Raw genomic sequence first — 121896 nt, forward strand, 5'->3', positions numbered from 1 at the left:
GTTTAGATGATAACTTATTTCTTCTTACTCAGTGTATCGAAATATATAAAATAGAAAGCAGACCGTTATATGTGGCCTTTTTAGACATTACAAGAGCCTACGACAACGTAGACCGCAACATTTTGTGGGATATTCTGGAAGGGGAAGGCTCAGTTGTCGATTTTCTACAGCTTTTCAGAGAGATTTACCTAGGAAATATTGTTTGCGTTGAATCGGAATGGATGAGGAACGAGGAGAAAGTTCATATCAACAAGGGAATGAGGCAGGGGTGCCCTTTATCCCTGCTGCTGTTTATGATGTACATGGTGAGGATATAGAGGGCGCGAGAAGGAAGTAATATCGGGTTTAATCTTTCATACAAACAGGCGGGTACAGTAATAGAGCAGCAGCTCCCAGGTTTATTTTATGCGGGCGACATTGTGTTGCTAGCTAACAAGCAAAGTGATTTGCAACGTCTGGCTAATATCTGTGGGCAGGAAGGCAACAATTTAGGCTTGAAATTTAATGTTAGAAAATCTATTGTTATGGTATTCAATAAAAACAGTGAACAGACAGTGGAGATACAGGGCCAGGAAATACCTCGGGTAATAGAATATAAATACCTTGGTATTTATATTCTGTTACCTCGTGGGCTCCGTGGCATTGCCGCGATGCGATCCACTAACCCGCTGCTGTTCTTCATGCAGGTTTTGACGTCAGTTATCATGCGAATGCTGCTGCCTCTTCTTGTGAAATCAACGAGCGTCAGTTTGCGACGATCGCACCCGTGATTCGATGACGTAATAACATGGGATATCAGAACCAACAGGGATTCAACCCGTCTGGCAACGCCGCCAGTGAAAGAATGGATCCTCGACGAAACGCCGCTAGCGCTACTGCCGTCGCCATCAACCATCCAGCTGCCTATAAAAGAGGAGCGACATCCCCTGCCGCACTGTGGGCTCGGTGGCATTGCCACGATGCGATCCACTGTTAAAGGAGTACAGACACAAAAAAAATCCACGTGGTTTTTTCTGCTTTAATAAGTAGTTAATGACCCAGTAATAACGGCATGAAACCTCATTTACTTCAGAGCTCGACAGGTAATTATTTGCAGTCTTTTTTGTAGCGACCAGTCGAAGTTTCGGTTCCAGAGAGCAACGAGATGGGGCAAACGGGAGTGTAAACAAAGTGGTGACGTGTTCGCAAAAATCCATGACGTATTGTCGAGTGACTGCCGCATCGGTCGAACGACCGCAGCCAATGACAGCGCCGGTAGCGTGAACGTCATGGTGACGTGTAGACCCGGCGGGGCGGGGCCGGCGAGCGGGCGCCTCGCCGCTCCGATCATGTCTGTTTTTTTTTTTTTTTTCCTGGTCGAAACGCGGGCCTCTTTCGCCGCTGACGACGGCGCATAAACGGGCTACAATTTGTTTCTGACACGAAATAACTCCTAGAATAAAGTGACCTCGAAAGATTTCGAGTTAAAAAACGTTGTGCGAAATAGTAAATCATTGGCGTGATTTCTACTCGGATGCGGTAAGCGCAGACGCGCCAGCAATCGTGTGTATACGAAGCGGCTCGCCTGACTGGCCTGTTTACTCATCGCTACTAACGGATCCGGGAAAACTAACCGTATTTTCACTTAAGAGAAACATAAATGTTCAGGCATTGATTGCGCTGACGAATTTAGGCGCTTTATTACGAGCTGTGGACGCATCGCAAGTACCCTCGGCCTCGGATAGACGGCCGGCGAGCTAGGCCTACATCGTCTCCCAGCGATCGCAAGCTCGCTTGGCATGCTCGTTCGCTTTTGTTGGCGCCAAAGAAATCAAATGTGCTGCAATTTAAGCGTGACATAACTGTGTACACGTTGTGCCGACTAACATAGGCGCTTCGTTATACGAGCTGCAAGCGATCGTGTCACAAGCGCAACCGGTGTCGGATTCGATGGCCCAGCGAGCTATGCCTGCCGGCTCTTGGCAATCGGCGGCTGTCAACGGATCCGATACTGCTAACGCGGCCTTGCGGAAACACGTCTAGAGTGCTCGCATAGACGTGTTTATATTGTCATCGTTTGTTTCAAACAAGATAGCTGTGCAAATACGGTTGCATTCACTTTCTGTTCGAAGTTACGCAGGATTCCGAACTTCCACGCAGGGGCGCCGGTTCTGGGCCGCCGCTCGCTCAATTGTAATAATAATAATATTTGGGGTTTTACGTGCCAAAACCACTTTCTGATTATGAGGCACGCCGTAGTGGAGGACTCCGGAAATTTTGACCACCTGGGGTTCTTTAACGTGCACCTAAATCTAAGCACACGGGTGTTTTCGCATTTCGCCCCCATCGAAATGCGGCCGCCGTGGCCGGGATTCGATCCCGCGACCTCGTGCTCAGCAGCCCAACACCACTCGCTCAATTGTACCATGTGTCCCGAATCGCCGCATGCGGCAAGTCGCACACGACGCACCGTACTACAGATCGCACGGAAAATCGCGCTATGTGTCTCGCGCTATGTGTCTCGCGCTTTAGACGAGGCCAATCACTTAGCGACTCAGATATTGCGGCCGGCGATGGCGAGGACGAACCTCAACAAAACCCTCGCATCGGCCACGATCGATGGTAAGACACACCAAATTGGCGTTGAACGTTGTGGCAGCGCAGTCAAGCTGATAGTGTGGGAAATATCCCGATGGACACGACAAAAACTGCAGCGCGTCCCACTACGAGTACAACAGCTAAAACAAGCAACAACAGAGGAGAAGAGCACATGTAAGCCGCATGGCAGCCAACGAAAATTCGTGACGTAGCCACATGACGTAGCGTTTTCTTGGCTATTTACAATCCCGGTTGATGTCAATGTCGCGAGGTGCTCTGTTTTGCGGTTGGCTGGGCGCACGTACTTTAAAATTGATTTTAAATATGTTCTAAGCGATATTCGCCGCTGATATTTTATAGACGATGTGTGTGTGGCCAACAAAATCGATCTCACAAGTTATCTCGACTTCAAATTTTTGTGTCAGTGCTCCTTTAAGAACGGCCAGCTGCAGTGCAAGTTTTGCCGCCCAGTTGCTACTGTGGCGGCAACTTTCCTGGAGCGACGCCGCAGACCTCTAGCCACGGCGTGACTAATACCCGTGTCACACGGGCGTTTGGAAGGCCTTCCAACCGATAGTCAGTTGACTCAAAGGTCAAGTTCGAGCTGCTACACGGGCGGTTTCGACGGCCGCCGAGTCAATAGTCTATCGAGTCAAAGGAGCACCTTACAACTCTATCGAAATCTCGATGGCCTTTGAGCAACGGAAACGGAAACAGCGCGAACATGCCCTCTCGTTCACAGTGTGCTCCAACTCACGGTTAGAAAGAACAAATCAAACCAAAAAGCTCTAAAAATAGTATATATGAGTGTTATCAATTATTCAATAAAGTATTTTTACCACTTGATATGCGCGAACTACACACACTCTCTACAACAGCGACGTGCAGCGACGCAAAGTTCGTTGCCGCAGTTTCGCTACTCAACAACTTAAAAACTAAACATATATGTAAGGCAATGTATAAACAAACATAAAAGAAATTATAGTGATTTTAAGTGGTTTTAATGTTGTTTAACTTTTTGTAACATGAAAACGAAAATAAAGATACGCAACGCCACACAATTTGGCGAGAAACGCCGGAACCACTCAACGGCCTTTCAAAAGTGCCGTGTAGCAGCGCGACAACTCCTTTGAGTCGATAGAGTTCTGGCGTTTCGAAGGCCGTCGACTGGAAGGCCTTCCAAATGTGCCCGTGTGACACGGGTATAAGTCAACTGTGTGTGAACAACAATACGTGCGTCCTCGACTCTCCGTCGCTGGAGCCGAGTTTGACGAAGTGGCCATTATGACTAAACGGGCTCGGCGGACCAACTATTGTTACTGAGCCGCGGGAACGTCTACTGACACCCCTTCCCACGCGCCGACCAAGACGCCAGACAATGGGCGGCCGGCGGGCGCGCTGCAGCTCGGGGAATAAATGCCCCTACGGTGCCGGGTCGTCTCCCCTACGGTGCCTCGTATCCCCTACGGTTCCTCGTCTCAGGTCAACTCACCTACGGTGCTTGGACGGCCGTTTCCGTCACCTGGGTATCGGGGAGGACCGAGTGTTGTAGGAGTTGAGGACGGACTTTGCAATGAAACGCTTGGGAGGTTTATTTTACATTATTTACAGTGAGACGTCAATGAACAGTCGTACAGTCATTACGGGCCGCCAGCAACTCGGACGCTGCGGCCCGCGGCAAGAAGTTCGAGAGAGGTGAATCCGGGAATGCTCTACGAATCGCTCGCTGCTCGCGGTCTGCGTCTTTTAAACCCTTCGAGGTCTCGGCTTAAAACGACGTTCAGCCAATGGGAGAGCCCGCTCAGATGACGCCATTTTCGGCCAATGGTAGGCGCCCGTGCGATGGTGTCATACCCGGCGAAGAGAGTCGCCGCTTGGTCCCCCTGCGGTCTTGCCTTGCTGACTTACAACTCGCCGTCACAATAGCCAGGTGGGGGCGACGGCGGACCAAGGCGGGCAGGGTGCCTCCCGTACATGGTCGATCCGCCCGTCCGTTCCGCCCTCGTCCGGCCGCGTGCGGACTGCTCTCTACTGGTGAGCGAGGAGCGGACGCAACTTTCCCCTCCGCAAGCCGGCTCGTCTCTCATTGGCTGGTCCGAGCCGGATGGTTCGGCTGTCGTCACAGCAAACATGGCGCGTGCTCGAAGCGAGGCGAAGCGGGGACGTAAGGCCTAAGCTACAGCCGCGTCAGAAACAGTCTATTTTTCTCCTTATGATTTTTACTAGAGTTATCTGGCACCCACGGAGATAGTCATCGAAAGCAGCAAGCCGGTGTACCCTTCCAGACCTCATCAGTGCGTGCGATCGCCAACAGAAACAGACGGAGCGCAAGAAGTGTGTGTTGTGTTTACGAGAGCGTCGGAAGAAATATTTGAAGCCGTCGACTTCGTGATTTCTTGTGCCATGCTTCGCGTGTGCGTCGCAGACGAGAACTCCATCACATACACGTGCATTCTGAGCAGCACACACGTTCAAGGCGTAGCGAAATAAGTAGCGTCCGATCGGCGCACCCAGCGTACACGTTTGGTTTCTGCTCTGTGTATGCGGATCGTTGTCGCGGAGTGGTGAACGCCAGCCTTTCGCAACTTTCAGAAGTAATGATACGATCAGTAGCGATAAGTTTTTATCGCCTCGTTATCGCTGCCATTCTGCGTGTGCTATACTGCGTGTGAGCCGTTTTGCCGGCCGCGATGAGCCGTGGTGACCGCGACGTTCGAGCTGTGCTCTTGCTGTTATGAAGTGCGTTTGCAAGCTACAAATCGTGATATGTATGTGCGATGTGTTGCAGCGTTACTGGGTGTAGAAGTCCTCGTACTACGCGATGTTAGTGTGCTCAGAAGTGAACTGAGCATAAGTGTTGCCGATTGCGTTTTCTTATGTAGTAGCCCGATAGAGAAGCCCTATCGCAGCGGCCTTTTCTGCTTCGTACATCTATCGTTTGTTTCAAAAGTTGTTACTGCACGGTTAAAGATGCTTCTATCGGTGGGGGGAAATTAGGGAACATTATAATTGCATACGTGAAGACGTTCAGCGCTGTCGTGAAATGTGGACGCGCCTGAGAGCACTAATCTCGTGAATGCGATTAAAAATTCCCAAGACAGTGTTAAGAGAACGGTTAAAAAAGAAAACATATGAGAAGGTAGGCACAGCAGCTTGTGAACCCGCTCCTATAATACCTCTACCCGCGTCTGTTTGTAAATGTATGTTTTCTTGCGTTTGTCAACGTTTTTTCTATTACCCACATTTCTTTATATTGGAGTTTTTTTATAGTTTTCACGTTTGTGTGTGAATACGTGCCTGCTTCCATGCGTGTTTGCCCTTACCCGTATTTCTGTCCATTTATATAATATAAGCATTTGCTTTTGCTAGTTTTCTTTCAGCAAAGTCATTACACATTTTCATTAACCAATCTTATTCAAAGCACTAACTCATGTACACGGCAGGGCTGGCCTCTTCCATCTCATTAAAACCTTTCTCACTGGTCTACCTCGTCTTCTCAATCTGCCTACTCGCTGTGTTTTCTGTCCTTGCTTCTTGTGTTGTTGCTGCAATGTGATTAACCAACTTGCTCAAAACAGATTTTGATCGCCCATGAAAACAGAAAGGTTTAGAGATACATTTTCTTAAAAGCGTCATGTGGGTTGCACAGCAACTTTGCCCCTTACCTCTGTTCATGTTTATGCATCAGTGCATGTGGCAGTTCGCCAGAAGTGCACATGAAAGGGTGCCATATTGTGAAACTACACCTTCCTATGCTGTTGCATTTTTCATGCAATCAGTCTTAGTAAACGGATGGTTTCGCTGCCGATCACATATGATGGCAAAAAATTTCAACACGAATAACATTGTGCAGTCGGGTGTCATTTCCTGTCTTATGCTTTTGTCGTTGCAAAGACATTTTTCAGTGAATGGAGCCCAGAAAAGCAGTGCACTGATAGCTTTTGCAACTTTCACCATTTATTACTTCACAAATGTCATTGTCTGCACTTGGCCGTCGATCGCTATGCCGATGGCTTGTGAATTAAATAATTGCCTCAATAAAACACATTCAACTTCACTCAGCATTTTTTAGTACAAACAATGCTAGCAAACCTATTCAGGGTGAATAATTGTGCTTACATTAGTGTTACTTGCCCAGTCAGATAAACAAATACAACAATGGCTATGACATGACTGTGATTTGACGTGCAGACTGCTAATAGTGCCTTTCAAGCGTGCCCTCGACTACTGCTATTAATAGTTACCTGACTGAGTATTTTGGGCCTAACTAAGCTAATGATGTTTGATAATTGTTCTCCTATTCGCATTACTTGCCTGGGCCAGGTAACAAAAATAAACAATGCCACCACATGAATGTGTGTTTGCATGCAAGCTGCCGACAGTGGCTGTCATTTTCGCGTTGACTGCTGCCGTTTCACCAACAGTGGCGATGACTTGACTGCGCTTTGACGTGCAGACTGCTAATGGTGCCTTTCAAGCGTGCCCTCGACTACTGCTATTAATAGTTACCCGAATGAGTATTTTGGGCGTCACTAACATTGCTAACATTACATGCGACGCACACGCGCGGTGACTGTGCCAATTTGTTAGCAGCTGGCCTAGCTGTCTCTAAAGTGCTCTGTTGGCACAGCACCTCGTCGCTTTCACTACGGCCTTTAACGGCCTCTGTTGCCACTAAGGCATCGTTAGCAGCTAGCCCTTGCCCTTTACCTATGAATGTGCAGCCAATCTCACAGGCAGTACTCTTTTCGTCGGCTTTTGGCGAAAATTCGGCAGATACTTCCTCATTCTTTTGCTCTGTACTACCTACAGAATTTTCAGACAGGCGTTGTCTTTGTTCCTTTAACTGCTGAAAATATTATATCTGTTTTTCCAATGCTCTTATCTCTTTCTCGTGCTTTTGCTCACGCTCACGTTCTTGATACGCACGTTCACGTTCATTCTCGCGTTCTTGACGCTTACGAAGACCCTTACGTTCACGACGCTCACGCTCCCGTGGTTCTTGTATCACCTCCCAAGCAAGCTCAATGCTTTCATCATCATTGCCACTATCTTTAATCGCCTTTATAATAGCTGGCGTTTTCATCTGTTGGTCCGCCTCAACTCCCAAATCGTCGCTCACCAACAACAAGTCTAACCTCGTCAACCTTCTAAGATCCATGGCAGCTGCCCCGACTGGTGGTTAGAACTGTTTTCCTTAATTAATTTATGCAAACACACAAAGCAAGAAATTCCCGATTCCTAGAACTATCAAAATGAACACGCAACATTTGAAGTCTGGCGAATCAAAAGGAAAAAAACCACGCGCTCACTTACGGTTGCAGCACCCTGCCATCTGGTTCATTGGTCTGCTGTTCCCGGTTCCTCAGGACTCCCTCGGTCGAAGGCTCGCTCTTGTTCGCTACTCCCAGTTCCTCGGGACTCCTTTGGAGGAAGGCTCTTTTTCGCTGTTCCGGGTTCCTCAGGATTTCTCTCGACGAAGGTTGATCCGTAGCGCTGCCACCAGATGTTGCATTTGGAGGCGATCCCACCGCTGGCAAACAGTAGTAAGAGTTGAGGAGGACGTCGGGTTGAAAACTTGGGAAGTTTATTTACATTATTTACCGTGAGAGTCAATTAACAGTCTTAAAGTCATTACGGGCCGGCAACAACTCGGACGATGCGGCCCGCGGCAAGAAGCTCGAAAGAGAAGAATCAAGGAATGCTCTTCTGCTGCTCCCGGTCTGTGTAATTTAAGCCCTTCGGTGCCTCGAAGACACGTCACGTTCGGCCAATGGGCGAGCCCGCTCAGGTGTCGTCATTTTCGGCCAATGGTAGGCGCCCGTGCGATTGTGTCACACCCGGCGAAGAGAGTCGCTGCTCGGTTCCCAATTGTCCGAAGGCTTACTTCTCCCTGCGGTCTTGCCTTGCTGACTTGCAATGCGCCGTCACAACAGGCGGATGGGGGCGACGCTGCCAGGTTTTCACGGTGCATTACAGCCGTCTTGCTTCGGGACCAACTTTACCTGCAACAGTGCCAGGCTCTCGCTTCACTTTCGGGAAGAGTCAAGCAGTGAATAGCTTCACCGGCGGCACACGAAGTGGGGGCCGCCAACTTTTTTGCACGTGCCGCACCTCAGGAATGTGGTATCCGTGCTTCTGCGCTCTTTAATTAGCTGTGGTGCGATTCGATGTGGTCTGGTGAACTCGAAGTAGGCTCAGGAAACGGGCCCGTATCTAACACCGTATTGACACAACGACATGACCTCGAAATATAGTATCCTTATGCCATTTCTTTAAAAAATCACTATTTGTGTAAATGATCATTTTTGGTTTAAACCTAGAAAACAAGAAAAAAGTATTCAACGGTAGGTCTGATTTTTGTCCGGCGTTTCAGTTGTAGCTGAAAAGAATCGGTGAAAGCAAATTTACAATAAAGCTAAGGCGACCCACAATCTGCACGAAGCCGCAAGCCTACATGCGCTCCAATGAGAATAACCTGCCAAAGTTAAGGTCATGTGTCAGCTGGCGGCTCAAGCAATCTTTACTTTTTTTTTGTTTCTGCATCCGTTCTGCCTGCGTCTGCGGCAAAAACGTGAAGTGGGAAGGCAGATAAACAGAAATTGGTGGAGGCAGGTGGTAGCGTATTGGTTAGCGTGCCCATCTCCCAAATGCACCATCTTGCATTTGGGAGATGGGCTCGAATCCCGGTGGTTTGTTTGTGAAGACAGCTTTCTGTGCTCTCTTGTGACTGCGAAGCTCAGAATGAGGCGGCAGCCTGACGACAACGGTCGCCGTCAACGTAACAGAATAAGCGGGCGTGCAAGCTCACACCTAAAGCCGAAAGCACATTCAGAGGAAATACACTATGCTCTTGTCGACAAAAAAACGTGATGAGTAACGAGCGGTATTGTTGAGTGAGGCTGTAGACGGATAATGTCACCATAGACAGGACCACGCTCCAATCCCGGTGCTCAGCGGAAATGTACGACAGCATGTCAACTGTAGTGTAACTGATACTTCATTAAGGTTGTTGCGTGTTTGTGTTGTGTCTAGCAACAGCGAGTAGTGTAAGGGATGACACTGCAGAGAAGGCGGTGAGCGAAGTCCGCGAAATGTAATTGAGGATAGCCATATTGAACGTCGACGCCAGGTTGAATAAAGCCTGCGACTTCAGTTGCTCAGCCGCCAGAAAGGCTTTAGTGGTAGCATACCGCGGGGCGTATTTAGTAACCACAGCGATAAACACCCACTTTACGGAAGTAAACAGAGGAAAGAGACGTAGTGAGTTGGCCGCCCTTTTCGAGCTCTGGCATAGTTTGAAAAATGAATGTGGCAAAGTATGACGCACACAATAGTATATTGCCACATCCTCTATGGTCGCCGCGGGTATGTTCCAGGCAATGAAAACGACGCTGAGGTAGCGCGCGAGTAGAAAAACAGAGACGACAACGACGTCGCGTTGACTGCGCTGATAGTGCTTTTACACGTCCTCGACACCGGCTTTCCCGTCTCGTACTAGACTTTGACACTGGTGGCGGTGCTGGGAAGGATTGCCTCATGATCGGCACCCCTTCGCGGAGCCATACATCGAACACGGAATAACCTGCGTTCGTCGAATGAATGAATGAATGAATGAACTTTATTCCCCTTTTAAGAAAGGGGAGGGGCCGGGGGGAGAGAGGGAGGTCTAAGTACTCCAGTCCCAGCAGGCGTCCATCACCACATTATGTGGCTAGAAGTCCGTCTACCAGTCGTGGTAGGCCTCCGCTACCTCCTCAGCCCACCTCAGGACTCGGTCCTGTAGGGTGGGATCGGAGCAGGGCAGGGCAGTCTCCCGCAGCTCCTTGCTACTAATTAATGGTTTGAGCGTGCGGGGGGGGGGTAGTTTTGATGGGGTATTGCCACATGATATGGGAGAGATCTGCTATGGGGACAGGGAAAAAGCGACACTTGGGTGTCGGGTATATGGCGGGAAAGAATAAGTGCAAAGTGCGCGGGGTAAGAAAAATGCGAGGAAAGCGACAAATGTAGGCTCTGTTCAGAAACAGGAACACTCACACACATAATGTGGGAATGCACCTCGCTCCCGTTCTCTCATCCCCCCGTCAGCAGCGAGACTGACTGGACAGCCTGGCTCAGTTCCGGGGACGTCGACCGACAACTTGAACTGGTGGACTGGGCGGAAAAGGCCAAGCAGGCCCAGGGCCTTACTTGAGCCCAAACCCTCAGCCACGTCCCTCTTTACCCTTCCCCCTTTCAATAAAGTTTATCACCACCACCACGCGTTCTAGACACAGAGGTGGATACATTAGGCGATGGTTTCTGTAATGTGTGAAAATTTCACGGAATGTGGCGAGTGTGTCTTTATTGGTGTGTTGTTGTCGAAACTCCTGTTCACCGGTACAGTCGCCGCCTGCCAGGCCTGACGCCCGAGTTCAACCCTTTGCAGGACCCTGCAGGAACGCGTCTACCTACTTCAGCCATGGCTACTGCAACTCCATCGCAAGTGACCTTACAGAATCCTAAGACCCCAGAAAACTTCCATGGTGACGCTTTTGAAGATGCCCAAGATTGGCTTGAGCTATTTGATCGTGTCGCCAGTTATAATGACTGGGGCTCCCAGCAAAAGCTGGCTAACGTATATTTTGCGCTTCAAGACAGTGCGCGGACGTGGTTTGTGAACCGGAAGAGAAGTTTGACCACATGGGATGCCTTCCGCACTCAGCTGCTACACACATTCACTAGTAGCGACAGAAGAGACAATGCGCAGCGCCTGCTCGAATCCCGTATACAAAAACCAAACGAGAGCGTTGACATTTTTGCAGACGATATGACCCGCCTTTTCCGCAGAGCAGACCCTGAGATGGCCGAAAAAAATAAGTTACGCTATCTCTTGCGCGGAGTGAAGGAGGAACTGTTTGCCGGACTCGTGAGGAACCCACCGACGACAGTAGCCGAATTCACCAAGGAGGCTACCGCTATAGAACGGGCACTACAGCAACGGTACCGCCAATATGATCGCAAGAAATCGCCGGTGAATGCTTCAATTCTATCTGAGAGCTGTGGCACGTCTCTGCGTGAAGTCATCTGAGAGATTGTGCGAGAGGAGATCCGGCAGCTCGGGATTTCTCCTATGGCACCAGCGGTGGCTTCTGTCGCTGATATTGTTCGGGAGGAAGTTCGGCAGGCCTTTTCGTCGCCCGACCGCAGGCGGTGCCGTGACGATTAACCTACGGGGAGGCTGTCTGTCGTCCACCCCTCCCGCCACTTCGATGCTGCTGACACCGTCAACCACTACGACGCAGCCATCACCGCCACCTCCGACGCCCTATTTTCGACAGTCACAGCCGCCAGCAGCTATGCCGTATCGCCGCCAGCCGATCGCTGCGCCTCGGTCTTATGGCGAATCCCCTGCCGGCTACCCGCTTCGAAAGACCGATTTGTGGCGCACCGCTGACCGCCGGCCGCTATGATTTCATTGCGGCGAAGCAGGACATGTTTACCGTGCGTGTCACTACCACGCAGCTGGGTACCCAAGGTTTCCCAACTGCAATTACCCTGTGTTTGATGCTGCGCGTACCTGCGACGAAACTACTACAAACTTTTGGCTGGAAGGTTCAGCGATGCCTCGATCGCGTTCCCCTTCTCCGGCTCTTTACACCCCACCGACCCGTCGCGATTTTCCTGACGCCTCTAGGGGCAGGTCTCCTAGCCCGCGCCGGGGAAACTAGAGGCAGTGACCTCCGGGGTTGAGGTTGCAAACCGTCTAACTTTGCAAGAGCCCCCATGATCAGCAACGACCGACGACTCTAAAGCGCCGACGCCGTGTTTGGATCGGACTGCTTGTACGATCTGTTGGGAACTCGGCGCTGACGCCCGTGGTTGTACCTGGGTCGCAAGCCCCAAGGGTAGCGTTGGCCTGGCGGCCTGGGGTACAACTGGAAGCATCCGAAGGTCCCGGCAAAGCATGAGTCGACTGGTAACAACGAAACAACTTGTTTATTTTAACATCGCAAAGAGTTGGCGGTCAGGTTTGACCGTAGTAGAGAGACGGGAGAGCACTTCACTCAACAGAAGAAATAGGAGCCCTCCTTTTGGCGTCCGGGGGCAGCTGTTTTTATACTCTCGCAGTTGAGGGCAAGAAGGAACCCCTCAAAAGACGAGCACGTGAATGTACAATGGGCTAATGGTGACGCACACTGTCGTAGCGATGCCGTAGCACCATGTCGAGCACGATCTCGTAGCACCCTGTCGTGGCGCTGCCGGTCGGACACAATGACTGTAATGAGAGGATGGTCCCTGCTTTGGCATCGCCTGTTTCGGGCACAATGACTGGAACGAGATCCCTGCTTTGGCATCGCCTGTTTCGGGCACAATGACTGGAATGAGATCCCTGCTTTGGCATCGCCTGTTTCGGGCACAATGACTGGAATGCGAGGATGATCCCTAGGCGGTCGCATCGCCGCAGTCGCGCCTGGAAACACCTGGCGATGAGTGTTGCGGCGACGACGATCGGGCCAAAATGTCTGCCGCCCCGCCGCAGTCGCGCCGGCAAAACCACGTGTCGCAGGCGAAACGCAACAGACCGCCCCGCCGGGGGAAGGAGATCCCGATGGACAGGGGACTGCATCCGCTGTCCGGAGGGATGTCGCTCGATGATGCTCATAACCGAAGTCGGGCGTCCCTCGACGTTTCTTGAGCGCAGCGCACAGAGAAGGCCTCGTTCTCTCGTTCAGGTTCGCACGGGACACTGCAAAGTGACTTCGGGAGAGTTCACATTTTTGTTCTCGTTCCCGGCAAGCGTTAGAACTACGCTGAAACTCAACCGCTCAGTCAGCAAGCACGGCACAACCCTCACTAAGCCCTGCCAGGCTCTTTCCCCTTGTTATACCACTGCCTAGTTCCTTACAGTAGTCTAGCATCACTCAGAACGCGTCCACAACTTGAAAAATTGCACTAGAAAGCATATCATCACTTTGAAACACTAAACAAAAGCAATATGTTAAAAAAAAATCCTGCCTCAGGAAGAAAAACATCAGTAACAAACAATTTTGAGGCTGATTCCTACGTTAGGGGCTTCGACTTAAGCCATCGGCGTTACCGTTGAGACTCCCCTTTTTGTAACGCACCTCAAAGGAATATTGTTGTAAAGCGAGGCTCCAGCGCAGGAGGCGGCCATTTTTGGGAGAGATGGTCTGCAGCCATTGGAGAGGGCAGTGATCCGTCTCAATGATAAACCTCGAGCCGGCTAGATAGCATGACAATTTCTGAACGGCCCACACGAGACATGCACACTCTTTCTCGGTGGCGCTATACGCCTGCTCACGACTGGTCAGCTTACGACTAGCATACAGGACGGGGTGTTCTACTTCTCCATTTTCCCGTTGGCACAGTACAACGCCCATGCCTCGCTCACTAGCATCGCACTGAACAATGAACCCTTTTGTATAGTCTGGCGATCGTAGCACAGGCTGGCTTGTTAGGGCACTCTTTAGGGCGCTAAAAGCTCTTTCCTTTGTCTCGTCCCAGACGACTGTTTGAGGCTCTGTCTTTCTTAGAGCATCCGTCAGGGGAGCCGCGATATCAGAGTACCTAGGGATGTACCTCTGATAGTAGCCGGCGACACCCAAGAACGACCGAATATCGGTCTTGGTGCGCGGTTGCGGAAAGTCTCGCACAGCGGCCACTTTTATTTCAGAGGGGCGGCGACGACCCTGACCAATCACGTGACCGAGGTAGACAACCTCGGCCTGTGCTAACTGGCACTTAGGAGCCTTTACTGTCAAGCCCGCTTCGCGCAGGCGGGTTAGCACTGCCCGCAAGTGTGCCATATGCTCAGACCAGGATGCGGAGAATATCGCTACGTCGTCTAGATACGGTAAAGCGAATTCTTGCTGTCCCCGCAACATTTTATCCATGAGGCTTGAAAAACAGTATGGCGCGTTCTTCAAACCGAAACTCAACACTTTAGGACGGAATGTTCCCATTGGTGAAATGAACGCCGCATACCTACTAGCCTCTTCTGTAAGTGGAACCTGCCAATAACCCCTGACAAGATCTAGGGTGGAAATAAACTGAGCGCTACTAACTTTCTCAAGGCGCTCCTCGATGTTAGGGATCGGATAAATTTGATCCTTAGTGATGGAATTAAGCCTGCGGTAGTCGACGCAAGGACGAGGTTCCTTGCCCGGTACCTCAACTAAAATCAAAGGGGAGGTATAATCACTCTCACCTGCCTCAATAACACCGAGCTGTAGCATTTTCTTTACCTCAGCCTCCATAATATCGCTCTGGCGGGGTGACACCCGATACGCCTTGGATCGTACTGGCTCTGTGGAGGCAAGTTCTATATCATGAGTAAGTACAGAAGTCCTACCAGGCCTCTCAGAGAACAGACCTTGAAACTCTTGTAATAGCTGGTGTAGTTCGGTTTTCTGCTCGGGCGACAGCGGTGCTTTACTGATAAGGTCACTAATGACTTGACCGGTGTCTTCCCTGTTCGTCACTGAGCCTAGTCCTGGAAGCTCGACCGGAAGCTCTTCAGGAACGTTTACCATCATGCACACCACTGCTTCCCTTTGTCTATAAGGTTTGAGCAGATTACAGTGGTAAACTTGCTGTGCTTTCCGCTTTCCTGGCAGACTTACCACGTAGTTAACGTCCGACAGTTTCTGAACAATTCGTGCTGGGCCCTCCCACTGCACGTCTAGTTTGTTGTTTAGCGATGTGCGCAATATCATGACCTCATCGCCAACCTCAAAACGACGGGCCCTGGCTGTCCGATCATAATAAACCTTGGCCCTCTGCTGGGCCTTTGTCATTGCTTCACCTGACAACTCCTGTGCCCTTCTTAAGCGTTCGAGGAGCTTAAGTACGTACTCCACCACGACTGGGTCGTCGCCCCTACCTTCCCATGATTCTCGAAGCATGCGAAGCGGAGATCGAAGCGAGCGACCGTACACCAGTTCAGCTGGCGAAAACCCCGTAGCCGCATGCGGCGCGGTCCTTAAAGCAAACATCACCCCAGGCAGACACAGCTCCCAGTCAGTTTGATGTTCAAAACACAAGGCTCTCAACACGCGCTTCATGACGGAGTGGAGCTTCTCAACGGAATTCGACTGTGGGTGGTACACTGAGCTGTGTAACAGTTTTACCCCACACCTTTCGAGAAAAGTTGTCGTCAAAGCGCTAGTAAACACTGTGCCCTGATCTGATTGGATTTCCGCAGGAAAACCAACTCGCGCAAATATGGACAGTAGTGCATTGACTATCTCAACTGAGCTGAGTTCTTTAAGCGGCACTGCTTCAGGGAACTTTGTCGCTGGGCAGATCACAGTCAAAATGTGTCTGTACCCCGTGGCTGTTACCGGCAGAGGTCCCACTGTATCAATAACGAGCCGTCTAAAAGGCTCCGTTATGATAGGTACCAATTTCAACGGCGCCCTTGATTTGTCCCCTGGTTTGCCCACCCGCTGACAAGTGTCACATGTCCTCACGAAATGGTCTGCGTCCCGAAAACACCCTGGCCAATAGTACTCTTGCAAGAGACGGTCCTTAGTTTTCTTAACTCCTAGGTGTCCGGACCACGAACCCCCATGTGACAAGCGCAACAGATCCTGACGATAGCATTGAGGCACGACCAGCTGATCGAACTCCACTCCTCTGCGGTCTAGATACTTCCGGTACAGGACTCCACCTCTTTCCACAAAACGCGCAGTTTTCCTGGCGATACCTTCTTTGACATTGCAGCGCACGTTTTCCAGGCTGCCATCCTTTTTTTGCTCGGCTATCAAAGCCGTCCGGCTGACTTTTAGCAACCTATCAAGTCCGTCTGACGTAGGCGCGATGAGCAAATCAGTAGATAGCTCTTCTAACTTTCCCGCGTCGGGCGTTTCCTCTCCAGTATCTGGCGCCTTTAACGTTACAGACTCAAGTTTATTCAGTTCGGGCGTGCTCGGAATATCAGCTTGCTGCGCCTCTGACCCTTTTTCGTTGTTTGATAACGTCGGCCCCGCAACTACCGCCTTTGCAGCGAGCTCCCGAACCTTCGATCTGGTTAAGGCCTGAACACTAGCTTCACCAAACAAAAGCCCCTTCTCGCGCAGGAGGTGATCGGACCTGTTTGAAAATAGGTACGGGTACTGGGGTGGCAGCATAGATGACACTGCCGCCTCCGTCTCAAGCGCTCCGAAAGGTCCTTCAATAAGCACCTTTGCTACTGGCAGACACACGCTATGAGCTTCCACGGCTTGCTTGATCCATGCGCACTCGCCCGTGAACATATGGGGTTCTACATAAGACGGGTGAACTACATCCATTGTAGCTGCGGAATCGCGAAGCACTCGGCACTCTTTCCCGTTCACGAGGAGGTCTCGCATGTAAGGCTCGAGAAGCTTCATGTTCTCGTCAGTGCTGCCTAATGAAAAAAACACAACTTTTGGTGTTGTTTCCGGACACTGCGCCGAAAAGTGACCCGGCTTCTGGCACGTATAACACAAGCGCGCTCGCCTCATCTCGAACCGCTTTCTGCGTTTGGCTGCCGCCGTCTCTTTACGTTTGGTCGGACTGCTTTCGCTCGCATCCGCACTACGCGTGTCCCCCTTTAATCTCATGGGTGTGAACTTTGGCCTCTCAAACTTCGAGCCAAATTCACCCTTTTGACCGTCCTTAGCTCCGCGAGCTCGACGCGTCACAAACTCCTCGGCTAGCTCAGCGGCTTTAGCCACCGTACAAACGTCTGGCCTATCCAAGACCCAGTATCGCACGTTCTCCGGTAACCGACTATAAAACTGTTCTAGCCCGAAACACTGCAGAACTTTATCGTGGTCACCAAACGCTTTCTCTTCTTTGAGCCACTCCTGCATGTTCGACATAAGCCTATACGCAAACTCTGTATATGACTCACTTTTGCCTTTCTCATTTTCCCGAAACTTCCGACGGAACGCCTCCGCAGACAGCCGGTACTTTTTTAGCAGACTCGATTTTACTTTGTCGAAATCCTCTGCTTCCTCTCTATCCAAGCGAGCGACTACGTCGGCCGCCTCGCCGGGTAACAAAGTGAGCAAGCGCTGTGGCCACGTTTCCCGAGAGAACCCCTGCTTCTCGCACGTTCGCTCAAAGTTAACCAGGAACAAACCAATGTCCTCTCCAAGCTTAAACGGCCGCATCAGGTCAGTCATTTTGAACAATACGCGTTCTCCTGCACCGTGTGCCTGACTTCCATTACGAGCGCGTTCCATCTCTACCTCAAGACGCTTCATTTCCAAAGCGTGTTGACGGTCACGCTCTTGTTGCTCTCGCTCTTTCTGTTCTTTACGTTCACGCTCTTCTTTTTCTTTTTGTTCTTTACGTTCACGCTCTTCTTTTTCTTTCTGTTCTTTACGTTCACGCTCTTCTTTTTCTTTTTGCTCTTTAAGTTCGCGCTCCTGTCTTTTTGCAGTCTCTCTCTCTTCAATGGTCTCAAGGCATTCCGACAGCTCGTCATCCTCAGCCTCTAACTCAAGAATAGCCTTTATCAGTTCCGGTTTTCTTAGTTTGTCTGAGACATCCAGACCCAACTCTCTTGCAAGCTCCAACAATTTCGGTTTGCGCAACGACTTCAAATCCATGGCTGCTCTGAATGCTGCTTTCTCTACTGCTTACTATTGTCTTGCCGCAAACTAACCCGGCAGCAACGACAACCACAATTACCAGCTCTGTTTCTGACACTAACAAAAAGCCTGGCAAAGCTCAGAAGAAGAAAGTCCCGCACTCACCAAACCTCGCAGGCAGGAATTCCGCGCAGTCGTTCCGCTGCAGGCAACCAGTCGTCACACAGGGCTCGTTGCACTGCTCCCGGATCGTCGTTGAGCTGCTCAGCATACAGTCAACTGCATCTCTTCGCTGCTGGCCTCCGTTGTCGCGATCTCACCGCTGGCAGACAGTTGTTTGAAGTCGTAGGCGATCTCACCGCTGCCAACCAGATGTTTGGATCGGACTGCTTGTACGATCTGTTGGGAACTCGGCGCTGACGCCCGTGGTTGTACCTGGGTCGCAAGCCCCAAGGGTAGCGTTGGCCTGGCGGCCTGGGGTACAACTGGAAGCATCCGAAGGTCCCGGCAAAGCATGAGTCGACTGGTAACAACGAAACAACTTGTTTATTTTAACATCGCAAAGAGTTGGCGGTCAGGTTTGACCGTAGTAGAGAGACGGGAGAGCACTTCACTCAACAGAAGAAATAGGAGCCCTCCTTTTGGCGTCCGGGGGCAGCTGTTTTTATACTCTCGCAGTTGAGGGCAAGAAGGAACCCCTCAAAAGACGAGCACGTGAATGTACAATGGGCTAATGGTGACGCACACTGTCGTAGCGATGCCGTAGCACCATGTCGAGCACGATCTCGTAGCACCCTGTCGTGGCGCTGCCGGTCGGACACAATGACTGTAATGAGAGGATGGTCCCTGCTTTGGCATCGCCTGTTTCGGGCACAATGACTGGAACGAGATCCCTGCTTTGGCATCGCCTGTTTCGGGCACAATGACTGGAATGAGATCCCTGCTTTGGCATCGCCTGTTTCGGGCACAATGACTGGAATGCGAGGATGATCCCTAGGCGGTCGCATCGCCGCAGTCGCGCCTGGAAACACCTGGCGATGAGTGTTGCGGCGACGACGATCGGGCCAAAATGTCTGCCGCCCCGCCGCAGTCGCGCCGGCAAAACCACGTGTCGCAGGCGAAACGCAACAGCCGTCAGCATCGATCTTGTCGTTTGCATTGACGGCCACCAAGTGGCCGCTCTCGTCGATACTGGTTCCCATTTTTCGATAATACGTCAAAAGCTGGCCGACAGGCTGAGAAAAGTGAAGACGCCGTGGACTGGGCCCAACATCATAACTGCCGGCGGCCAGTTGTTGACGCCTATTGGAAAATGCACAGCCAGAATAGTAATCGCCGGTGCAACCTTCGTCGCCACCATCGTCATTCTCTTTGAGTGCTGCAAGGAACTTATATTAGGGATGGATTTCTTGAGAGAATACGGTGCGGTGATTAATGTCCGTGACCTCGTCGTCACATTTGCTACGAGCTCAGATGACGTCGACCCCGCGGAACACCAGTGACCCCGCTTACGCATCGCCGCCGCCGCCGACGTCACGCTTCCGCCACGAAGCTGTTCCCTTGTACCTGTTGTCTGCGACAACTTGAACACCGGCACTGGCGTCGCCGAACACATTGACGCACTGGTATTGAGCCAAGGCGTTTCCATCGCCGGGGCCGTAATTAACGTACACGACAGACGTGCCGAACTCCTGCTGACGAATTTTAAAGTTGAACGTCGACACATTGTTAAAGGCACGGCTGTTGCTAACTTCGACGAATTGACCTCAGTACAAGACTGCCACTCAGTGGAGCACGCGACGTCCACCGCTATTATACCTGCCCCTGTGGTTGACATCAGTCCCACCTTGTCGCCCGTCGAACGCAACAGCCTTCTTGAGCTCATCGCTGAGTTTAAAAGCTGCTTCTCATCAACATCACGAGTCAGCCAGACGCCGCTCACTATGCACCGTATTATCACCGAAGCCGACGCCAGACCAATTCGGCAGAATCCTTATCGTGTAGCACCGAAAGAGCGCGAGGCAATACAAACCCAAGTGAAGACGATGCTTGAGGACGGAGTTATTCGGCCATCTAAGAGTCCTTGGGCATCGCCTGTCGTATTGGTGAAAAAGAAGGACGGTAGCCTGCGCTTCTGCGTCGACTATCGAAAACTCAACTACATCACAAAGAAAGACGTTTATCCGCCACCGTGTATCGACGATTCACTGCACAGGCTACGAAACGCACAGTACTTTTCGTCGATGGACTTGAAAAGCGGCTACTGGCAAATAGAAGTTGATGAAAGAGACAGTGAGAAGACCGCTTTTGTGACGCCCGACGGACTTTATGAATCTCAGGTGCTCCATTTTGTGTTCTGCGCCAGCAACGTTTCAACGACTAATGGACACGGTACTCTCAGGCCTCAAATGGCAAACCTGTCTGGTGTACCTCGACGACGTGATTGCTTTCTCCGTCACATTCGAGGAACACTTACGGAGACTAAAGACGGCTTTTGAAGCAATACGCTCAGCTGGTCTAACTTTAAAACCTGAAAAGTGCCATTTTGGCTTTGAAGAACTTCAATTTCTCGGTCACGTTGTTAGTCGTGAAGGTGTCCGACCTGACCCTGATAAAATCTCTGCCGTTGCTAATTTCCCAGCGCCATCGGATAAAAAGGTCGTGCGATGTTTTCTGGGCCTTTGCGCCTACTACCGACGCTTTATTGCGAATTTTTTGCGCATCGCATGGCCATTAACACATCTCACCAGAGAAGATGTCCCCTTCGTGTGGGGCGAAGACCAGCAACGGGCATTTCACGACCTACGGCAGCGGCAGCAGACGCCTCCCGTGCTCGCGCACGTTGACGACGACGCTCCTACCTATGCGAGTAATGCCGGCCTTGACGCAGTGCTTGTACAGCGGCAGTACGGCTCCGAAAGAGTGATTGCTTACGCCAGCAGGACGCTGTCAAGGACGGAGGCTAACTATTCCACGACAGAAAAAGAATGCCTCGCAATGGTGTGGGCCGTCCTGAAATTTCGGCCATATTTGTATGGTCGGTGTTTCACCGTTGTAAGTGATCATCATGCACTTTGCTGGCTGGCTAATTTAAAAGATCCAGCTGGTCAGCTTGCGCGCTGGAGCCTTCGGCTCCAAGAGTTCGACTTCAAGGTTGTCTACAAATCACGGAAACGACACACCGACGCCGACTGCCTTTCTCGGTCTCCTGTTGAGACTGCAGTGCACGACAATGATGACGCGGCTTTTCTAGGCGTGGTAGATACTGTCGCCGTTTCACGCCACCAACGGGAGGACGCAGAACTGGTTCCTCTTTTCGATTACTTGGAGGGAAAAACAAGCAGCGTGCCGAGGTTATTCGCGAGAGGGCTGCCTTCGTTTTGCTTGTGCCACGACGTTCTCTATAAAAAGAACTTTTCACCTAGTGGCAGCAGCTACTTACTCGTCATTCCCGCATCTCTTCGCGACGAAGTCCTACATGCCTGTCACAACGAGCCGACCGCTGGTCACTTGGGTTACACCCGCACATTGGCAAGAATCAGGCTAAAGTAGTATTGGCCAAGACTTGCGTCGATCGTGAAACGTTACATACAGACATGCCTGGATTGCCAGCGCCGCAAAGCCCTACCCGGCAAACCGGCTGGACTGCTGCATCCTGTCCAGATACCGCAAACGCCGTTCGAACAAATTGGCGTGGACCTTTTAGGTCCGTTTCCACTGTCTACTGCCGGAAATAGATGGATAATCGTCGTCACAGATTACCTTACTCGGTACGCCGAAACAGGTGCTATCCAACGTGGAACAGCAGCCGAAGCAGCGCGATTTTTCATCGAAGCCGTCGTTCTAAGGCATGGCGCTCGCGCAGTGGTCATAACAGACAGAGGATCTGCGTTCACGGATGCGCTTCTGGACACCGTTTTGCGATTAAGTGGTACCGCTCACCGAAAGGCCACGGCTTATCCCCAAACCAATGGGCTGACAGAACGTTTGAATAAGACTCTGGCAGACATGATGAGTATGTACATCCAAGTCGATCACAAGAACTGGGACGAGATTTTACCATACGTTACATTTGCGTATAATACGGCGCGCCAAGAGGCAACACGCGTGACGCCTTTCAACCTCGTTTACGGCCGGGAAGTGACAACAATGTTGGACGCAATACTGCCACACGAGTGCGGTGACGACGAGACTGGGGCCGAGGAGTTTACGCAACACGCAGAGGAAGCCAGGCAGCTTGCGCGTTTCCGAATTCAAGAACAACAGGAATACGATGCCCGACGCTACAACAAGCGGCACAGACCCGTCACATACAACGTCGGTGACCAGGTGTGGGTCTGGACTCCGATTCGTCGGCGGGGGCTGTCTGAGAAGCTCCTGGGAAGATACTTCGGCCCGTTCTGCGCCGCATAAGCGATGTGAATTATGAAGTTGTCCCCCACAGCCATAACTGCTCCAAACGCCGGCGGTATCTGCCCGAGTATGTGCACGTGCTTCGTATGAAGCCATACGTTTCCTCATGACCTCAACTTTGCACCGTCTGTGCACAGCCTTCGGCCGTTGGTGCATCGGGACGATGCCACCTTTTCAGAGGAGGGGCAAATGCCACATCCTCTATGGTCGCCGCGGGTATGTGCCAAGCGATGAAAACGACACTGAGGTAGCGCGAGAGTAGAAAAACAGAGACGACGACGTCGCGTTGACCGCGCTGATAAAGTGCTTTTACACGTCATCGACACCGGCTTTCCCGTCTCCTACTAGACTTTGACAATATGTCAACCCAAATGAATCAGCGTGGTCATACTTGCGCGACACGCCATGGTGGCCTGCCACCAGGACATCATGAAGTTGCAGCGATGAGAGTTTTCATTTGGGTACTTGAGAATAAAAACGAGCACATCAGAGACGTCCGAGGGACATTTCTAGGTATAAAAGCATATCGCCCCCCCCCCCCCAAAAAAAAGAAATCACGAATATAAGCTTACGAATACGGACATCATAAAATCAAGCACTACGGCGCTTGTTAATCTTGTTTAGGATGACGTCAGCGTTTCATTCAGCGTTTATTTCTGAGAAAATGAGTTGAAATTACGTTTATTTCCATCACAATGGCAGGCGTAATCAGGCAAACATTGACAGCATTTCATAAGAGAGTGCCTGTCTACTCTGTGGAGATTACGTATGACAATGACAACAAATCGCTTACATCGATTCGCACATACATGGGATCCGCATAATTTTGACCATCAATTTAAATGCTTAAGAATGGCGCTCATTAACGCAATATTTCCATTCACAGTGAGCAAAAGCAGCTGTCGTATCCACAGTAGAATTGATTTCAATGGCTTTAATCCCATGGACATTATATCGTTGCCAACTTCCGCGGGATTGGAGTCGTCAAAATGTGATACAGTTGACAGGGAAATCAGGAGGTTGATGAACGGCAAGAAGGCAGAAGCTTGAACAAGACCTCAGGGATATAAAATGACTTTTTGAGCAGCTTGGTCAGGGGGCCACGCAATGGTTTCTACGTCTATTAAGAATCCTCCAAAATATGAACAGAGGCCGACAAAAATTCGGGCATTTTGGGAAAGGTGAAACCGCTGGAAATTTCAGGACAGCATTAGCCTAAATATAAAAGACTTAAAAATAAGAAACCATAACGTTGACAGGGTGGCCAAATTTTGGCACAAATAATTTGGTTGTTGAAGCCGTTCAGCTGAAACTCAATGGTGCGAAACAAGGCGGGAATGTCGGCAAGTGTTGAACAAAGGTCAAGTAGGTCCTGTGGCCGACGCCAGCTGTCAAGCGACTGCACGTATTAGCGAGGTGCCTGGTCGTCAGTAGTTACAGTATAATTCGGGTCTGAAATATTGGATGCGGACTCCATCACATTGAATATAGTGCATTCTACGGTGTCATTCTTCAACGGCTGGTACCGCTTCTCGCGCTATGAGGATGGGAAGAAATTGTCTCACGTGCCGGCTGTCACCTTCCTCCTACTGCCAACATTCCTTCCCCTCCGTAGTCCCTTAGCTTTTATTGGGTTCGGCTGCTAATCACAAGGTCTCGGGATCGAATCCCAACCACGGCAGCCGTATTTCAATGGGTGTGAAATGCGAAAACCTGCGTACTTAGGGTTAGGCGCACGTTAAAAAAATCCCAAGTGGTCTAAATCATTCCTGAATCCTCCACTACGCATGCCTCATAATGAAATCGTGGTTTTGGCAAGTAAAACCTCATAATGTGTTATGTAACATTCGTTAAGGATGTCCTGGGCAGTCGCACAACTCTTGAATACAATTAAGTGTCAGGAGTTGTGCGCGAGGTCCTTGAGTATGTGGATAGCCTTTATGGCATTCGACAGCTGCTAGTCTACATTGCTGCTATATAATAAAGGCGGAACGGCAACATGGTAGAGAATGTGGAGAACATACAAATCCAGCATATATTACTGCACAATAATTTGAACTAGCGTTCTTGCTTCACGCACGTGGATAACCGCCATAAGAGACTACTTTGGAAACTATAACTGCAAGTACTGTATATGTCGTGCCCAAGGGGGTACCTGGCCTGGTGGCCAGTAAATGTGACGTAATATTGCGAGCAGCTTCGGCCATAGCATGCTAACGGACGATGACACAGACTGAACTGACTAGCGCAAGATTGGACAGGGGACACTAAAGAGGCTACAAGGACAAGCGCCCAGTTGGAAGTTTGCGCTTATTCTTGTAGCCTCTTTAGTGTCCCGTGTCCACTCTTGCGCTAGTCACTTTAGGATGGAATACCAACTAGCCCGGTCTCACACCCTGCCACGACACAGGGACAGTTTGCTCAACTCTTGTGTCGTGACTTTTGTGTCAAAGTGAAAAACCAACATATCCATGTATATGTCCTAATACTTAAGCACATCTAGATTTGCAGCTGCAGCGGTAGCCCAGGAGTGCGCATTGCAAAGTCGCTAGTGAAATAATTGTGTGCACCTAACCGAATTCGATGGGGGAAAAATGAAAATCCGTCCACGACGGCGTCTCTAGTAGACGCTGTGCGATGTTCGGACGTTAACAATGTGTGCTGACTGAAGAAAGGTGCCCCGAAGTGCTTCTGACGGTTAGGCTAGCTTCATTACTCCGTAGAATTTAAAAAAAAATTAAAAAGGAAAAGAGAAAAAGGAAAAAACCGCATCAAAAGCCCAGAATCAACCATTGCTCGTCGCGACTAAACGCTCTTAGGATGACGAGAGAAAAGACGGAGAATGCGGGAGATGGAAATTCAAGACGATGAGCAAAACGTGAACAAGGTGAATGCAGAAGCCAACGTTTTGACAAGTGGACTTGTCTTCTTCAAGGCGACGTATGCTTTCCTGGCCACAGTATATATAGGTGGGGTTCTTCTAAAGGGGAGAGGGTGTGAGGCGGGAGGATGAGGAAACGAGGGAAAATGTGTTAGCGTGTCGAATTGAGAGTAAAGGAACGCTGTGTACAAGGTCAAAGCCAGGGCACAACTCCCCCCCCCCCCCCCCCCCCCGGTCTGTCAACGTACGCGCGTTAGCCGCCGTGTCAAGGGCGTCTGACACGGCGGCTGACAAATTTAGGAAAGAGCGACAATGATGCGCACACGACAGCAGATGGAGAGATTAAGAACCAGGCGCAAATCAGTAGACAAAGGGAACCCCAGAGATGTTTTCTGTGCAACCGGTTAGGTCATGTAGCGATGAACTGTCAAGTGAGAGATAATCGTCCCGAAACAGTGGTGGTTTGCCAGTTGTGCCAAAAGAAAGGTCACAAGGCAGACGAATGCAGGACTGGAGCCGTGGATAAGATGGCATGCATCATGACGTCAAGAGAGGATGGGCAGATAGAGCAGGACATGCCTGTAGTGGAAGGCGAGGTACAAGGACACAAGGCTACGGTTTTGAGAGACACGGGAGCCAATACCATTTTAGTAAGGAGGAGTCTAGTGCCCCCAGAAAGCATGACCGGGTACTTTAAACCAGTAATCTTGGTAGATAAGCCCATTAAATATCTGCCAGAGGCACGGATTCAAATATCGACACCCTTTTTTACCGGACTAGTCACAGCTAGATGTGTGGAGGACCCTGTTTATGATTTGATTGAGGGAAATGTACCCGGGGTAAGGAGAGCAGACGACCCAGACCCAAGTTGGAGGACGAAAGGGAAGGACGTGGAAGAGAAAGAACGCTCAGAAGCGCAAAAAGAGGCGATGCAAGAGACAGATGCAGCGGTTGCAGTAAAGAAACGAGCAAGCAATAGTAGTACCAAACCACCGACAGCTTTGCAGGTTACAACCATTAAGGGATTAAATGTAACGGCTGCGGAATTTCAAGAACTTCAGAACAAGGACTAATCAATACGAAAGTGTGAACTAAAGGTAGGAGAACTGGTGCGAAGGAAAAGGAGTAGGACAGTGGTGGAGTTTATAAAGAAGAATAACCTATTATACCGGAAGTGTGCGTTTAGTTCAGGTAGGGAATTACTACAGTTGATGATACCGAAGGAGCTGAGGGACACAGTACTGAAGATAGGGCACGATAGTGACATAGCAGGTCACTAAGAAGTAAAGAACACGTTAGAAAAGATCACAGAAGAGTTCTTTTGGATCTGAGTGCAGAGTGACATAAAGCGGTATGTGAAATCATGTGATGTATGCCAGAAGAAGGTGGCTAAGGGACGTGTAAAAAAGTATGAACAGAGGAAGGAGATAGAAAGGGGGAAGAACGAGAAGACTAGAGTTTACATGGTGACTGCCGAAGAGAAAGACTACGGGGAGGTGCACACTTATATCGATAAGAAGACCATGGGGGTAGAGAGCGTTAGGTTGAACCAAGCCATAGCGGCAATACAAGTAGAGAAGTTAAGGGAGTTGATTCGTAAGTTCGAGGAAGTGTTCACAGACCTCCCAGGGCGGACAGAAATAGTGCCGTGTGAGCCAAAGTAGTAGTCGGGCAGATTTCATGAGTAGGGCGTTGGAGTGATGAAATGTCAAGAGCGTAACGCGGACGATTAAAAGTGTACATTGTTAAGAACGGCCAGCTGCAGTGCAAGTTTGCCAGCCAGTTACGCCAGCGGTGGTAACCTCACCTTGGAATGCCGCCGCCAACCTCTAGCCTCGTCGCCGTTGCGAGTGAAAGAGTTCGACGAAGCAGGCTTTGTGCTGAAACCGCCAACCTCTAGCCTCGTCGCCGTTGCGAGTGAAGGAGTTCTACGAAGCCCCTCTGACGTCGGTTGCGGACCTTTACACCTGTGTGTGTGTGCGGCACATGTATGACAGCCCTCATCCTCCAAAAGGGCTGGTCTACGGTGACTTCGAAAGGTGACGTCGAACGATGACTGGACGAACGTTTCCGTCCGCTTGGAATCAAGGGGGGACCAAGTGCTTATAAGCAGCGTTTGCCGGCTGCTAGTGTGTGCTCGTTGTGTGTTCGTTGTCGTGCTAGAAATGTACTAGTGAGCTGCGTGCTCGTTGTCATGCTCGTAATGTACTCGTGAGCAGTGTGCTCGTAAGCTGTTTGCTGTATGTTAGTCTTGCGGGCTCCATATGGGAGTCACGCTAGACTGCCGATGTATGTCTTGTCTAAGATGTAAATAATGTAAATAAATCCTGTTCACTGAGTTCCTCTCTACGACCTTCAACTCCTTCAAATGGTGGCAGCGGCGAGATCGTCCGACGACTCCTACATCTGGTTGACAGCGGTGGGATCGTCCGACGAATCTAATAACATGTGTATAGTGGTGAGAACAATGAACTCGCAAACGTTGTGAAAAGTGCATGTTGTGAAAAGTGCATGTCGTGAAACGTGTGTGACAGTGTGGTGAGCCACGACGACGCAAGAAAAAGCACCCAAGTCACAACGGGAGAGTCAAATTCGCCACCACGAAGACCGACAGAAGGTAGTTCTTTGAAAAAAAAAGAAAAAAAAAACTCCTGAAAAGGGGGCCTATGTCATATGTAAGAGGCATGAGGCACAAAAAGAAAAGACGAGGACGATGTGCGCCGACCGGCACGAGCCCTCGAGACGCGTGACCCGAGGTGTGATCGGGGGGAGGGGGGGGGGGGGGGGACTCTGGGCCAAGAAGATTGGAGCGTCAGCTTCGCACTGGCAACGGGAGCTCGAGCACCATCTCGATTGCGACTGATGGTGGAGCAGAGGCTCTCCCACCTTTGCCGTCTGCGTCGTCGGGCGTGGCGGCGGCAGACAGCATCCACGCGGCGGTAGGCCGTCCATTGTTCCGGAAGCATGGTGCGCCGGGCCCTGCGTTCCACACGGCGCCGAGCAGCTCGCCGTTCTAAATGGCGTATATCCGGAACTGGTTTGCCCTCTGGGACAGTAGAGCGTATGGTAGCGGCATAGGCGCACTCCACGATCTCCGCCCTATAGGCAGCGAGCCTCTCCGCATGCACGAGCTCGAGTCGGCGCTAGCTCTCACACGACGACGGAGTGCTCCAGGAGCCGACGGGATAACCTGTCAGATGCTGCGTAACCTTGCAGAGCCACAACGGGTACGACTCCTGGAGCAGTTCAACTCCTACTGGAGCACCGGGGTCCTGCCTGAGAGCTGGCTGACGGCTGTGGTGGTGCCTATGCTGAAGCGACGGAAGCCTGCGACTTCGCTCTCCTCCTACAGGCCAGTCTCCCTTACCTCTGCAGCATGCAAGCTGATGGAGAAGATGGCCCTATCACGGCTCGAATGGATAGCTGCCCAGCAGAAGTACTTTGCAGAACAGCAATCTGGCTTCAGGCAAAAGCGCTCAACGGCGGACTCCATCGCAGATGTGGTGGCCACCCTGGAGGATGCCAGAGGCAGTGGGGACGTCGCCATGCTGCTGCTTCTGGACGTCCAGAGTGCCTTTGACCGGCTGCCGCACGAGGTGATCGAGGCTGCACTGGACTGCTTAGGCGTCACCGGATGTCTCCGGGGCTTCATCTCTGCCTTCCTGGTGGGCCGGAGTTTTCGTGTACGGGTAGGCAAGGTGCTCAGCGATCCCAGAGACATCACCTCCGGTGTCCCGCAGGGATCAGTGCTGAGCCCTTTCCTCTTCAACCTGGCACTGGCAGGACTCGCAGCAGCACTACCGACTGACAGCCGCTACCCAGTCTGCTGCGCTATCTACGCAGATGATGTGGCGCTGTGGATACGAGGACCCAGGAGAAGCATCGCTGCCATCCGGGGCTCTCTACAGAGGGCATTAGAAGCGGTCATCTCCTTCCTCGGTGGCATTGGCCTCTCCGTGTCCCTGGCAAAGACAGAGGCACTACTTGTACACCCGCTAGCCTCTACACGCCTCTACGTGAAACAGCTGCGCATTGCAAACACCACCGTCCCATGGAAGCGGCAGGTCACTTATTTAGGCCTAACCATTGATCATCGGCTCTCCTGGATTCCTGCTGTCAAGGCTGTCACCTCCAAAGTCCGAAGAGTCCAGGGGGCAGTGAGCAAGATGCAGCAGCGGAGTCGGGGCTGCACCGTCAAGTGGGCGCTGCGGATGAACCAAGCGGCGGCCACATCCATCCTGCTATATGCCCTGCCGCTGGTTCTACTATCTTCAGCCAGGAAGCAACAACTCGAGAGACTGCACAGGAGTGCAGTTAGGAGCATCCTAGGTCTCCCCAAGCACTCTAGAATTGCTGCCACACTGGCTGAGGCTGGCGAATTGCCACTGTCGCTGCACATGCTCCAACGTGCCCTTGGGCACATTGACCGTCTGCACCGTGCTCCAGATGGTGGGGCTCTGCTCTGCCGACTGCGGAGCCAGCCACTATCTCGCATGGGGGGCCTCTGTCAGCTCTACGAGGAGCTGATTGTACAGCGACCAGTGCCCATGGTCACACCTCCGCCACACGAGAAGCCTCCAGAGGTGCACCTATCCCTGAATGGAGCATCAAAGCGCCGGACGCCAGCAGCAGCACTACAACAGGCAGCTACTGGCAAACTCCTGGAAGAGCTGGACGGCAGGCTGCTCGTGTACACGGATGGCTCCGTGCTCTCCAATGGCTCCGCAGCGGCAGCATGTACCATCCCATCTGAGGGCAGGAGCAGGCAGTGCCGACTTCCTTTTCGCGCGAGCTCCACAGCAGCTGAGCTGGCGGGACTCCACCTGGCTGCAGACCTCCTGGCTGAGGACCCCCCGACAAAACCAGTGGCGGTGCTAAGTGACTCGCGACCGGCTCTCCAGGCACTCTCCGATCACCATCGACACGGAGTCACTGAGACCCTCCTGAAAGCAAAAATCTCGGCCCTATCTGCAGTGGGGGTAGCCATCTCCTTCCACTGGCTGCCTTCCCACGTAGGGATCGCTGGAAACGAGGAGGCGGATGTCCTTGCTAAGGCCGCCCACCACCCGACCGTTCCACTCACCAGAGCAGTCGCAGCATCGGACTTCTCCAGACAGAGACTCAAACAGCTGCTCACATCCAGCCATCCGGATGGCAGGGTAGCTACCAACCGCGCCCCAAAACTCCTCCCTGAGAACGGCCTCTCGCGACGGGACCGTTCCACACTCCTTGGTCTGCGCACGGGCTCCGTGTGGACGGCAGCTAGGCTCCATGCCAAGGGACGCACCGCCTCGCCGGCCTGCAGAAGGTGCGGTGACGCCGAGACCCTCGAGCACCTACTCTGCACCTGTCCTGCATTAGCTCAGGAGCGCGCTCCAGTCACTGCCACCTACAGACGGTATGGACTCCCGGCTACCTCAGAGACACACCTGCTCTTCCCGGCCCGCTACCACCTCTCAGCACTGGCAAGCCTGCTTGAATATGTGTACACAAACGGGCTCCTAGATCGCCAATAGACTTCGGCCTCGCACGGCCTCTGCCCGACCGCCGGCCATCGCCCCTGGTTGATGCTGACGTCTGCTGCCTGAAACCTACTCTCCCTTTCCCCCTCTATCCTCTCATCTTTCTTTCCCCGCCCCAATTCCCCATTACGCTGCGCCGTGCTCCCATATGGGCTGCAGAACTGAGCGTATTTTCCCTCTCCCAAATCACGAAGAAGAAGAAGAAAACGGGAGCCATGGAGGTTCGGACTGGCCCGTGACGCTGGCTACCCAGGGTGTGGGTCGACCTCGGCGACGTTCGAACTAGGCTCCCTGGACCTGCTGCAGCCTCCCACGGCGCTGCTGGGCACTCCAGGAATTGGATCCCCCTTCTTCGGCAGAACAGCACGAACGGTAGTCCCCGGGGCTTCTCGTCGGCACTCGGAGACGTAGCTGCGGAGCCCGGCATCAGGCCTAACCAGGGAGGCCGGAGTGCCACGTCATCGACATAGTTCGGGACACCAGCATCCGAGACGCCGGGAGCTGGCCGGTCGAAACCAAGACAACAAAGCTTACGGAGTCGGCAGGAGCACCGACTGGGATCAAGAGCCGAAGCACATCGGACTTGGAGTTACGTGCGACAACGGAACTTTGTAAGAGCGTTCCTTTTTATTAGCGTGTAGCCCATAGGCCAGTATTGCCGGACTTTCGCGCGAAACGCGCTTAGGACGCACGTAGGCGAGGATAAGGTCATTGTTTTGGCTATGCAAGTGTGGAGTTTTATTTTTTGCCAATTGAGTTTTGACTTTTCCTTTCAGAGTTTTGACTTTTCTATTTCGAGTTAGGGTAAATTAAAATGTTTGCTGTGCTCGCCTGCGTCTCCCAACTCCATCTCTCCCAACATCCGCACGGCCCCGAGATCAGTGTGACAATGGTCAGTGACTACGGAAAAAAGGCGACCGTAAAGGTAAGGACGGAACTTTGCAACCACCCGGACAAGGCATTCTCGTTCCGTAATGGAATAGTTGCGCTCCGATGGTGCTAGGAGGCGGCTCGCATAAGCAATAACGCGATCCTGGCCACGCTGATGCTGGGCTAAGACGGCAACCAAGCCATGACCGCTGGCATCTGTGCGCAATTCTTTAGGGGCATCAGGGTCGAAGTGGGCGAGAATGGGTGGTGAGGTTAGAAGAGTGACGAGACCAGAGAAGGCGGCGGCTTCTGCAGTATTCCACGAGAATTGTGCACCTTTCTTCAAAAGATTAGTGAGGAGTCTAGCAATTGCCGCAAAATTTGGAACAAAACGACGAAAGTACGAACATAGCCCTACAAAACTTCGAACGTCTGCGGCTGTCTTCGGAACCGGAAACTCTCGGACACCGCAAGTTTTGTCGGAATCAGGCTGTACTCCGGAAGCGTCAACGAGATGGCCCAAAAGAGAAAGTTGGCGGTGGCTAAAACGACATTTGGACGAGTTAAGTTGTAGCTTCGCCTTTCGAAATATATCAAGTATAGTTGTTAGACGCTCAAGGTGAGTGTCGAATGTTGGCGAGAAGACGATGACGTCGTCGAGGTAGCAGAGGCATGTGGACCACATGAAACCTTGGAGCAAGGAGTCCATCATACGCTCAAAGGTGGCAGGGGCGTTGTATCTCTGTCCATATCGTCAACAGCAATCTGCCAGTATCCAGAACGAAGATCAACAGAAAAGAAATAGCTGGAACCGTGCAGGCAGTCAAGGGTGTCGTCTATACGTGGGAGCGGGTAGACGTCCTTCTTAGTAATGTTGTTCAGATGACGGTAGTCTACACAGAAGCGCCACGTGCCGTCCTTCTTAAACAACACCACAGGTGACGCCCAGGGACTCGAAGAAGGCTCAATTATGTTTTTATCTAGCGTTTTCTTCACTTTGAATTACTCAGCGTTCCGACGCAGAAACTCGATACGGTCGTCGGTGAATAGGCGCAGCATCGCCAATAAGAATCCGATGCTTGACCGCGAGCGTCTGGCCTAAAGGGCGATCGTCGAAGTCAAAAATATCTCGGTAGGACGATAATACTAAGCCTGCGCGGAGGACAGGTCCGTCGCAACCATTTTCTTTATGTTGGGATCGGCGCCCAAGGCTGGCGCGAGGGGACTGCTAAGCTCGCGAGAACCATATGGTTCATCGGTCGACAACGCTGCCACGTGATGGTCGCCGAGACAATCAACGGTGGCAAGGCAAATACCTTGCGGTAGAATTTGCTTTGCCAATCCAAAGCTACAGACAGGCATGCGATTGCGGTACGCAATAATAGTAAGTATACTGTGAGGCACGGTGACGTCATACTGTATTGGAATGTCGGGCAAAGGAGTGACGAGGTACTCGCCATCAGGAACTGGTGAGAAAGACAACAGTTCAATGTAGGCTATTGACTTTGGCGCCAGGCGAAGAAAGCCGGTGGGGCGTAAGCGGCACTGGGGTGCGTCAAAGGTTCTGCGAGAATCGGCAACTCAAGGCGAACGGTACTGGAAGAGCAGTAAATAAGAGCAGAATGCGCGGAGAGAAAATCGAGGCCGAGAGTGAGGTCGTGGGGACAATGAGCAGGCACGTACCCAGAATTCTTTTTCGGGGGTGGGGGAGGTGGGCCCAACCCAAGGTAACTTTTCTATGCAAATGTGGGGGGGGGGGGGGTGTACCTTTACTAGTACAAATGTGAATAACGCCCACCATTCGCCATCAAAACGCGTAAACCCACAAAAGAGAAACGAAATATGGTGTATTTTACAAGTACGCCTGTGCGATACCTCTCATTTACTTGGCGAACAAAGAACCACGGCAAATGGATTCGCACAAGAAAGAAGCGCAGAAAGAACACTGCCAAGAACAAGTAAACAAGCAAAAGTGTAAAATAAAGATTACTTTAGTAGAATAGAATTTAAAAAACAGTAGTCGGCAACAAAGGCACATAGACTGCGCGGAGTTGTGTTACTCCGCCAGCCAATCACAGAAGCAAAGAAAATCGCCGTCATGCGGCCTTTTCAAAATGGCGTCGTACTTGATACCTCCGGAGCGTCTGCTGTTCTTAGTCTTTTCATCGGCGGAAGCAAGGAGGTGTGCAACAGACATGGACAAAATGTATGGAGTCTGAGCATTTCACTCTTCAAAATTCTGCGGTGCAGTTCATTTCACTGCTGAACCCATTTGACTCATGAAACTTCACTGCCAACTGAAGTGAAACTGCACAACAAATAGTTGTAGCGAAGCAAGCATGTTATTTCAGTTCAATAAGGAATTAGGCATTCGCAATTGCACTATAATAGGCGAGAGGAAAGGTATAAAATTAAGCGCTAATAATTTTACTTTTGTAGTTACCACCTTATTTGGGTAGCAGAAAAAGTTTGAAGTACGAATGATTTGCAGTCTCGCGGAGGAACAGTCGCTGGCGGTTATGAGGGCGCGGGCAGGACTTCATTGCAGACTTAAGTTTTATCCGACTATAGTAGCGTTTTTTTTAATTAGCTCTGGAAGAAATATCGAGAAATATACGTTTCTGGAACAATCACGGGGGGAGGGGGGTTCTTTTGGATCCCTCGTTTACTGCTCTAGCAAGTTGAGTGACACAGCCGACTCGTATTGTTATTTGGGAGAGAGAGTAAAACATCTTTATTATTAATATTTGAACGGCGAGAGCAGTGTGGGAGGAACCCTCAGTCCAGGGTCCCTAAGATGATTCCGGCGATGTTTCGAGCCCGTTGTATCACAGCTCGGAGGACCTCGGGAGGTCCGTCGCGGAGGGCATCGTCCCACAGCTCTTTGTTGCGTAGGGGGTAAAGGAGAGTTGGCAAGGGTAGAAAGAGGTTTGCAGTGCACTCAATCGTGACGTGGAAGATTGTGGGCGAGCTGCCACAGCCATGGCAACGATCTGCATAACAGTGTGGGTAGAATTTATTGAGAGACAAGATTTTGAAAAGTTGCGGTTTGTAACTGGCGTAATGCCACTGCTTCCTCTCGCGAGAAGGACGGCGGTGGTTCGGCGTCGGTGCGAAGAACGCGTGTATAATGACGTAGAATGTCTTTGTAACGGAACAAGGGATCCCCCCACCCTGAACCAGTGGCCTCACCATGCCGAGCCGCCCGGAGGGAAATTTCTCGGGCAACCGCATGTGCGCGTTCGTTACCCGGCAGCGAGGTATGACCAGGGGCCCAGGGTAAGTGGATGCGGGGAGGTGTGGTTGGTGCATTTTGCGGGATCTGTTTGAGAATTTGGTGCGCCGCTCTCGGGATGCCATGTCCTGATAGGAACTCACGGCATGCCTGTTGCGAGTCCGTCAATATATACACTTCCTCAGGAACACGGATGGCGTATCGAATTGCAAGAGCAAAACCGAGAATTTCTCCGTAAGCGGCATTTGTTCCGCGCATTGCAGCAGAGTCTCTCAGGGATTCGGTGCCATCCAAAACTACCGAGGTATAGACCTCCTGAGTGAGTGATGTGTCCGCGTATAAAGTATGTGTTTCCGGGATGTTTACAAGCATGCCGCCAAGGTATCGTACGCGGGCTTTGCGCAGTCCTTTGTCATGCTCGGGGTGCATATTACGTGGCAATGGATGAATACTTAGTGCTTGGCGTATCGCTGACGACAAGATCGTTGGACGGGTTTCAGACTCAAGGGGTGGGACAGAGTATCCTAGCCGTGTGAGAAGGTGGCGGCCAATAGGAGTGAGTAGGAGGCCCTGGCGCTGGCTGACCCAATGTGCCTCTAGCAGCTCGCCTAGTGTGTTATGTGTTCCTAAGTTAAGGAGACGGCGTGTGGAAGTATAGTTCGGGAAGCCATGGGGCAGCTTCGTCGCTTTTCGAATCATTGCATCTATGCGAAGTTGTTGCGCTTGGGTCAACCGCTGAAATGGGAGATGGTATGTAAGCCGGCTGATCACGCATGCCTCCACCAAGCGCAGCAGGTCCTCTTCTCGAAGGCCCGAGCGCCTGTTGGAGACCCTCCGGATTATGGCCAGAGTTTGCTCAATCTGTCCAGATAGAAGGGCAACAGTATAGTTACACCTGCCATCCGCTTGGACGTGTAGGCCGAGAATGCGAGTACGATTAACCTGTGGTATGGGTATGCCATCCACGTGCGCAGTTATTGGGGGAGTAGAGGAACGGCTCCGGGGGCGAATGATTATGAGCTCCGACTTTTCCGGAGCACATCTTAAGCCGCATTTTCTCGAGTACTCGGAAACTGCGTCGACTGCTTGCTGCAGTCGGTTCTGGATGGCTCCGTCGGAAACCCGTGTCGACCAGATAGTAATGTCGTCCGCATAAATAGTGCGGGCGACATCAGGGATCTGGTTGAGTAGCCGGGGGAGCCGTGCGAGAGCGATATTGAATAGAGTAGGGGAAAGAACTGAGCCCTGGGGTGTCCCACGTCTCACAAGGCGAATCGTACCGGATCGATGCGGTCCCATTCCTACGGTGGCTGTGCGATCTCGAAGAAATGCGTGGATATAGTTGTACATACGAATTCCACAGTGCGAATTTGCAACATTGCGAAGGATGAGGTCACGTTCAACATTATCGAATGCCCCTTTTAGGTCTAAGGCGATGAGTGCTCTCGTTCGGGCGCACGACGGAGGACCTATGACCTCCTCCCGCAATTGCAAAAGCACATCTTTGGCAGACAGATGAGCTCGATATCCGCATTGAGAGTTAGAAAAGAATGATTTTTCTTCGAGGAAGGGCTGCAGACGCCGCAAGAGTACATGCTCCATGAGCTTACCAATGCATGATGTTAGGGAGATGGGTCGTAAGTTTTTAACCTTAACAGGCTTGCCCGGCTAGCGAATCAGTGTGATGTCGGCGTGTCGCCATGCTTGGGGAAGCATTCCCTTGCGCCAGCAATCATTGAAGATATGGGTGAGGTGGTTAATATCCGCGTCACAGAGGTTACGAAAGGTGGCGAATCGGATGTGGTCGGCTCGCGGTGCCGTGTTGCGGCGTAGGTCTTGTAGGACCACCCGCACCTCATCAGATGTGATGTCTGCATCGAGCAATTCGTTCGCCTCGCCTACATAAGGATACTCAGGGTACTGCGGCGGTGGGCCTGTGGGTATGAAATGCTTCTCTAGCTCCCTGAGGAGTGTCGAGACATCGTCCCTGTACTCGTGCATTAGGATGTGCAGCTGTTGAAATGTTTTTCCCTTTGCTGTGGTGGGGTCTGTGAGCGAGCGAAGAATCGACCATGTTTTTGCTGTGCTCAATGTGCCTGAGAGGCGATCGCAAAATCCTCGCCAGTTATTCCGCGTAAGGGTCTCTGCATACTCCAGGGATTCCAGTGTAATTTGATCTATACGTTTCCTAAGTTTGCGTTTGAGGCGTTGTCGTTTCCATCGCCGTGTCAACCCTCTGCGGGCGTTCCAAAGATGAAGTAAATGCGGGTCTATGTCTGGTGCCTCGGTTGTGGTGCGCAGTGTGCACGTGGTGGCCTCTAGATCTTGTGCGAGAGAGTCAAGCCAGCGTTCTCACCCCTGGCCCTCAGGTGGGTCCTGGCGACGTTCCCTGAATTTCGCCCAATCCGTTATACGCACATTCCGCTCGGGCCTGTGCGCACCCCGTAATGGCAAGGTGGTCGCCACAATGTAGTGGTCACTACCAAGGTGCTCCTCTAAAGGCCCGTGCACAACGACTGGGCCAGTATTGCGCACGAAGGTGAGGTCAGGGCAGGTGTCACGAGATACGCTGTTGCCTATCCGAGTGGGGTGCTCTGGTTCAGTAAACAGTGTGTATATCTTGTTACAGATGACATTCCATAAGCGGGTCCCTTTAGCCTGCGATTTAACGTAACCCCATGCAGTATGCGGAGCGTTAAAGTCGCCGGATATCACACAAACCCGTCCAAACCTACGAAATTCTGTTAGTAGGTGCTGAAAACAGTGCGTACGTGAACGGGGGGAACTGTATACATTGAGTATAAAGAGACTCTCGCTGCGTTTACCTTGCGTAATTATTTCCAATATTTGGTGAGGAATGTCAATGCTAGTCGTATGCATACGACATGTTACATGTTTTGAAACTAATGCTCCCAGAAGAGGAGAGACACCGGAGAGCGCGCTGTAGCCGGTTAAAGAAGGGGTGCAATTGACTTCCTGTAAGAGGATGACATCGGGAGTGTTCGTGGATGTGGCGATATACTGCTGTAGGGAACCTCGTTTTTGGCGGAATCCCCTACAATTCCACTGCCACACCACTAGTTGCTCCGCGTTACGCGGCGCCATCATCATCGCGAGAGGAAGCAGGCGGTCGTGCATAGGGATGCGGGCGCCGGGTGCCCACATTTGAAGGTTGCGGCTGACAGCCTTGATCGGAAAGCCCGCTTTCGTTGTAACCGCTAAGCTCAGGAGCTTGCATGCGTGCGAAAGTGCACTCTATACATGATTTCACTTGCTCCGTAATCCCTTTTCGAAGGTCCTCTATTTGGCGTCCTGTCCTGTCCAGAGCCGCCTGCGTACTAGTGCTCATGTCTGCCACCAGCGCGTCCATTTGTTTTTGCAGGCGCTCACAGCGCGCCTCCCTGTCGGGACGTAGGCGGGCTATTTCTATTAGAGGATCAGAAGTTGATAACGAATTGGTAGGGGAAGGGATAGGGAGAGATTTACGGGGCGGAGCAAGCTGTGGGGGACCCCCCGTCCGACCTACCTCCCGAGGTGCCTCCACTGCTGTTTTCTTCTCTGGGGTCCGCTGCACCCGTGGAGGGACCAGGGTCACCTTGGCTGGGGCGTTGGTCTGCAGGGCCTTCTTGTAGGGTTGTTGGGAAGATGGGGAAGGAGGGCGCTTCTCCGGGAGGCGCACCGATGCCTCGCGAGATCGGGACCGAGTTTTGGAGCGGGTCCGGAACTTGCGACGGGATCTCGAACGGGTCTCCGACCGGACTTGTCTGGTCTCCTTCAATGGGGCGCGTGACATTCGGGTCTCCGCCGTATCTGTGGTTGTGGTCGGGTCGCTGGAGGGTTGGCGTTCACGCTGCTCTTTCTCGAGAGCATTCCGCACCCAAGCTTTGTCCAGTGTCTGCCTATCACGCCGCGGAAAGTTTGCATCTGTTGTAGGGTGGGTCCCGTCACAGGATCTGCAGTGTGGGGTGCACGGATGCGACGGGGTGTTTTCAGTCCCGCACGTCGCGCAAATGACCACGTGCGGCGTAAGACAGTAATCAGTCCAATGGCCGAGCTTGTGACATATCTTGCAAACCAGTTGGCGGGGTCGATGGGGGTAGCAGCGGAGTTCTGCACCATAGAAGAGCACGTAGCGAGGCACTTTAAGCCCTTCAAATGTTACCAACGCAATGTTGGTTTGACCCATCATTCGTGCTTGAAGTATTTGAGCTCCAGGAGCCAAAAGTTCATCCACCAGCTTCGAAGAGGGCGTACCGGGCAAAAGACCAGGAACAATTCCCTTGCATGAGTTGTCTGGGGCCGGAAAATATGTTGTGATGGGATAGACCCGCTGACCAAGGTTCAGCTCCCTCATCTTGTACAATGCGTCGGCTACGTGTGACTGGGGTGTACTGATGATTGCCAAGTTCTGCTGAGGTCGCAGTCGGAATATGATGTCCTGACGGTCCTCGGTGGTCAAGCCTGCTGCACTCCATAGAGCACTGGCGAGTTCTGGGCGCGTACACTTATCGAGACAAAGTCCTCCGTGAGGCCGCAGAATTATCTTTTCGTCGTGCAAAGGAAGTTGAGGCAGGTTCTGATTCCCACTGCGCTTGCGTACGGTAAGCTGAGTTGCGTCCGGAATGCCCAAGATGTTCTCGGAGGGTTGCGTGTTGGCGTGCGTTTGACGGATGCGTCGCTTACGTATGATTGTCTTCCAACAGCCACCTGCGTCGTCGTCAGTTTTGTCGTCGTAAATGTTCGGGGCAGCATCTTCTTCCATCCATTCCCCAGTTGGAGTGTCCACCTCTCGTTGTTGGGAGGTAACATTGGCGACGATGGGATCGGCGGCCAGTCCCGCGGTATCCACCTCGGGCGTCTTCGTTGTTGCCGAGGAACGCGCGCCGGCGTTCTCTGTCGCCGAGTGAGTCTCCTGCTCGTTGGAAAATGACGTTGCGGTAGATAAATTCTCCATCAAAACAGAGCGGTGAATTGGCCGAACGCCCTTTGCAAGCCGGTTTAGAACATGGGCCTCGGAAGAGCTGGTCGCTTGGCGCTCTTGGTTCATGGTATAGAAAACACGCCAAGGCAGCTATGGCCCCAGCAGGGGCAGCCGCGTTGGAACTGCTTCAGAGCAGGCGCGGGGAGCGGAAGAAAGGGTCCCGGGAAAAAGACGGTCGCGGCCCGGGCAAGGGCGGTCGGTGAAGGTCGCGTCGTCTCGGTGGTTGCGGAGCGCGCCGACGACACGTCCGTTCGCTTCGGCCGACTGAGTTACGTAACAATGCGTGGCCGCCAGTCGCGTACAACCGCGTATAGCGCAAGAAGCTGCGATTCTACACGTACTGCACCGACCGCGGAAGGTTCTAAAAACACCCACATAAGCACAGCAGAGAAGTGGCTACGTTAGGCGGCTCGAATGATAGATAACTGTAGAAGAGTCATTCAGAATACACGGAATTGTCCTCCACTTCGGGCGGCATTTTCTCTACTTCCGTTTTAAATAAAACGATGTTGATCCAGAAATATTTTCTTAACGGGTAAATTTGTTAATTTTCGCTTTTCCTTCCTGTTTAGCTGTTGCCTTGGCTCCCTCCCTTAGCAGATCGCTTAATTTCTCAAATCCTTGCGACTCTTGTGTCCAGTTAGCAATTTTGCACGAAAAGAGCTGTACACTTAGGGAAAAACCAGACGAGTTAACGGGTGACAGTCATATTGCCTCTGAGTTTAAGAGTTATTGCAGGGTTTGATGATAAACGCTGTCTCGCATTATTTTATTTTCCACCTTATCTGACCCGTATCACGGTCATATGGTTCCGAGGATCTGTCAACGTCGCGGCGAGCAGTCACTCGAGGAAATAATGAAACAAAAAGAAGAGTTAAACGCAATTGACATTTTCTCTGGCCGCAACTCGTTCCACGTGCATACAGACCAGCTGACCACGAACTGAATCCCTTTCCTGGTCCTTGGATCAGTCTGAACGAAGAAGGTTGACCTCAAGAAGCAACAACGATACGCGTGACCGTTGAATAGACGGTGACAACTGAATGCATCTCGAGTTAATCGCGCGGGCACCGAATTGATGAGGAAACTGGCCTTCATATCCTAGGAGACGCCGATAACTCCAAACGGAGTGAAAAAGGCAGCAATATGTTGACCGCCGAATAGCTGTCAAGTCTCAACATTGATTTGGCGGCGCTTTAGGAATCTGTGAGAAATTGTGGCGTGGGGCGGGGAGGATATGCCTGTTAAATTCGGGGGGGGGGGCGCTGCCCCCCCCCCGGGCCCCCCTTGGGTACGTGCCTGGCAATGAGCAATTACGATGAAGAGGACAGGAGTGTGGCGGCCGGCGATGCTGACACGTGCCGTACACACGCCGATGATAGGCACAGTACCGCCATCCGCAACGCGGACGACGCGTGCCGACGCTGGTGTCAGGAGCTTATTCAGTCGTCGTCGGAAGGCAGCACTCATAATAGAAAGATGTGCTCCTGTATCGATGAGTGCCGTGACAGGATAGCCGTCAAGAAGGTTTTGGTTCGTAGGTAACGTGAGCAGACGATTTGAGGGCATGGTCGACAACGCAGTTTCACCTCCAGAAGCTGCAGTGCCTCACCGGCTGGATCCCGGTGGCGATAGGCGGCGAAGAGAAGCGACGGGGTTGCGGTGAACGAGAATGATGGCATCGAGGTGAGGGCGAGAGTCTGTAGCGAAAGTTCGGAGCAGGAGCATCAGCGGCGGTACGTTCATCGCGAGTGGTATAGGGAACAGAAGGTCCAAAGGTGCGGGAATAAGCGGCGGCGTATGTCTGAGGATGTAGTGGCCATCGGTTGCGGCAGTGACGAGCGACGTGGCCGATGCGACAGCAGTGGAAACAGATTGGTCTGTGATCAAGAGTACGCCATTCGGACGGGTTGCGGCGAGATGTGGTAGAAAAGGACTGTCGGGGACGAGGAAGGCCGCTAGAGAACTTGGGAATGCTGGTTTGAGACGTGGAACACACGGAGTTCAGACCCATGTTCTCAAGTTCTTGTCCGACAACGGCTTGAATCATCGCAATGGTGGTTGCTGGCGGATCGGGAGGCGTCGCGGAGAAAGCTGGCGAACAGGCGGCCTTGAGTTCGCGGCGAACAATACGGGTGACGTCGTCACAGGCGGTGGTCTGACGCGGTCGACTCTCACATGTCGATGTAGCAGCAGTGTTGGGTAGCCGCATGATGTGGTGTGTGATACGGCGGCTCTTAGCTTGTTCAAGGCGACGGCATTCTTTTATGAAGGCGTCGATAGTCGAGACGTTGCCGAAAACAAGCAAATTGAAAGCTCGTTGGCGATGCCTTTTAACACGTGCCACTTTATCTGCTTCGGACATATTATCGTGAGCTTTACGGCATAGAGCCAAGACGTCGAGCATTTATGAAACGTACGGCTCTGTAGATGACTGAACACGAGACGCAAGAGCCTTTCTCGCGGCAACCTTGCGCCAATGGGGTCGCCGAACAGTTCCCGTAGTTTTTCTTTGAAACTGTCCCAACGGGCTATCTCGTCTTCATGCGTTTGGTGCCACAGGCGTGGGGTGCCGCCGAGATAAAAGATGACATTGGTGAGCATAATCGTTGGGTCCCACCTGTTATTAGCACTGGCATGTTCATACAACTTGATCCATTCGTCAACGTCCTGTTCGTCCAGGCCAGAGAACACATCAGGGTCGTGATGTGGGGCAACCGCGATGATTGGAGCAGTCGGACAAGTCGAAGCCGTTGCAGAGGCGGGCTCGTCAATGGGAAGCACGGTTACAAGCTCGATGTACCGACCACTTTGCAGTTCCGTGGCGAGGACGGGGATCGCTCACCTCCATCAGAATGTTACGTGTGAAAAGACAAAGACGAAAGAGGCTACTTACAGGCTATTCAGACTGGAGCCAGACAGCCAGGCCGACCCTCTCTCGCGCTAAGGGCAGCGACAACTTCGTCGTTCTCGCGGCGGCCCGTCTCTTGAGCATCGCTCGATAATATCGTAATAATATGTGGCTACTAAAAATTCCTATGGCAGTGTTAAGACTACAATGCAAAAAAAAAAAAAAGCATACAACAAGGTAAGCACAGCAGCTTGTGAACCAACTCCTAATATCTGTACCCGCATCTGTCTGTAAATTTGTGAGCGTGTTCTGTTGCATTTGTATAATTTTTTTATTTCCCCCATTCTAACATTTTGTGTGTGTGTGAACATGATTGTGCTTCTGTGCGTGTTTGCATTTCTTCTTATTTCTGTCCCTTTATTTTATATTAGCATTTGTTCTCGTAATTTTTTTTTCAGCTTTGTCTTTTTTTCACAATTTCATTAACTCATCTGATTCAAGGCACGGAGTTCTGTGAACATCACGGCTGGCCTCTTCGATCTGATTAAAGCCTTTCTCTCTCGTCTACCTTGTCTTCTGAATCTGCCTTCTCGCTGTGTTTTCTGTCCTTGGTTCTAGTGTTATTGTCACCATGTGATTAAACTACCTGTGCAAAAGAAAGTTCTATTAGCTATGACAACAGAAAAGCTTACAGATACATTTTGTTAAAAGTATCACGTGGGTTGCACAGTAACATCGCTTCTTACCACTGTTAATATGTTTATGCATCAATGAGTGCGGCTGCTTGACAGAAATGCACATGAAAGGATGCCATTTGTGATACAGCACCTTGCTATGCTGTTGTATTTTTCATGTTTCCAGACTTAGTAAACAGATGTTTTTGCTGCCCATGACATATGGTGGTACAAATTTTCAACACGAAGAACATTGTGCAGTGCGGTGTCATTTCTTGTCTGACACTTTCATCGTTACAAAGCCATTTTTCAGCGAATGCAGCCCAGCAAAGTAGTGCACTTAGGGCTTTTGCAACTTTCACCATTTATTAATTCACCAATTTCATCATATGAATATGGCCGTTGCTTTGCCTATTGCTTGTGCAATGAACAAAGTACCTCAATAAAGCACAGTCAACTTTACTCAGCACTTTTCCGGTACAAAAAAGTCTAGCAGAGTTATTCATGGTTAATAATTACGCTTGCATTCACATTACTTGCCCAGTCAGATAAACAAATTAAACAATGGCTATGACATGAATGCGATTTAAGTACAGAGTGCTAATGGTGCCTTTCAGGGTGATCCCGACTACTGCTATTTCACCATGGAGCCCATCAAGCTTGAGGGTGGCTGCCCAAATTAGTATTATGGGTCTCACCAAGCTAATGACAATTTTTTAATTGTTCTCCTATTTGCATTACTTGCCTGAGCCAAACAACCAAACTAAACAATGCAACATCAGTGCACATCAATGTGCTTTGGCATGCAAGCTGCTAACAGTGGGTGACAATTTCGCTTTGACTATTGCTATTTCAACAACAATGGCTATGACATGACTGCGCTTTGAAGTACAGACTGCTAAAGGTGCCTTTCAAGCGTGCCTTGACTACTGCTACTTCACCATGGGGCCCGTCAAGCTCGACTGTGGCTACCCGATAGAGTATTTTGGGCCATCTAGCATTGGCATTATTCATCTCAACAGGCTGTAAAGAACAATAGGCACAGCACAACTTGGAAACAGGCAACAAGGGCAAGTCACTGTCCTTGCATTGCTATAATTTGTTCAAGTGGCTCAATGAAATTAACTATGACTGTGCTGAGGAGTAAACTGAGCAAACAGTGTGTTTTTGTTATTGCTTGCCTGCATTTCTTGGCCTTTAGGGGCATGTAAAGCTTCACGATGGCTCCAACATGGCTGCTTCGGAAGACCTGCAGCTTATGATTGCTTCTCGCAGTGCTAGCATTGGCATTGTTCATCCCAACAGGCTGTAAAGAACAATAGGGGCAGCACAACTACCTGGAAATGGGCAACAGGGGCATGTCCCTCTGCTTGCACTGCTATTATTTGTTCAAGTGGCTTAATCAAATTAACAATCACTGTGCTGTGGAGTAAATTGAGCCAACGGTGTGTCAGAATTACCAAGAATTGAGCTTCCATTAAAAGGAATATACAGTCAAATGAAGTTCAAGAAGGCCGATTTTTGGGTTAGTTGGTACGGTTTACTCATAATGGCAAAGCCTTTAGTGCAATTCAAAAAGACAGGGACGTGATTCCTGTGCCTCTGTCACGTCCCTGCCTTTTTGAATTGTGCTAAAGGCTATGCCATTATGAACAATCAAATGAACTGCTTATTTATTTGAGAGGTCACAGGATGGATGGTTCGCTACTGCATACCCACCGGCAAAATTTTGGTAGTTCTAATAAGGGCTATTCTTTCATTAATAAGAAGCTGTTATGCTTTTTCGAGTGTCTCAATGCCAGACACCTCACAGTTGGAGTGACTTTCTTCAGTGTCATGTTCATCCATCTGTATGACAATGTGTTGGATGTGATCACTCCCAGACGTGTCAAGTCTGAACTTTTCCTCCAGGTCCATCACGTGGTGAATGTTCCTTCTCCAGTCTTCCGCCACTACGTGCTTGATTTCTTCCCTCATCACATCTTCGACCATGGACAGGTTGAAGTCTCTGTTGTCCGCAGCGACGCCACTATTTCCCCTTTGCCCACACGAGCCCAATGGGATTAAATTCACAGTGGTATGGCGGGAGCCCGAGTACAATACAACCGGCCCTTTCATAGCACAGAAAGTGAGACTTTACAGATGCCACCAACTCAAGCAGCTGCTTCTTCACCATCCTTTCAATATAGGCAATGTTAAATACTTAACAAAAAAAACTTCTTCCACCTCCAGCTCTTTTGCACTCTTTGTAACCTGTTTAAACACCTCTCCAAATACAGTGGTTGCCATCAGGTTCTGCGGCAAATTCTCGCTGTCATATGACCTGAATTGTTCATGTGAGACTACATAAGTGTGAGGCAGCGTGCTTACAAAGTAAGAGGAAACACTTTTCTAATAATTCACCGCCAAATAATGTACTTGTTCTTGGAGACACCATCGTAAGTGATACCCATAGAAAAACCCTTGCTTTAGATCCTAAGCACTGCTTTAAGCCTAACGTAAAACCCGTTAACGTTTTAAGCATACCGTGCTGCATAACCAGGTAAGCCCCGAAGAAGAACGCTCGTGCTGTATTTCAGATTGCATTGCAAGCATTAAACAATCAAATTCTCATTTTAAGACATCTGACCCTGTCCGACTGTTAGTTAATTACCTTGTGGAGCATAAACTTAGACCAGTAATATCTGACAAGGAAGGTTATTTCGTAATTATGCCAGATGACATGTTTTCAGAAAAAGCGATTTCAGCCATAGAAAAGAATTTACAGCCAGTAAAACTCAAGCCTTCGGCAGTTAAGCAATGTGCGGTTGACCTCCTGTCAAGACATTATCTTGACAGGGCTGTCTCTAATGTCACGAAAGCAAAATCCCTCACCTCAGAACTGTTTTTCTTCATGAAGACCCATAAGCAAGAAATTCTTGTTCGTGCCATAGTGTCAGAGAAAGGGACATGGCAGATCTGTGTCACTAGTTACCTACAGAACTGCTTAGCTTAACTAGTTTTTGCAGACCCCTTTTGCTTGTGTAATTCTCATGCACTGGTTCAGTATTTAAGAGAGGAAAATCCTGGTTATTGTACAACTTTTAGTATGGATATCGAAGACCTGTATTACTCCTTGCTGCACGACGGGTTGCTAAATTCCGTGAATGAGTGCATTAAAGAACAAGTGCAAGCGTTGGCTTTTATTCACAGATGCGGCATTTCCACGGGAGATTTTCTAGAAATTCTTTCAATGCACTTAAAGTCGACGCTGATTGGGTGGAGAGATGGCGTGCTTCTGTAGAAATCAGGCATTTGTATTGGTTCAAAAGTTGCCTCTATTCTTAGCTATATTTACCTGAGTAGGGTTGACAGCTGCTTAGAGAAAGCCTTAGGTGATTGGGTTATCAAGATATTTCGTTACGTTGATGATTACCTGATTTTCTACAATAGGGATGAATTTGATTCCTCTGCTACCTCAGTAAGTCAGCAATTTAAACTTTATGGAAGAGGACTAAGTTCACCAAGGAATTTCCTCAGCCACGCGTCATTCAGTTTTTAGACATTGCCTTGGTCTTCGAACAAAATCACATTTGTTGGTAGTACTCCCCAAGATTTTCGAAGCCGTTGTTAAACTTTCAATCCAAGCATTCCAAAGTAGTAAAAAACGGAATTGCCATGTCATGCCTTAAGTCTTCTCTCACCAGATCCTGCATGCACAAATTGAGCATCAGTTTTAATGTGCAGGTTTGGCGCCTATTAGAAGCAGGTTATCCTAGTGTAGCAGTGGCCACTGTGCCTGAATGCCTAAAGAAGTCGGTTTCAAGGGGGACGGACGTGATTACAGAAAGCAGTAATAGCAAAAAAAAAAAGAGTAGTGGCTATTCCGTACATTCATTCAATATCGCACAGGCTTAAAAAAGTTGCAAGTAGATATGATGTTAATGTTGCTTTCACTGATCCTAATAAGCTAGGTAAGATATGCGCTGCTGTGCAGAGGAAAAAGGAGCAGGTAAAAGGCAAAAAAAGAACAGATATTTGTCCGGTGAAGCACAGCAAGAACAACAGTTTTACTGACTGTCGTATGGGTGTGGTTTATAAAGTTCCCTTAAGCTGTGGCCAGTTCTACGTAGGGCAAACGGGGAGGTGTATCAATCAGAGGCTAATGGAACATAAAAGGTCATTAACCGGTGGATCGCCTTCTAATCTTTTCCTACATTGCCCAGATTGTAACTGCACGCCAGAGTTAGATGAATGCACGATAATGAACAGGCACAAGAATGAAGATACGCATCTTATGGTAGAGGCATGGCATATCTATAATGTTGGAAGTGCGTGCGTGAGTCAGCCTTCAATTACTTTACATTAGGAAGAGATTAAGTGCCTTAACAGTTATCTCTCACGTAGACCGGCACATGCACTCAACTGACACGTGGTAATACCATACCAGAGCTTGCGCAGACCAGTTTTGTGCCTTCTTTTCGCCTCAGTGGTCCCTTGAGGCGATATTCGGCGTTCGTGTTGTCCACTTCTCTTCTCTTGTGTCCTGTCTGCACGCCTCACGCTTTTTATGCATGGTGACTGAAGGTTATTGTAACTTGCGTTTGTTGGCTCTGCGCTTAATGCCACGGTCTTGGGACCGTTCCAAAACTTCCTTAAACTGCTCTCCATTGCCACTGCTATGTTCTGCCACTAGCATATCATCAAAGTAGGCTCGGATGCCTGGTAACCACCTGAGTATTGCATCCACCTTTGAAAAATAGCTGGCGTGGATGCTATACAAAACGGAAGTCTGTTATAACAAAACAGACCACGATCAGTGTTAATAACACACAGCTTGTTTAATGCATCGTCGAGCAGTACTTGACTGTACGCATCCTTCAAATCCAATATGCTGAAGCTCTGACCCCCACTTAGGCTAGCAAACATGTCGTGGATTACCAGAAGTGGATAATGCTAGAGATCACATGGAGGTCTGAGCGTGACCTTAAAATCTCAGCATATGCTTACAGTACCATCCTTTTTTAATACCACTAGAACAGGCGTAGCCAACTCTGCATGTTGCAGCAGTGATAAGACTAAGTGCCACCAACTGGTCAATCTGGCATGAGACCTTATCATGGAGTGCGTAAGGAAAATAACCAGCCTTGCAGAATTTAGGTGTCACCGTCTCCTTGAGCTTGAGGCTTGTGGGAGGACCTTTGATGAGACCCAGGTTTGCCGAGAAGACGTCTTCGTAATCGACGAGCAGCCTGTTCACCAATTGCTCGGTTGGCCTAGTATCGGCTGAAAAAATCTGGCACTGTCAGCTGTCCAATGAAATGCCCCTCTTGTCGAGCACAGTTATCAGGTCACATCCACACAGAGTTGGTTCTGTACAGTCAAGCACAATTAGCATGCATGCGACGGACACTTTTTTTTTGTATCGCACTGACAGTTCGAGTTCACCCAGCACAGGCAATTTTTCTGCGTAGCACGACTTCATTCGTGACACCTTGAAACGTGGCCACTGTGCGCAGTGCCTGTGATAAACTTGTGAAGATATGATGCATACCAGGAATCCCGTATCGATTTCCAGAGGCAGTTCCCCGTCTCCCCAACAAAACATGCATCTTATAGGGGGTACCAAGCCATTTTTCCTTTGTGAAATCAGTGTCCAGACGTGTGCCCCGTTGGCTTTGTCGTTATCATCATTGTTTGACGCGGTCAGCATGACTGCCAATGCTTTTACAGTTGTGTACGCTTTGCAGCATTTACGTCTGCTGGCGTGGCACAGCACAGTCTAGCTACGTGACCATGCCGCCCACAAAGAAAACAGTGTGTTTTCACCCACCAGCAGGCGTTATCGTCATGCTTCATGCTTCCGCATTGACCACAAGATTGGGCTGTGCTTTGCTTATGGTTATCTTCAAATGATCGATGACGGACTTACACTTTGAGCATGTTGGCGGTTATACACTCATATCTTTAGCATTGTTGTCCACTGCTTTCGCTGAAATGGCCGGGCTTTCGGCAGCATCTAGCGTTATCACTTCCTTAGTAATTGCTTGCATAGATTAGTAGAATGTCCAATAATCCAATCCCTCAAATGCGCTGCCAAAGTTGCAGGTGTCTGCTATGCGCCGTATGTTGACGAGAAACTCTTGCACTGACTCCCCTTGCTGTTGGCAACGCATAAAAAGCTTGCAACTCTCTGCTGTGCTGTGACACTTGGCATCGTAGCAGCCCTTCAGAGCTGCGACTGCTTCGGCATAAGTGATGAAATTGGGTGTCTGGCGCAATTCGGCCAGCTAGCACATGAACTGTTTGCATGCTAAGAGCAGCCACAAGCAGTGGCCGTTGCTTGTTCATGTCGGCAATGTCACTGGCTTCAAAATATGCTTCTGCCCTTATGAGATATGGTTTCCACTTATCTCTGGCATTGTCGAACAACAGTGGCTGGAGGCTAGCCATGGCTCTCTTTGGTGCTTCACGTATTGGCAGTCCGTCTTGGCCCACTTTCGTCATAAGGTTGGCATCTGTGATCTTCGTCACCACAATAGCAAATGGGCTATGACCAGGGCAATAGTATAAACAATACGCAGGCTCATAGTAAACAACATATTCATTTATGACTATGGGCAAAACGAGAACAAGGTGAAAGCAAGAGCCAATGTTTCGACAAGTAGACTTGTCTTCTTCAAGCCTTGAAGAAGACAAGTCTACTTGTCGAAACATTGGCTCTTGCTTTCACCTTGTTCTCGTTTTGCTCATCATCTTGAATTTCTATCTCCCGCCTTCCCTGTGGTTTCCCTGAACTTTATTTATGGTACCAATGCATTGTATGGGATGCAGTGCTGGAAAGGTTTGGGTAAGGGAAAAGGTAATAACGATATGGTCATTCAAGAACAGGGGGAGTAAAAATGGCTGGTCCGCAATGACGAACAACAAAACTTTAACACACAGAGGTCGCGCAACCGACTGCGACTGGTGACCAAGGATTGACGTAGAGTGACAAATGGTCACACCGGCTAGCTCGATATGCCCATCACCGCACAAAAATATGACAATCCACCTTTTTTCATTTTCCTGTGCTGCCCTCTGCCACACGCCGCAGGAAACATTATGAAAGGGTGCCAAGGCTTTTGCCAGTTGATTTGTGCACCTGCATTCATGTTGAGTGCATGTCGGTTGTGCATTTTGTGGATCACAATATTATTAATGGTTTCTCCGAGGCAGCATGTCATTCCTGGAAGCCATTTAGCACTCACTGAATACTGGATGAGCAGACCTGAGTGCACTGTTCTGCAAACAATGTGGCCAATAAAGGCACGCCGAGTTCTGTCTGCCGGCACGGCCGCCTTGGAGCTTGTTGTAGCTGATTTCTGCACTTGAATCTCAATTTTTGAATTCTTTTACACGATTTAGACATTTGGCATATTCAAGAAGTCTTCAAGCGCAGCCTTCGGCGTCAGATTTACCAACGCAGTGCACTTGCTTACATCGACATCTTAAACCCAGAGATGATTGTTGGCATTAAATATTGTGGAAGAGGTGCATCAGTGATATGAAATAATGTCAAAACGCAGCAAAACATACATATCTGTGCATATTTGCCGTGTTGTTTTACCCCTAGAAGAGTCGCTATGAGCAGACGAACCACTTAAACAGCAACAGTGATACAGATGATGCTTACCGGGTCACCGGCGCTTTCCATGTGCCGCTACAACCTTCGCGTCCGTTTGTCGTCCCTTACTCGGCGCTGGAGCCCCTGTCGTCAACCCGTGGTGGACATCTAATAACCGACCAATATGCTATTACTGCCATTTTCCGGGCCACATAGCCCAATTTTGCTGCCATCGCAGCCCCCGTTTACCTGACAGCGGGGAGCGCCTCAGGCTACAGGCCTGCTCAACTTCAGCGTCAGGACCCATGTAACCTTCCTCCGGACTCGCCTTGCAGTCGCCTCCCCTTCGATTCATGCCGGTCGCCTTCCCCATGTTGCCAATCTATTTCCCCAATGGTTCTTTCTGTGTGTATGACAACCTCGCATAGTGTTCAGCCTTTAGCGTCGTGTAGAGCCCAGGTCGTCATTCAAAGTGTTATATCATCGAATTTGTCATCCTACCTCGTTCTTCGCACAACGTTATGCTTGGCTGGAATTTCCTATCTGTCAATCAAGCTCTTATCGACTGCGCTTGTGCCGAACTTACTTTATCAGTGCTATGCTTTGACCCTGACGACCATTATTGCCGCCTCTGACATCGATATCGCACCTTTCTCCGCCGCTCTGGCTCCTGTATCATGTAACTCTGCTGCGAACTCATCTGTTCTGTTTGCGCTGTCAGCCACTTGTGCGCGCCGCCGAAACTTTCTGCTTCCGTTTGCTGTCATCACTTTTTGCGACGGTTCTGCTGCCCTTTGTGCAATCCGTCCACCTGCCCATCATCCCTACTCCGCGGCGAGTGCCTGGGGACCTTTGAAGCTTTCGATTGCTTTCTCCCCGCGACCATGTTTGGTGATACGGCATCAGTTCCGATTTGTGCCGTCACTCCTCCCACTTCGACCGATGCCCCTGAAGACGTCTTCACTCGTGCAGTCGATGCTGAACTCACACCTGCGCAGCAAGCAGAAATCATCAAGCTCCTCCAACGTTTTTGTTCCTCATTTGACATTGACCAACCATCTTTGGGCCAAACGTCCGCAGTCTTTCACTGTATCGACACCGGTCAACAAACACCATTGCGCCAGCATCCGTATCATGTGTCGGCCGCTGAACGCCATATCATCAACCAGCACATTGACAACATGCTGGAGCGTGGCATCATCCAGCACTTTAACAGTCCCTGGGCATCTCCGGTTGTCCTCGTTAAAAAAAAATAGAAGGCTCCGTTCGGTTCTACGTAAACTATCGCCGCCTTAACCGAATAACGCGCAAAGATGTTTATCCTCTATCCCGCATCGACAATGCCTTGGACAGTCTGCAGGGAGCGCAATTCTTTTCCTCGCTGGATCTGTGCTTCGAGTACTGGCAAGTGCCAATGGCAGAGGCCGATTGCCAAAAGACAGCCTTTGTAACTCCTGACGGGCTATATGAATTTACCGTCATGCCATTCGGCCTGTGCAATGCGCCTGCCACTTTCGAGCGAATGATGGACACCATTCTTCGAGGGATGAAGTGGAAAACGTGCCTCTGTTATTTAGATGACATTGTGGTTTTTTCCACCGACATTACGTCGCACCTCAGCCGCCTTTAGCAAGTCCTTGCATGCCTCTCCACTGCAGGACTGCAACTAAATTTGAAGAAACGCCACTTTGGCGCTCGCATGCTTACTATTCTCGGCCATGTAGTTTCAAAAGATGGTATCCTCTCGGACCCCACGAAACTTAGCGCCGTATACGAGTTCCCTAAACCAATCACTATGAAAGAGCTTCACAGCTTCATCCGCCTGTGCTCATATTTCCGACGCTTCGCCGTAACTTTGCCTCTATCATCGCCCCCTTAACGCAGCTTCTCACCGGCAGTTCTGACCTATCAGCCTGGTCCCCGGCGTGCGACGACGCATTCCAAGAACTGCAACACGTTCTCACCTCTCCTCCAGTACTGCGACACTTCGATCCTTCTGCTCCAACTGAGATCCATATGGACGCTAGTGGAGTCGGGCTTGGCTCTGTTCTTGCACAACGAAACGATGGCTTCGAAGAGTATGTCGTCGCACATGCCAGCCGCAGCCTCACCAAAGCCGAGGCGAACTACTCGGTTACAGAGAAGGAATGTCTGGCCATTATTTGGGCTATCGAAAAATTTCGTCCTTATGTGGACGGGCATCCATTTGACATTGTGACCGACCATGATGCCCTATGCTGGTTATCTTCACTAAAGATCTAACTGGTCAGCACGCCCATTGGGCACTGCGCCTACAGGAGTACGACATACGCATTGTTTATCGCTCAGGTCGAACGCATTCAGACGCAGACGCTCTATCCCGGTCACCCCTGCCCTCTGGTCCTGTCTCCTCGTCTATTTCCACCTGCGGAGCCTTCGCCCTCAACATTTCCGACATGCCATCAGAGCAGCGCAACGACCCATGGATCTCTTTGCTTATTGACTTCCTGTCTAGCCAGTCGCCAGCGCCAATCTCTCGGACGCTTCGTCGTCAAGCCACGCACTTCGTCATTCGGGATAACCTGCTATACCGCCGCAACTACAATTCGAATGGCCGCAAGTGGTTGCTTGTTATACCCCGACACCTCCGCTCCGACATCTGCACCATGTTCCACGACGACCCACAATGCGGCCACGCTGGTGTATTAAAGACATACTCTCTCCTCCAGCTTCGGTACTACCGGCGTGGCATGTACCATTTCATTTGCCAGTATGTCCGGTCATGCCACATATGCCAACGATGCAAGACGCCACCTCAACATGCCACCGGCCCCTTGCAACCTTTAACATGCCCCGCACACGCATTCGACCGCGTCGGCATTGACCTATACGATCCGCTTCCCAACACTCCAAGCGGCAACCGCTGGGTTGTTGCTATCGACCACCTCATGCGGTATGCTGAAACTTCAGCTCTAGCATCTGCCACAGCAAAAGACGTTGCCAGGTTTATCCTTCAAAACCTGATTTTACGCCATGGAGCACCTCGAGAACTACTAAGCGACCGCGGTCGCGTTTTCCTCTCAGATGTGATTTCAGCATTACTAAAGGAGTGTCGCATCATTCTCCGCACTACCACGGCATATCATCCTCAAACTAATGGGATGACTGAACGTTTCAACCGCACCCTTGGCAAAATGTTGGCCATGTATGTTTCATCTGAGCACTCGAATTGGGATCGCATTCTACCTTTCGTCCCCTACGCTCACAATACCGCCACGCAAAGCACCACTGGGTTCTCTCCTTTCTTTCTCCTTTACGGACACGACCCTTCATGCACTATGGACACGATTCTACCTTATCGGCCAGATGCTTCGGAGTGGACGACTGTTTCTAGAGCGGCTGCTTACGCCGAAGAATGTCGCCAGCTCACTCGTTCGTTCACATCCCAGGGCCAGTGGCGCCAAAAGCATCGCCACGATTCATCCACGACCAGCTCCTGGCACGCTGGTCAGGTTGTGGGTGCCCTCTACTCCTCCTGGCCTTTCCTCCAAGCTGCTCTCCAATTATCACGGTCCTTATCAGGTAGTGAAACAAACATCCGCGGTGAACTACCTCATCGAGCCATTAGAAGCGCCTTCTGACCAGCGTCGTCGCGGCCAGGAAATTGTCGTCTCCCGGCTCAAGCTGTGCCATGACCCCTCTGTGTTCTCCTGTCCTTAGGTTGCCAGAATGCCTACTCTTTCGGTGGGGAGTGATTGTAATGAAGGCAGTGGGCACGGTGCTAGTGAAAGAGAAGAAGACGACGAGAATTGCTGGCTTCCTCGTTTTGATATAGCGCAGACCTTTTTAAGCCTACCGCTACAACCTAGAACTAGTGCTGCTAGGCAAACACCCCGTTGTAGTTTGTTGATACTGCAATCCCCATATCGAGATTATCGCAGGGTGAGAAAAAGAAATAAGGGTGCAGGTTGAACCTCTGCAGCCCGCATTAGGAACACAACATTTGAACAAGATGTCAAACAGTAGACATAAAATATACAATAGAACAATAAACTGACAAAATGCTGTAACACACAGTAGGTAATATATAACAATGTCAGCAACAGTTGTTTGCCCTAAATTAGATTACGCATGTACTATCTGGGACCTCAAAAACACTACACTCTCAGCAATTACTGAATCTGTCTAGAACTGCACAGCTTGTTTCATTCTATCAAATCACCCTCAGCATAGAATGACAGAAAGCTGAGCTAGTTGGTAAGGATTCATTATGCAAAATAGAAGTGAGGCATGCAGACAGGACACAAGAGTAGAGAAGTGGACAACACGAACGCCGTGTTCGTCTTGTCCACTTCTCCACTCTTGTGTCCTGTCTGCACGCCTCACTTCTATTTTGCATAATGAACCGCCAGCATGCCAGCGTATTATCAATGAAAGCAACACTTGCCTTATTTGAACTATCTTTGTGCCGTAAATGCTTTTGCCTTTCATTGTTCCACAATATGTATGATTGTAACCAGATTCTAAACGACATTCCTTTTTCCATTCCCATCTACACGTCATGGTGTTCAGACCAGAACTACCAAGTTGGTGTGCCACCTTGTTGGACTAATACCTACAGCGAATCTTTCATCCCGAAGACTAGCAAAGAATGTAACTACTTGCCAACTTCCATCGCCGCCATCACCGACATCTTCAGGACTGCCATTGATGAAGCCTTTTGCTGATATGTCTTCTTTATTTGCTATGTAACTGCACTTTTTTTTTCTTTTACGGTGCAAAACATTTGTTATTTACCACTCCTTCCTGTAATGCCCTCAGGCCTTGGAAGTATGCCAAGACACTTTCGTCGAGATTAGATGAAAACGCCCTACATCAAGGGGTTTATTTTTTAGCTTGCGAAGATTTGTTGTATGCTGACCTCTTTGAACCGCACATGGGCACGCAAGACAAACAATCACGTGCAATGCAAGCGCGATTCTTTTTACGGTATAGCAGCACTAATGCTGCCAGTGCATCAGCACAGTTGTGACGTTCGTTTCCACGCAGTTAGAATATAGGGCGACGAAAACATTTTGCGCATTGGAACAGGACCTCGTTATGGTGCCGAGAAAAAGCACATCAGCATATGACATAACCGCACTGATGGCATAACGAAAACGGAGCAGTTACCGACGTCGTAGCTGTGAAAGCAAGAAGTAGTACATCGCAGCGAACGTAAACACGACACGCACCCCGCCCTTACGTTCCGTACGTCAGTCGGGAGTGCGTTGACGTACAGGTACGGTGGCCGGAACATCTATGGTTTCGCGTGCCCCAGCAAGGAGCCTCTACCCCCGCAGGAAACCGACGCTCACCTTGGCAACAGAAGCCCCTCGTTAGATTCTGGGCGAGCACCGAGAAGATGGAGGGCGCCGGTCCATCACAGATCAAAGAAGCATCTTGTGTCCATGGGAACGTTTTGGTCCATGGTGATCGTATCCGCAAGTTTCATATGCACTGCGTAGCACAGTAGGCCTAAAGAGGCTAGAAAGCACTGTTCGACTGCTACATGCACTGCTTCGAGATGAGACGATGGCACCATAGCAGCGGTCTGGCAACAATACGAAACTATGCATGCTATATGGCCTGACCAATGCCTCATTGGCCTGACAAACGCAATGAGCAGTACGGACGGTTGAAACTTGAGTGCATTTGAACTACTTGACAACCAGAAACGAAGCGACGTCTGAAGGACTGGTGGCAGGACAAACAAACTTGTTATGCCAGAGAATTTGCACACTGCATATTCTATGCAACACATACCACACTAATTTACAGACTGCGCGAGCGAGCGCATAGAATAAAGAACGCGCACGCGCGTGTCGCTGCGTGTTTTTTTTTTTATGTGACCTTTTCCATATCTTTTCTAGTTGGTCGGATCTAGCCGGATCTAGGGCGTACCATAGAATGAAGAGTGTACTCTAGCAAAGCCACCTAGAAAAAAATGCAAGGCCTCCGCACGCCGTTGTGACGTCACGCTAGTCGGATGGGCCGGACAGTCGACGCCGTCGGCGTCTCCGCGCCTAGGTTCGTTGCGCTTTGCGCGTCGCGGATACTATGGTATGAGAAAATTAGTGCTGTCCTTAAAGTGACAGCAACCTATAAATTCAGATGCTTCGTTTCCAAAGCAAGACACGTATAGCTGACGCAAAAAATAAGGGGGAGCCGTTGGTTCACCGCAGTCAACACCACCATAGAAAGCAGCATTCTTTCATACCTTCCTTAGATTACTTGATTGGCAACATTTTTGTTTTTTGCGTGTATCGCAACACGACCTGCCTTATTGTGCTTGTGATGTTTGGTCGGGACTAAGACAAGCAAACTGTATGCTGCTTAGTCACTCAACTTTAGACGGAACGAAAGAAAGAGGAAAACTGCATATTGAAGACACAGAATATACTTTATTCACAAATGATAAGAACTGCATTCAGAAACAAACATTTTAAATCTTCCATATACAGTTATCATTCTCACTCTTGCATTGCGTAAAACAGTCCTCGCTAGACACACGAATATCGAGGTTAATTTTATTGTGGAAATTTTATCATTATAGGGTCACGCACAACTAATTCTCAAATAGAATAAGCTTCCGTCTTTGTTGTACCATTTCTTGTGGTTATTTTATTTCCACCCGCCTTATTGGTCTTCATAAAATACTGAGATAATGGTGAAAAGTAAGTAAAAAACGAGAGGCCTACTCTCAGTCCTAAAGGAAAACATGCAATTAATGGATTGCGGTAGCATGGAGAGTTCGAATCATAAACAGGTAGCACAATACACTCAAATAACATTTGAATTGGCCAAAATGCAGGGTTTAAATTTTGATAATGTAGGCAAATAAGTCCTAGCTACGCCACAGGTTTCTTTTTACAAGGGTTCTGTCAACACAAACATACGTAGATGTTCAACAAAACAGAGCTTCATGAATAAAAAATAAATAATGAGAAACATCTCAGGCCTTCAAGGTCTGCAATTTTCGGTCGTTCTTGGTGTTGCGTAATTTGTCGTTTTCTGTGTGGCACAAGTTGTTCAGCAGTGTATTCGCTGCAGCACTTACAACATGCCCCATTACCTCCTGTGCAGGATGACCGAATTCACACACATCGACATCCTCAAAGTCATGAAGGGTAGCGAACACAAGGCCGACAAGAGTATCTTTCTGCCTAGGAAGGCTGAAAAATCGTACGGCATATTCTGGTGTCCTGAGCTTGTCCAATATAATTTCAGTAAAGAGTACAGCATTAACTACAACTGCTCGTGCAAACTTCAGGCCACCCCTTGTCATCTTCGTGATTAATGCATTCTCAGGGTCATCTAGATCGACGTCTTGCATCACAAGGCTTTCACTGCAAGATGCGCATGTCAGCTTTTTTAGAGCTGCATGGGCACAATAGCCGGCAACATAGGTTAGTGCCGGTAGCCTTGACGTTTTTTTCTCAATGTCGGAGTCGGTCACAGTGACTTGAAACTGGCCGTTTCCTGAATGTACACTTGTCTCCAACGTGTTCGCGCTTGGTGGTAGTAGAATGTCCAAATCTGGCAGGTCCAGAACCTTCTGCAAACGCAATTTGTTTTCAGATTCATATATCTGCCTTATAGACACGTGGTAATAGGCGCCAGACAATTGCCGGTACTTTCCAAAGCGATCCTCTAAGCTATCAGTTTGAAATTAGCCCAAAAAAACATACTCGAAATGAAGCTCTTTGAGACAGTATATGGCAAGTTCGTGCAAGGCATGGGGAGTGTGGCTGAAAGCTATGTGCGTTTCACGTGTCAAGCGGCCATTGTCATGTTCGAGGCTTCTCCAGTGATCAAGCCATTGAACTATTCTCTCTTAAGAATTCTAGTTGAGGACATGACGATGAAACTATTGGACCTTGCAATTGATCTCGCAACCGCTGTCCTTTTCTTGGCGTCTTGACGTTAACAATGTTCCACCAAGTCAAAATGGTGTCGACATATTGAGAGGTTTCCTTTGCATGCTGGAACGTTGCAACACTGAGAGCAGCAACAGTAGATGAGTTAAAAATCTTTAAGGCCAGTTTAACGTTCTGCCGTTCCATGTTTGAGGGGTTCAGTGCCTTCAAAGTGAGCGTTGGTGCTAGCTTCAAGAGCTCATGCTTTTCAGCTTCGTGCAGCTGGAACAATACCTTGAAAGATGCTGTATCTTTGGTTCAGCCTCATCACTATTTGGTTCAGGAAAGTACATGCATTTGCCAATGTTTCTTTGATTCAGCCAGTTATTTCTTATACGCTTTAGTATGTGAACTGGGTCCACCACAAAAAACAGGGGTCGTGATGGGTCAGCAGGATGCTGGTAAACAATGCTGACACTTGCCGGCTTAGCGAAGTAGGACATGGCTTTTCTGTTTATGGAGTTATTGTCCGAGATCACTGCGATTATTCTAAAACCAGATGCCTCTAGATCAAGAACAATCATCCGAAGGAAGTCGTGCAGCGCCTTAGCATCGATTTGAGCCACAGGAAGGATGTGTAAAACATCCTTGTTTGAAGAAAGCAGGCTCTGTATCATAAATACGTGGGCAGTTTTTGCTGCAGTCGATGAATTTACCGCAGCACCAGTAACCAACCCAGCCTTGTAATCAAAAAATGATTGAAGGTGAATCTCATCAATCATTAACGTTACAGTGTTTTCATGCTCTTTATATGTGCTTACAACACGCTTTGCATAGGAAAGAAAGCTACATTCTTGCTGCTCCGTTTCAGGGCGTACATCGTACGATGAACACAGTCTTCTGGTCGTATCAGGATGCGGCACCTTAAGCTTCATCGAACTTCTCAGGAATCTATATGCATGAGGTGAAATTGTGAACAAAAGGCTAGCAAAAACCAATAAATCGGGGGTATATTGGCCAGCATCATTCAAAACAAGATCAACTTTACGCTTCAAGAATTTAAGCACTTCCAAATGCCATTCTTGCAACTCGCGTGCAAAATGTTTTCCACTTACTTCCTCTAGCAATGTCGAAACCAATGTCAGTAGATGACGGGCCTTTTCAGAACACTCAGTGCTGATATCCTTACGTGTCTGTTCGATCATGTGTAACACACTTTTCAAATCTCTCAAGTCGCACAGCTTTTCAGGAACTAAAACATCATCACACTTCCTCACACCCGTTTCACCGAAAAATACTTCGACGCGCAGGTCTGTGGACACGATCACCGAAGTACGGACTGCAGGAGCAGATTGAAGTGACAAGTCAAAAAAAAAAAAAAAAAAAAAAAAAACCTTGGAGCCCTTATTCAAAACTGTCCAGAAGTCCGAAGACTGAAAGCTTGGCAAGGCCTTCAGCAAGTCCGCAAAGCTACCAACCAGATTTTTGGCGTCCTCTTCTGCTTGGGTTTGCTGAGAAAGCATTATTGCTTTTTTGCAAATATGTGCCTTCCAAGCGCGCTCTTTTGGCAGCCGGCGCTTCTCGAACGCACACTTGCGGACGCGATAAATAGGCAGGGCAATTGGGAAACAAGCTCGGAACTGCAGTTTTCTTCAGACGGATGTTTTTCATGGCAACTTCGACCACTTTTCCTGTCTTGACGTCCGTGTAAGATGTCGTCTTCAAGTAATCCGATGGCAAGAAATGCTTTTCACAGAGCTGAAATAAAAAAAAAAAAAGAAACAAGCCGTTACAGGTATGAAGCTCGACGAAAATGTTGAATTTACAAGCGCGTCGACAGGTGCAGAGACCCATCTATTGTGCACGCGTGCACGAATGCATTGCGCACTATGCTGACGAAACCTATTCGTCTGGAAACCCAGAATAACAATAGAGAGAAGAAATACTTACCACTGTGTACTTCGTTGGCGAGAAGTCCTTCCGAGGAACTGCTCTCGTCCATGCTTCCCGAGTGGCTCGGTCAGATGGGAACTTGTGCACTCGGACACTTTGTCCTCCGTCATAATTGGACTTGCAGTTTGGTGCGCAACAACAGCCAGGCATCGTTGCGCTTCCGTGTACGACGAACCACGCACAATCGAAGAAAAGCAATCGCGTTTACGGTGCAGCATGCCCCACCAAAGCCACCAAGCAAATGCTCCACGCGTTGCAGCCACGGATAAAATTTGTTTTCAGAACGCGCGCCGCGTTCTAGAAACGCAGCGCTCCCCCATCCACCGCTACCATCCGACTCTCGTGACGTATTGACAGGGGAGAGGAGGTGATGCGGTGGCCTTACATTTTTTTCTAGGTGGCTTTGACTCTAGCCGGATCCTACCGCCCGCTTCAAAGGACAAGGGCGTGCGCAAAGCCTACGTCATCGTCATCGCCATTCTAAAAGTAAAGGTTACATGATGCGGGATGTACTAATTGATAGGAGGCGTTGGATGTACGTGGTCGTGATCATAGAGTTTCCTACGTAGGAAACTCTATGGTCGTGATATGGTTGTGGTCATAGAGATTCATACATTAATGGTTGTGGTTTGGTACGAAGGCATTGGCTTGGAAATGCGAGCGCAAACACGTGCACGTAGCGAGCCGCGCCAATCCAATGCGGAAGACAGAGGAGGAGGGGGAGCGTGGCGCCACCCTAGCTGCCAACTAACATTGCAATGGCCGTATTCCAGCAGTACTCTAGTTAGCGTTACCGTGTTTATTTTGTGCGTGAGTGCTGATGCAAGTATAGCAAATTAGTAGTTGTATGTGAAAGCTAGCAGTCGGCAGTAAGGAAACTGCGGTTCAACGCTCGTCAAGATCGCCGTAGCGGTATGCTCTCAGATATAATTCTCTTCGGGTAAGCGGCGACTGCAGTAATGAAACTACTCACGTTTTTAAGCTAGCAAGATTCTTTCTTTTACGTCTTCTTTTTTCTTTATTTTACAGAACGTTGCTGCTGAACGCCGGTGCCGTTATAAACTTTAAGCTGTAAGTGTCATTCAGGGTTCCTAAGGCAAACGTGACCTTACTTTCCTACAGATAGATCTTCTAGAGTACACGATAGACGAATTTAGATGTAAAGGGGCAATTATTGGCGAGACGAAGACAAAACCCCGTGTCGAAATGTTAGCTACAGTTACGTTTTTCTTTTTCACCCACTGTTGATCAGCGTTGCTGTTGATCGATGGAGAATGCCGAACACTGGTAGGCTGGCAGCAGTACGTGGCACAAACCATGTATCGCCAATCTGTTCTGCGCATGTAGGCAACTGCCCCTTCTTTTATAAATTGTGTTGGTGGCGTTATGTTCGGTACCGTGAACACGGTTTATGCAAGACTGCGTACGTAGGTAACTGCCCCTACGTTTGAAAATTGTGCCGGTAGAGTTATGTTCGGCACAGTAAACGAGATTTGTGCTATACAGCCTTAGAAACGTTGTTAGAGTAATAATGTTTTACAAAACTCGGAAACGGCGAAGTAGTGGAACTTTTGTACCCACTGCAGTAGCCCGGTGGCTATGGCGTTGAACTGCCGAACTCGAGTGGAACTTTTGTATTTTGTACTACGGAAAGAAGTTACGTCGCATCTTTGCTTTTTTTTTTTGAGCATAAAGTTACTTTTTATAAATCTCGAAAGCCCGTTTGTCGTTCGGAACGTTGCTTCTCAAGAGGAAGCTCTAGCTCGGGCCCAACTTCGACGCGGCCTATTCAAATAATGTAAAACGCAAAAACGCTTTTCTGAGATAACGCCTGGAGCGATTTTAATGAAAGTTCTTGCATTTGAGAGAGAGTTAAATTCTAGTGACTGTTGGAAGCGGAATTTCGATTTCGGGCCTGTATTTTGTTTAAAGAATTAATGTAAGCTCGTTTACAAATTGATAGCTCTCCGCCAAGAACAGGTATCGCGGTTCTGTAAAGGGCATCCATTAGATCATTCAAAGCAGACAAACTCGTTGTGTCAATTTATATATTACGTCAAATTATTACGTTATGTAGGAGGGTTCTGCAAAAGCTATATTTACACATTATATTTGTTGAGATTCATGTGTAACCAGTGGCGTAGCTAGGTCGTCTGGAACCCGGGGCCGATAGCTCTTCTGTCAACGCCCCCCCCCCCCCCCCTCGGGTGTTGTCGAGGAAGGCGAGGATATCGACAATTTTCGGGTGTCTTCAGACGTATGCAACACCCACCCGTTGCTACGCCACTGTGTGTAACATGTCTATTTTGTCCGTTTTAGGTTCACCACCATATTAAGTTTTTTGTTTAAATGCAACAAAGTTCACCAAGTTTGGTGCAGTGGTTGGCGAGAAAAACGAATTCTCCTTTTACATGTATTTAGGTATGAGCACCCGAGCTAAACCTTCCTCTTAAGAAATTATCTGTGGCAAATCCTAAGTTCCAGAATGTTTGCTGGTTTATTAGCTATATGTAGCTGCACATCACACATAACGAAAGCATTAGGGATGTCTTCCGTTCCCTGGGTCCAGCGGCTCCGCGGGGGAAGGGGGGTGGGGCGGAGTGGGAGTGTTGGTTGCCAATCCGTCAGACATGTCACCTTTCAAGCATATGGAGAGCTTTTCATCATGGACAGACCACATATGGTGGGACGAATGTACGATTTGCAAAACTAAGTATATACACTTTCGTGCATTTTTTTTCCTGATCAGAAACTTCTTCAGATTTTTTTGATCGAACGCACCGTTACTGACTGAACATTTGCATTCCTATTAGTGTGCAAAGTTGCCTTCTCGGAAGTGCTTGCTGGAAACCCAACTTTGGTTCATTGCCCTTTCTAAGCATTGTTAGCCATGTATCGTGAAGATTGTTATCCTTGAAGTACAAGTGAAATTACACCCTGCTACTTCATGTGCATGGCACATTGTGGCACACAGCACCAGAGCAGCAGGCAAAAAAAAAAGAAAATTGGTCATGGTTTGCAAGCTTTTGGGTGTTAGCGCACATGAACTGGGTGTGAAATGAGGCTGATTGAAGTGCGAAACACAGAAAAAAGTTAGTGACGTTTCACTTCGTGAATGCAGGTGACGCACAATCATATAAGTGCTATACTATAGCACAACCAACACTATCGGCCCTCGGTGCACCTAGACACCTACACTGACCAAATAGCTTAGAAGGGGTAAAGTATAGCATTGGAAAACTATTGTACAGTGTATAGATTTCTGGTGTAAGCAACAGTGAGAGTTTTTCAGCCAGTACAGAGCTGTTTATTAACTGCACTGACGTGAAATGCATACAGAAAGACTATACCATGGAACAAGGTTTTGTCAGCTGCTACATGTCTGAAACTGAATTCCCATGTGCAAATGGATTTCAGAGCATGCCATGCTGCAAGTGAACTTACTACTGTGCAACGCAGTGCTCCATGATCGTATTTTTTACACTAACTGCACATTCTGTAGGGTTTTTCATTGCCAAATATTTCTTGTTGGCAGCATAAGCAGCTACTTCCATTGCAATTTGCAGGCCAACTTCTCGGGATGAAGGATTCATAGAGAAAATGGAGATGACAGCTGGTATGATTCATTTGCACAAGGTATTGATTGGCAGCATGTTGCATCACCATCTCTCCTTTCAGGTAGGAAGATCTGCAATCTCCTTGGCACCATTCGCTACTTCAGGGCTTTGATTGGTCTCTGGAACATCCTAGTGATGTTCCTTATGTTGGTGTGAGTGAGCCCTCAAGAGGACAGTAGACTTGCAAACTTATGACTGGTGCACTTGCTTTTTCAGGTTCTTCAGTTCCTGATGAAACCAAACGCTGCAACAGGAAAATGGAATGTGTTGATGAATAAAAGTCTTTGGACAGCACATTTCACATGTGACAAAGCACAATATTTATTATGATGTGCACATGGCAGTGCATTGCAACAGCTCAGCTGTAGTTGCGCAGGCTGAGTCGTCCAGCCAGCTTGTAGCCATCCGGAAGGAGTGAATCAATCTTGGACTGCACGCCTGCTCTCTCAATGTAACGCTGCCCACAATTAAGTGTCCCCAAGGCAGCCATGTCGTCTGGGCTCAGCTCAAAGTCAAATACCTGCATGATTTGCTGCATTCACAAGCTGCTCCAGCCTCAAAGCAAGAACAGCACTACAGACATTTAAGACAAACACAAAGGAGTGGCACCAGATACGTGGAAAAATAAAGACTAGCACCAGGCAGATACACTTTTGTCAGCAATGCAGAAAATTTAGATAAGTGTTGCAAAGCACATGAATCCTTCACTCTTGTGATTTCCTATGTGAGTAGGTTAATGTTTTCTGCTAGCACAGCACATATGCCAAATTTAAGACAATATGTAAATTTTGTTATCTGAACCATAATTCACCCAGCTCTTCATGGTTTTAACTGCTCAGGCTTTGTTATAGCGTACATTACGCAGATCCCACGCACTGTGGGAATCTATGTAAGCGAAGCTTTCTGTGCTGTTTGCTTTGACAATGATTAGCGGTGATGTTGGCTGCAAATGTTTAATTTCGTCAACGTTTAGTGCAACACGAGAGTGGTGAGTTGACGTTAAACGCTACCTTACGTACACCACTGCTGGTTTCTCTGTGTAGCGCACAGAACACAGAGGGGAAGGTGTTTGCTTGAAGCGTTGTTGTACACCATATTTGATAACCTTTGAGAGGGTGGAGCATTGTCATTGCCTCACATGGCACATCATACCATGGCAGAAGTATTAAACTTTAATTGAATTATGGGGCTGTATGTGCCAAAACTAATCGGATTATGAGGCACTACGTAGTGGCCGACTGCGGATTAATTTTGACACTGTGGTTTTCTTTAAAGCGTCTCTAAATGGAAGTTCCTTATATTGCCAGACTGCTGTAGGAAATGCCTCCATTTTCTTTTATGTTTCTTGCAATATCTTATTTGCTTTCATTTGTCACAGCACTGATTTGCCCATAACCACTAAGTCTCCAAAGGCACGAGCAAAGCAAACGCTTGGGCGTTGGAAAAAGATTCACAGCGTCTCTTATGTTATCCCCAAAACAACTTGAAGGTGAAAGCCCAAGTGCAAATGCATTAAAGATAGGCACATGATGTACACCCCCCCCCCCCTTAATTTGTTTAGTCTCCTTCGCTTAGTCATCCTACTTTGCTTACTCATCCTTTTAATTCGCATTCTTAATACGAAGAAAACATTCTGCTGAAATGCACTTTTTTTGAAAATATGCTATCATGACCACGTAGTTCTACGTCAAACCTTCGCTCTCTTTGCGCGCTCGGAAGTTGTTTTTTCTTTGTTTCTCAGGCAATATGCTATCATGGCCATCTAGTGCTACATCACACCTTGGCTCTTTTTGCATGCGCAGAAGATTTTTTATTTGTTTCTCAGGCTGTCATTAAAAAGTTGGTAGTTCGGCACTTCACTGTCTTTTTTTCTGTCCCCTTGTCACGAAACGTATTTCGCGCCACAATCCCTGTGAATTTTCAGGTGGAGGTCCATTTTCAGGTCTCTAGCATCACAGCAAGCAAGGTATAGCTACCTACTTGGCACCCTGCCCTATGACCTCGCCGTCAAAGTGTGTGACATCCTAACTGCACCACCATGCCGGACTCCATACGATATGCTGAAGAAGGCCATCCTTGAGCGCATGGCTATTCCCGAACGGAAGCGGCTGTAAGTGCTGCTATCGTCAACCGAGCTTGGTGATTGCCGTCCAGGTCAACTCGGACAAATGCAAGCACTTCTCAGCACTTGGGTTTCATGTTTCGACAACAGTCTACTAAAGGAACTGTTTATTTAGCGCCTGCCACCCAAGGTTCAGATGGTTTTGGCATCACTATCGGAGCTGAACCTGTCTGCGCTGGCCACCCTCGCCAACAAGGTATGCGAAATAGTGTCTTCCCAGCTATCCATAGCTGCTGCAAGTTCCGAGTGGCACACTTCTTCCACCCTTGCAGTAGCTTTGCTGACCAACCGATTTCCCCCCCCCCCCCCCCACTTCAAAACCTACCTCATCAAAGCAAGATGAATCGCCGAGATTCGAACAGACATTCAACGTCTTGCAGATGTGGCAAGCAACCTCACAACACGGGACGACGACACCTCAGTGATATACTTCGGAGACAACGTTTTGGGCGATGACTATATCATTCACCAAGACCTTCCCACCGTCCTTCTACAGCTTCTCTTCACAGTCATGGCCACGTTGCTGGTATCAGCAGCACTTTGGACAGTTAACGCGGCATTTTACACCACCATGTGGTCCCCTCCCCGTCGCACGCCTCGACACCATTCATATGGACATTGTTGGACCTTTGCCACCATTCGGTGGTTATAAGTACAGGCTTAGGTGTATTGATCGGTGCACCCAGTGGCCTGAAGCGGCTCCCATACCATGCATCACGGCGGGGACAGTTGCCCAAGCTTTCCAGTCTATATGGATCAGCTGTTTTGGTGTGCTGTCCAGCATCTTCCTAACATCATGTGGGCTGTGTGGACACTTGTACAAATGCATGTCACCCAGCATCCAACGGCATTGTCAAGAGGCTGCAGCACCAGTAGAAAGCCGCGCTTACTGCTCAGCCTCGTGTTGACGATTGGATTTCAGACCTACCCATCGTACTGCTTGGCCTTCGATCTAACCTCCAACCAGAACTCTCCTACTCAGTAGCCGAGATGGTTTACGGCTGCACCCTACACTTGGTGGGTGATCTCGTCACCGCCTATCCCATGCTGCCTATTGCTGCTAAACGAGGGTCTTTCTTTCGGTGTCTACGGCCTTTCATGCAAACATTGCGTCCTTCATCGACTTCTGCTCACACCAGTCCACGCAATGTTTTCCTGTCCTCAAGCTTGCAAACATCCTCTTGTTTTCATCCATATTGACTGGCCTTGTCATCCTCTTCAAACTCAATATGACGGCCCCTTCCCAGTGGTCACGTGTTCAGAACACCAGTTTACTATACTGCAGAATATGTGTGAGGACACGGTTGCTCTTGAGAGGATCAAACCTGCCACCATCACTTGCTGCTGAAAGGAGAGGGGCACCTGCGGCGTATCTTTCACAGCGCCCTGGTCAACCACATGAGCTGGTGTGCAGATTGGCAAGAACGAGGAGTAAGAGGAATGAATGACAGGTGGATCTGAAGTTGGGTCTCTCGAGTTTTTAACTATGCTTAGTAGCCCAGAAGTGCTTGAATGGCAACAATACATTTCGTCTCAGCGGCTAGGTATGGGGTTGGGAACCATGAGGCCAACGAATTTTCCCAGAAATTATAAATTCGTTGCACTCAGACTCCTTCCATTGAGAGACCGCACTTAGAGGGTGTCTGTGGAGAAGAGCTAAAATCCCCATTGCGATTGGCAGTACGAATGAAATGAAATAAAATAAATAAAATGCCCAGCAGTCAGGCAAGACAGCAAGTTAGGATTTTTGCAATGGTCTATAAAATGCGCAATCTGTTTTTCATTAACAGCAAAAGGATTGGCATTTCCTTCAATCATTACTTGACACAGAAAAAGAAAGGCAAAGAGCAAAAAGAGACCTGTTGCAGCCCAGGTTTGTTTTAAGCATTGTTTTCTCACCAGATCATCTAGTGAGTGGTTCGGCCATGACTACGTAGGGAAGAGGGTGCATAGTATTTTGCAAGTTGCCTGCTACTCAATGGCGCTTCCTGCATTGTGCACATGATATGTTGTTCTGCACATAAAATACAGGAATGAACGTTTGAGCTATAGTTCGTTAGTATCGCACGATGCAAGTCTCACTCACTTTCGGTGACCTGCTATCCAACTTGCTTGAAGATGTATGGAGGGAACTTGCGATCGTGGTATTGTAATCTTCGTCACGTGACTCGTATCATTATTTGATCACACTCGGGAAGGTATGAGGCAGACAGTCTGATGCAGGACTGCTTTCTGTGTTCAAAGCCTATGTAAAAATTATGGCATCCGTAGTTTGCCGTAAAATAAGGGTTAGCAGCTCTGATTTGAAAATGATCCATCTCCTGACACCCAGCTGTTGTGAAGACTGCGGAGACATTTTGTTAGGATTCAGGGTGTCTACAAACCGGGAAAACCTGGAATTCTCAGGGAAAAACTCAGGGAATTTGTGCATCTAACAGGGAAAATTAGCTGTAATTTTATTGAAAGGGTCGAAAGTCGCCGTAATGCTGGCTCGAGTAACAGACAGGAATCGTAACGAATCGTTTTTGACGCCCCGTCGTCGGCTGGAGGAGTTGCCAGTGTAGAGTCAACGGCCGACTTTCCGGATTCCCGATAATTTGGACGGCTTCGCGGCACCACCACGTACCCATAGAGTCAATTTATCAGAACGTCTGAAATTTCGGACGCAAGAACTCCTTGCCGTCCGATTTTCCGGACGTTCTGCATGACCGCAGGTCCGAAACGGCAATAATCAAAGCCACCACCGCTGCCATTTTAATTACCTCGCCGCCTCGAACCGGCGCTATCGCACGCAGATCCGCTGGCAGCCGTAGCCAACACTGCGGCAACGCTACGCCTAGCTGTTTCGAAGTTCGCCATTAAGCTTCTTGCCGTTCGATGCCGTGTTTCTTCATTTCTCCGCTGTCAGCAATAATTTTGGCTTCGAAGCTCGGAAAGCACCGCGCGTTCCATAATGCTGGTTCCAGAAAGTTAGTTTCGCCTCAGTACAGTGGTGTGACGCGGTGAAGCATTCGCAAAAGTATTGCTGTGAAGCTTAACAAGCGTAGGAAGGGGCAATTGTCACGGGACACAGTATGTATTCCTTAATTTTACACGCGTGCGCCCGCCCTCTCCTGTCATAGTAGGAGCACCGCTATGCCTAATAAGTGTACTGACAGGCATTCCGAGCTTTTCCAGACGTGCCTGTGTCGATTTGAGCCCTTAAGAACAGTAAAAGACATGCATTTATTTTGTCGGACTGCCTGATTTTTCGGAAGTTTTCGCGGCCCCTAGGGGGTCCGAAAAATTGGACGTTGACTGTAAACTGACCATGAGTATGCTTCAAATGGTCCGTAGTGCGAACGCGCGACAAAAGGAGCATGAGAAGAGAAAGGATAGATGCATTGTGGAATGAACGGGGAATGAAGTATGCGAGCGCTTCTTTGAAGGACCCTGAGCTCAAAAAACACTCTTGGCTGACGCCGAGATGCAGATGTCCCTCATACAAACCAAAATAAATTCTTTAAAGCTGTGAAACAACACTGAGGCGTCATGTGCTGGCTGAGAGTATGTCAGGACAGTTGAGGTTGACTTACGAGCTGTTGAGAGAGAGACTGAATTGTGACAAAATTCGGGCCTCATACCACTGAGCTTGCCATCAGTTGGTATAAATAGCTCATATTCGAAAATATTTGCTTCTCTATGCAGCTCCTTTTTATTTGTATTTGAGAATGTCTGACTCGATTTGCAATGTCTTTCGAAGGCACTTTATTTGCTGAGCATTTTACTAACCCCTACCTTCTATTCCTTTTTTGAATAACATAAACACTACTTGAAGGGTTAACCGAGCGGCTCGATTTTTATTAGTCATATCATAAGAAGCCAACAAACACTGACACCAAGGACAACATAGGGGAAATTACTTGTGCTTAATAAATGAAATAAAGAAAAGATAAATTAATGGAAATTAAAATGGATGAAAAAACAACTTGCCGCAGGTGGTAACCGAACCCACAGCCTTCGCATTTCGCGTGCGATGCTCTACCAATTGAGCTACCGCAGCGCTGTTTTCCCATCCACTTTCTTGGGTATTCATGTGCCCTAGTAGAACCCTGGGAGTGTTAGCCAGCGTCACCACTCACAGACCTTGGCGGCGGACGTGGAACGTCCTTTTTGCCGCAGGCGTCACGAGAACGTGATCGTTTTGGGTGAAGGCAACTGGTCAATAAACCCACATATGCTACCTGAAGGCATCAATGTTGCCGGATTCGAGACCCTCGTTATGTAATAAACGAGAAGAAGGAGAGTTAACCGAGGGGCTCAATTTTTATTAGTCATATCATAAGAAGCCAACAAACACTGACACCAAGGACAACATAGGGGAAATTACTTGTGCTTAATAAATGAAGTAAAGAAACGATAAATTAATGGAAATTAAAGTGGATGAAAAACAACTTGCCGCAGGTGGGAACCGAACCCACAACCTTCGCATTTCGCGAAGGTTGTGGGTTCGGTTGTTTTTTTGTTGTTTTTTCATCCATTTAATTTCCATTAATTTATCGTTTCTTTATTTCATTTATGAAGCACAAGTAATTTTCGCTATGTTGTCCTTAATGTCAGTGTTTGTTGGCTTCTTATGATATAAACACTACTTAGTATTCAAATTGGATTAAGTCGGTTCTTTTAAAAAAATTTTTTTCATATGCTTATTAAAGAGTGACAGCATCTGGTGATATGGTTCCCGCCCGTCTTGACATAAAACATAGTTCTGCATCACTCAGGGAATTTCGCAAAGGCACTCAGGGAAAACCTGGAAAACTCAGGGAATTTGGAAATGTCAACTTGGTAGACACCCTGGGATTGGCTTTCAGCAGCACGTGTTACAAAGGGGTAGGTGAACTGCAGTTAGGCTACTGGCTATGGCAGTCTGGTGTCAAGGGATCGGGCAGTGGCAAGATGCTCTGCCTAAGTCCCGAACTTTTTGCCACCTACATTCTTGGCGCCATTTATGCATGCCGTCCCCACAACCCCCACCCCGGTGGGGGTTGGCGCAACCAAGAGTGGCGCCAGTCAGAAGACGATTTGACGTATGGAGGCGGAATCGGTCTCGAGAGCCACCTTGTTTATGCATCGTTGCCTCTCTTATATAAATTATAAATACATCTTTATGTGTGACTTCTGCAACGTAACAAATTGGTGAAGGTGTGGGATACCCAAGAGAAACAATAACAGAGCTCCGCAGTGGTCATCACCTCAAGCTGTGACATCCTCTTGTGACAACAGGCTAGGAGTGCAGTGACCATCATCATCACAGGACCCGACGTGGATAGTGTGGGCAAGAACTTGAAGCCATGGCTCCTGCAGCCCTTCTTTCTCGCCCCAGTGAGCTGAACAACTTGGCTACAGCACCATTTGTGCAGGCAATAGTCCGCAAGGAACTCTCTAATCTTGGGAGTTCATTCTGCATGTGCCGTTGCTGCTTCACAGCTGTCTCTGGCTGCAGGTCCATAGACTGGTCTGCGGTATCCTTCACACTACCAAAATCCAGCCGAGCGGAGAACTGCAGACGATCGGCCAATCTGTTTTGCCGGCCGGCGCATTAGTCGCATTGCTCGCCACTGTAACAACTTTACTATCTCCTCCCCCGTGCGACCGCCATTCACCAGTTATCACCCAGAACAGAGCGAGCGTTGTTACCAGCCTCCAATGGCACAAGAACAGCCAAACAATGCCGCTCATGTTACTTGGAGGAACAGTCCCTCGTCGTTGTTCCAATGTCACCAGTCCCGTTCCGTACCAGCTCGTCCACCATGGTCTCTATCGTGGCAGGCTCGTTGCCCACCGTCCCTGCAGCAGCCCCGATGCCAGTCTCCGGAAAACTAAGCGGTACAGCTCCCGGAGGTGACGCTGCATTGACGACTCGACTGCAAAACTCTCCGATCACTTTGCCGACAAAACAAACTAGATGGACGTCTTGGTTGATGGCGTCAGTGTCGCAGCACTCATTGACACTGGCACACAGGTTTCAGTGATGAGTGCCCAATTGCACCAAGGCCTGAACAAAATTCTCACACCCGCTGCACCACGCACCCTCTGCGTCGCCGACAGAGCAATGCCTACCGTGCTTGGTATGTGCACTGCTCACACTGGCATCACGGGGCACCTAGCAGCTGTTTGCTGTTTTGGAACAATGCCCTTATGACGTTATACTGGGCTTAGACTTTTTATCGTCCCGTTCAGCCCTGTTTGAGTGCGCGTCTAGTGTCATTCAGCTTGGAACTGCCCCACGGCTGCTGTAGTCGACCAGTCACACAACTACAGTTATGCTCTCCCGAAGAAATCCGCCTGTCGCCTCAATGTAAGTTACTCTACTGCCGTTACCATCTGCTCCTGATGGCATCTGTGTACTATGTGCCACCGCTGACATACTGCTTGAAAGAAATTTGGCCGTTCCCCATGCCATGCTTGGTGTTACAGGCAATCAAACTTCACTCCCTTTCCTTAATTTTAACTGTTCGACTCAAATTGTTGCCGGACGCATATAATTAGGCAACATCTCACCCGTGAATGATTGTGAGATATCAGCTCTTGAGGCCGAAATTCCGTCGCCCTCTACAGGAACCTCCGATTCACCGACTCTCACAGACTAACTTAGGAAGATAATTGCACCTGACCTTCTAGCACAAGCTGCTGGCCTCCGCCGTCTCTTGGAAACCTACTGCACCATATTTTACCTTAACGGCCGCCCTTTAGGCCAAACATCAGTGGTCACCCATCACATTTACACCGATGACGCCAAGCCGATATGTCGCTGGCTGTACGGTGTTTCGCATGCTGAACGACAAGAGATACAATGAGAAGTCGAAGATGTTCACTAAAGGTGTTATCGAGCCATCAGGCAGTACGCGGGCATCCCCTGTTGTCCTTGTCAAGAAGAAGGATGGCAGCGTTTTTGTGGGGATTACAGACACCTCAACAAAATCACGCTCGAGGATGTCGAGCCCTTGCCACATATTGTTGGTGCCTTGGACTGCTTGCACGGAGCCAAGTACTTTTCATCGATAGACCTCCGATCAGACTATTGGTAAATCTCGGTAGATAACCTGGACTGTGAGAAAGCTGCCTTCGTAACAAATGACTGCCTCTATCAATTCAAGATTATGCCATTCTGCCTTTGCAATGCCCCGGATACCTTCGAAAGAATGATGGAGTCCTTACTTCACGGCTATTTTCCAACGCGCCGGCCTACAAATGAACTGATTCAAGTGACACTTTAGACATCAAATTACCATTCTTGGCCATCTTGTCAGTGCCCCTGACATTCAACCCGACCTTGACAGGATTCACGCTGTCCAGAACTTTCCTGTTCAGTATTCCATCACATACGTAAGAAGCTTTGTTAGACTATGCTCGCATTTCTGTCGTTTTATCCAGAATTTCGCCGAAATCACTCTCCCCACTCACCCATTTAGTTAAGGACGTTGCTTTCACATGGAGCTTGCTCAAAACAAAGCCTTCTCCACACTCGTACGCTTGCTCACGGCTCCTCCATCGCTGGCTCATTATGATCCACCAGCCGCCACTGAATTTCTCACAGATGCCAGTGGCCATGGAATTGGGGCTGTACTTGTTCAATTGCAGTGTAACACAAACCGCGTAATTGCATACACCAGCTGCCTCCTGTCACCCGCCGACAGGAATTTTTCAATTACCAAACAGGAGTAGCTGGCATTAGTTTGGGCAGTTGCCAAATTCCAGCCCGACTTGTACAGCCGCACATTTTCCGTGGTTACCGATCACGACGCCTTGTGCTGGCTCTCCCCACTTAAAGGGACACTAAAGCAAAACAATAAATCAGTTTAGACTAATGAAGCATTGTTTGAGAACCCTGCAGGCAGTCATTTCAAAAAGATAGTTTGATTATTAGATGAGAAAATGAAGGTCCAAGAATCAGTCTTTGAATTTCGCACTGAAACTCCAGCGCCGGTACATCAGCGTGACGTCAGGGATTCCAAAGTATGTTTTCGCACTTGGGCCACCTTGGCTGAATAAAGGTTCCTGAAACTTGCCATGTTTAATATTTGGTTCCTTTAGAACACAATGTAGTCAATTTGTACCGCTATATATAATTAGTAGGCCAGAAGATGCCATCAAAATCCAAGATGTCACAGCCCCCAAGTGCGGGAACTTAAGTAGGCGTCGCCACCCGTATTTCGTTCTTGCGCTTTTTCTGGCTTACCAAACGTCTTAGCGTTGCAAGAGTGCTGTTTTTGGTGTTGTAGAACGGTAATTTACTGATAAATCATTTTTCCCTTTAGCGTCCATTTAAAGACCGCACTGGACAATTGGGTAGATGGGCTCCAGGGCTCTAAGAATATTATTTTCAGTTTTATACAAATCAGGCCGTTTGCACAAGGACGCCAACTGCCTCTGCCATCATCCTGTCAACTGCCCTGAATTTCCTGTAGACTGTCCTGGCCATTTTTGATGTGCACAACATCCACGCTGAACGACGTGATGACTGCTTATGTGTTCTCATCGATCGTCTCAATTCTCGACATTCTGCGTCCACGCTACACATGTTCGTGCTCCGCGATGACATTCTCTACCATCGCAGCTTACGCGCTGAAGGACAAGAATTTTTACTTGTACCACACCATCTCCGGGCATCAGTTCTTGAGGAGTTCCATGACACCCCTACTGCAGGCCACCTCAGCCTTTGGCGTACTTACGACCGCATACGGCAGCACTTCTAATGGCCAGGCCTGTACGGCTGTGTGCACTGGCCGCTCGAGGCACTTTGCATGTATTAAGCAAAAGAAAGATGTATCGGGAATTTTTCCTCTTGCTTAGAATTTGCTTATTGACACTTTCCATCTAATCATACTATTTGAGGAGTTAATCTTGAAGTGACGGCAAACAACATTATTTTGGTTCTGTCCAGATACAAGGCATTTGCATATTCTTTAATCTTGGTGCATGATAGGACACCCTGTATACCACAACAGTTGATCCTCTGTAGGCATCACCCATCATGGCTTAATGTTTCAGTAAAATCCTTGATTAAAAAAAGGTTTACCAGAGCTAAAAACTGTGCTACTGGTCATCTCACCTTCATGCCGTTTAGTTATTCAAGAATGCAGCTAAACACCAAGCATACTTTTTATCATAGCTAGTTCAAAATTCAAAGAAATCTTGGAGTGTTATCGGCATCACAAAAAAGAAAGAGGTTTCACTTGTTCATGCTAACAGGTAGCTGTTCCTTGTGCTGAATGCTATATTGTTATGAATGATGAGATTTCGGGGCTTTCGAGCAGCTGAATTCACTTGGCCCCTGTGCACCAGCACAAATGCATGTATGGACCCTATTGCAAATGATTCTTTTGGCGTGCTTAAGTTAATGCAAACATTAAAATTGTAACCATTGTCATGTGCTGATGTTATTGATTCTAAATTTATAAGAAACATGAAAATTCAATATTCTATAATTGTATCAAGCATCTTTTCACAGTATCATTGCACCCCTTGCCTGATGACTATAATGTACATAGGTATGGTTGGGTTGTGCCAGTGTTTAAATCCGGTGATGCCAGTTCGCCACTAAGACGATATCCTTGACTAGCATACCATGCAAAATGCTCGAGCATAATATTTTATCTAGTGAACTTTCTGGAAAACAATTCAATCCTTAGCCATTTTCAGCAAGGATTTCACAAGAAATTTTCATGCGGGGCAATTTATTGCGTTTACAAATGATATTCTTGCTGCATTCGATAGAAGGCTCGCCAGTGGCTGCATCTTTCCGAACTTCCACAAAGCTTCCCACTTAGTTGCCTATCACCTTCTCTGTTTCAAGCTTTGTAAACTTAACCTCGACCCACACATTCTTGCTTGGATCGAACATTTCTTATTAACAGACTGCAGTTTCTCGGTGTAAACGAGTGCGATTCTCCATTAAGTACCGCCATCTGAAGAGTTCTGCAAGGTTCCGTTTTCTGTGGTTTGTTGTTTCTCATTTACATCAACAAAATTGAAGTCGCAACTTGCACAGAAGGATTTGTTATCCAATAGCAAAAGCACAGAGGTTAGCCAAAAGCGTACCTGAGCGTTTTCGCGCACCCGGTCCCGCTGCGTTGACTTGGGGATGGCCACGACGCCTTTCTGCAGCGACCATCGCACCAGCACCTGGGCGGATGAGCGTCGGTGGTGCTGGGCCACACGGCACACTACGGGGTCGGCCAGCAGGCGGCCCTTGGCCAGTGGTGAGTAGCCCTGCAGTAGCAGTAGCGCCTCAGCGTAAAGGGCTGACACCCGAACACCCACTGCCTGCCTGGAAGAGGATGCCCTGGCTCGCGCAGAAGCGCAGCAGTTCCTCAGGCGCATGGTGTGGATGGAACTCGAGCTGGTTCACGTGCGGCACCAGGCTGCACACGTCTAGAAGGCGCTCAAGGTCGTCTCGTTCGTAGTTGCTGACGCCCACGGCGCGGCACAGACCCTCATCATAAAGGAGCTCTAGCTGGCGCCACGTGTCGTCCAGCGTGCGTTGTCGGTCCACGCACTCAGTCGGGCACTCGGGCCAATGCATCAGGTACAGGTCTAGGTAGTCAACCGCGAGCCGTTCCAACGATCCCCGGAACGCATTCCGTGGCCCGTCGCCCCCAGCGCCCTGGTAGTCGCGCGGCCACAGTTTCGTGGCGAGGAAGAGCTCTTCGCGTGGCACGCCGCTCTCCGCGATAGCCTCACCTAGATACTGCTCGCAGCCGTAGCGCTTGGCCGTGTCCACGAGCCGGTATCCACAGTGGCGCAAAGCATATACCACAGTTGAGTGGCAGTACCCGCCACTGTGCGATGTACCTGCGGAGATAACGAAGGCAACGTGCCGACAGGTGTTGCAAAGGTCGTGGGGCGCGTTTCTCGTCGGGACGATAAAAATTACTCACGCCCAGCCGCCAACTTCTGACGCTAAGTTCAGCACTACCTACCAGCTTCAAGTTTGTACTCACCCAAGCCAAGGATGGGCATGCGGATGCCATTGCGGAGAGAAACGCCCTCGTCGATAGAACTGCACTCAAGAGGCGCACTCATTGGAAACTGAAATTTAGCGCACCGGCATGGGCTAGGTTCAGTCCTTGATTGCCTTGGTTCAGCTGCATAGCTCATGTTCAGTGATTGACTCTAGTCATGGCTACAGCCACAGAATTAACATAATACTTTGACAAGGGAAGCTGTACCTTTCACAGTGCGTCGTCAATAATGATAAGTTATCCTAATCCCTTTTTGACTCGGGGCAGGCGTTTGCCGACGCCACAGATTAAGACGTAGAAAGTAATTGGAAAGCAAGAACACAAAACACAGTTTCGTCACAGTCAATCTTTGGACCGTCCGCTAAGTCAGGTTCACTGACGAGGCGTTCATTTGAGGCATCGCCCGACGTTTGTGCGCAGGCGCGAAAGGGAAAACGTGGGGGGATCTCGAAACTTATGTCTGCTTAACCATTGGCTTAACGCACATCAGTGAGGTCTAAAACGTTTAATCAAGTAGTAAATCACATACCCTAATAACAGAAATAAACACAATTGTCTGATTATTTTGTAAGAAATGACATGGTAACTATGTTTTTCGGTTATATATGTTCATTTATCAAATATTTATCCGCGTTGAGCGCCCCTAGTTGTAGAAATACGAATTAAAGTATACAGTCAAATAAGCTAGTTCCATATAGGTGTTCTTGCTAGTTCTTCATTCTCATAGGGTTTCTCACTATAATAATGTAGTGAGAAACTACATTTGGTAGGCGCCGGGCGTTTGTCGGGCATGATGATCGCGCGACTGGCGTCACGCCTAGGTGAGTACGACGTATGGCTGGCCAGACGCTGATTCCTTGCGAAATATGCACTGTAATGAGGTATATATTGCAGGCACGTACTGGAAGAGCCTGTTGCAAGACTACGGCGCTGCCGTGAAGGACATTGTGAAGGATTCAAGGAGCCGGCCAGGCAAGGCAGCTCTCATGCTGGCAGGTTCGCTTCTGTAGAATCCAGCTTTTGTTAAGCTTTGACGGTTTTAGCTGCCGACCTCGACGCATCTGGAGTCGGCTTCTTCGCTAAACATTTCGCGCAATATTTCGAGTTGATCGCATTGTGCTACAGTTCAATGACACACTGACGGCCAAGGGTTCAGCAAGACTACATCCTTTCGGGCTTTGATCCTGCTATTATAGCAGGGTGGTGGGTTGTTGGAGTCCCGGCGAGCCCCAACCCATGGACCAGCCCGGGTTTCTGCTTTGATGCCCTGCAGGGACCGCCAACAATAAGAAAAAAATGCAAGCTCTTGTAATTACAAAAGGCGGCTGATAATGTAAAGATTAAGTCAAATATGTTTACGTGAATTGAATGCGAAAGTACTCTATTCGGTTACGTCCATGATACGTGACATACAGTCACGTGCCCTTCGTAACTCTACCTTGCCGTAATTTGTACCAACCTTAATCCACTGGCTAATTGGCAAAGTTCTGACTGGTGTTAATTGCAGAAGTCGCGGGGCGCGGTAGTGCTGAACTTAGCGTCACAAGTTGGCGGCCTGACGTATATTTATTCACTCGTTTCTTACTAATTGTAGCAACGTGTCATTATGTCGCGTTATTGGCGGCGCCACCAGGACACGCAAGCTAGAACCCGGACGCGTGCCAGGGGTGTATAAGATCGGCTTCCCGCTACCGCGGACAGCCAATTTATTGTGCGAACACCCCTGGCACGCTTACGGGCCGCCCTACTTCCAGCTTTTAACCCTTCGCTACCCCTTGGGTGCCTTGGAAACCCTGCACCGCCTCCTTTATTGTAATTTCAGGTGCTCTCCTGAGGCGTCGGTTTCTCGGTCACATGTTCCCTCCTCTGTGCTTGTAAAAAATCCAATCTATCGTCGCGACGAAAAAAGCGGCCCGCGACTTGTACAACACCAGTCAGAACCTTGCAAGCTAATTAGCTTTCCTCTGGCTTAGGTCATCTTACTCCAACATTATTTGCCCATAATTACTACTCATGAACATTGTTATGCATTCACTGTGTTTATGGCTACCAACAGCATGCAAGGCACTGATGACGGCCCCTTGAACAAGGCCGGCTTTTCTGCCTTGTGGGTCGTATAATGCTTTCGTATTAATAACGCTCACCTACCAACTTGCGATGCTAAGTTCAGTGCTAACGGGCAAAACTTTGCCATATGTTGCCATCTAGCGCACTGTTTACAACAGTAAGCTAGCTGAAGGAGTGGAGCTACAAGTTCGATACATATAGTTGCCAGCAGGATACATTGGTAAAATATTGTAATGTGTAAAATACCTTTCATTTGAAGTGCTGTGTTGTAGTATACAAGTTTTTTGACAAAATATTTGCATCCATGCGCAAGGCCAGCACTTCACTGACACGGAGTACTAGTAGTACGACGATTATTATTACAGTGACGAAAATACTATTTTCATTCCTGCATCCACATTTGTCAAAAAACTGAGGAGCCATTCCACCCTGCGAAGGTGGTTGACCAGTGAAATTGCTATGATGAAAAGTTTGTTGATTGTTGATATCAACAACTAGAGTTTCGTTGATATGTAAATATACATACCGCCTACTGTCATCGCTCTTCCAAACGTAAGCAGTCGTCGTTATCAAATCACAATTAACCACATGCTCGACAGCTTGATCTGAAGTTGTGATCGAGAAAGTATCTCTGGAACCTTGCGTATGCGCCATTGAATCCCAGCCCCGTGCCCTGGTGGAGTTGCTGACAATTGGCTGCGTTCTCGGCAGCGGCGGCGGCTCTTGCTTGTTGCTTACTCACGGGCACGCTTTGCTACTAGGGCTGCCAGGTTGGCACGATGACGATGGTCCGCCTCTCGACGTCGCTCATCGTAGAGACTTTGCTTTTCAGATGTATGAATTGCAGATGGCCTTTCCATAGTGAACGGTGGAGTGAAGTGGTACCAATATCCCCCTTGGTCACCTTATCAGGAACATACTACATCACTCACTACGTCGTACATACAGAGCTACCGCGAAGGGCTTTTACAGCACTGCTTAGACGTAGGTGGCTGTTGAACAGCCTCAACGCGAGCGACGATATGCGTTGACCGAGGCGCAGTCCAAAGGAGTGCACGAAACAAAACACATTTGTTATTTGTGATTCAGCATACTTACTAGTTAATTATCTGAATAAAACTTGGAAGGACTAAAGTTTTATTCTAGCAGACAAACATGGGGCTGTTCGTTTCCCTCCCGTAGAAGCTCATGTATTGACAAAAAAATGGGAATTCCACAATTTTTACAAGTTCGCTGTGAATTACGTAATTGTGACAACTGAATGAAACCTGGCATAATGTTGGAGTTGTCTTAGTGGTTAATTGACATATTTCTTTGGGATAGTTTCAATAAAACAAGTTACAGCTTTTTTTCTTTTTTTGTAACCATACTCCCATGTAGATGCCGATGTGTTGACAGTAGATGGCAATTCTGTAACATTTAGAACTTCACTCTAAACTATATGATTATGAGTCCTAACAGCCAATTTCAGTATGATTTTTTTTCCCAGGTAACCTACAGAGCATTTGTGAGAAAGTTGGCGTTGGCACAAGATGTTTTCTGTTTGCCGCCACAATTCTTCCAGAGGGTGGCCGTAGGCAGCTTTCCTCGGCATACAAGAAAGGTCAAGTTGTGCGGCGCTGTATTTAACTACAATCTGCAAGGGAGCTGTGAAGTATGCAGGTCGATTCCGTGCTGTGCTCGCACGATGTACTAATAATATGTTGCAACAGAACTGCTTGTTGGCCTAGTTTGTGCTTGCTAAAAAGACATATTTTTTGCCGCAATTTACACGAACTAAATCTAATGAAAGATGGCATGGCACATTTTGCCTGCCCACTGTAAGGCCTGCATGTGCAAACCACGTTTTTCTGAGATTAAGATTTTTGGCAGAAGTAGATTTCAAACAGCACGTGAGCTAATGGAAGCTTACTATATAAAAAAGAAAGGTACAAATTGCATTAGCGATACATCTGCCATGCTCTACAAATCGGAAACTAGATTGTTTGACCACTGGGTAACGTAGATTTGTGAACAGCCAGCGCAATGTATGTATGTGTATATATATTCATGGGTCACAGCCCACTTAAACCAGTGTAGTCTTTATGTGTCTTCCTTTTGTGTGTGTTAAATTGCGGCAAAAAACATGTCTTTTAGATGTACTAATGTGGCACCAACAATACCATAGCTTCTCAAAAAACTATCTAGGAGTCTATGATGGCAGTAACGAGAACAAGTATACAAAGTGTAGCCAAATTGGAGACCTGCGGGGGAGGGGGCAGCCTGGGCCTGGATTTATCTGCCAGGTTCTTACCAGAAGTGCATTACCTTGATGGCATTTTCGAACCTGCCACCCACAATCTCTTCTCAACTGAACATCCCCACCTGATGTCAGAGCCACTGATCTACAAAATGCATGTTCGCTGCCTGCTACCTCAGTCTCAGGCCATGCTGTGAATGGGGCCCACGCGTCGCCCATGCAGTGCCTCTTGCGATCCCCCAATTAGCTAGGCAGTCGTGCCACATGTCGCTCCATTTGCAATGTGCAATAGGATACATACAGTTTGTCTGCCCGAGCTACACCACTCAGTGTCCTCTTCCTAATATGAATTGTGTGCCTATATAATGGTAATACAAAATATTGAGACATGAAATGAAAAGTCATATAGAGCTGTGCTCAAATTTCGTGTTGAGGAGTATCATAATCGTCGGTGACTTTTCTTTAGTTTTTGCAGTTCCCTGTGTGATGTCGGCCACATCAGAGGTGTCACTAATCACCAAAAAGCCCAATTTGTTCACAGAATTAAAATTCTTTAGCTTCACCCTCCTTGGCACAAATGCTTTTGTGAGTATCCAACAAAGTAGAGAAAAGTGATACCTGTCGACTGAGGTCATCGCTAGATTTCAGAAACACTTGTCAACATTTCTGCATACCAAAATTCTGTAAAAGTACACAAAAAATCGAGATAGATCTCAAACAGTCTGAGCAAATCGCCTAGGAGCATTGCTGAAGCAGTTTCTAGCTCGCTGGGGTTAAGGAAAAGCTTTCAATCTATGCCAATTTGTGAATATGGGGCAAGTCTGGGTGAGGAGCAGGTGTCATGTAGGAAAAGTGGAGTTAAGGAGCACTAAGGAGAAAGACAAAACCAGTTTAGAGTGATAAGTGCTCTCTTAACACTTCATTTTCGTTAATTATACACTAAGAGGTTCATTATTAGATGAGAAAATAAAGTTCTACCTTTGATGTTTCAAATTTTGTGTTGAACCTCTAGTGCGGGTGCTTTAAATGCATCTTTTTCTTTTCTCTCTCTCTCTCTGTTTGTGTTGTGTCACAGTAGAAGTTTCCGAAACTTCAAAGTTCTTTCCTTGGCTCCTTTAGGTAACAATTTAAAAACTTAACTAGGCCATGCAGGCATTGTCAAAATGCAATAGGTAATGACAAGCTCGTGCGGGAACTTTGAGGTGGCATCACCACCTGTATAGATTTTTTGCATCTTTTCTGGCTTGCGAAGCCTACAATAAAAGTAAGAGTGGCCTTGTTGGTATTATAGAACCATAATTTACCAATACAGCTGAAATTCTTTGGAGTTTCTCTTAATATGTCTTCCGGTTTTTGTGGCTTTACTACCTATTGGATAACCACTGGAATAAAATATTTTACATGTTTTTAGGTATCGAGTGAGTGAATGACGAAAGGATGATTGTGCCCTATGCAGGTAGTGGGGCACTGTGCGTACTGGTGGCCACCAAGCCAGACCCAGATTCATTCCTTGATGCACTGGGCTCCAGTGCAAATGACCTGCTGCTGCTGAGTGACAGGACGCGCAACCCAGAATCTGAGGCACATGTGCGGCACCTGGAGGCATGTTGCTGCCATGGTGCTTTGCGTTCCTGGGACTTGCTGCTGGCAACAGTTGTGTGGGAAAGTGATCATGGTGAGGGATGCGACTTGTATGCAGCACGCTGCACGTACCTGCAACCACGGCCATTGTTTGAACGGCATCGACTGGTTGATGTTGGCCTCCTTGGAACATGGCTCAATCTGAGGCGCAAGATGCAAGACTGTGACATCAACCACACACAGTGGCAATAAGACTGTTGCCAAGAGCAGACTGTCATGCAGATGTGCATCCACACACTGTCAGATAACCATATTATGACAAAACAGTCGTGGGAATAAAACCTGAGGCTTAATTGAGTGCACTGATTATGAATAAATCAATGGTTAACAAATGAGAGATCATATTCATTCTGAATATGCACAACCTGTAGGAAAACCTGGAGTAACTTTGCAATGTTGCTAATACATTTGCCATGTTACCTTGTCGATTGAATAAGCAAATATGACATGAGCTACATCATAGTAGGTCCTTTTAGTTAGTACCATATAATGATGCACCGAGCTGATATATGCAGATTGTCGTGGCAATAATTTTTGTGATGATGAGACAAAACATGCTAAATGGTGCTGAGCAGCTGTAAAAATCTTGTACATCCCATCCACGTTCAACGGTACTGCTGGACACCAAGGCGGAGGTCACTGGTTTATGCTTGGTAAGGACATGGAAGAAGCGTCCCTCGAGAAAATGTCGAAAGTGTTCCACAGCCAAGTAGATGGCGAACAGCTCTCGGCCAAACATGCTGTAGCGGTGCTCAGGGAGCACCAGATTCTTGGAAAAGAAGGCGATAGGCTGCCAAGCACCAGCAACAAACTGCTGCAAGACTGCACCGACAGCGGTGTCCGGTGCATCAGCCATGACAGATCCTAGGGCATCACATTTAGGGTGGACAAGGAGCATTGCACCAGCAATGGTTTCTTTGGTGCCTCTAAACGTGTGCTCAGCGGTGTTGTGCCAGGCCACGGGAATATTCGGTGTCTTGAGACCTGAGAGAAGGTCGTGTAGAGGCTGCAATATATTGGCGCAGCAAGGAATGAAGCGACGGTAATAGTTGGGGAGGCCAAGAAATTCAGGCAGTTGCCTGGTGGTGGATGGCTGAGAAAAGTCACAGATGGCTGTGATGCGGGTCAGGAGTGGACGAATGCTGTGTGCAGTGACGCGATGGCCGAGGAAATCCAACTCCGTAATGCTGAACGGGCTCTTTGGACCATTAAGGACAAGACCAAACTTGCAGAGTTTTGCAAGCACTTGATGTAGATGGAGCTTGCGAGCTTTGGCTGTGGTGCTGTAGATGAGGATGTCATAAGATAGGCAAAGCAGCACGTCAAGCCACGTAATACCTGGTCAACGAAACGCTGAATGGTCTGGGCCACATTATGAAGACCGAAAGGCATATGCAGATATTCGAACAGGCCAAAGGATGTTATAATAGCGGTCTTGGGATGAGGATTGCACAGGAATCTGGTGGTAGGCTTTCACCACGCCGACCTTGCTAAAAATGGTGCAGGGATGCAGTGCCAACGTATCCTGAATGCGAGGTATTGGTACCGGTCCGGGACAAGGGCGTTGTTGAGAGCACAGTAATTGCCGCAGGGGCGCCGGTCTTCTTAGGCATGACATGGAGTGGCGAGGCCCACGGATTGGAGGAGGATGAATGAAGCCAAGGTCAAGGATGTGTCCAAACTCCTCTTTGGAGACAGACGATTCAGCGCAAGGTGATGAGCCCGGGCAAACCCCGGAGGGCCAGTCATGATGATATGATGTGTCACGCTGTGAGCGACCACGGACTGAAAGGAAAAGGGTCGGAAGACGTCCAGAAACTCGGCAACAACGGCTGACCAAGAGTCGGGAACGGCCATGTGCGCCTGGAGAAGCTGAAGCGGTGGAGCGCAACAGGAAACTCCTTGGACGGTTAAGCTCATCTTGGAGTCCAAGATGCACTGGACTGCTTGTCAGCAACCAACTTGTAGTGCCAAAGAAAGTCAGCTGTGATGATGGGCTGGCGCACGGTCGCGATGACAAAATTGAGCAAAACGTATGTCTGAGGCTGATGTCAATAGTGCCCGACTTTTGTCCATACGTCCGGATGGTCAATGCATTGACTGCAGGGAGAGGAGACGAGTTGGGAGGATGGCGGTGCTCAGCCAACGTATAAGGAAGGACGCAAATCTCGGTGCCAGTGTCGACGAGATAGCGGACTTTGGTGATGCAGTCGGTGATGTGAAAAAGGCGACTGGATCTGGGGCCGGGAACAGCGGTCGCAATCAGTGTTCGGCCCAAACATTTCCCGTGTAGGAGCAGGGCTAGTGGCACTGGTTTGCATGAGAGCCAGAGCAACGGTGGTGCCAGCAAAGCATAACGGGAGGAGAATAGCATTCAGAGTGACTGGGGCTGGGGCGGCGAGGTTATGATGAAGAACGCGGCTGTCAGTCCTCAGCTCTCAGTCCTCAGCTGTCAGTCAGACTACTTGCCGTGTGAGCTCTTCGTTAGCTTCGAGGAGATGCGCATGGCTGTCGCTAGGGGCTGTGCCTTGGGACGGAGGGTCAGGCAGGCAATGAACTCTGGCCATGGAGGGAAAACCGACATCCATAATCTTGTCAGCCAACTGGGCCAGAGATTCCTAGGTCGAGAATGAAGACGCAGTCAGGATCATGCGCATCTGCTGTGGAAGGCGTAGGAAGAAAAGTTCCTGGAGAAGTGTTCTGTCAATTGAAGGCAGATCTCCAGCCAAGGCTTGCATGCAATGCAATAATCGCAAACAATAGCAAACAATCGCAGCAGTAGTAGGTGGAAGCGCTCCAACAACGTTGTCGAACATGGTCAACTGCGAACTGAGGCGGTGGCAACAGAACAAGGATTCGATGGCAATAAACCTAAGTTCCGAGTCCGTCGATCAGAACTCCGGGAGCTTAAGAGTGGAGACCTTGGGATCGTGAGGTAGCGGTGCTGACAGCAGTACTTGATTGAGAGAATCCGAAGCCATGGTTGACTGGATAAAAGGCGGACTACGAAGTCAGTGGGGCTCGAGCTCCATGCAGCAGTAGGCCCAGGGAAGCAGCTGAGAGCAATGACGCGAAGTCCGGAGTCACCAATTTGTGGGTGAAGAAAAACCAGAAAGACGCTGGTGCCTGGTGACTACAAATTACATTTTTAGCTGAGCCCACTCAATCAGGCGGAAACCAGATTCCACCGATTCCACTGCTCGCGCACCGTCAGCATGCTGGGCGTGTCGTCTTTTGTGACTGGACCATTGTGGCACATAGTAGTGCGCTACATATTCATCCATCATACTTTCTTTGCCTTTTTCGCAGTTCCCATGGTGTCCAATGGTGGTCTCTTTTATGGCAACACTTCATAGCTCAATTCACATGATGGAATGGATCGCCAATTCAGTCGAAAGAATACTGCGACGCGGATGAGGTGCAACAAATCACGCCACTAGCAGCTAGTCTGCCGTGTTTTTGTGTATGGTGACAAATGACAGCACTGAGCTATGTCATGTTCATCCACTGGCTGAATCGGCAATTGGTCCTGTTATGTAAATCCCACTTTAACAAGCTGTACCACGAATTCACTGGGTATGTGCAGGTCTCCGTTGAACCTCCCACCAACTTGGGTTACTGAGTAGATGCCATTGAGTGTGCTGCAAGGAAGGAAAGAATTCGCAGGCACCAGCATGCCCCGCTTCTCATCCCGCAGGACATGCGCAAACTTCCTGTCAGGGCCACTAGATGGCATAGCGTGTGCAGATACAAGCATGAAAGAGGAGCTCGGTTGCCTTATGACACATTTCTCAGCATTTGCACGCACCTGCACACCATGCAGTTCAGAAGCTTCGTGGCAGTGCTGCTAAATGGCGCGGTGTGTTCTTAGGTAACAGGGCCAGGAAATACCTCGGGTAACAGAATATAAATACCTTGGTATATGGATAAACGAAGGCAATAGATATATGGAAACACGGGGAAAAAGCAATAACAGTGAAGGGGAAGAGGAATGCAGCTATAATGAAGCACAGAGTGCTATGGAGATACAATAGGTACGAGGTGCTCAGAGATATGTGGAAAGGTGTAATGGTTCCAGTACTTTTGGAAATGTGGTTGTTTGCTTTAAATCAGGGGTACAATCGGGACTCGATATGAACCAAAGGTCAGTGGGTCGCCTTGCATAGCACGCTCACGGGAAGACTACAAATGAAGCTGTGCAGGGTGATATGGGCTGGACTAGCTTTGGAGTTAGGGAAGCTCGCAGTAAAATTGAATATGAAGAACGACTGAGGAATATGGAAGAAAGTAAATGGGCTGTGAGAGTGTTGAGGTATCTGTACAGGAAAAACATTGATTCACAGTGGAGGAAAAGAACTAGGAAGCTTACCAGCAAGTATATGGGCTGTAGGGGGGCAACACAGCAACACAGAACGTCAAGCAGAAAGTCAGAGAGGCCGAAATAATCTCATGGGTGGCGGCAATGGGAAAGAAACCTGCCATGAGTAACTACTTAAGAAGAAAAAAAACGAAATCGGGAAAGAAACAATTTATGATAACTCAAAGGGACGCTCATCACTTTTCAAAGCGAGATATAAGAAGGAAGAAGAAGCATGTGCTTGCTGCGATAAAGCTAGGGAAACGATGGAGCATGTTTTATTAGAATGTGAAGACGTCTACCCAGCAGTCGATTTAGGCACCACTGGCCTCCTTGAAGCCCTTGGGTTCAGCGAGAGCAGTGGAAAAGTAAACATGTCCGCAATAGGGATTTGTAAGAGGCAATTCGAGGATTGGTGGAAGAAAAGTAGGGAAACGACAAAAAACGGAGACGTACAAAAGCACAGTTCGCAATAGGGGATCAGAAAATTTGTTTGTGGGAATTCATAGTGTTTCTTTTTTTTTTTTATTTAACCTAGGTAGGACATAAGGCAGTATAATAGCAAGAGCTTGGTGGTGCAACCCACCGCCCTGTTCCAAAGGGGACGCTCATAACATACATACATTCATCCATCCAAAAGCGCAAAAGAATCCCACTGCACTGCACGCCTCATACATAACTCTTTCGACGGTGGCACTCTGTTGCGTTGGTATACTGTTTCAATGCTCAACACATTAGTGCCGAGAGTCGTCATGCGATCAGTTCTCGCACAAGTTTTTTGGTGAACAAGCACCAAGTTATTAAGCACCGCTGAAGCTATTTCTGATAAAGTACCCTTGTATAAGATTATTAAAAACCTCCTTTGTCCACAAGGATGTGCTAATTATTATTCTAGATGGCATCAATTTTGAATGTTTAGTTTCTGCTTTCAAAATTGCGAAGCACTCTGACCTTCACAAGTTTTTTTCTATAAAAAGCCGCAATCCTGATATGCCATTCAGTGCCATTTTGTCTGACAGGGACATGTGACAAAGCATAGTTTCACAATATCTGCAAAAGAACCTGGAGCACTCGACAATTTTGGATCCTTATCATGTTAGCAACTCTGAAGCGGTGGTGGAAGTTATTGAAAACATAATCCTAAAAGTTGCAGTGGATTAATAATGTTATTCTATCCCACACAGTGAATTAATGGCTGTACTCAAGACATTGACCTGCGCGAGGAAATTCATCACGGCGAATAATGATGATGAATGCATTTGCTTGAATAGTGAAATTTTCGTCCCAAGCTTTCCCAAGTTGCTCTCCTTTCACTACCGTTGTGTCTTGGGGCAAAGGGCTTTATGTTCAACATTCCGGAACTTCCATGTCAGTCACTCTGATATTGAGTGCAATCTTTTTAGGCATGATTAATACAGAGCTGGAATGTCATATTTCTTGACTTGTGAAGATTGTATATATATACATGGATGATTTTCTAGTGTTCAATAATTCTGATAATTGCTTCCGTGATGCTGTACATATTTGAAAACTTTTAAAAATTTTTAGTTGCCCCATGAAAAGCAAGCAACAGTTTCTTGTTTACAGATTGGTTTTTTAAACGTATGACGTCTACTGGTATTAACTAATCTGTTAAGCCTATCCTTGATTACAGGTGAGGCCACTCAAAACTGGTGAAAAGAGGAATCATTAAAAAAAGTGTGTCAAGATCTAATGAAATTGAGTTTACATTATAAGGTCAACAAATTAGAACAGGCTGGCTATCCACAGAATGTTATCAGATCAGTTTATGTTAACACGTAATGAAAAGTTACAACGAAGGTGCCAAATGCATAACATGCATAACCAACTCGCCCACCAGCACGTGCTAAGTGACGTAACAAAAGGCATTGAGCAAAAGCCACACAGCCACAAGATGATCTGAAAAAAAAAATTTCGGTCATTCGATAGGACAGCTCATGCACTAAAGCCCGGAGATGCGAGGTGTAAAGTTGACGTCCTGTTTTCAGCAAGAAATAAACATCTTTGCTTGCATGTGCTTAGAAGTCCCCCTGAATGTACACGTAAACAAAAAAAGTTTTTGGAATTTCAGACATTGTATACTTGATTCTGTTGAGATGTTGGAAGGTGTATGTGGGCCAATCTGGTCACTCCATCAGTGTTCATCTAAGAGAGCACCATGCATGACTTAATGATCTGGGGCACAACATCTGGCTGCCCATTGTAAAGAGTGTGACTGCTATGGCGTGTTTAATAAAACAGGTTGTTTTTGAAAGCAATAAAGATTATGCAAGAATCTAGGGCGCCACATCTGGCTGGCCATTGTAAAGAGTGCGAGCGCTATGCTGTGTTTAATGAAACAGGTTGTTTTTAAAGCAATAACTAGATTATGCGAGAATTAGCAGAGGCCTATGATGTTAGAAAAAGAGGAGATGCTTGCATCAGCCACCCTTCTGTGTTGCTACACGATAACGAATTTACTTTTCTTGATTGTTCGCACGCATGTAAATTATTTTGATTTGTTACCCCTGCTTTGGTCTGCATGCGTGATCACTTTTCTGTATATATATATATGTATATATACATGTGTGTATATATATATATATATATATATATATATATATATATATATATATATATATATAAAGCCTGTTGAATAAATTTTTCAGTTGCGAATAAGTGCCTTGTCCTGTCGTTTTTATTTCTTCTTATGTTTATTCTTTTTGTTGAGCTTGAGAAAGTTCTCAAGCTTAACAATAGTGGCCACTCTACTATCAGTAACAATTTTGAACTAAAAATAATTGGGTGACCGTGTCAAGGCCCCTTTAAATCAAAAGTAGGTTTGTGCAAATATAACTTGCAAATCGTTTGAAGGTGCATTCATATTAGCATCAGAACGAAATGGCAGCCAAAATAACAATAAATATGTTCATTTATGCTTTCTGAAGAGAAGCTATGCAAAACAAGACATTTCTTTCAGCTACTGTGTTGTAGAGGTTAGGAATATTCTGCAGCTCCGATGGGCATGTTAGGTTGAGCAGGATCGTGCAGTCATATTCCGCAGGGTGGCCTCCCAGGCCAATAGACACTGCACACAAAGACAGTACTTTGTCACTCACGAACAACATTAACTTGTGGTATAAACAGCACCCTTACCCTTGCAAAGACAAAAGTGCTGTGATTGGCAGTGCCTCTTCACATTCAACAGGTTTTCAGTCAGTCTTAGCACTGCACTATAGGTGAAGCGACCGAGCTGATTACTACAAGCAGTGTGGCAGAAAAGCTAACACTATCAGCACACTATTGCCCCGACGTAATAAAGGCTTTAGTGCAATGACAGTTTCGCAGGCAGCACTGAAAGATCAAAATAAAGCTTGTAGTTACATTTATTTCAAAGGTATTGCATTTGTCCATTTAGTTATTTAGTCGCGGCGCCATAGCGCAACATGCTTTAGGCATAGAGACAATTTATTTTATTTCAAAATACTGCAGGTCAATGTGGTGGCCCAAGCAGGTGTGGGTTACATCCAACATGAATGTACAAAACAACAGACAACAAAAAGCAAGAAAGAAAAAAAAGGAAAAAGAAAGTTTAAGAGAGAAGATGGCACTCCAACTCAGCGAGAAAATTATTGGAACCAAAAATATCAGACGGCAATGAATTCCAATCTTCCACAGTTCTAGAAAAATAACTGAATTTGAAAGATTTTGATCGGGCAAAGATTGGGGTTAGTGCAAATTCATGGCCATGGCGTGTGTGTCGTATTGTTAGGGGTTTTATACTGTCAGGCCAATCAATTCTATGTTACCAAACGTACAATTATAAAGAAACGAAAGGTGACTAAACTTTCTGAGGGCTTCTAGAGTAGAAATACAGTTTAACTGCATTAGATTGGATGGGGAATCAAGTCTACGGTATTTGTCAAATATAAACCTAACAAACTTTCTGTTAATACGTTGAAGTTGCATATCTTTCTTTAAATAAGGATCCCAAATGATAGAAGCATACTCAAGCTTAGAACGAACACAGGTATTATAGGTTAAAAGCTTTGTTTGCGAAGGTGCAAATTTTAGCTTTCTTTTAAGGAACCATAACTTACATAGTGCAGATGTGCACTATATATCAGAAATGTGGGTTGACTAAGTTAAGTTGCTTGTGAGGGTGACACCTAAGTACTTATATTTGCCTACAATCGAGATACTATTGTTTCTAAGGGAATAACAGAACTGGCTAGGATTTAGTTTCCTGGTGATACGCAGTAGTACTGTTTTCTGAGTATTTATTTGCATGCCCCATTTTTGACACCAGTAGTCAATAACATTCGGTGCATGTTGCAATTCAACGTGATCTCTGGGCGATACAATTTGTTTAAAAATAATACAATCATTCGCGAACAAATGTACAGACACATTTTCGGGAATAACATCAACCAAGTCATTAACATAAATTAAAAACAAAAGTGGTCCCAATACACTTCCCTGTGGGACTCCAGACGTGACATGAAGAACAGCAGATGATGAGTCATTAATTACAACATACTGTTGTCTATTGTGAAGATAAGCCCAAATCCATTGAACTATTTTTCCTGGTAACCCCAAGCACTGTAATTTGTACAATAATTTCCCATGTGGCACTTTATCAAAGGCTTTACAGAAATCTAGAAAGAGAACATTTATTTGTCCTGATGCATCAAGCACTCGTGAAAATTCATGCACAGTTGTAACTAGTTGTGTAACAGTAGACAACCTTTTTCTAAATCCATGTTGAAATTTTGAGAGTATGTTGTTATCACTAAGGAATTCATGAATGAAGTTTGCAATAACATGCTCGAGAAGTTTACAACAACTGCTTGTAATAGAGATAGGACGATAATTCTCAAACGACAAGTGGTCACCTTTTTTATAAATTGGCTTAACGCGTGCTATACCCCAGTCAGCCGGTATTTCCCCTGAAGAAAGCAAACAATTAAAAAGAGCAGTTAAAAACCCGGATAAATACTCAGCGTACCGATTAAGAAAGGCATTAGGGATACCGTCAGGCCCAGCGGATTTTTTAGGATCAAGTTTTAACAGCATATGTATTACATCTTCCTCGTTACTTCTATATCAGTATCAGTTTCAACGACTGAATTCGGAAATTCATAATCATCGGTTTTAGTAAAAACACTCTGGAAATATGCATTAAAATGTTCAGCAATAGCACAGGAGTCAGTTATCACCAAACCATCGACATTCATTTAGCTAATCCTGGTTTTCGACTCACTTAAGTACTGCCAAAACTTTTGGGGGTTAGTTTGAAGAAAATTTGTCAATGTATTAGTATAAAAATATTTCCTTGCTTTTGCCAAGTTTGTTTGTAGCTTATCTTTTAATTCTGTAAACTGGGGAGTCATTGTTGCGCGCTTCTTGCGTAGTCTTTTAATTTTACGCTTCATGTGGATCATTTCTCGCTTAAGGGGGGACGCGGCTTCCGCATCGCGAAAAATGACCGAAAAACCGATTTTTCGAAAATCACATTTTCAGTTTTTTATAACCCTTCCTCTACCTGATTCCAAAATATCTTCCCTGAAAACCGCTTAGAAGTGCTTTTAAAAAATTGTTGTATCAGCCAGGGCGACGAGAAGTTTTGCGGAAATCGCAAAAAGACAGTGTTTTTCAAACCACGATATCTCCGTAACGGCGCAACCGAGCGCCGCCATCTTGGTCGCAACCCAGAAAGAGCATTTCTTCTGCAGTCTTCCCGGCCTCCTCCGAGTGAAAACAAACGCAGAAAATGCAAAAGTTTCGAGGTCTCGCGGAGGTCCCTGATTGGCGGCGCGCGCCACGTGACAGCGGCGCGCGGCCCCGTTGGTCTCCGGGGCGGTTGCCCCTAGCAACGGCGGGCGAAGTGCCGCATGTCGTCTGCTCTTCGCGCAGCTACGTTCTCCATCGCCCGTATCACGGGCCTCTCCATAGTTTCGGTAGCGGCTCTGAAGCTGCGTGGCGTAGTTTCGCGTTGGATCTCGGCTGTGATCATGGATCGGCGACGGCGCAAGGAGAAATACAAAACTTCACATCAATTTGCCGTAAGCGCAAGTATGCGATGCCCAAAAGTAAAGCGTCGTCAACAGCTTCCAGTGCTGATTCTGCTGATGTTCAGTGCGGTGCGGACATCGTGGACACACAGCAGCAGTTCCCTCTATGTATGGATGCCTCGGACCCGCAACCAAGCACCTCGCGCGCCGACGTCTCGGACCCGCGACGACGTATCTTGCGCGCCGACGTCTTGGACCCGCGACGACGCACCTCGCGTGCCAACGACTCAGACCCGCGACCAAGCACTTCACGCGCCGACGTCTCGGATCCGCGACCAAGCACTTCACGCGCCGACGACTCGGACCAGCGACCAAGCACCTCGCGCGTGGATGAAACGCAGTCGAGATTCGGCAGTACAATTCAGGCTCACTTGGAAGCGCACTACAAATCGATAGAAGCTTCTCGTGGGCGAGCCGAGACAGTGCAAGCATCACTCAGTTCCGTTTCGGCGACCGAGAGAAAAGTGAAGCTCACAGGTGAGAGAGGAAGTTGTGCCGATGTGGAGTTGGCGGATGAGTTTTTGGTGGTGCAGGTCACAGCATTGAATGCTTTGTACAAGAATGCGTTGTGCCAAGAATGCTCTCAGCCGGGACTGACAGTTCATTTGGGAACAAGGCACGGATTGGCTGCACGAATGCTACTGACCAGCAATGCCTGCGGCATTGTTGCAAGTGAATGGTCATCGCCGCGAGTAGAGGGTGGTAAGGCTTTTGACGTGAATATGCGTGCAATGGAAGCAATTAAAAACGCCGGCAGAGGGACAACTGCACTGACTGACTTTTGGTCAGTAATGAACGTTTCACACAGAGGCTTGCACCATAAGACATTCCAAAGACATTTGAAATCAAAATTCAGGCCTGCTGGTGAGATGGCTGCGGCAAGTCTCTTTCATGATGCTGTGGCAACCGTGCAGAAAGTTTACAGCGAAATGGACCTGGCATTCACAAAATTGTGACGGTAGTCTACGACAGGACATGGATGACACGTGGTCATGCATCCCATATTGGTGTGGCCACAATAATTGAATTTTACACTGGTCTGGTGCTTGACTGCGTTGTGCTCTCGAACAGATGCCATGGATGCACGCTTGGGACAAAACAAAACGATGAGTGCTACGGTGAATGGAAAGAGAATCACAAGTGCCAAAAGAACACCGATGCAACCTCAAGCCGAATGGAGGTCGAGGCAGCATTGATCTTGTTCAGAAGGTCACTGGAAAGGAATGGCCTCCGCTACACATCTATTGTTTGTGATGGGGATAGCCGTACTTTCCAGGCCCTTTGTGAAGACAAGGCTCATGGCTTCATTACATTCACCAAAGAGGACTGTATTAATCAAGTGAAAAAGAGGATGGGTACAACCCTGCGAACTTGTCTCAAAAAGCAGAAGTAAACCAATTGGAGGGAAGGGTGGCCTCACCCAAGACCTAATCAAAAAGCTCACCAATTATTAGGGCATGGCCATATGTAACAATAGTGAAGTAGATGATATGCAGAGGGCCATAATGGCAACCTTCTATCATATCACTTCAACAGATAAAGACCCTCATCATGAGCTCTGCCCTCCAGGACCCCTGAGCTGGTGCAAACACCAGGCTGCACAAGCTGAAGGTAAAGCTCTGCCAGAACACAAGTACAAATTGGCAACAGATGTTTCAGCTGCGTTGCTACCTGTGTATCAACGCCTCTTGGATCCTCAGCTACTCAGCCATTGCCAAGGTAAGAAGACTCGGAATGCAGCCGAGAGGCTCCACTCTATCATTTGGTCAATTCTGCCAAAAGAGCAAAATGCTTCATTGATCGCAGCGGAGACAGCTGTCAATGAGGCAGTCTGCAAGTACAACACCGGAACGCTTCGTGCATACAGACAGTTTTGTGCCTCACTTGGCATGAAGCCAGAAAAGCATTCCCTTCAAGGAGCTGCAAAAAAGGATGCCCTACGAAGAAAAAAGGCATTGAAACAACATCAGATGAAAGACCACATGCCCAAGAAGCCCCACTGTGCTAAGGACACCAAGGAATACAATCCTGGTGCATTTTAGAAGAGTAGAGGCAAGGCAAAACTTTGAAGGCCTTTTTCTCAAAACTGTGTTTTTGCCTTTCTGCTCAGTTTGCGCAGCTGATTTCTTTGTCACCGTTTGGCCTATTTTGACTGTTTTTTGTTTGTCTTGTTCCTTGGGCTGCAGTCAGGTCGTGACATTCTTGCTTTTAGGCCTTGATGTTTTATAAATGTATGATGTGGCTATTCGTTCACCCCAAAAGTGTGCTTGATACGAAGGTAACATAAAAAATGACACTGAAAAAAATTTTTGTTGAAAAAAAAAACCAAGAATGTCACGACCTTCAGCATGCGTTTAGCTATGCAGTCAGTACTTAACAAGCCTTCTATCACATTTTTTAAGTTCCCTAGGCTCTTCACAACGTTCAAGGTTGAAACGTTCTGCTGAATCAAATTTAATAAAATGTTCTCAAGGTATCACTCTGAAACATTTATGGAAGCATCAGAGAGACATTCTAAACATTTGTGCCAATTTTCATCAAAATCCATAAAGAAATAAGGAAGTTGATCTTCAAAGCCACGTCCCCCCTTAATCCACGGGTTTACACGGTGCTTACACATTTTTCTGCTGGGTACAAAATTATCAAGACAATAATGTATGGTTTTAACAAAGAGTTGCCATGAGGTCTCAACATCGTGTGATAAGGTATTGATATGCGTGTCAAGGTAATCAGTTATAGCGACATCGTCAGCCTTAGAAAATTCCTTTACAACAGTGGCTGACAGAGTTTCTTTAGTTCGACCTAAAACCTTATCCCAAGTAAAGAAGATTAGCTTATGGTCAGAAATACCAGGCTCAATTACAACGGTGCCGCCAATGAATATTTCACTGAAAAACAGTAAATCCAAAATTGAACTGCCTCGAGTATAGTCAGTCACCGCTTGCTTAAGGTTGAGCAAAAACATGATGTCAAGAATAGAATCACCAGTAGAAGAACAGCCATAACGTAGGTTCTCCCAATCAATCGATGGTAAATTAAAATCACCAGTTATCAATATATTTTTATTACGCAAACTTAATAGTCGATCGTATAGCTTATTCAAAAACAACTCATCTGCATTGTACATGGCACAAAGGAAAAAGGAAAAAATTTTCAAGCATTCAGAGCATGAGCCCGCCACATGATCTTTTTCAGTCCTCTCTGGCCACTGGTACACGGAGCAAGGAGTCCGTAAAACACTAGAACCAGCCGTAATCTCAGCGACGCCTTTGCACACAGTGCTTACATGGACCTATACTGAGTGTTGTATCGTGATCAGTAATCTGCAATAACCCTCCCCATTTACTTGGAGCAATCTTCAGTTTTATCAAGAGCAACGTTTATAGACAAATACTTTATTCATGGAAGAGAGAAAAGTCTAGAGGAATTTGACATTCCACAAGTAACGCCGGAAGAAGTAAAGAAAGCCTTGGGAGTTATGCAAATGGGGAAGGTAGCTGGGGAGGATCAGGTAACAGCAGCTTTGTTGAAGGATGGTGGGCAGATTGTTCTAGAGAAACTGGCCACCCTGTATACGCAATACCTTATGACTTCGAGCGTACCAGAGTCTTGGAAAAACGCAAACATAATCCTAATCCATAAGAAAGGGGACGCCAAAGACTTGAAAAATTATAGACTGGTCAGCTTACTGTCCGTTGCCTACAAAGTATTTACTAAGGTAATTGCAAATAGAATCAGGAACACCTTAGACTTCCGTCAACCAAAGGACCAGGCCGGATTCCGTAAAGGACCATATTCACACTACCAATCAAGTGATAGAGAAATGTACAGAATATAACCAACCCTTATATATAGCTTTCATTGATTACGAGAAAGCGTTTGATTCAGTCGAAACCTCAGCAGTCATGGAGGCATTACAGAATCAGGGTGTAGACGAGCCATATGTAAAGATACTGAAAGATATCTATAGCGGCTCCGCAGCCACCCTAGTCCTCCATGCAGCAAACAACAAAATCACAATAAAGAAATTCGTCGGGCAAGGGAGATACGATCTCTCCAATGCTATTCACAGCGTGTTTACAGGAGGTATTCAGAGACCTGGATTGGGAAGAATTGGGGACAAGAGTCAATGGAGAATACCTTAGTAACCTGCGATTCACTGATGATATTGCCTTGCTTAGTAACTCGGGACCATGCATGCTCACTGACCTGGAGAAGCAAAGCGGAAGGGTGGGTCTAAAAATTAATGTGCAGAAAACTAAAGTAATTTTTAACAGTCTCGGAAGACAACAACAATTTACAATAGGTAGCGAGTAGTAAGTAAGTGGTAAGGGAGTACATCTACTTAGGGCAGGTAGTGACGGCGGATCCGGATCATGAGACAGAAATAATCAGAAGAATAAGAATGGGCTGGGGTGCGTTTGGAAGATATTCTCAGATCCTGAACAGCAGGTTGCCGTTATCCCTCAAGAGAAAAGTGTATAACCGCACCCCCCCCCCCCCCAGCTGCGTCTTACCAGTACTCGCGTACGAGGCAGAAACCCGGAGGCTTACAAAAAGGGTTCTACTTAAATTGAGGACGACGCAAGGAGCTATGGAAAGAAAAATGATGGGTGTAACTTTAAGGGATAAGAAGAGAGCAGATTGGGTGAGGGAACAAACGCGAGTTAATGACATCTTAATTGAAATCAAGAAAAAGAAATGGGCAGGACATGTAATGAGGAGGGAAGATAACCGATGGTCATTAAGGGTTACGGACTGGATTCCAAGGGAAGGGAAGCGTAGCAGGGGGTGGCAGAAAGTTAGGTGGGCACGTGAGATTGAGAAGTTTGCAAGGACAACATGGCCACAATTAGCACATGACCGGGGTAGTTGAAGAAGTATGGGAGAGGCCTTTGCCCTGCAGTGGACGTAGCCAGGCTGCTGCTGATAATGATGACTTTATTCATGGTGACTGAACTGTCATTCCTTTTCCACCTGTGACGTGATTTTTCCGTTAGCAAAAAGCTAAAACAATAGCACTCACACATCTTTAAAGGTCAACTAGAACAAAATTTTTGGGTTTAATGTGAGTGTGGCTGAAGAACAGTAACGTCTACAGCATGGAAGGATTCATATCATTTCTTTTGCAAGGCACCTTCCTTTTCAAAAACGAAAACCAAGTAACTATTTCACTGAGAACCACTATAGTGTGCAAACCTTTGCATACCTTCTGCTGGCAGCTCAACTGTATCTGGGCCATGTGCAGGAACGTCTGGGCTCGAGTGGCAGCTGAAGAACTTGCAGTGACAGCGGCCTGTAATACTCAGACTGGTCTAAAGGCGCACAAGTGCAGCTACGATTTCTGAATTTAGCTCTGAACTGGTCTAAGCAAGGCTGTAAAAAAAGAAGAAAACATTTTAAACCTCAAGCTCATTAAAAAAGCTGAACCACTACAAAGCAAGCTTGCACCTAAAGGGGCTGTGCAATGCAAATTACATGCTTTTATTTCACGTCTGCAGACTAAGACTCTAGAATGCTTCATAATAAAGTTGTTTCTCTCTCTCTCAAGAACGCTACAGTGGCAGTAAAAGTTCCAAGGTCGCAGCATTTACTATTTTAATTTCATCCAGGAATCAGTTTCTGTGTTGATTGCTACTTCCCACATCAACAATTTTTGACAGCATGTGTGAAGAGGAAAGCATGTGGCACCAGGGTGCCAGATCAAGATGTTTTTCATTCTGGTTTCATTCCATTGAAAAAAGTTGTGTTGCTGTTCCGCTCTGGAACAAACAAAAAATGATCCACAACGGTTTGTAACAGTTTTGGTTAGCATGCAAACATTTTCAATGCAATGTAACGATAAAAACATAGTATTTATTTTTCCCAATAAGTGAATTATAAATTTTTGTGGCCGCACACAACTATCATCATCAATGGCTCATACCTTGGTAAGCACTGACACCCCTGTAAGCAAGCAAAAAATTCAATGGTTCATAGCCCCGTAAGGCAGAGGCTACAAGCACTCAGTAAAGTGAAACGAACAGTGCTTGCATTATTTCGAATCACGCATACAACATACAGAACAGCATGTTGAAAACTCGTCATAAATGGATCACACCCCCATAAGCAAACAAGGAATGCAATGACTCATAGGCTTGTAAGGTTCATGGCTACTCACAATGTGTGGGTTAGTTGTGATGACACTACCCCTGTGGTGTTCGTAGGTGATTTTAATGTGGATGTGTTGGGACCGAAAAGGGAGTGGCTTAGGTGTTTCGCGTTGCAGACATACGATTTGCGATGCCACACCAATCCAGTCCAACTGACCAACCAGCTGCATATGTGCATTGATGTGACATTATGAAAGAATGTGTCTGCAGTTGCGAGTATGCTGATGAGTCTATATCATAGCAACCACAAAGCCATTGCGACTGTCATTTTTATGTAAAGATGAGCGATGCAATAAAGTGTTTACCACAATTTTCCTTGCCATGGCGTTTACAGCTCCGCTGGTCAGCCACCTTCGCAGGGTGGCATGGCCCTAATTTTTTTTTTGTTGCTTCATTTCTTTTCCCTTTTCCCTGCAATCATTGTAATATCCACCTGTTTCAAAGGGAAACACCATAGGGTTTCACAGAATATTGCTAGAGCGAACTCTGGCACTGCAATCGTTCAGCAACCATGAAAATCATGCAGTACACGGATTTGTCGAATTTTTGTACTTATGGAATCAGACGTTAGTGTGGCTCTGTTTATTATGCTTTATCTGTCTTCATTGTCCTACATTTCAAAGTGACCTTTACTTTTCTAACTGCAGAATACTCTGCGAACATGCACAATCGCTACTAATTGCAGCGGCTCAACCTGTCAAGGTGGCCAAACTGAAACATGCCATGCATTTCAACACACTAGCTTGCTTGCAAAAAATTCATGAAGGTGTTCCATGCTGCTTGACGATGCATGCGTCGGTATTGTGACGGTTTCAATATTGGGCTTCTGCACTAGAGGTCCTGTGCTCAAATTCTGCTGTTGGACAATTTTAATATCATCATCATTATCATCAGCCTGGCTATGCCCACTGCAGGGCAAAGGCCTCTCCCATACTTCTCCAACTACCCCGGTCATGTACTAATTGTGGCCATGTTGTCCCTGCAAACTTCTTAATCTCATCTGCCCACCTAACTTCCTGCCGCCCTCTGCTACGCTTCCCTTCCCTTGGGATCCATTCCAAAACTCTTAATGATCATCGGTTATCTTCCCTCCTGATTACGTGTCCTGCCCGTGCCCCCCCCCCCCCCCCCCAATTTCTTTTTCTTGATTTCAACTAAGATATCATTAACTCGCGTTTGTTCCCTCACCCAATCTGCTCTTTTCTTATCCCTTAACGTTACACCTATCATTCTTCTTTCCATAGCTCGTTGCGTCGTCCTCAATCTAAGTAGAACCCCTTTTTTGTAAGCCTCCAGGTTTCTGCCCCGTACGTAAGTACTGGTAAGACACAGCTGTTATAAACTTTTCTCTTGAGGGATAATGGCAACCTGCTGTTCATGATCTGAGAATGCCTGCCGAATGCACCCCAGCCCATTCTTATTCTGACTATTTCAGTCTCATGATCCAGATCCGCAGTCACTACCTATCCTAAGTAGATGTATTCCCTTACCACTTCCAGTGCCTCACTACCTAATGTAAACTGCTGTTCTCTTCCGAGACTGTTAAACATTACTTTAGTTTTCTGCAGATTAATTTTTAGACCCGCCCTTCGGCTTTGCCTCTCCAGGTCAGTGAGCATGCATTGCAGTTGGTCCCCCGAGTTACTAAGCAAGGCAATATCATCAGCGAATCGCAGGTTACTAAGGTATTCTCCATTAACTTTTATCCCCAATTCTTCCCAATCCAGGTCTCTGAATACCTCCTGTAAACACGCTGTGAATAGCATTGGAGAGATCGTATCTCCCTGCCTGACGCCTTTCTTTATTGGGATTTTGTTGCTTTCTTTATGGAGGACTGCGGTGGCTGTGGAGCCACTATAAATATCTTTCAGTATTTTTACGTACGGCTCGTCTACACCCTGATTCCGCAATGCCTCCATGACTGCTGAGGTTTCGACTGAATCAAACGCTTTCTCGTAATCAATGAAAGCTATATATAAGGGTTGGTTATATTCCGCACATTTTTCTATCACCTGATTGATAGTGTGAATATGGTCTATTGTTGAGTAGCCTTTACGGAATCCTGCCTGGTCCTTTGGTTGACGGAAGTCTAAGGTGTTCCTGATTCTATTTGCAATTACCTTAGTAAATACTTTGTAGGCAACGAACAGTAAACTGATCGGTCTATAATTTTTCAAGTCTTTGGCGTCCCCTTTCTTATGGATTAGAATTATGTTAGCGTTTTTCTAAGATTCTGGTCCGCTCGAAATCATGAGGCATTGCGTATACAGGGTGGCCAGATTTTCTAGAACAATCTGCCCACCATCCTTCAACAAATCTGCTGTTACCTGATCCTTCCCAGCTGCCTTCCCCCTTGGCATAGCTCCCAAGGCTTTCTTTACTTCTTCCGGCGTCACTTGTGGGATTTCAATTTCCTCTGGACTATTCTCTCTTCCATTATCATCGTGGATGCCACTGGTACTGTATAAATCTCTATAGAACTACTCAGTCACTTGAACGACCTCATCCATATCTGTAATGATATTGCCGGCTTTGTCTCTTAAAGCATACATCTGATTCTTGCCTATTCCTAGTTTCTTCTTCACTGCTTTTAGGCTTCCTCCTTTCCTGAGAGCATGTTCAATTCTATCCATATTATACTTTGTTATGTCAGCTGTCTTACGCTGTTGATTAACTTGGAAAGTTCTGCCAGTTCTATTCTAGCTGTAGGGTTGGAGGCTTTCATACATTGGCGTTTCTTAATCAGATTTTTTGTCTGCTGCGATAGCTTACCGGTATCCTGTCTAACGAAGTTACCACCGACTTCTATTGCACGCTCCTTAATGATGCCCTTAACATTGTCGTTCATTGCTTCAACACTAAGGTCCTCTTCCTGAGTTAAGGCTGAATAGCTGCTCTGTAGCTTGATCCGGAATTCCTCTATTTTCCTTCTTACCGCTCATTGATCGGCTTCTTATGTACAAGTTTCTTCCGTTCCCTCCTCAAATCTAGGCTAATTCGAGTTCTTACCATCCTATGGTCACTGCAGCGCACCTTGCTGAGCACGTCCACATCTTGTATGATGCCAGGGTTAGCGCAGAGTATAAAGTCTATTTCATTTCTAGTCTCGCCGTTCGGGCTCCTCCACGTCCACTTTCGGCTATCCCTCTTGCAGAAGAAGGTATTCATTATCCGCATTTTATTCTTTTCTGCAAAGTCTACGAATAACTCTGCCCTGCTATTCCTAGTGCCTATGCCATATTCCCCCACTGCCTTGTCTCCAGCCTACTTCTTGCCCACCTTGGCATTGAAGTCGCCCATCAGTACAGTGTATTTTGTTTTGACCTTACCCATCGCCGATTCCACGTCTTCAAAGAAGCTTTCGAGTTCCTCGTCATCATGGTTGGATGTAGGGGCGTATACCTGTACAACCTTCAATTTGTACCTCTTATTAAGGTTCACAACAAGACCTGCCACCCTCTCGTTAATGCTATAGAGTTCCTGTACATTGCCAGCTATATTCTTATTAATCAGGAATCCGACTCCTAGCTCTCGTCTGTCCGCTAAGCCCCGGTAGCACAGGACGTGCCCGCTTTTTAGCACTGTATATGCTTCTTTTGGCCTCCTAACTTCACTGAGCCCTATTATATCCCATTTACTGCCCTCTAATTCTTCCAATAGCACTGCTAGACTCGCCTCACTAGATAACGTTCTAGCGTCAAACGTTGCCAGGTTAAGATTCCAATGGCGGCCTGTCCGGATCCAGCGATTCTTAGCACCCTCTGCTGCGTTGCAGGTCTGACCGCCGCCCTGGTCAGTTGCTTCGCAGATGCTGGGGACTGAGGGCCGGGGTTTGAGTGTTGTGTTCATATGGGAGGTTGTGGCCAAGTATGCACCAGGGTGGCCAATCCTGCTCTGGTGAGGGAGTGCGTTACCAGTTTTGGTCACCGAGATCAGGCCGCACTCCAGGCCTGTTTGTGCAATTTTATCAACACGCAGATTTCTTTTTTTAATCCGGTGGAAAATTGCGTGGCACCGGGATTCAAACCACGGTCCTCTTGCATGCGATGCGGATGCTCTACCTCTACGCCACCGCTGTAGCTTATGCAGCGTATTCCTCTAATGTAATTCAAATAACTCATTACAAGTGAGGAGGTGTGACAGTGCATTTGCCATCACCGCCCTTTACTGCTGTTGAGTGAAACTGCACCCGACAGCCAGCATTGTGTTTTTTTTTTTTTGCATAAAATGCACAGCAGAGCCAGAAACTGAGCGATGACACAACTTACAGCAACCCAGGACATCACCTGGACGAGGCATTTTCTGCTGCTTGCGGAAATTTCACATGCCGTACGGATGTCCATACAGCGGGCGACCTGTTACAGCATAATTGCATAAAGAGATGATGCCCATTCCGAATTTTCTCTTGCTACTAGCTCTCCTCCGTAACAGCAAGAAATAAATGGTAAAATCAGCCTTCACTTTGTCTCATCTCAGACTAAGTACAAAGTCTCTGAGATAGCGCTCGCAGCCTTGCTTGGTAGCAGCAGCCTCCCCACAGTATTCACCTGCCAATCTCACGTAAAATGTCGGCACACACTCACTCAGTTTCTTATTTTGCTACCAGAAGAACTTCTCCCACCTTGTCACACTGGATTGACAGCTGCTGTCGCCAACCCTATGGCAATAAGCATCTTCAACTATCAGTTTCACAGCGCGTGGGGGGTAGTGCTGTTGGAAGCATACTGCACGCTTTTAATAGGCAATGACCCCGACGCGCCATCATTTCTCTGCTGCAGGAAGCGCCTGATGTGACTGTGATGTTTCGCTCTGGCAGCATTGTAGGCATCATATTCCCGCGTCGCCTACCAGGCTCGTTTTTCTTTTTCGGTTTCCCATCAACGTCTTTAAAGACTACACAATAGGAAAACTACATTGTGCGCTGCGTCTAGAGTCGCTCAGGCTACAACAGCTCAATCCACATCACTGTCTCGTGCCGCATCAATTCACGGTGAGTGAGCCTGTTAAAACTTCCCGCCAAAATGCCCTCGAAGGGGCTGCTGACTCGGGCTGAAATCGAGGAGCGCGAACTTCCCGAAGCTTGCTGAAGCCACAAAAACAACAATGTATGTGTCGGGCAGCTCGGGTTCCACTAGACTGACGCATGTCGGTGTCTCTTCCTGCAACAATTTGGGCAACGCTTCACATTACGTAGGTATCAACTACCGATGAGTCAAAATTTTTCGGGTGACTTTCGACCATACACTTACCCGGTTAGCAAGCATTTTGCTTGTGTTTGTTTTCTAGAACGTATGAACAAGGTTCTACTGTAATATGTTAGTTTGCCTCAATATAACAAACTCGAATATAATGGCATTCTCGGTATTTTGAAATACTACATGAAATGTATTTGAGTGTGTGCATTTACATACAGGGTGTTTAAGCTAACCTGGGCCAAGTATTAAAAAAAAAAAACATAAGCGCTACATTGCCACAGCATTGTTTTGAGATATATGGAGCATGTCGTGATATTTTTTCAATCCACCAAGCTGGGTTATTAACAAAGACTGCTTAATTAACTTTCTAAATATTCACTCTAGCGATAGATTTTGAATACAAAAGTTGTGTCGCTTGTTCAGAAACATAGTATTATTTCATCTATGGTAAGATAACTGCCCTGTTTAATTTTTTTCCAGCCTTTCTTTAAAGTGCATGAAATTTTAAAAATACCACATGACTGCTGGCTAACACGCTGTGCTTTTAGTGCCCTGAAATGAAAGTTGAACCAATTAGCGAAGGCTGCTCCGTCGTCTCTTTGGCGCATTAGTACTTCAGTACCCTGTATATCAACAGTTTTGCTTCTAGGTTACTATAGTGTATTTATTAGAATATAGTTTTTCATATACAACACATGTCTGTGAAGCATATTTATATTGCTTGCACCCTTGTAGCACATTATATAATGCCTCTTCTTTTCTCTCTGTTTTTCTTGCAATGCTGAATAGTGTGCCACCTACCACCTAGAGGGAGGGGTCTGGACACTGTGTGAGGCACTTGTTTGCCTTTACGTCAATCCCCCTGACAACTATGTGTTTGTGATCAAAATAAACTAGTACTGTTTTGTAAAGGGGCTGCTGATAAAATCCACTGATCCATCCATCCAAAGGAAGGGGTGGGGAGTGCATCGTGTCAGTGGGAATGGGGCCATTGTGTGACTGAAGTGTGTCAGCAAAATTGTGCGACTTATTGCCAACAAACTGGCTGCTGACACAGCAGTCAGCTGATTTTTGGCATTATTGTTGTGTGACATAACTGCCAACATCGCAAAAACGGGTACCCTTAGCACACCAAAAGTGGCAAACTGTTTTCCTTGTGTGACGGTACCTTTATGCATCATATTTAGCACCCTACAAGACATGCAACACCCATTTTACACAACGGTCATAAAATGTATGCCATGCTTTCCACTGAATGGGCTCCTTCAATTGAAATATTAGGCGATCAAGTTGGAGAACTACACATATAATTCAAGTAGCTTCAATCTAAATCAGTCATTTTCTCTACTTAAGCCTCACACTTCAAAGGTAGTGCCTCTGGTATAAGGCCCATTGACATTGTCCACCGCAAACCCGCAGGCTATGAAGTGATTTTTCTACATAATCGACAACAGGTTCATAAGGGGCTGGAGCAAACATTTCGACAATTGGGCCTGTCTTCTTCAGACCCACAAACGTCCCAATGTTGTTATCCTGAAGACAAGTCCCCTCGTCAAAACATTGACCACAGGTTAAGGCTTTCACTGTTCACTCGTTAACTCACTGTTGATCATTTTGTCTCTACCTTCTTGTGATCCCTTCATCTTGTTCTGATTTTGATAGACTTGCGCCCAGTGGAACTCACATATCTGCTAGTAATTGATTCTGTAGTGTCCTGTTGAAGCCACACGAATATTCGTTACATATCGCCAGTCTCCAGAACTGAGAAATGTGCAGATCAGAGCTAGTGCAAGCAATTTCCATGGTAGCCATGCTATACTTGGTCAATGTTCCGTCATACGGTGTATGAACATGGCAATTCCACATCTAGAGTGCAATCACCTGTGCATGGGCTGCTTGACAGGTGTGCAAGGCCTCAGCAACAGCTTGCAGGTCTTCACCCACGGCTGCCAGGCCCACCTCGACCATCTGCTGGCTCATTCCTGTAGAAGTTCCAGTGTTTTGGCCAATGCAAATCAACAAGGCAGCTGCTCACCTTGCTGCTGCAAGCAGATCCGTTGTGTTAGCTGACTTGTTGGCCACTCCTCCTGTGCACACAGTCCAAATGAGTGAACTCAGCATCCTCACTCAAAAGGAATAGCACATGCATGCATTTGACATGGGACAGGATTATTGCACATTTACAATGCTTGTGTATGCAGATATTCCAACCCCTGTATTCTAGAACATTCCTCCACTAAACCCACTCCACCTTGACTCTAAATAAAGTTCATGGCAGTGCCACCCCTCAACAGAAGTGATCACTGCGCTTCATTGACACTGCATAGGTGAGAATACTTTAGAAGCGTAGCATTTTGTTCATTCAAGGGGCAGTGTTGCACTTTACACACTAGAGTGGAGGAAAAGCGAGTCAAGGTTCATTTCAGAATATGCGGGTAAGGCTTTCTGCCATGAGGCCCACTGAAAATAAAATAATTTATGACCAAGGGCCATGTTGGGTGAGGATGATAAACCGCTTCCTCTTACTTACCCCTGCCTTGTGCATATTAATCTCTGCATTGAAGCTTTTGAATGCAAATGGTTTTCTAGTTTCTGTGCCGGATTTCTATGTTCACTTAGGGCTGAAGGGGATTACTACGTGCATGGGTCACCTTCTGCAGCAACCAAGGTGAACATATTGTTGGGGACTGTATAAACCGATTTCCTATCTCACTGCCCAGACAAGCTCCACACATACCTACAATACATAGACAACATATCTATAATTTGGGGACATGGTCAGGACAGTCTAGTTAAACTTGTAACATTCCTAAATTCTTTTCAACTAACAATACAATTCACATTGTAATCTTCAACTGAGTACATAAATTTTCTGGACACAACAATATATACCGACAATTGGATACTAAAGACAAAAATGTATAGGAAACCTCTTGACAAGACACATTACCTAGAACATACAATCTGCAATCCCAGACATTGCAAACAAGGTATCTTTAAAGGGCAAGCCACATGACTATGTTGCATTTGCGTTGAAAACCAAGATTACATAGAATAGACAGACTCGATCACTTAAAGAAACCCTATCAAAAAGGAACCAACCGAACAGCGCCATTCAAGAAAGCCTACACATGCAACCAAACTTGAGCAAGCCGAGGTCCTCCAACTGCACCCTAACATCACAAGAACAACAATGCCTTTTCTTACTAGTATTACATTCCCAAATGCACCCCCAAACATGAACAACATCCTCAATAACTACTGTCCAATTCATAGGCACCGACTACGGGGGCGAGGAGGGGGCTCGAGCGCCCTCCCGAGTTTTCAGGGGGAGGAGGGGTTAACCAGGGGGGGTTTAACCGGGGGGGTGAGAAATGCTGAAACCTACCCCCTCCCATGCGCACGCGCATGCATGCATGCACACACACACACATACACCTCAAATATCATTACTAGAGCTTTTTCACCCTTATCATTTAGGCTTGTTTTGACTTGCCTCGACCTTTTAACTTAAAATTTTATTGCAGCCAATAGCTTAGTGCGTAATTGTTCGCACTGACGTGCATGGCATTTAATTCATACTTTCACTTATTTCTGCAAATCCTGAAAATACAAGTACAAGTGCATTAGAAGCGTGAGCGGCGGCTGCCTCATCCGTATTTTCTCACTTCAACATTGTTTTAAATTTATACTGTAAGCACTATGCACATAAGCAATATGTTTAAATGTACACACAGGACAAATTTCATTATATTTTTGAAGGAGAAGGAGGTAGCCAATGCCTAGGGAATCAATATGTTCAGCACAATGCGTTGGCGGGCTAGTTGGTGCGCATCCATTCTTACTTTGTTTAGCGTAAAACAATGGACACAAGAAAGACGACCAGGGCAAGGCGCTACTCTCAACTTACATCACTTTATTGCAGCACTCCTTTATAGACAGCAGAATCTAGAAGAACATGCACAGTGAGCACCATGTGCAGCAACCACCAATATCCAATCACAAGAGCGCACTCATGCGACTGAATTCAAAAAACCATATTCAGCACTGTACAAGGTTAAAGAAGGCACACTAATGTACTGTGACCCTAATGACTGTATGAAGAAAGCTTCCGATAAGTCTCGGGCGGTGGTATCACGGTTCTTTTTCAAAATCGTACTATCATGAAACATGGCTTTGCACTTGCATATTTTACAATATTGAGCCAAATGGGAACCTGTGCCTGTTGGTATGGATCGCTCATGTTCTCTAAAGTGCTCGTTAACACAGCGGCCTGACTGCCCTACATACACTTTAGCACAAGACAACGGAATCTTATATACCACACCGACGCTGCAATCTGCAAACTTCATGTGGTTCTTTTCACAATCTGGTTTTTTACTTGCTTTAGAGATACAGCTTGTAAATTCTCGTATTCTCTGACAGGTGAACTATATATATATATATATATATATATATATATATATATATGCAGGAAAAAGATGACGAACCTTTCTGAAGTAAGACGTGTTTACCTAACATTTTTGGCTTGTGGACCAGCCTTCGTCAGAGTACCTATATACATATACCTATATAATGTACCAAACCCACCCATATATATATATATATATATACGAGCTATGGGTAGCAGAATGGGTGGGGGAATTGGAGCACTCATTCATAAAAATACAAATTGGCAAAGGGTCAAACAGGAATGCAAGGAGCATTTATGGCTAAAAGGAAAAGTAGCAGGGGCGAAAACACTTCTAGGCTTCGTATACCTTTGGACAGGATCAAATGCTAAAGAGGAAAACAAAAAAATGTTGGACTGTATAGCAGCGGACATCAATGAGCTAGGAAAAGGATGTGAAGTAATTGTATTAGGAGACATGAATGCGCATGTTGAAGATATGGATGGGTACACAGACTCCACAGGTAACATGCTGCTGGATATGTGTGAGAGGCTTAACTTAGTTGTCTGTAACTCTACTAAAAGTGTGACGGGATCATAACATGGGAGGTAGGGGGTCGACACTCGACAATAGAATAGATTATAGACAATAGACAATAGATTATGCGTTAATGTCACATAGGATGTACGATAGATTAGGAGCCATGATTATAAATGAACAGGGCTCCAGAAGTATAGGTAGCGACCACAAACGTATCAAGTTAAGTTTTAAGAGGGAAACTAAAGCACGAACGACGCACGAGGAAACGCCAAATGTGATTTTTTACTCGGAAGACCAAGTGGAAATAGCGGCCAAACAAATTGAAGAGGAAATATCAGAGAGTACTGAAACTGATTGGACTTACCCAAAGTTAATGAGACTGTTTGAGCGTGAGCTAGGTAAGGTGCGAGTAAGGAAAACAAGGCAAGGGATACGAAAATTCAAGAGCTGGTGGGATGAAGAGGTTAAGAAGGCCATAAAGAAACGTCAGGAAGCCTCCAGGGAACACAGGTATTCCAAAAGTAAGGGAGAACCTGAAGCAGAAGTAGTGAGGCAATGGGTAAACTACATAAAACGCAGAAGGGAAGCATCCTATTTGATGAACGACAAAATCAAGACAAAAGGGTCCCAATGGCTGTCAGAAGTAAGCAATAAAAAAGATAAACAGGCAGCTAGGAAATTCTGGCAACATCTGAACTCCTTGGGTAATAGGACAAGCCTAGAGCAGAGGTATATAGTAACAGCTCAAGGTACTCGGTTAGAAGGAGAGGAGGCAATGGAGCATATAGGAACCATGATGAGGGAAAAATTTACAAAACAGAGAAATGGTACATGCAGTACGTCGGAGAGGGATAGCCCGGTCAACCCACTGCTTTCGCTTGGACAAAAAGAGTGGGAAAGGGCTGAGAAGAGGGTACCAAGTAGCACATCGGCAGGTGACGATGGTATTCCAATTACGTTAATAAAGAAATTGGGCCCGAAATCTAAGAAAGCATTGAGGGAGGTGGTGAGCAAAATGCTAGTGGATGGTAAAGTACCTGACGAATGGAGGCTAAGTAGGATGAGAATGATATATAAGGGAAAGGGGGACAAAGCTGACATAAATAACTACCGGCCTATAACAGTGACGTCAGTGGTTTACAGGGTGGTTATGCAGATTATAAAGGACAGACTGCAGGCATGGGTAGAGAACGAGGGGGTACTTGGAGAGCTACAAAATGGGTTTTGGAAGCATAGGAGGCTAGAAGACAATCTGTTCTCGCTAACACAGTGCATTGAAATAGCTAAAAAGGAACACAGACCCCTATGGCTGGCTTTTTTGAACATCAAGGGAGCCTATGACAGTGTACTTCAAGAGGGCTTGTGGGGCATTTTGGAAACTTTAGGAGTGCAAGATGGAGTAACCAATTTCTTAAAAGATATCTATAAAAGTAACCGGGTGATTATACAATGGGAAAAGCAGGTTTCGGAGCCTGTAATGATTCGGCGGGGGCTTAGGCAGGGGTGCCCATTGTCACCTCTGATGTTTATGCTGTACCTACAAGGTCTAAAGGCCAAAATACAGCAAAGCGGACTCGGCTTCAACCTATCATTTCTCAAGCAAGGAAAATTGATTGAACAGTCATTACCAGGACTGATGTACGCGGATGATATTGTATTAATGGCTGACAATGCAGAAGATCTGCAGGAATTAATGGACATATGTGGTACAGAAGGAGACAGGTTAGGCTTGAAGTTTAGCAAAGAAAAATCAGCAGTCATGATTTTTAATGATAACAGTTGCGGCGAGCATAAGATACAGGAGGCCACGCTGGAGATAGTCGATAAATACAAGTACCTTGGGGTGTGGATAAATAATGGCATTGAGTATCTGACAGAGTACGAAAAATATCTAACGACTAAAGGTAACAGAAGTGCAGCGATTATGAAGAGTAGGGCACTGTGGAACTACAATAGGTACGAGGTAGTACGAGGGATATGGAAGGGGGTAATGGTACCAGGCCTGACTTTTGCCAATGCAGTTCTATGTATTAGAACAGAGACCCGGCAACAGTTGGAAATTAGGCAACGTGGTGTGGGTGGGCTCGCTCTGGGAGCACATGGCAAGACACCAAATCTTGGAGTGCAGGGGGATCTGGGATGGTCTTCTTTCGAGGGCAGAGAGGCTAGTAGCAAGATAGCATTTCAGGAGCGATTGAGAAAAATGGGGGAAATTCGGTAGGCTAGGAAGGTTTTCAGTTAATTATACACGAGGAATGTTGACACGAGGTGGAGGAAGCGAACTAGAAAATTGACAAGCAAATACTTGGGCAGTAGCGGGGGGACAAGTAAGGTATCATCTGTCAAGAAAAAGGTTAAGGAGACAGAGAGGGGTATGTGGAGTACAGCGATGCAAACCAAATCGGCATTGGAGACATACAGGACGTTTAAGCAAGAAATAGCTAAAGAAAATATTTACGATAACTCTAAGGGAAGCTCATTGTTGTTTGAAGCCAGGACAGGTGTACTGCGGACTAAAACGTACCGAGCCAGATACCAGGAGATAGATTTGGTGTGCGAGGCGTGTGGAGAGGAGGAGGAAACGGCTGAACACCTGATACTTGCTTGTAAACAACTTCACCCTGCAGTTGAATCTAACGGGGAACTATTCAAAGCTTTGGGTTTTAAAGACAGTGAAAGTAGAATAGACTTTGAACAGGTAGAAATAACTAAACGGAGACTATCTGATTGGCGGATAATATCAACGCAAAAGTAAAGGAGTAAATACATAGGTATGCATGCATATAGAACCATTAAAGGCTAGGTGGCGCGCGCCGCCGCCGCCCGATTCAAAGAGTTGAGCCTCAATCATTCATTCATTCATCCATCCATCCATCCATCCATCCGGTAGGGTTCCTCAGCGGAGGTATAGAGGCTAGAAGTTTTTCCTAGTGCCACGACCGAGCCGGCGCAGCTGAAATAACTTGCTATGCGCAGGGCAGATGGCGCTACCGCCCGCTGGCGCGCGGGCGGGCGCAAGAGGCCTTCATGGGGGTAGTGCTCTCTGGTTCAGTCGGTTGATCGTGTGTGTGCTGCTGTCAATGCCTTGACAAGGCATTAAAGTGCTAAAGACAGTGCAAACTCTGGCACAGGTTCTCTTGTCATTTAGATTCGACACGGACTAGCTGTAACACCGACAGCGTGCCGCGGCAGGAGCAAATGCAAGCGTCACGTCGGGCCCGACCTACTGCGCCGTAAAGAAGCGTAAAAACACATCTTGTACATGATACCAAAACGAGAAAATGAAGCGGGACAAATTGCAGGGTGGAATGTCTTTATTACACAAGGTTCCATGTCAACAATATACTAATGCCTTGTGCGAAGTGCGCTGTGCGAGGCTACCGACAGCGCCTCATTTTCAGCAGCTTTTTTTTTTTTTATCGCTGCGCTCTTTGTTTACTGACTTTACAACAAAATGCACCCTAGTCAAGGCGTAAAACTTCATCACTTCTGCCGTAATTCGAAGTCCATGCTCTTCGAAGCTCACACCTTGAAGCTCACGTCCCTGAAGAAAATGCAGAAAGCTGACCATGCTACCTGCGTGTAGCTCATTGCGACTGAAAAACACCGTAAATGCGTCCTCAAGCTTTGCTATGAGCTGTTCAATTGGGCTTGATGGATAAACTAAGCCTCCATGGTCAAAATTTCGAGTAAGCGAGGCATTGTTGTTTGACTCGGCTTGCAAATTGACAAAGTGCTGAAACAAGTTGCACATTCAGGGCAAGGAAATCTTTTAAGGATTTTTCTGACAACATACCCAGCTACATAAAAAAAAAAATTAGTCTGCTGTCACTTTTTTTTTTTTGTCTACACAGCCCTGAGGATCGCTCAGGCTGCTGCGCTCCTCGAGCAGCTCTGCATGCAGCAGAAGCCAAGTTTCCGCCATCCAGTACGTAAATTATCGACAAGTTCAGTTACTCGCGCATTTCTTTCTTTGGGGAGATAAGATAGTTGCAAGAGGGCAGTCACTACTTCTGCAGGCACTTTTGACCCTTTTGGAGGCTTTGCGAGGCTGCCGAAAGCCAGGTTGTTGATAATTATCAAAAACTGCCCCACTATTGGATTATCATTGCAACCGAAGCAGCTGGCACGCAATACCAAATACATTCTCCATCCTGTCTTGACTTAGGTTTGCGGTCAACAAGTACTTGTATTGCAGGGACGTGGTCAGTTATTTTACAAGCGGCAGTGTGCTTTGCAGCGTTACACGCAGCCCAAGAGCAGTTCCTGCACTTAAAAAGCCGCCACCATGCTGTGCAGCATATTCCTCCCATTCATTGAGAAAAACAATAAACTCATTCAAAAACTGTGCACTTCTTGAATCAGCACGAAGGCCTTTTGATGGGATTCTAGACGACATTATAAAAATTAGTCTTTCCATTAGTTTTACAAAACGTTCTGTCGTTTCGATGTTTCTGACGCTGCCCTTTGCAAATGCGGATGAGGAGCTGCGGGCTCCTCATCCGCATGAGGATACATTCCAACACCCACAGCTGATCGAACCGCATGCCCCGGGTTGACTTTCTGGAAGCTGCCTCGAAACATGCCTTCACACCAAGGCGCTGCTTTGGAGGAAGGCCTCCGATTTTCTCGCCCAGCCCAATAGTTGGGATGGACTGCGTGAGTGCCCGGAGGTCTTTGACGGTCTTGTTGAAAGTTTTCTTTTTTTTTTGACCGGAATAAGTCGAGGAATTTTCGCTTCCTTGCATTTATTTGTTTCAAAGTCGCTAGTCGTTTCTTATGCTGCCTGCTGAACTGGTTCAAGATAAGCTTTCTGGAGTATTTGCATCAGGCAAGTATTTCATATCGGACGTCGTCACCGTGCAGGGTTTCGAGAAGTACGCTTTTCCATACTGTGTATGCTAGCCAGGTGAGAGGCTCAATCTAACAGACGGGACAAAGTAGCAATTTATCTCGTCCTTTGAACGTAGCGTTCGTCGAAATGCCTTGAGCACACGACACAGGTTTCGTCGATAGCCTTGTCATCTCGCTTTATGTTTCGAGCCCATTCTTGCAAACGATGAGGGTCGGACAGGGCGCGGAACGACACTTTTTCTTTCGACGACTTGTAGCCACCTTTGCAGGGCGGCACGAAACACGTGCGACCTCTTTTGTCGGCATTATCACACGTGCATCGAGAGGCACAAACAAATCACGAACAAATCCCAGCCCGCGCGCCTAGAACAGCGCGGCCAAAGCCGCTCGCCTGGTAGCTGCAGCGCCACCTACGCAGTGCATCCAAACTGGTTTCACAGGGGCCCCTTGAAATCATCGCTACTAGTAACGTTGCCGAAAACCTTCTAGCCTCTGTAGCGGAGGCGCGCGCATCGAGGCACCTTAGAAGGGGGAGAACACTTGATCCGGCTTCGGAGGACAAGGGGAGAGCTAAGACTCGCGCCACGCGCGAGATGACAGCAGGAGCGCGTGCAGCTAGAGCAGAGCGCAGATGATAACCTTGGCAACCTTGGTTACAGCGAGGCCGACGGTACAGTGTACTGTACCGACGGCGAAGCGAAACGAGGGAACGGCCGCCAAAGAGTTGCGCTCTAAAAGCAATTTGTGGAAGCATACAACATCAAGACGGACCCACAGGGCTCATGTGTCTGCGCGCCGTCTATCTTACTCAGCAATAAAGAGATTAGCATGATTACTGACGATAGCGGGCGTAGGTAGACTGGGAAAAGCGCCCTGCGCATGCGTGTAGGCTATAGGTACGCTTCGGTTGCGGAAAAATAAACCAGTTGATATAAGTTTGCGCTCAGGTGACGTGTGTTGTTTTCTCACTCAAGTCCTGTCCCTTCGTCGCTCTACGCAACTGTATGTGCCTAACTGCGTGACATATTCGTTAATCGCGGAGTGCGACTGCGTTAAATTGATTTAATTGGTCAATCTCAAATGTGCACGTACTCAGTAAAGTGGAAAGTTGGGCTAGTTGGTGAGTGATCATACCTTGCTGGTGAAGCAGCGCACTGACACGGACACAGTGAAGACAAACAGGAAAAGACGACACCCGCTGCACTCGCAACTATTTTATTTCAGAACACATACTTCATATTTATATACCTGCGCACCCTCAGGCGTCAAAGAAAATCAAGGCAACATTAAAGGCATTTTTTAAAAATCATTTGCCCGCGCATACTCGGGCGTCAAAGATATGGCACCAATCTATCATGGTGTGGCAATCCTATCATAATTTGTTGCAACCCTAACAACCATTTTTATTACACTTTTTTTTCTTTTTAGTGTACTTCCAAAAAGGCAACCTCACCATGCATTAGATGTACAGATGGATGACTGTAACAACCCTCTCCCCTCTTGTGAATATGAAAGGCTTCGATTATTTCCCTGGTTAGTGGGTCCTTATGGTGTGATAAAACTGTGGTATCATTGTAAAGCGGCCAGCACCCATGTTGTGAGCAGTGCTCCTTAATGTGGGAATGAATGTTTCCCCCCAGTGACCTTTTGTGCTCCAAAAGTCTCGTGTTTACACACCGACCCGTTTGGCCGATGTATACTTTTCCACACGATATGGGCAAACAGTAGACTACAGATGACCTGCACTCGACAAGTTTTTCTTTATGCTTGATTGTGCACTTACGACCATTTACTTTTACTTCTGTTAAAACTCTACTATCCAGTCCGGCACATATTTTTCCGAGTTTGTTAGGCGCTGAAAAAACTACTCGTAGACCATATCTGCCACCTACGTTTTGTAAGTTATGCGCAATTTTGTGTGCATATGGTAGTGACACAATTTTTTTGCTATCAATCTCTTTTCTGTTGCGCTCTTTCTGATAGCCATTGCGCACATAACGAATCAACTTATAAGCTGATGTACAGAGTACATGTTTTTCATATCCTGCATTCTTTAGTCTGATAACCCGTTGGCTGAAAGTTTCTTTTATTCTTTTTTTCCGGGCAAGACTTAGTTAAGGCCGCCCTCAGGCACGAGAAAGCTATGTCACTTTTTACAATTTTAGAGTGTCCCGAATTATAGTTAAGCAAGGGTTTTTCTGATCGGGGATTGTATGACCAGCAAACGTGGTCCGGTGTGGAAGTTAACGCCAAATCTAAAAACTGTAGCTTTGACAATGACCGCCGACAGAAAAGAACAACACGTAAGGAATCTAGTGAACTTTGGCGTGAAGAACGATTTACGGTTTCTGACTTCTGATAGGGAAGGTTGTTTTGTAGTCGTGCCTGAAGGTCTCTTCCAAGAGAAGGCGATGACAGCGGTCAGAAAGAATTTCGTACGTGTCGACGTAAAAGCTAAAAAGGTGAGGGATAAAGCAGTCACATTACTGGCAAGCAACAATTTTGAGCGACTTGCTTCAGCAGTTAAGCGCTCGTGCAACCTACACCTCGAATTGTTTTTCGTGGCAAAAACACATAAGGTTGACGTTCCGTTCAGAGCCATAGTATCAGAAAGGGACTTGTGGCAGTTGGTTGTCTCTTCATTTCTTCAAAACCACCTTAACGGCTTCATAGTTACCGATCCGTTCGTTTTACCAAACTCTGAAACGTTAGTAACGTACTTAAGCACGTCTAACACTGGACGATTTGAATTCTTCAGCATAGATGTACAGGATCTGTATTACAATATACCGCATGGTCCCTTATTATCGAGTGTTAGGCATTGTATAACGGAAGACAACGACGAAATGGAATTTTTCAGCAAATGTGGCGTATCAGTTAATACATTTCTTGAACTATTAACCTTTTACCTTGAGTCCACCTTTGTAATGTGGAATAATGTTATGTACAGACAAAAGTCCGGTATGTAGTCTACTGTTTGCCCATATCGTGTGGAAAAGTATACATCGGCCAAACGGGTCGGTGTGTAAACACGAGACTTTTGGAGCACAAAAGGTCACTGGGGGGAAACATTCATTCCCACATTAAGGAGCACTGCTCACAACATGGGTGCTGGCCGCTTTACAATGATACCACAGTTTTATCACACCATAAGGACCCACTAACCAGGGAAATAATCGAAGCCTTTCATATTCACAAGAGGGGAGAGGGTTGTTACAGTCATCCATCTGTACATCTAATGCATGGTGAGGTTGCCTTTTTGGAAGTACACTAAAAACAAAAAAAAGTGTAATAAAAATGGTTGTTAGGGTTGCAACAAATTATGATAGGATTGCCACACCATGATAGATTGGTGCCATATCTTTGATGCCCGAGTATGCGCGGGCAAATGATTTTTAAGAAATGCCTTTAATGTTGCCTTGATTTTCTTTGACGCCTGAGGGTGCGCAGGTATATAAATATGAAGTATGTGTTCTGAAATAAAATAGTTGCGAGCGCAGCGAGTGTCGTCTTTTCCTGTTTGTCTTCACTGTATCCGTGTCAGTGCGCTGCTTCACCAGCGAGGTATGATGTGCACGTACTCAGCTGATATTTTTAAAATTCCGAGTGCAATGTGGCCAACCACGGGATGTCGTCATCCTAAGCAGGCTTGAGGTGTGAGGGCACTCTTGCAGAACCCAGCGCTTGTCTCATAAATATCCACGGTTCTTGTAGATGTTGTAGAAGTAGCGGGGCGCGGTAGTGATGAACTCAGCGTCACAAATTAGCGGCTGGGCGTAATAACATTTATTCAATAGAATTTTTTTTCTAGTTGTAACAACGTGTCATTATTTCGTGTTATTGACCGCGCATTCAGGACACCAAAGCGGCAACGGGATCACCAAAGCTAGAACCCGGACTGGTCCTGCTTCCAGCTTTGATCCCGCCGCTGCCCCTTGGAGGCCTGATCCCCCCCAGCGCCACCTCCTTCATTATTATCTCAGGTGGCCTCCTGAGGCCTCCGTTCGCCGCTTGCATGTGCACTCCTGGATCAGCAGCACTCGTAAAAAATCCAATCTATTGTGACGAAAAAAGCACACAGCAAAGAAAAAAGCGCCCCGCGATTTATACAACACCACTCTGAACCTTGCCGTAACTTTCATGCGTGCCAAGCCTGTGCGCCATCGACGTGACCGCTCCTTCGTAGTGGAAACTTAAGCGGATGTACAAGCAATATACACAGTTTGCGTTCATTATACACGCAAGCCTTTGATTTACGCGTCACTGCTTCGCGATACGTGCAAAACCCCAATAGTTGGACCAGGTAGCTTACAATGTAACCCGCTTATGGTCTTGCAATTAAAAAAGTAGCACTCTACTCCTAGCACAGTGAAGCATAGGCAGGCTGCAAGCACAGGGCGCGGAAACTTACCCTCCGAGCAATCACAGCAACCGGCCAGCACTCGCGCCGTTCTCTTAGCGAGAGAGCAGACAGGTCAGACACACGACCCACTTCTTGCAGCTCCACCACAGGCTCCACACTGGACTCGGACATGTCTGTTTACTACCGTACTACCTGTCTACCTGTACATAAGCCTTGCCTGAACCGCATCATGAAGCAAGATCTTTTGGGGGCGCTAGTTGAGCTAGTTGATGATCAACGGGCCCGACTGTCACCAAATACACACTGCACAGACTTTGTGCGCTTTGATCGAGGAAGGAAACTTAAAACTCTCTATGCCCTTTCTGCTTGCAAACAACAACACTTTTAATTTCTGCTTGCAAACAAATAATCATAAGCAACTTGAGGTTACGTCGTTACCCAAATTAGAGTGTGCTAGAATAGGGTTGAGTGGAACGAGCGGCTGGATCGGCGCATGCTTTGCGGTGAGGCGCGCGACGACGAAAAATACTATGGCGGCGCTGCGATCGAACTGAATATGGCCACATCAAGGTCGCGCCGTTGGAAACTGCTGGCGATTCTGCTCGGCGGGATCGTTCGTACTGCTTCGCGCGCTACGGTTTGTGATCAGACCGCCCAAATGGTGTTTGTAAGTGGATATGAGATGTATTTATGCCTCAGGAATAGATTCATTTCTTTGTATTCTTTATTTCATTTTACTGGTTTTTAATGCTGCTCGATGACTGCGCGTGCATTGCGGCCGCAGTGTCGGCCTTCATTCTACTATGTTATTGTACCCTTTGGAGGCCAAGTATTTTTGTTGTTCTTCAAGCAGTATGTATCTCTCGTGTGCATTTTTGCGCGTATAGTTTTTCATCAGTAGGTCTTGCGAAGCGCAGCCAGAAAAGCATATGTAAACGTCCTGCGTGCCGCTTCAAACAAATAAAACATATCGGACCCATCCGGCGCCCTGTAGTCAGATTTACGGGGAGTACTCTGATAGAAGAAAAAACTGCAGTGCAACATAACATTCATGTTTCCGTCTTCCTCGCGTAACAGAACGCGGAGTAATTGGCACGGTTTTCTTTTTGTTTTGCTTTTTATTGCGGACGGCACTCGATAGCCGGAAACTGTTCCAGGTAGCGATTATATATGCTAATTCTGTTTAGGTGCATGTTAAGGATCCCCAGGTGGTGAGAACTAAACAGGGCGCCTCATAAGCATACCGCCAGACGTAAAACACTAGAATTTCTTAAATTAAAAAAGAACAAGAAAAAGAAGAAGGCAGCTGCGTCCTTCGGCTTTTTTCTAGAGGTGTGAACGAAAGAAATGATTCTCGAGTCTGATTACTGAGCAAAACATATTACGCAGCTTCGTTTTGCCTCTCTTTAACAATTTTAACAAACAAATGCAAAGTGATGCTCCACAGTTGCACAAGCTCTTGAGAAGTGCAGAAGCCTGCGTGAGGACAATTATGGATTGTTATCTCAAGCGATCCTGCACACAGGGAGTTCAGGTGGCAAAAGTTGAATTCAAGAACCCCAAACGCCTTGTGTCTTTGGAAGACATGTACGTCGGCGGTCAAGCAACTGCATTCTTGTCATTCAGAGAATGTTCAGTTAACACTGAGCAACGTCAGTTCTTCCGCTTAATGTGTCTTGATTTTTACATTGAGAGTGTCGACCAAATTCTGAAGCGTATCCCCTTTCAAGAGCCGGTTTTAAAACATCTCGAACTCCTAGATCCTATATACTGTGTCCATATAGTCTCCGGCAAAGCCTTGCAATCTTTGGATAACGAATGGCGATATTTAAGAAACGCTGATATCCCGACAAGCGAAGATACCTCGTTGCACGAGTTCTGGGCAGTCGTTTCTGGGCGCCGCTTTTCCTGCATTGACCGAGTTTGTGACGGCTGTACTGTGCTTGCCACATTCTAGTGCAGCAGTTGAGCGGGTACTTTCTGCTGTAAACTACCTGAAGAGAAAACTGCGGAACAAGCTTAGCACGGAAACTATCTGTGGCCTTCTGCACACTAAACGCCTGATGACGTCTTCAGCATGCCACAGCTTCAACATTGACAGGCCACTGATAAGGAGAATGAACGACAGGCACAAGGATAAGCATGAAGTATAAACCCCATGCAAGCGATCTTGCACGCGACAGCGACAAGCGACGCGATGGAGATGGCTGTCGCCTACAAGTTGCACCCCATGCAAGCGATGACTTCGAGCGACGTCTCCCCAGTGTTGCCGGTATGAGGGCAGCAATAT

The 121896-nt window shown here is 47.6% G+C and overlaps 4 protein-coding genes and 1 long non-coding RNA gene across 14 annotated transcripts; 2 read left to right on the top strand and 3 right to left on the bottom strand.

Annotated features, from left to right (window-relative positions):
* Nucleotides 1-57563: 57563 nt before the first annotated feature.
* LOC142559712 (uncharacterized) lies at nt 57564-61542 on the bottom strand. Its single transcript, XR_012823210.1, has 2 exons — nt 60989-61542; nt 57564-60796 (listed from the first exon to the last, which is right to left on the bottom strand). It is a non-coding gene; the product is annotated as an uncharacterized LOC142559712 (long non-coding RNA).
* A 160-nt stretch (nt 61543-61702) lies between these two features.
* On the top strand, nt 61703-64959 carry LOC142559711 (protein SMIM7 homolog). 2 transcript variants are annotated; one of them, XM_075671279.1, is made up of 5 exons: nt 61727-61931; nt 62021-62062; nt 64558-64607; nt 64670-64760; nt 64825-64904. In XM_075671279.1, exons 1-5 carry the CDS (start codon nt 61906-61908, stop codon nt 64838-64840), a joined length of 225 nt encoding a protein of 74 aa, XP_075527394.1. In that variant the 5' UTR covers nt 61727-61905; the 3' UTR covers nt 64841-64904. The 2 variants fall into 2 exon arrangements, with proteins under 2 accessions (XP_075527393.1, XP_075527394.1); XM_075671278.1 differs by lacking the exon at nt 64670-64760 and having other exon boundaries at nt 61703-61931; nt 64558-64669; nt 64825-64959.
* On the bottom strand, nt 64905-78149 carry LOC142559706 (putative oxidoreductase ZK1290.5). 2 transcript variants are annotated; one of them, XM_075671267.1, is made up of 5 exons: nt 77941-78149; nt 77713-77800; nt 77040-77563; nt 76811-76981; nt 64905-65128 (listed from the first exon to the last, which is right to left on the bottom strand). In XM_075671267.1, the coding sequence occupies exons 2-5, from the start codon at nt 77792-77794 to the stop codon at nt 64967-64969; spliced, it is 939 nt and encodes a 312-aa protein (XP_075527382.1). In that variant the 5' UTR covers nt 77795-77800; nt 77941-78149; the 3' UTR covers nt 64905-64966. The 2 variants fall into 2 exon arrangements, with proteins under 2 accessions (XP_075527382.1, XP_075527381.1); XM_075671266.1 differs by having other exon boundaries at nt 77713-78149.
* A 247-nt stretch (nt 78150-78396) lies between these two features.
* Nucleotides 78397-83979, top strand: LOC142559709 (mitochondrial import inner membrane translocase subunit Tim29). 4 transcript variants are annotated; one of them, XM_075671269.1, is made up of 4 exons: nt 78397-78554; nt 78628-78705; nt 81290-81403; nt 83496-83979. In XM_075671269.1, exons 1-4 carry the CDS (start codon nt 78524-78526, stop codon nt 83870-83872), a joined length of 600 nt encoding a protein of 199 aa, XP_075527384.1. In that variant the 5' UTR covers nt 78397-78523; the 3' UTR covers nt 83873-83979. The 4 variants fall into 4 exon arrangements, with proteins under 4 accessions (XP_075527384.1, XP_075527383.1, XP_075527385.1 ...); XM_075671268.1 differs by having other exon boundaries at nt 78398-78554; nt 78628-78729; XM_075671270.1 differs by lacking the exon at nt 81290-81403 and having other exon boundaries at nt 78398-78554; nt 78628-78729.
* A 6972-nt stretch (nt 83980-90951) lies between these two features.
* Nucleotides 90952-120078, bottom strand: LOC142559710 (uncharacterized). 5 transcript variants are annotated; one of them, XM_075671274.1, is made up of 5 exons: nt 119655-120068; nt 107494-107545; nt 107340-107440; nt 99321-99487; nt 90952-91125 (listed from the first exon to the last, which is right to left on the bottom strand). In XM_075671274.1, exons 1-4 carry the CDS (start codon nt 119775-119777, stop codon nt 99335-99337), a joined length of 429 nt encoding a protein of 142 aa, XP_075527389.1. In that variant the 5' UTR covers nt 119778-120068; the 3' UTR covers nt 90952-91125; nt 99321-99334. The 5 variants fall into 5 exon arrangements, with proteins under 5 accessions (XP_075527389.1, XP_075527390.1, XP_075527392.1 ...); XM_075671275.1 differs by having other exon boundaries at nt 99321-99407; nt 119655-120054; XM_075671277.1 differs by lacking the exon at nt 99321-99487 and having other exon boundaries at nt 119655-120066.
* Between the last annotated feature and the right edge of the window lie 1818 nt (nt 120079-121896).

This window comes from Dermacentor variabilis, chromosome 10 (assembly GCF_050947875.1).
Source record: "Dermacentor variabilis isolate Ectoservices chromosome 10, ASM5094787v1, whole genome shotgun sequence".
NCBI classification, from domain to species: Eukaryota; Metazoa; Arthropoda; class Arachnida; order Ixodida; family Ixodidae; genus Dermacentor; species Dermacentor variabilis.

What these genes read in the sequence shown, in the direction of transcription:
- LOC142559711 (XM_075671278.1), top strand. Translation starts at nt 61,906, where the DNA reads ATGCTCTCAGATATAATTCTCTTCGG. An exon ending in GCCGTTATAAACTTTAAGCT is followed by an intron (nt 62,063 to 64,557) that starts GTAAGTGTCATT and finishes TGCAATTTGCAG; the next exon opens with GCCAACTTCTCGGGATGAAG. An exon ending in ATCACCATCTCTCCTTTCAG is followed by an intron (nt 64,670 to 64,824) that starts GTAGGAAGATCT and finishes TTGCTTTTTCAG; the next exon opens with GTTCTTCAGTTCCTGATGAA.
- LOC142559706 (XM_075671266.1), bottom strand. Translation starts at nt 77,869, where the DNA reads ATGAGCTATGCAGCTGAACCAAGGCAATCAAGGACTGAACCTAGCCCA. An exon ending in CATGCCCATCCTTGGCTTGG is followed by an intron (nt 77,564 to 77,712) that starts GTGAGTACAAAC and finishes TTATCTCCGCAG; the next exon opens with GTACATCGCACAGTGGCGGG. An exon ending in GCCAGGGCATCCTCTTCCAG is followed by an intron (nt 76,982 to 77,039) that starts GCAGGCAGTGGG and finishes CTGCTACTGCAG; the next exon opens with GGCTACTCACCACTGGCCAA.
- LOC142559709 (XM_075671268.1), top strand. Translation starts at nt 78,524, where the DNA reads ATGATGATCGCGCGACTGGCGTCACGCCTAG. An exon ending in GCGACTGGCGTCACGCCTAG is followed by an intron (nt 78,555 to 78,627) that starts GTGAGTACGACG and finishes TATATATTGCAG; the next exon opens with GCACGTACTGGAAGAGCCTG. An exon ending in GGCAGCTCTCATGCTGGCAG is followed by an intron (nt 78,730 to 81,289) that starts GTTCGCTTCTGT and finishes TTTTTTTCCCAG; the next exon opens with GTAACCTACAGAGCATTTGT.
- LOC142559710 (XM_075671273.1), bottom strand. Translation starts at nt 119,777, where the DNA reads ATGTCCGAGTCCAGTGTGGAGCCTGTGGTGGAGCTGCAAGAAGTGGGT. An exon ending in TTGCTGTGATTGCTCGGAGG is followed by an intron (nt 107,546 to 119,654) that starts GTAAGTTTCCGC and finishes CTGTGTGCACAG; the next exon opens with GAGGAGTGGCCAACAAGTCA. An exon ending in GTCAAGCAGCCCATGCACAG is followed by an intron (nt 104,619 to 107,339) that starts GTGATTGCACTC and finishes ATGCTGTAACAG; the next exon opens with GTCGCCCGCTGTATGGACAT.